The sequence below is a fragment of the Heterodontus francisci genome, chromosome 20, assembly GCF_036365525.1.
Source record: "Heterodontus francisci isolate sHetFra1 chromosome 20, sHetFra1.hap1, whole genome shotgun sequence".
Taxonomy (NCBI): Eukaryota; Metazoa; Chordata; class Chondrichthyes; order Heterodontiformes; family Heterodontidae; genus Heterodontus; species Heterodontus francisci.
The window spans coordinates 63,928,117-64,072,295 of NC_090390.1; the positions used below are offsets into that span (position 1 = coordinate 63,928,117).

General features: G+C 42.1%; 2 protein-coding genes and 1 pseudogene across 3 annotated transcripts in view; 1 reads left to right on the forward strand and 2 right to left on the reverse strand.

Moving 5' to 3' along the window:
• The first annotated feature begins 30,979 nt into the window (after positions 1-30,979).
• On the forward strand, positions 30,980-114,061 carry vwa2 (von Willebrand factor A domain containing 2). Its single transcript, XM_068053376.1, is given in 16 exon segments — positions 30,980-31,056; positions 43,896-43,957; positions 59,333-59,407; positions 61,206-61,339; positions 76,581-76,690; positions 78,030-78,224; positions 79,213-79,346; positions 80,917-81,049; positions 83,101-83,156; positions 84,787-84,894; positions 88,130-88,708; positions 90,955-91,506; positions 104,704-104,826; positions 111,665-111,754; positions 112,375-112,392; positions 112,395-114,061. Coding segments are annotated over 16 exon segments (2,529 nt in total). The 5' UTR covers positions 30,980-30,985; the 3' UTR covers positions 112,484-114,061.
• LOC137381001 (U2 spliceosomal RNA) lies at positions 36,291-36,397 on the reverse strand (annotated as a pseudogene).
• Positions 114,062-136,735: 22,674 nt separating the features above from the next.
• The window catches only part of afap1l2 (actin filament associated protein 1-like 2), a 248,996-nt gene continuing 241,552 nt past the window's right edge, over positions 136,736-144,179 (reverse strand). For both annotated transcript variants that reach the window (XM_068052952.1, XM_068052953.1), the window contains 4 exons: positions 143,891-144,055; positions 139,611-139,804; positions 138,056-138,178; positions 136,736-137,958 (listed from right to left, as the gene is read on the reverse strand). In XM_068052952.1, the coding sequence (XP_067909053.1) occupies positions 137,932-137,958; positions 138,056-138,178; positions 139,611-139,804; positions 143,891-144,055 (509 nt within the window). In that variant the 3' untranslated portion in view covers positions 136,736-137,931. The remainder of the gene's footprint in view (positions 137,959-138,055; positions 138,179-139,610; positions 139,805-143,890; positions 144,056-144,179) is intronic.

Genomic DNA, 144,179 nt, shown 5'->3' on the forward strand with positions numbered 1-144,179 from the left:
GTGAAAGTTAAGAGAACCAAAGCCAGGCTCCTTGGATGAGTAGGAAGATATGGAATAAGATGAAATAAAAAAAGGGTGTATGATGCGTGTCGAGTGAATTGTTCAAGCAAGAACCAAACCAAATACATTAATTTGACAGGGGAAGTGAAGAGGAAAATAAGACTGACAAAAAGAGAATGAGAATAGAATGCCAGTTAACATAAAAGGGAACCCAAAAATCATCTAGCATATAAATATTAAGCGGGTAGTAAGAGGCGGGATGGGGCCTATTGGGAACAATATGATTAGAGGCGCAGGGATTGGCTAAAATACTTAGCATACTTTGTATTGGTGTTTGTTAAGGAATATTGGTAGAAACAGAGATGGTAGAGGTAGTGAATGGGGTGAAAATTGATAGGAAGGTTGTACTGAAAAGGTTTCCTGTGCTTTGAGTGGATAAGTCGCTTGGTCTGGATGGTTTGCATCCTAGGTTGCTAAAGGAAATGGGAGTGGAGATAGCAGAAGGGTTTGCCATAATCGTCCAATCTTCCCTAGATATGGGCAAATGTGATGCCCTTATTCAAGAAAGGATGCAAGAACATCTAGTAACTGCAGGCCGGTCAGTTTAACATCAGTGGTGGGTAAGGTTTTAGGAGCAATAATCAGGGGGAAAAAAATCAACAGGCACTTGGAGACGTTCGAGTAAATTAAGGAGCAATTAAATCCAGCACCGATTTGTAAAAAGCAGATCATGCTTGACTAACCTAACTGAATTTTTTAATGAAGTAACAGAGGTTAAAGGGAAAAGCAATGGATGTTAACTATATAGATTTTTAAGAAAGCATTTGACAAAATACCATATAAAAGGCTGGTTAACAAAATTTGAGGCTCATGGAATAAGAGGGTCAGTGTCAGGTTGGATTTTGAAAAAAAAATTGGCTTAAGGCCAGAAAATAGAGAGTCATGGTCAGTGGTTGTTTTTCAGCTGGAGAATGGTACAGTGGTGTTCCCCAAGGGTCAGTGCTAGGACCACTGCTTTTTTGATGTATACCAAAGCTACTAAGTATCATCACCTCATTCCATGACAATATGAAAGGCACAATTCAACATGGTGGCGGCTCCTCATCAGAGCCCTTTCCTATCCTGAGTGGCGTGAAACAGGGCTGTGTTCTCGCACCCACACTTTTTGGGATTTTCTTCTCCCTGCTGCTTTCACATGCGTTCAAGTCCTCTGAAGAAGGAATTTTCCTCCACACAAGATCAGGGGGCAGGTTGTTCAACCTTGCCCGTCTAAGAGCGAAGACCAAAGTACGGAAAGTCCTCATCAGCGAACTCCTCTTTGCTGACGATGCTGCTTTAACATCTCACGCTGAAGAGTGCCTGCAGAGTCTCATCGACAGGTTTGCGGCTGCCTGCAATGAATTTGGCCTAACCATCAGCCTCAAGAAAACGAACATCATGGGGCAGGACGTCAGAAATGCTCCATACATCAATATTGGCGACCACGCTCTGGAAGTGGTTCAAGAGTTCACCTACCTAGGCTCAACTATCACCAGTAACCTGTCTCTAGATGCAGAAATCAACAAGCGCATGGGTAAGGCTTCCACTGCTTTGTCCAGACTGGCCAAGAGAGTGTGGGAAAATGGCGCACTGACACGGAACACAAAAGTCCGAGTGTATCAGGCCTGTGTCCTCAGTACCTTGCTCTATGGCAGCGAGGCCTGGACAACGTATGCCAGCCAAGAGCGACGTCTCAATTCATTCCATCTTCGCTGCCTCCGGAGAATACTTGGCATCAGGTGGCAGGACCGTATCTCCAACACAGAAGTCCTTGAGGCGGCCAACATCCCCAACTTGTACACACTACTGAGTCAGCGGCGCTTGAGATAGCTTGGCCATGTGAGCCGCATGGAAGATGGCAGGATCCCCAAAGACACATTGTACAGCGAGCTCGCCACTGGTATCAGACCCACTGGCCGTCCACATCTCCGCTTTAAAGACGTCTGCAAACGCGACATGAAATCGTGTGACATTGATCACAAGTCGTGGGAGTCAGTTGCCAGCGTTCGCCAGAGCTGGTGGGCAGCTATAAAGACAGGGCTAAAATGTGGCGAGTCGAAGAGACTTAGTAATTGGCAGGAAAAAAGACAGAGGCGCAAGGGGAGAGCCAACTGACTGTGCAACAGCCCCGACAAACAAATTTCTCTGCAGCACCTGTGGAAGTGCCTGTCACTCTAGAATTGGCCTTTATAGCCACTCCAGGCGCTGCTTCACAAACCACTGACCACCTCCAGGCGCGTATCCATTGTCTCTCGAGATAAGGAGGCCCAAAAGAAAGAATAAATGATTTAGATATTGGGATACATAGTATAATTTCAAAATTTGCCAATGATGCCAATCTTGGAGGTGTAGCAGACAGGTTGATACCAATCAACTACAACAAGACATAGACCAACAGAATGGGCAGATGAAATTTAATAGAGAAGTGTGAGGTGATGTATTTTGCCAAAAGGGTTAGGGAGAGGCAATATTGAATAAATGGCACTGCTCTAAGGAGTGTACATGGACAGAGGGAGCTGGGGGTGCATGTGCATAGATATTTGAAGGTGACAAGATATTGAGAGAGTAGTTACCAAAGCACATGGGACCTTGGGCTTGATAAATGGAGGTATTGAGTACAAAAGCAGGAAAGTTATGCTGAACCTTTATAAAACTCTAGTTAGGAAACAACTGGAGTATTGCATCCAGTTCTAGTCACCACACTTTAGGAAGGATATGAGGGCGCAGAGGAGATTTACCAGAAAGGTATCAAGCATGAGGGATTTTAGCTACGAGATTAGGTTGGAGATGTTGAGGTTGTTCTCCTTGGAGCAAGGGAGGTTGAGGGGAGATTTGATAGAGTTGTACAAGATTATGACAGGTTTAGATAAGGTAGACAAAGGAAAATTGTTTCCATTAGCTGATGGTACAAGGATTATGGGACACGGATTTAAAGTTTTGGGCAAGAGATGTGGGGGGATGTGTGGAATAACTTTTTTAAGCAGCGAGTCGTATTGATCTTAAACTTGCTGGTTATGAGGGTGGTGGAAGCAGAGACTATCAATGATTTCAAAAGGAAATTGGATGGGGAATTGAGGGAAATAAACCTGCAGGGCAATGGAGATAGAGCGGGGAAATGAGACTGATTGGTTTCCCGTACAGCGAGCCAGAATGGCCAAAAGGCTTCCTTCTGTGCCCTTATGATTCTGTAGCTCTAATACCAACCCCTGTGGGACCCTACTGTGGACTTCAGAGGAAACAGCCTGTCAGTACCTACCCTGTTGTGCTTTCTAAACATTTCAATGAGGTCACCTCAATTGTTTAAACTCCAAAGAATCTAGGCCAATTCTACTCGATTTCTCTTCCTCTCAACCCAGCAACCAATCTCTTGAACATTTGTTGCACCCCCTCTAGGCAAGTATATCCTTCCTTAGGTAAGGAGACCAAAATTGTATGCAAAACTCAAGGTGTGGTTTCGCTAAAGCCCTATATAATTGCAGCAAGACTTCAATAAAAGCAAAATACTACAGATGCTGGAAAACTGAAATTAAAACAAGAAATGCTGGAACCACTCAGCAGGTCTCAGCCTTTGACAAGGTCCCGCATGGCAGGCTGGTACAAAAGGTGAAGTCACACGGGATCAGTGGTGAGCTGGCAAGATGGATACAGAACTGGCTCAGTCACAGAAGACAGAAGGTATCAGTAAATGGGTGTTTTTCTGAATGGAGGGCTGTGACTAGTGGTGTTCCGCAGGGATCAGTGCTAGGACCTTTGCTGTTTGTAGTATATATAAATGCTTTGGAGGAAAATATTGCTGGTCTGATTAGTAAGTTTGAGGACGACACAAAGGTTGGTGGAGTTGCGGATAATGATGAGGATTGTCAGAGGATACAGCAGGATATAGATCGGTTGGAGACTTGGGCGGAGAAATGGCAGATGGAGTTTAATCTGGACAAATGTGAGGTAATGGATTTTGGAAGGTCTAATGCAGGTGGGAGGTATACAGTAAATGGCAGAACCCTTCGGAGTATTGACAGGCAGAGAGATCTGGGCGTACAGGTCCACAGGTCACAAAGTGGCAACGTAGGTGGTTAAGGTCGTCAAGAAGGCATACGGCATGCTTGCCTTCATCGGTCGGGGCATAGAGTATAAAAATTGGCAAGTCATGTTGCAGCTGTATAGAACCTTAGTTAGGCCACACTTAGAATATTGCATGCAATTCTGGTCGCCACACTACCAGAAGGACGTGGAGGCTTTGGAAAGGGTACAGAGGAGGTTTACCAGGATGTTGCCTGGTCTGGAGGGCATTAGCTATGAGGAGAGGTTGGAAAAACTCGGATTGTTTTCACTGGAACGACGGAGGTGGAGGAGTGACATGATAGAGGTTTACAAAGTTATGTGCGGCATGGACAGAGTGGATAGTCAGAAGCTTTTTCCCAGGGTGGAAGAGTCAGTTACTAGGGGACATAGGTTTAAGGTGCGAGGGGCAAAGTTTAGAGGGGATGTGCGAGGCAAGTTTTTTACACAAAGGGTGGTGAGTGCCTGGAACTTGCTGCCAGGGGAGGTGGTGGAAGCAGATACGATAGCGACGTTTAAGAGACATCTTGACAAATACATGAATAGGATGGGAATAGAGGGATATGGGCCCTGGAAGTGCAGAAGGTGTTAGTTTAGGCAGGCATCAAGATCGGCGCAGGCTTGGAGGGCCGAATGGCCTGTTCCTGTGCTGCACTGTTCTTTGTTCTTTGTCTGGCAGCATCTGTGGAAAGAGAAGCAGAGTTAACGTTTCAGGTCAGTGACCCTTCTTCGGAACTTGCAAATATTAGAAATGTTACAGGTTATAAGCAAGTGAGCCGGGGGTGGGGCAAGAGATAACAAAGGAGAAAGTGTAGATTGGACAAGGCCACATAGCTGACCAAGAGGTCATGGAGCAAAGGCAAACAATATGTTAATGGTGTGTTGAAAGACAAAGCATTAGTACAGATAGGGTGTTAACGAACTGAACATTGAGCAGCAGCAAGTACAAACATGAAAAAAAACAGTGGGTAAGCAAACTGAACAAACTACGATGAAATGAAATAAACAAAAGAAAGAAATCGTAAAAAGTGTAAAAAAGAAAAAGTAACTAAAAATAAAAGTAAAATGGGGGGCCCGTCATGCTCTGAAATTATTGAACTCAATGTTCAGTCCGGTTGGCTGTAGTGTGCCTAATCGGAAAATGAGATGCTGTTCCTCGAGCTTGCGTTGATGTTCAGTGGAACACTGCAGCAAGCCCAGGATAGAGATGTGAGCATGAGAGCAGGGGGGAGTGTTGAAATGGCAAGCAACCGGAAGCTTAGGGTCCTGTTTGCGGACTGAGCGGAGGTGTTCCGCAAAGCTGTCACCCAGTCTGCGTTTGGTCACCCCAATGTAGAGGAGACCACATTGTGAGCAGCGAATGCAGTATACTACGTTGAAAGAAGTACAAGTAAATCACTGCTTCACCTGAAAGGAGTGTTTGGGGCCTGGGATAGTGAGGAGAGAGGAGGTCAATGGGCAGGTATACACCTGCGATTTCAGGGGAAGGTGCCATGGGACGGGGGCGAGGTGGTGGGGGTAATGGAGGAGTGGACCAGGGTGTCGCGGAGGGAATGATCCCTTTGGAATGCTGACGGGAAGGGAGGGGAAGATGCGTTTGGTAGTGGCATCACGCTGGAGGTGGTGGAAATGGCGGAGGATGATCCTTTGGATGTGGAGGCTGGTAGGGTGGAAAGTGAGGACAAGGGGAACCCTGTCACGGTTCTGGAAGGGAGGGGAAGGGTGAGGGTAGAGGTGCGGGAAATGGGCCGGACACGGTTGAGGGCCCCGTCAATAACAGTGGGGGGGAATCCTCGGTTGAGGAAAAAGGTCATATCAGAAGCACCGTCATGGAAGGTGGCATCATCAGAGCACTATCCCAGGCCCCAAACACTCCTTTCAGATGAAGCAGCGATTTACTTGTACTTTCAATGTAGTATACTGTATTCGCTGCTCACAATGTGGTCTCCTCTACATTGGGGAGACCAAACGCAGACTGGGTGACAGCTTTGCGGAACACCTCCGCTCAGTCCGCAAGCAGGACCCTAAGCTTCCGGTTGCTTGCCATTTCAACACTCCCCCCTGCTCTCATGCTCACATCTCTATCCTGGGCTTGCTGCAGTGTTCCACTGAACATCAACGCAAGCTCGAGGAACAGCATCTCATTTTCTGATTAGGCACACTACAGCCTGCCGGACTGAACATTGTGTTCAATAATTTCAGAGCATGACGGGCCCCCCATTTTACTTTTATTTTTAGTTATTTTTTCTTTTTTACACTTTTTACGATTTTTTTCTTTTGTTTATTTCATTTCATCGTAGTTTGTTCAGTTTGCTTACCCACTGTTTTTTTTCATGTTTGTACTTGCTGCTGCTCAATGTTCAGTTCGTTAACAGCCTAACTGTACTAATGCTTTGTCTTTCAACACACCATTAACATATTGTTTGCCTTTGCTCCATGACCTCTTGGTCAGCTATGTGGCCTTGTCCAATCTACACCTTCTCCTTTGTTTTCTCTTGCCCCACCCCCGGCTCACTTGCTTATAACCTTTGACATTTCTAATATTTGCTCGTTCCGAAGAAGGGTCACTGACCCGAAACGTTAACTCTGCTTCGCTTTCCACAGATGCTGCCAGACCTGCTGAGTGGTTCCAGCATTTCTTGTTTTTATTGTAGCAAGACATCCTTGCTCTTGTACTTCAATCCCCTTGCAATGAAGGCTAGTATACCATTTGCCTCCCTTATTCTGCTTGCATACCAACATTTACCAATCAGTTTTTTTTTTAAAAATCAACTTTTCCATTCTTCCTACAAAAGTGGATAATTTCATAATTTCCACATTATACTCCACCTGCCTCTTTCTTGCCCACTCCCTGAACTGGTCTATGTCCCTTTGCAGCTCCTTTTATCCTCTTCACCGCTTACTTTCTCACCTAGCTTTGTATCGTCAGTAAACTTGGATGTATTATACTCACTCCCCTCATTTTTTTTTAATTCGTTCATGGGATGTGGGCGTCGCTGGCTAGGCCAGCATTTATTGCCCATCCCTATTTGCCCTTGAACTGAGTAGCCATTTCAGAGGGCAATTTAAGAGTCAACCACATTTCTGTGGATCTGGAGTCACATGTAGGCCAGACCAGGTAAGGACGGCAGATTTCCTTCCTTAAAGGACATTCGTGAACCAGATGGATTTTTACAACCATCAACAATGGCTTCACAGTCACACTAGACTAGCTTTTTAATAAGTCATTGATAAATTGTAAATTGAGCCCCAAGCACTGATCCTTGTGTCATTCTACCAGCAACACCCTGCCATCCTGAAAATTACTTGTTTATTCCTATTCTGTTTTCGGTCCATTAACCAATCCTCAATCCCATGAGCATATTAAAAGAAAACTAATTGAAAGAAATGTATTTAGTTTAAATTGTCTTCCTTGTTGAGCCTGAATCTGGTTACAGGAATCAGTGAGTTCCCAATGAGCCTAAGAAGCAAATGTTATGCAGATTCCTAGATTTGCCTGTTTTATCAACTCCAATGTGCAATACAAAGTGCTTGTTTAGTGATTAGCACAGTCCAACTTGTGTCCTTCTGGCCCATCTGAATAACTTATTGCTCCGGAATGAATTCAAATTTCCAGAAATACAACATTTAAAAAAAATTGTCTAGTTTTTAAAAACTTTATTGATTTAGGTTTTGTTTTATAATTCAAATCTCAGCTATTCTACCTGTTCCTACAGAAGTTCAGCAAAATGAAATGGATAGTTTTTATCAAGGTGTATATTCACATTTATTACTGTGCCACTTTGTCATAATTTTATACTCAGTTCGAACTTTAGCGTATCCCTAAAGGAATTAGCTTCTAATGACGCTACCATCTACACCAGTTAGAACGTTATCTTAAAACAACACATCACCTTAGTGCAGTGGTACGTTGCGTAACATGATGTATTGCTTCTCAAAACGTGTATGAAAAATTGTGATGAGGTTCCCATGCGTTTAGAAAGAAAAAAACTCAATTCATGCATGCACAATGGAGATGAGTGAAAGATTTTTGAGACAAAAAATGAAATGGAGAGAAAAAAAATCAATGTTGAGCTTTATTCTTTATAAATGTGTTATCCTGATGAAACTGACTTTACTGGGAGAAATCTGTTTATTTGGGGGGGTTTATTTTTTATTTATTTCTTCCAGTTCAAGATCACAGAAGCTGTTGTTGCAAAGATCTTCAAAAAGCTGTAAGTTTATCTTCTATTCAAATTTTGTGTGTTGATATTTACAAGTACTTATCTCCTTTTTTTTGGTTCCGTTGTTCAAGCTATTTCAATTACAAATGTTTTGTATCACATGGCAATTTGAAATTGAATTCACCCAGGCCAGGTTCATGATTAGACTGTATTATATCAGTTATTGTGCAGACATGGACACAATCCAAGCCCACATCAATGTTTCAAGCATTATTTAAATTTTACACAGTTTGAAGAAATTGGCAGTTGGGGTTATGTGCTTTTTTAATTTCCAGAAGTGGTACTAAAGTCGAAAGGTTGGAGGTAAGCAGTGTGTGCTGAAAGATGAAAAATGATCGAAGATGGCCATGTTGGTGATTGTGACCTGGTCACTTGGGGTAGTGGTGGAGATTGTGAAGGAAAGTCAGGAATGTGATGTATAGTTTAGATGAGGAAATGGGACTGGATCAGTATGAGAATAAGTTGAGGTGAGATCTACAGATGATTGTTGCACTGTTCCCAAGGTGATTTAGGCAGTGGGCCTGATAGTTGACTTGATATGGGGAAAATGATCATTGTCAGTGAACCAAATTAAGTTCAGACTAGGATGCTGACATCATCCAAGATAAAATTGTGGATGGAGAGGGCTATATTTACAACAGAGCAACATTTGGCAGGGTGATGAATATAGAATCGGCAACCAAGTACTTGACTGCAAGGTTAGGAAAGAGGCTGGGGAGGTTTATTGGGGGAAGTGGCCATGGGGGTAGAAGAAGAGTCAGTGAGGAGGTTAAAGTTGCTATTCTTAAAGCTCAACAGATGGGATAACTCCAGGAGAGGAGAATGAGGCAGCTAAAATGGCTCTTTAGAAAGAGCAGGCAACATGTGTCACAGTGAGCACAGAAATAATGCCCAAATTAGAGCACAAAGGACCTCCGCTTGTTCAGGGGAGATGAGGGACCTGGACAGTGCAGATTAGGCACCCGGTGGGGGAATGATAACGGATGTAGTATGTCAGTGGTTCTTGAACTTTCTTGTCCACAGGGCAAAAGACCCTGTAGACGTCTGGTCTTACCCCACCCGCTTTCGCTTGCCACTGCAATAAAAAACCCATCAGAATTAAGGGCAAGAATGGCGCTGCTTTTGATGAGACAGCGATGAGGTGATGTCCGGTTCCAAGCTGGAGAGCTTCAGTCTCATGTCGAGCTCCATGTTCAGCTGGTTCCTCCTGTGTTTTCAGCCCCTCAAGTGTTGAAAGGCCCATCTAACAGTTGTGCATTGTAACGTTAACACAAATCTTGCTTATAAAATGACATCATTGTTGCTTGCACTTATGACTATTCATGCCATGCATGTGAGAGCCAGTCTGGTTGGGTGATGTCACGCGAGTATTGGGGATATGGGTTTTGGCCTGTTCTCTGATATGGCCTTGGCTGTGGCTTTGCACGTCAGTGACTTGCATTTTGAACCAGCATACAGACCACCTGGAGGACCCTTAAGGACCACACTTTGAGAACCACTGCAGTAGGTGGTCAGCAGGAATCTAATGCAACATATCAAAGAGGGGCAGATGAATGGTAAAAGCAGAATTTGGGAGCAAACCTGGACTGATAGGGAAGCTTTGACTTGGAGTGGCAGCCAATATGCACATGTGACTAGATATGCAATAGCAATTGCAGGTACAGCTCGCTGGAAATGTTATAAATTATATAAAATCATGCAGATTGAGAGGATGCTATCAGCTGAATTAAAGCATTTAAAGCCTAGCTCAGTCACTCTTATGTCTACCACAAGTGATGACTCTGTTCCAATTTTCCACCAGCAGGCTTGTCATTTTGGAGACACGCCAACCCCCAAAGAGATGGATTTACCTCCCCACCAAAGGCATGGTCACTGTACACCTGTCAACTGCTGGTTGGGGTTTTTGCTAGCCAGATGATTGTGTTACTGCTCTTAAAATAAGAGATGTATAATTCAGTATTGAACGCAACTGATTTTGTGCAATCCTATTACAACTACAAGATGCAAATGCACTCGGCTACTTTATAGTTGTAATATTCTCAAGGGAGTCAGGCTCCCTTTATCCAAAGGAGCCTGGAACGTTTCATGAAGTCTAAAGGAGCCTGGCTTCTTGAGTTCTCCTGTTCATTTTCCAACATTCAATTCAATTTTACTTATTCCATTGTGTCTCCTTTTTTTCTGATCCACTGTTTTTTGTTTTGCTTCAAGTCCTCTTACTGCACTAATTATGTAGAAATTGCAGTATAGCTACATTAATGAACATTGGGAAACGTTCCACAGATTATATTTTGTTCAGTACTTGATCGTATATATGTGTTGAACATGCAGGGTTCAGTGCATACTTTGAGATGGTTACAGAAAGGCAAGTAGTTATTGCAAATGCCCTGGACCTCCAATTCAGTGGGGTATGGTGTGCTTCCATGCTGTGGTCAGGAGGATGGTGGGATTGCATTCAAGCTGTCAGTTGTACTGCTCACCATGTTGCATGGGAAGGTTCCTGGATATTTCCCCAGCACGGGCTCCAGCTAACAGTTGTCTAGTGGCCATGTCTTTGGGGAGGTAAATCCATCTCTTTGGGATGAGTTGGCTCCAAAATGTCTGCTGGTGGGAAATTGGAACCAATTTGTCATCTGTGGCAAGCATAATAGTAACTGGGCCAGGCTACAAATAACCCTGAAAGTTAGTACTGTAACAAAATGGACCTAGTTAGTAAAGCTGTAGAAACTTACTGTCTGGTAGGTTTCATGGTTTTAGCTGGTTAAACTCCAACTTTACAGTTATGCTCACTTGATAGTCACTAAGCCTTGGCTCTTCTCAATCTGTGTTTAAACTTCTCAAGGCTTTAATAATCCACATAAGAGATATTGAACACTTCACATCAGGCAAAAAAAAAACTACTTGTGTGGATTTCTCAGCAATTTGTTTCAGAAATTCTTAAGTATAATTGGTTTCTGCATATGTCAAACATCTGGCTGGCCAAAATCTGTGTCTATCACAACCAGATATCAGTTTAGTTATGTTTTTGAAATGTTATCAACAAATGATGAGTCTATTTCACATATAATACTCTTTGGGAGAACATTTCTGTTAATCTCTTGTTCAAGGCAGGCTTCTTTTGTTTTGATCCCTTAGTCTTGGAATCTAAGTTTAATGTAAATCAATTGCATATGTTATTTATAACTGTAAGCCTTTTGAAGTCCACTTTTAAGTTCACTTTCAATACTTTGTCATTTGTTCAATGCCCACATAGAAATAGTCCAAGGTGATCTCTCAAGGATTAATGGCAAATTTTTAGTTGTGTGTGAGGATGTTGAATTGTTTTCATTAAATGAAGATCCAATCTGCAATAAGTGATCTGTTATGGGTTTTTTTTTGTTAATTGCTCTTTTACCATTGAAATAATTGTTTGCAGCAGGTGACATGGAATAATACATTTTCTTTATTAACATTCTGGAACAAAAATTGTGCTTTTGATTGTAGGTGGAAGAAATCAAGCAACAACTTGCAGTACTCATGAGCAAAAATATGGAACAAGTGTATGATAACAAAGCTGAAGAATAAATGTACTGTGTATTTTTGTAGAAGGAACAATTGTATTTAATATAAAGTCTTTTTCCTCTATTTTGATAAATTTCTTGTTTTGTCTCATTAATATAGTTTAAAGAAAATTAAGTAGGAAGAGTACAGATGTTCATGTACTTGTATTTTGTGTTTTTTCCTTTGAATCTGATGTGTTCATTGCAAACATTTAAAAACTGAAGGATTGTTCCAAAAGAAAAAAAATGCTAGAAATACAAATGTCAGTCAGTATCTGAAAGAGCAGGGTAGTATTTATCAGATGGTTCTAAAGTTCTGACCCAAGAAAGACTACACTATCCCTTCTTGAAGCTTCTTCAAATTTAATATCACTGTATATTTGAATATTTTAGTCCTGAAGAGAGAATTAAATTTTGCGGGATAAAAATGGTATTTTCTGCATTAACTAAACTTCTTTGCTTCTAAGTATGAAGCTGGATATCAGAAAAGTGCAAAAGTATGCCTTTATATGCAGTTCAGATGGGAATGGCCCAAGTGTTTGCAAAAATATGCTACAATTAAAATTGAGGAACTTGGGTGAAATTTTAATTTTACTGAAAATAATGTGAAAAGGCAATATGGCTCATCAATCCATTCCTTCGAACAGACTATAGATTTGTCACAATCCTATCATAGATTATTTGATCTCAAGATACCATTGTTATAGGTCAAACATTGATGAGAAAAATTAAATTTTAAATAATTCCTTGGCTCCTGAAGTGAAAACTGCAGAATATCAATCATAAGCAATGTTGTTGAATGTTGAAATAAAAATAGAAAATGCTGGAAACTCTCAACAGCTCTGGCAGCATCTGTGGAGAGAGAGAGTTAATGTGTTAAGTCCATGACCTTTCATTATTGCTGAATTCTGGCTCGGTGTAGTATATTCTTATAAAGCTGAATTACTGAGCACTAAAAGTTTGAAAAAGTAGCCAGAGACAACTTTTTTATGTACATAGTGATTATAAACTGTGCTCTTATTTAAAATCCGAATTGGAAAAAAAAAACTAGGTTAAAATAAGTTCTGGTAACAGCAAACACAGACTGTCAACTGTAAACTAATGAAATGAATTGTATTCATAGGAACAAAGATCTTTAAAGTTAGTTGACTTTTGTAAAACACTTCTCTATGGGCATCTTTCATCAGTTGAAAATACAAGACTCAATCTTATGTACAATATCTTGGTGCTCATGCATGATCTGCCCTAAGCTAATAGTTTGTCACCAGCAATTTTCTTGACTGTCTCATCTGACTTTCGAGCTATCCAATAGGAGTATCATTGGCAGCAGATCAGAAGCATACCATCTGTACAAGTTGTAGTGTGGGGGGTCAAAAAAATGTCTGATGTATTAAAGGTTGCTCTTGTGCAATTGCAGTTAAGTCGCATTGTTAGAGTAGTGAGGGTTTTTTCCTGACTTGAGTACAATTCTGTAGGTTCTGGTATTCCACTTAAGTGGCTATTAATTATCTGTGAGCCTAATCTATCTGACCACAGATATCACAACCTGAGCCATTCTATCCTCACCCTAGGCCCATACATTAACTTGCGGCAAGAATTGCTGGTTAGGAATTGGGAGTGTGAATTTGGACAATTTTATCCTCACTTACCAAGAGTAAGATGGAACTTGCATTTATATAGCAGATTTGACATCCTCGAGGCATCCAGATGGCTTTATAGCCAATCAGTTAACTTGTGTAATAACTTTTTTGTAGGCAAATGCAGCAACCAATTTGTACACAGCAAAACCTCGCAAACAAAATTAAATCATTGAAAGACTTGCATTTATATAGTATCTTTCACAACCACCAGACAATTCACAGCGCTTTACAGCCAATTAAGTACTTTTGAAGTGTAGTCACTGTTGTAATGTAGGACAAGTTAATCTGTTTGGTTGTGGTGGTGAGGATTAAATCTTGACTAGGACATGAGGAGAACTCTCCTGCTCTTCTTCGAATAATGTCATGGAATCTTTTACATTCCCCTAAACAGACAAATGGAGACTTTGTTTAATGTCTCATCCAAAAGATGGCACTTCAAGCAATAGTGCTGCAATGAAGTGTCAGCCTAGATTATGCGCTCCAATCCTGGAGTGGATTTTGACCCACAACCTTTTGAATTTGACAACAGTGCTATTACTGAGCTAAACTGACAATTGGTGCTGATCCCACTTGTTACAGCTTCTGCCATCACTCCTGTTGAGATTACAGCTGCAATTCAGCATGGACTAGGATTTGGTTCTGCAGGTGCAAGCAACCTCCTGTATCTCATCCCAAAGGTCATTTTTCAAGTGAGCCCAGACATTCATCGTATAGTCTTCAATTTTTTTTGATTCAGCCCTCGAGGATCTTGCCCTTCTGGCACCCCTCCTGCCTGAGGCATTCTCACTACTTGCATTGTACTGGCAAATCCCAGTTTTGATGTATTCTTTACCATTCTCTTATTAGAGAGCAAGATAATGCAGTGGAGGCATGACCTTCCCAGCATTCACAGTGCCAAGCGAAAGTCCTTTTTAATGCTATATGATTTTAATAAGGATCTTTCACAATGTAATCTCCAGATTGATTTTTTGCTTTTATTTTCCAGTAAGAATGAGCCAACTAAATTTATTGGGCTAAAAAGCCAAACGAAAATAGTAAAGGGGAAACAAAATATAGAGAAAATGGAAGCGAACAAAGGGACCAAAAAAGGCAAAATAAGAAAAAAAAAATAGAATAATGAGGAAAAGGTGAGACAATTGTATTGCAGAATTGACAGTGGCCGGAATTTTATGTTGTCCCTTCCACCCCCTGCCCCCCCACCCCAAACCATGAGCGGGCTGGTGGTAGTGAGGGCAATCTTAAAATCGAGTGGGAGGTGATGCTGTTCCTCACGCCTTCCCACCCCGCTGCAATTTTACACGGGACAGCGGCAGTGAGAAACGGCCTGCCCACCCACCCCAGGCCAATCGAGGCCTGTAAGTAGCCAATCAACTGCCACTTAAGGGCCTCTTCCTGCCGCCGCTGGTATCTGGTTAAACCTAGCAGCTGCCTTGGGGTGGGGGGGCCCTCCTGATCAGGCACCCTATCCCCCAACCGCCCCCACTGCACAACACTCCCCCACACCACCCCCTCCTAACTAACCCCCCTTGCCTCGCCAGGGCCGGACCGATTGTCCCCGGCAATGCCCCCAAAAACTTACCTCCTTTCTGGGTCCGCCATCCCTCTTGCTGCCGTTTGGCTAGGTGCAGTCCCAGCAGTGGCCACCGCTCCTGGTCGCGCTGCTGGGACTAAGCTGCAGGCCCACTGATTGGCCAGCAGTTCCGTTAGGTACAACTACCTGCCCTAGAGAGGTGGAAGTCCTGCCCAAAGCCAGTTAAGGACCTGGGAAGCAAAAAATCCCAGCGTTGCTTCCGAGGCCCAGCAGAGGCGGGCTCGCCCCCAGCTTTTTGGCCAGTAACTGGGGCCTCCCGCCCAACGTAAAATTCTGTCCTATATTCATGTTGACAATGGGATGGTTTCACTGCTTGCATTCTTGTAAAGCTGGAGAAATACTTAAACCATGTATTCAAATAACTACATGGGCTGCTCAGTCGCTTCCCACTACAAGTATGATTATAATCAAAAATAGCTAGCAAGATAGTTTTTTCAATCACTAAAATATGAATAGTACAGAAGGCTACCAGTGTTCATATTAACTTTAGAAACTTAGCTTTTTTCATGAGGCTTTGCACTAGATGCTTCTTTACTACATTATTCTTGTTACAATACAACTTTCCAAATGATTCCTTGTTGATGATTGGCTGGTAACACTTGCCAAGAGAAGTGACTCAATTGTTGTAAAGAAACTGAGATGTGGAGCATTAAAAAGATTGCAGAATAATTAAAATGTCAATAAATGGAATGACACATTGGGTGATGCTCAGTAGTTTTTTTTTTATCAAGATCAGGGTGACTACCAGCAACCTTCAAGCAAGTAATTGCATAGGTTTGTGACACTGAACCAAATGTTAGTAAATTTTTGATGGTGAGTCATGGCAAGTGATAGCCTATGCAGGTAACACCTCTGAGCTCAATCCTGTTCTTGTCCATCTACATCAGTGTATTTTTCAGAATTGAATAGATGATGGGCAGGACCCTTAGATTTTATTTTTCCTTCCCCCAAACCTGGAGGCTACAACACCAATTGTTGTACTCACAACTGATTCTCAAACTAAAGTCACTAACTGAGTACCTGGAGCCTTCTGTTTTGCATAGCTTAATATTAGACCAAATGGTGCTTTGCTTACTGGACCATTGGGGAAGGTTAATAGCTTCTCTGCCAAACTGCTGTGAACTGTGAAATGATCAGAAATCTGTTGAGTTATTTGTAATTCTGATGCCTTTCTCTGACTTAGACACCGAAGTGAGGAGTGTGCCCATCAACATTACAATTGTTCTTGATTCTTAGGAGTGGAACTTTGTCTGTGCATTATCAGAGTTGCACTAATTAATAACTGAGATCATGTCCCTGTTTTTAAAGTTCTGTATTTTCCACTTAACCTACTGTGGTATGAATAGAACCAGTGCTTGAATTACTTGACTATTAACTTTAAGGACTTTGGCTGCACTGCACCAAAATTACAAGTTTTCAGCTTTGAGTTTAGATTGTTTGCTTGTATGAATAGAAAACCAATATTTTGAGGGTTATACATTACTGAATTTGTTTGAAAGAATTTGTGGAATGATTTTTAATGTGACCAAATATTTAAAATGCTCCTTCAACATTGATACTTTTGTCATCAAGTGCATACATTTATGAACATGTAGGGCAGACAGGAGATGAAAACCATTCCAGGAGATGGGTGTGATTACTTAGATCTCATTTCATTTAAAAAAGAGACTAGGTGCAGCAGTAGGTTAAATACTGGACTTTCATCTCTGTGACCTGGGTTTAAATCCAGTTCAGACTACTAGGATGAAAGTCTCCTTTGTCTGCTGGCTGTAAAGCATCCTGTATGAAATGAGTTTGGGCAATCTTAGCTCAAGTCTAATGGGCATGAGACCACATCTTAAACTTGGCACCAAATTAGCACTCATTCAAAGTGGCCATAGGAGAGCAAGGAAGTTTTATTTTAGATTGGGACTTAGGCCATGTAACTTATCCTGGAAGTGGTTTTAATAATTAAAAATAGCAGGCAAGATAGTTTTTCCATCATTAAAATATGAACAGTACAAAAGACTAGCATGCTGCATTCTTGAAAAGGGGCAGTATTTCACTGCACAGTGCCACGTTCCTCTATTCATTACAATGGGTTTCTAGTCACCAGGTTTCTGTTTTCTTTTTTCTTATTAGCACTGGGCCATATTTGCCGGCAAATACTTGAAACAAAACTTAAATATGTTTGCCACCAAAATAACTGCATAGCTGGGATTCAAATTCTTCCTCCATTTTGTTTAGCTATTTTGCATAAATGTTTTCATATCATGAGAAGAAACTAACTTGAATATCTTACCTGTGAAAACACTAAGATTTTGAAGGGTTTGTCAGTTGTGGGACAAGTGTGGTCCTTGTGTTTTGTTTTGAGGATCACCGTATTTCCACTGGCCTGTACAACATTTGACCAGGTACTGATTTAATAAGGTCTCTTGACCTTGATTATTAAAAGTGTACAAATAACACTTCAGCAAAAGTTTATGGGGTAAGACTTGAAAGCTAACCTATCTAAGTGGATAGTTCAGTAAGTGGATTTTCGCTTCCCCACCCCCCGTTTAGTTATGCATAATTTTCAGAGCATAAAGAATCTGAAATTGAAACTATTTTGTAGTTTTTTGAAACTCAAAGTTTGGGTTAATATGTACAACTGTGCACTTTTATTTGAATATTAGTGATTATATTAAGATGGAAGTAAGTCCATTTATTTGAATGCTATTTAAGGAAACTGTCTTGTTACTGTAGAACAATGTGGTGAAACTGGCAGTGACATATTTTTGTTTGCATGACTTAAATAAAAAAAACTTTGGAGTGCACTCTACATGTCATTTGCATCATTTTATTTCTCTTCGTTCCTCTCCCTCTAAACAAATTTCATTGAGTTATATGATGCAATTGTAATGGTTAGAAAAATCAGAAAATTATTATAAAAACTTTTAGAATTGCCTAATAGGTTTTACAGCATCAGTTTTTTTTTTTAAACCTACCATTGGCACCAGGGAAAAGGAGTGCTGTCAACTACAACACAAAAGACTAAGCACATACTAGAGTTATATGATGTATGTGGCTTTTTAATGCAACAACCTTAGATTTTTCCCTATAACCACTTAGAATGGAAAGAGAATTTTATCCATATTACTGTGTAATCTTCAAACTTATCTTGGGCCTGCACCAACTAAACAAATACACTACCTTGAAAAAGTTAAAAATGCTATTGTCAAAAATCATTCAATAATATGCTTAAGAGCCTAGTTGGCAACTGTAAAACATCTACAAGAACTGTATTCAGAAGTACCAAAGATTCCATGTGAAAAGAAAGGATTTACCGGCATGTCGTTTCCCACTCTTCTATCCTAGACTTTTCACAAATGTCTTATCCATTATTGTACCCTTAATGCTATTGAGATTAGATGTGAACCCTTATTGACATCATGTAAGCTCATAACTTCATCTTGTGAAGTTACAAAGAACAGCTCACTTTGACTTTTCTGGAATTAGGGATTCCATTAAATCCATTAAAAATAATAGCAACAGAAGCCATCTTTAAACCATAAATCATAGGTTCCTGCTTCTGGATAATTCTAGGCGTTTTCATGATGTCCAGGACACATACAGTAAGATTGCACCAAGTCCAGTCCCTGCTTTGTGCTAATATGACTGTCCATCCTATGCAGGAGAATGGCCTAACGTGGTCTTTGTGTTTCTAGGCTAAAGAATTATGGGGAAAGTTTGGCGAATTGAAAGGTTTCTGTTACAGACTGATTTCAAGTAATCTTGCATGTTGACGCTTGACAGATGAGTAATCGTTACTAGCCTACTTGAATTCAATTTCTGGGTTTACATATGAAGAGGACATTACACAGGAAACCACCATCCTGTGATCTTGTAATAGCATACTATAGCCTGCAAGACAGTATAGCTAAAAGGAAAATGCCTTTTCAGTAGTCTGTTCTCTAAGGCTTAACAGTGAGTATCCACTTTTGTGCTCAATTCATGCAAGGTTCTTTGTGAAACTGTTTACCTCAGGCTATTGGTTCCGTAGTCTCATTTATCAACCAGGCTTCAATCTTGATTAAAATGTTACGTTGCTTTTAGGACAAAGTGTGATACTGGGACTTATTTTACAATCTCTCTAGCATGTAACTTTGATAGTGATTGCTTCCCTGGTGAGACAGAGAGCATATACCCAGGGATATTTAGATTCAAGGTGGTCCATTTTGACTGCCTTTACCTGTCATTAACCAAGTGGGAAGGGCCTCAAAATGGGAAATTACTGCCTATTAAATACCGGTGAGGTAGCCAGCTCCATTTTGAAAGAGGCCAAGCATTGGGTGTCCAATTTTATTTATTTAGAGATACAGCACTGAAACAGGCCCTTTGGCCCACCGAGTCTGTGCCGACCTTCAACCACCCATTTATACTAATCCTACATTAATCCCATGTTCCTACCACATCCCCTCAATTCCCCTACCACCTACTTACACTAGGGGCAATTTACAATGGCCAATTTACCTATCACCCTGCAAGTCTTTGGCAGTGGGAGGAAACCGGAGCACCCGACGGAAACCCACGCGGTCACAGGGAGAACTTGCAAACTCCGCACAGGCAGTACCCGAAATCGAACCCGCGTCACTGGAGCTGTGAGGCTGCGGTGCTAACCACTGTGCCGCCCAATATGCCTACTTGTTTCAGGTGATAGGACCCAGATTTCCATATTAAAAGGAGCCTATGACCTGTCGAATCATAAAATGGTTATAGCACAGAAGGCCATCTGGTCTGTCGTGCCCGTGCCAGCTCTCTGGAACTGTAACTCATCTAGTCCCATTCCCCCGCCTTTTCTCCGTAGCTTTGCAAATTTTTTCGCTTCAGATAATTATCCAATTCCCTTTTGAAGGCCTCAGTTGAATCTACCTCCACCACACTCTAAGGCAGAGCATTCCAGAACCTAACCATTCACTGCATTAAAAAAAAATGTTTTTCCTCATTGTCACTGTTGCTTCTTTTGCCAATCGCCTTAAATTGGTGTCCTCTGGTTCTCTACCCTTCTGCCAATGGAAGCAATGGAAACAGTTTCTCCCTATCTATTTTTTCCAGACCCCTCATGATTTCTAAAACCTTGTTCAAATCTCCTTCTCTGAGGAACAGGCCCAGCTTCTCCAATCTATCCACACAACTGAAGTTCCTCATCCCTGCAACCATTTTCATGAAGCTTTGCGGCACTCTCTGTCTCATGCCTTCACATCCTTCCTAAAGTGTGGTGCCCAGAATGAGAGAAAATTCCAACTGAGACTGAACTAGGATTTTATACAGGTTCATCATAACTTCCTTGCTTTTGTACTCCATTCCCCTATTTATAAAGCCCAGGATTTATTAACTGCTTTCTCAACCTACCCTGCCACCTTTCATGATTTGTGCACATATACCCTCAGGTCTCTCTACTCCTTTAGAATTTTACCCTTTATTTTCCATTTTCTCTCTTTGTTCTTCCTACCAAAATGAATCATGTCACATTTCTCTGCATTAAATTTCATATGCCACTGGATGGGGGACTTCAATGTCCATCACCAATAGTGGCTCAGTAGCACCACTAATGACCGAGCTGGCCGAGTGCTAAAGGACATAGCTGCTAGACTGGGTATGCGGCAGGTGGTGAGGGAACCAATGAGGGAAAAACAAACTTGACCTCGTCCTCACCAATCTGCCTGCCTCAAATGCATTTGTCCATGCCAGTATTGGTAGAAGTGACCACTGCACAGTCCTTGGAGATGAAGTCCTGCCTTCACATTGATAGCTTCCATCGTGTTGTGTAGTACTAGCACTGTGCTAAATGGGACTGATTTCAAACAGATCTGGACATCCATAAGGCGCTGTGGGCCATCAGCAGCAGCAGAATTGTACTCAACTACAATCTGTAACCTCATGGCCCGGCATATCCCCCACTCTACCATCAAGCCAGGAAACCAACCCTGGATCAATGAAGAGTGCAGGAGGGCATTCCAGGAGCAGCACCAGGCATATCTCAAAATGAGGTGTCAACCTGGTGAAGCTACAACACAGGACTACTTGCATGCCAACTGCATAAGCAGCATGTGATAGACAGATCTAAGCGATCCCATAACCAACAGATCAGATCCATGCTCTCCAATCTGTGAATGGTGGTGGACAATTAAACAACTAACTGGAGGAGGTAGCTTCACAAATATTCCCATCCTCCATGATGGGGAGCCCAGCACATCAGTGTGAAAGATAAGGCTGAAGCATTTGCAACAATCTTCAGCCAGAAGTGCCAAGTTGATGATCCATCTCGGCCTCTTCCTGAAGTCCCCAGCATCACAGATGCCAGTCTTTAGCCAATTTGATTCACTCCGTGTGATATCAAGCAACGCCTGAAGGCACTGGATACTGCAAAGGCCTGACAATATTCCGGCAATAGTACAGAGGACCTGTGCTCCAGAACTTGCCACGACCCTAGCCAGTTCCAGTACAGCTACAACACTGGCATCTATCTGGCAATGTGGAAAATTGCCCAGGTATGTCCTGTACACAAAAAGCAGGACGTCCAACCCAGCCAATTACCACCCCATCAATCTACTCTCAATCATCAGTAAAGTGATGGAAGGTGTCATCAACAGTACCATCAAGCGGCATTTGCTTAGCAATAACCTACTCAATGATGCTCAGTTTGGGTTCTGCCAGGGCCACTCAGCTTCTGACTTCATTGCAGCCTTGGATCAACATGGACAAAAGAGCTGAACTCAAGAGGTGAGGTGAGAGTTACTGCCCTTGACATCAAGGCAGCATTTGACTGAGTATGGCATCAAGGAGCCCTAGAAAAACTGAAGTCAATGGGAATTTGGGGGGGGGGGGGGGGGGGGACTCTTCGCTGGTTGAAGTCATACCTAGCGCAAAGGAAGGTGGTTGTGGTTGTTGGAGGTCAATTATCTCAGCTCCACGACATCACTGCAGGAGTTCCTCAGGATACTGTCCTAGACCCAACCATCTTCGGCTGCTTCATCAATGACCTTCCTTCAATCATAAGGTCAGAAGTGGGGATGTTCACTGATGATTGCACGATGTTCAGCACCTTTTGTGACTCCTCAGATACTGAAGCAGTCTGTGCAGAAATGCAGCAAGACCTGGACAATATCCAGGCTTGAGCTAATAAGTGGCAAGTAACATTCATGCTACACAAGTGCCAGGCAATGACCATTTCCAACAAGAAAGAATCTAACCATCTCCCCTTGACATTCAATGGCATTACCATCACTGAATCCCCCACTATCAGCATCCTTGGGGCTACCATTGACCAGAAACTGAACTGGACCAGTCATATAAATGCCGTGGCTGCAAAAGCAGGTCAGAGGCTAGGAATCCTGATGCGAGTAACTCACCTCCTGACTCCTCAAAGCCTGTCCACCATCTACAAGGCACAAGTCAGGAGTGTGATGGAGTACTCTCCACTTGCCTGGATGGGTGCAGCTCCAACGACACTCAAGAAGCTCGACACCATCCAGGACAAAGCAGCCCGCTTGATTGGCACCCCATTCACAAACATTCACTCCCTCCACCACCGTCGCACAATGGCAGCAGTGTGTACCATCTACAAGATGCACTGCAACAATGCACCAAGGCTCCTTAGACAGCACCTTCCAAACCCGTGACCTCTACCAACTAGAAGGACAAGGGCAGCAAATGCATGGGAACACCACCAGCTGCAAGTTCCCCTCCAAGTCACATGCCATCCTGACTTGGAACTATATCGCTGTTTCTTCACTGCCACTGGGTCAAAATCCTGGAACTCCCTTCCAAACAGCACTGTGGGTGTACCTACCTCACATGGACTGCAGCGGTTCAAGAAGGCAGCTCACCACCACCTTCTCAAGGGCAATTAGGAATGGGCAATAAATGCTGGCCTGGCCAGCAAAGCCCACATCCCATGAATGAATAAAAAAAACTTGTCAGCACTTTCCAGTCAGCCTATCTTTGTCCTCTTTGAAGTTTATCACTATCCTCCTCACAGTTCACAATCCTTCCAAGTTGTGTGCCATCCACAACTTTTGAAGTTGTGCCCCGTACACCCAAGTCTAGGTCAATAATATAGATCAATGATGACCTCATGTAGTACCTCAGTCCTTTCCCCTGCCTCCATGCAAAAATCACCTTTTTGGTATCTAATTGGCCCCACTCCTCCTTTTACCACCCTTTTACTATTTATATGTCTGTAGAAGACTTTTGGATTCCCGATCATGTTAGCTGCTCGTCTCTTCTCATACTTTCTCTTTGCTTCTCATTTCTTTTTTCACCTCCTTTGAACTTTCTATATTCAGCCTGGATTGCAAATGTATTATCTACCTGACATCTGTTATATGCTCCTTATTTCTGCTTTATCTTACTCTCTATCATTGTTGTCATCCAAAGACCTCTGGATTTCTTGGTTCTGCATTTCCACCTCATGGGAATTTACCTTGACCGCTATCTCCTGAACTATCTCTTCTTTGAATGCAACCCATTGTTCTGTTACAGTTTTGCCAGCCAATCTTTGATTCCAATTTACCTGAGTCAGATCTGTTCTCACCCCATTGAAGTTGGCCCTCCCCCATTAATTATATTTACTCTGGATTGCTCCTTGTCATTTTCCACAGCGAACCTATACCTTCTGATACTATGATCACTGTTCCCTAAATGTTCCCCAACTGACACTTGATTTAAATATGACACCAGTGCCATTTTTATTTGGAACTAGTCAGAGCCTATGCTGTGCACACTCCAAAAAAAATTCCAAAGGCCTGTCAAAATGGCAAATATTGAAATATTCATAACAACATAATTATGTAGTTGCCTTGGACACTCACCTTCGTGAACTGAAATGGTGGCTTGGGATTCCTTACTAGCCCCTAGCCCACAATCTAAAAAAAACATGGTCACCAACCCCTACAATGTGGAAGAAGGCATGAAGATCCCTTTCTTCATATGCTTTAGGATTTAGGGACTTTTATTAAGGTCATGAACTAGTGCAGGGGTATGAACTTGATGGGAGGGATTCAAATATGGAGTTATAGGAAAATGGATGTGAATTTTTGGAAAGAGACAACAGTTTGGAAAGGAAAGGGAGATAAGAGATGGGCTGGTAATTTTCAAGGATAGAGGGGTCAAGAGTATGTGCTTTTGACGAAGGGTTGGTGATGGCAATTTTGAATGGTCTGAGGATGGGATCTGCGGAGAGGATATAATTTACAATATTACCTAGCATTGGGGACCAGGAGGTAAGTTAGGTGATTAGAAGGTTCAAGGGAGCAACATGTTGATCTCACAGCATTGGAAGTAGATAGGAAAGTAATTTGAGAAAGACAGGTTGAGGACTAGGTCACAGGGAAGCCTTGGGAGGGGTTTGCCTTGTGGGCAAGTGAATAGTTGGTCTCAATCTTAGTGGCATGTCTATAAGCTCCTCACATATTGTTGGGGATGATGGAGGAGGAGTTTAAGGAGATAGTAGGAGAATGAGTGAAGATCTGAATGAGTCACTAGATGGGCCAGATGGTTTCTTCACAATTTTATTTCCTGGAGAGTCTGATGGAGTAGTGGTTGATATTTAATAGCGGATTCAGTAAGGTATTCTGCAATATAAATGCAGTGTAAGTTGTTTTCCACATATGAAATTGCCCCTATTTTTGGATGTGTAGGCAGTTTTCATTAGCATTTATTTTAGGTATTGTACTTTCCTTGTGTTAGTTTTTGGTTATGCTGTGAAAGAATGTCTATTCGGTGGCAATGATAGAACCATAGAAAAATTATGGCACAGTCAGAGGCCGTTCAGCCCATCATGTCTGTGCCAGACGAAAAAACTAGCCACCCAATCTAATCCCAATTATTCTTAAATAAATTGCCTTTGACAAGGTCCCGCATGGTAGGCTGGTCCAGAAGGTTCGAACACATGGGATCCAGGGTGAGCTAGCAAATTGGATACAAAATTGGCTTCGTGATAGGAGGCAGAGGGTGGTAGTGGAGGGTTGTTTTTCAGATTGGAGGCCGGTCACCAGTGGTGTGCTGCAGGGATCAGTGCTGGGCCCTCTGTTGTTTGTCATATATATTTAATGACTTGGGTGTGAATGTAGGGGGCATGATTAGTAAGTTTGCAGATGACACCAAAATTGGTGGTATAGTGGACAGTGAAGAAGGTTGTCTAAGTTTACAACAAGATATAGACAAACTGGGAAAGTGGGCAAGGGATTGGCAAATGGAATTTAACGCAGACAAGTGCGAAGTGATGCATTTTGGGAAGTTTAACCAGGGCAGGACATATACAGTGAATGGCAGAGCCCTGGGGAGTGTTCTTGAACAGAGAGACCTTGGGGTGCAAGTACATAGTTCCCTGAAAGTGGCAACATAGGTAGACAGGGTGGTGAAGAAGGCGTATGGCATGCTTGCCTTCATTGGCCGAGGCATTGAGTACAAGAATTGGGATGTCATGTTACAGTTGTACATAACGTTGGTTCGGCCGCATTTGGAGTACTGTGTGCAGTTCTGGTCGCCGCAGTACAGGTAAGATGTGATTAAGCTAGAGAGGGTGCAGGAAAGATTTACAAGGATGTTGCCTGGTTTGGAGGGCTTGAGTTATAAAGAGAAATTGGATAGGCTGGGTCTGTTTTCCTTGGAACGAAGGAGGCTGAGAGGGGACATGATAAAGGTATATAAAATTCTGAGAGACATAGATTGGGTAGATTGCCAGAGTCTGTTTCCCATGGTAGGGGTGACTAAAACTAGAGGGCATAGATTTAAGGTGAGAGGAGGAGGTTTGAAGGGGATGAAAGGGGTAAATTTTTCACACAAAGAATAGTGGGTATCTGGAATGAGCTGCCTGAGGAGGTGATGGAGGCAGGAACAGTTGCAACATTTAAGAGGCATCTGGACAGGTACTTGAATGAATAAGGCATAAAGGGATATGGAATTAATGCAGGCAGGTGGGATTAGTATAGATAGGCATTATGGTCGGCATGGACGTGGTGGGCCGAAGGGCCTGTTTCTATGCTGTACGACTCTATGACCCTATAAATTTTATGTACGAGAGATACAGCAATGATTTTAACTGCAAAATTGTTCAGCTGTGTGGTATGTGAAGTGTGATTTCATTTAAAATAAGGAGTAACATTATTTCCAAAACAAACTTTAGTTCAGTTTGAAAAATTTACTATGGTTTGAAAGAAATGACAAAGAAAATTAACTTCTCAAATTCAACTTCCCATGCCATGGGAAATAAAAATTTTATCATCTTTGAAATTTAAAGATTAACTGGTCATTATCATGTGGCAGTTTGCTGTGTGCAAATTGGCTGATGTGTTTCCTACATTACAATAGTAAATATGTTTCAAAAGTGTTTCATTGGCTGTAAATGCTTTGAGATATCAATTTTTTCTGAAAAGCACTATACAAAAAAAACATAATGACCCCTCACTGCTGACCTCAAAGAAAGCTGCCTACAAAGATCTAGTGATCTCTATGGTGAGGACTTCCCCTTTCCTGATGCTAATTTGATTCTGGTGTCCGGCAACAGTGATGTCATCAAACAGGGTAAACAGCCAATCACACTGATGAATTCTCAGACAACAAACAAGGAAGTAAGATGCACTGTTCACCTTTCACTTTCTAATCATTTTACAGAGAGCAAAGGGTAAATAGCCAATCACATTGATGAATTCTCAGACAACAAACAAGGAAGTAAGATGCACTGTTTATCTTTCACTTTCTAATCATTTTACAGAGCGGCGCAGTGGTTAGCACCGCAGCCTCACAGCTCCTGAGACCCGGGTTTGATTCTGGGTACTGCCTGTGCGGAGTTTGCAAGTTCTCCCGTGGGTTTTCGTCGGGTGCTCCGGTTTCCTCCCACAACCAAAGACTTGCAGGTTGATAGGTAAATTGGCCATTGTAAATTGCCCCTAGTGTAGGTAGGTGGTAGGGAATATGGGATTACTGTAGGGTTAGTATAAATGGACGATTGTTGGTCGGCACAGACTCGGTGGGCCGAAGGGCCTGTTTCAGTGCTGTATCTCTAAAAAGAAAAGAGAGCAAAATAAAGATTGGGATATATACGTGTGATTAAGATAGAAGCTGAAATATAAATAAACTTTTAAAAATGATACTAACATATGGAATTATCATAATGGAGAGGTTTGACATTTCACAATATAAATTTAGTTTCTCAGGGCCAGTGAGGTTCAGCTGTAATTACACAATTAAAACCTCAGTTACACCTCATTCAATAAGGTGTACATTTTTCAAGGGTTTTCACAGTGAGACTAATAGCATCAAAGTGGAAGTTCACATCAATTCAAGAGAATTCTAAGGATTTCCAACTGTGGGGACTTCAACAGTGCACTCTGTGGAGGAGCAGGGAATCATTGACTGCAATTTCTGGATTTCCACGTCTAACTGTGCATGTAAGGATGCCAGAGGTTGCTGGGTTTCAGAGTTGTAATGATGGTGAATGCTGACAGTTTTGACATCTTTACAACTGCATGACTGGGCCAATCTTTACAACTGGGCCAATACATGAATTTTTCATATTTTGTTATATGAACTAGAAGTGGGAAGTTGCTTTAATACAACTGTGTAATATTGCTGAACAGCCTGTTCCTTTGTTGGCTATTGAATTGCAAATGGTTATTTTTCTCCATATTGAATGAGGTGTAACTGGGGTTTTAATTGTGTAATTACAGCTGAACCTCACTGGCCCTGAGAAACTAAATTTACATTGTGAAATGCAAAACTTCTCCATTATGATAATTCCATATGTTAGTATAATTTTTAAAAGTTTATTTATATTTCGGCTTCTATCTTAATCACATGCGTATGTCCTAATCTTTATTTTGCTCTCTGTAAAATGATTAGAAAGTGAAAGATAAACAGCGCATCTTACTTCCTTGTTTGGTGTCTGTGAGAATTCTACAATGTGATTGGCTGTTTACCCTGTTTGATGACATCGCTGTTGCGGACACCAGAATCAAATTAGCATCAGGAAAGGGGAAATCCTCACCATAGAGATCACTAGAACTTTGTAGGCAGCTTTCATAAAACAAGGAGACTGCTATGTAAGCATCTGTAGAACAGAAACATATGATTTATAAAGATAAAATCACATTTGTGAAAAATGGCATTTTAATGACCAATCAAACGCATCTGTGCCTTTATTGTTTCTTCCACATAGTAAATGTGTTTTGATATTCATATCCCAAACCTTCCACTGAATCTTCAAAGCAGTTTAATTTCATATTAATTTTCTGTTATAAACTGACTACTTTCTTTCCTACAACCCACACAAACAGCAGCATTCTTCCTTCAATTTTGCAAGACACTACAGCGTGTTTATATTGCATACCACGGAATGTTTTCAAAGTTGTATTCATATCCGGATGTGCAGTTATACGGGCACTGCTGCAATACATGTGCAACGTTGGAGTCAGCTGCGCGCCTGGTTGCAGCATCGTGGTGCGAGTCCCTTGACAAAGTTGTCTCATATTTGGGCTCGACACCACGTGGAGTTTTAATTTTGAGGGGCCGAATTTAAAAGGTGGACAGAAGGTCTGATTTTTTTTTATGTTTTGAGAAAGCAGATACTCCTGTCTGGGTTCTCAAAACATTAATAAAATGCCCAGGAGCATGCATGCATATGCTGGTGGCAGTTTCCATCAGGTCCTACTGGTCTCCAGAGCCTCGAGTGCTAGCACAGTGTAACTGCAGTCTCATGTTCCACGTTATGCTCATAAAACACTTGAAAGTAAATACCAGCTATCCAATTATATTACAGGCAATATCACTGTACATTAAAAGATGCCCAACGGCAGACTAATGAGAGCGTAAAAGCAAAATACTGCAGATGCTTGAGATCCGCAATAAAAAACAGAAATTGCTAGAAACACTCAGCAGGTCATGTAGCATCCGTGTGGAGATAACCAACAAGGCTGCTTGATCAGTAGAAACAGGGCGAATCGGTGTGTTCCCTTAACCTTTTTTTTTTCCTCTTTGGCCTCCTTATCTCGAGAGACAATGGGTAAGCACCTGGAGGTGGTCAGTGGTGTGTGGAGCAGCGCCTGGAGTGGCTATAAAGGCCAATTAACCAATTGGTTAATCCCTTAACCAGTGGGGCAGTATCTAGACTTTGCTTGACACTTTTGCTATCAAGTCTAAGGTCAAGAAAAACTCTGTAGCCAATCTGACCGACCAATTTCTATGGCATGGAACACTCACTATGCCTCTCACAATCAGTTAAAACAGGTACGAGATCAGGCAACACTGAAAGGTCAAAGCAAAAGTATGGGTTTTGTAAATGATGGTCCTAACTGTTAAAAAATATATTGGCTCACCGATGTTAGCTCGAACTACCTTTGTTCTCCAGAACTATTTCCCAGATGGAAAAAAAATCTACTTGAACAAGAGACCTCTTTGGATTCTTAAAAGCAAAGGGTTTGGGTTGTGTGATGAACTGGTGAATCACGGGGTCTCGACACTGCACAACTAAAGAGTAATGAAAGTTGACACTGGGCTGATCTGAAATCTCTCTCATTTACTAACGAGCACACCAAACGACATCCGGAAGTGAAGAGTGTCCTGCTCGCAGCTGGCTCCGAACGCTGCAAACAAACACAGATTGATTTCAAACTCCAGGCACCACTGATTGCCCGAAACCTTAAATGGTGAGTGAATTGTATCCGCTTAATCTTTGTCATTCGTAATGCAAATTAAAATACTTACACTTTAATCTGTAACCAACAGCAGTTGCCGTGTCGGGCGAATCATCGCCCAGATCTTTTTACATCGTTCTGCCATATATTCCCCAAGATTCGGTTTCCGAACTGGCATTCCCGAATGAGCTATTTTCTGCAGTCACACATAATCTAGCATCATAGACTTTCAGTTATTGTACAATAATCGATTACTCTCAGTCTCCGATTTTATCTGATATGGTGAACCGCCACCCGTTACTGACATTGAAGAGACTTGATTATGTGGTTCAACTAGGACCATTGAGGATCACCAGAGACACACTTACACATTTACTATCTGCGAGGGGTTTGAGCAATTGTCAAAAGTTAATGAAATGGAACTCAGCATCATGTTTAGTTGATTTAATTGAACTTTTTACGGCCCATAGCCGTTTAAAAGCATCAAAAATCGAATGCGTTTGTCAACATCGATTTCCTTTTTCCAGTTTCGTGAATTTATAGCAGCAGCATCGACTACAACATTAACAATTGAATTTTATAAAAGAGTCGAATCGTCCGATGTTTCGCTTTTTGTTGTAGTTTGGATTTAGCCCAAGTCGCAAGTTCAACCACATTTACTCTTCGAGGGAGAGTAAGTAGCTTTCAGATTTATTGCGAATTTGGCCCTTCCTTCGATAGAAGGAACAACGTCAAAATGACAGGTCTGAGAGTCATTTTCAGCTAAAAATGTTAATCTCTTCTCGTTATGTTATTAACATGATGAAGTAGCTCAACACGGTACATTGAAATAAGTTTAACACGAGGGTTTAGTGAATTTTCCCAACACCTCTGTTCACTGTTTGTCATACCTCGCCAGTTTGGAAGGATACATTGGACAGAATGCACGAATGGTACAATCCGAACGGTGTCCGCCGCTGTATCGTTTCTATACAACTTGTGTGGTTTCCGTCAACGCTGGCAAAAAAAAACTCCTTCAAACTAATACCGCACCTTTGATCAAAAACAGCGGGCGCGATTAATTAACGCCGGACAGGCAAAAATGACCATTCATATTGCTACCTTCGAAGGTGCTGAAAGAGGGATTTCTGTTCACGAATTCTTGTGGGGAATTAGTTATTTCTCTCTGAACCTTAATCGGAAGGGTAGAAAAAAAAAATCAGAGTTAGTAACATGGAATTCTAACTTGGAAATCGGCCCATTGTCCAAAATGACCTGTTTCATACGCAAGGCACGTTCTGTCTGCCGAGGAACAAACAGGCGCAAAAGGAAACAAAAGAGGTTTGTAAAAGTTTTTTTTTTATTTCCAAAATATACTTTATTCATAAAAATCTGTAAAAATTACATTGCCAAACAGTTTCCAAACAGCACCAAAAAATACAAACATTGCAAGGGAGATCAGTTTCCTTCAATACTGTCATGAGTTTCTTCCCAACCCTTCCGTTTCTCAATTGTCATGTCAATTACAGTTTTACATTTACAGCAATTCAGAATATTAACGATACAGTTCGAGGGGCTTCCCATGGTTCCAGCCCCTCAGTCTAGCTTGGTGGGGGAACCTTACACTGTGGTCTTTCCCCATTGAGCCTTTGCTGCGGCTGCCCCAAGCTTTAGTGCGTCCCTCAGCACGTAGTCCTGGACCTTGGAATGTGCCAGTCTGCAACATTCGGTGGTGGACAACTCTTTGCGCTGGAAGACCAGCAAGTTTCGGGCAGACCAAAGGGCGTCTTTCACCGAATTGATAGTCCTCCAGCAGCAGTTGATGTTTGTCTCGGTGTGCGTCCCTGGGAACAGCCCGTAGAGCACAGACTCCTGTGTTACAGAGCTGCTTGGGATGAACCTTGACAAAAACCACTGCATCTCTTTCCACACCTGCTTTGCAAAGGCACATTCCAGGAGGAGGTGGGCGACCGTCTCTTCCCCACCACAGCCAACGCGGGGGCACTGTGCGGAGGGGGCGAGACTTCGGGTGTGCATGAAGGATCTGACGGGGAGGGCCCTTCTCACCACCAGCCAAGCTACGTCTTGGTGCTTGTTTGAAAGTTCTGGTGATGAGGCATTCCGCCAAATGACTTTGACGGTCTGCTCGGGGAACCATCCGACAGGATCCACCGTTTCCTTTTCCCGTAGGGCCTTGAGGACATTCCGTGCAGACCACTGCCTGATGGACCGGTGGTCAAAGGTGTTTTTCCGCAGAAACTGCTCCACGAAGGATAGGTGGTACGGCACGTCCCAACTGCACGGAGCGTTCCGCGGCCATGTGACCAGGCCCATCCTTCGCAACACCGGGGACAGATAGAACCTCAGCACGTAGTGACACTTGGAGTTTGCGTACTGGGGATCTACACATAGCTTGATGCAGCCGCACACGAAGGTGGTCATCAGGATGAGGGCCACGTTGGGTACATTTTTCCCGCCCATGTCCAGAGATTTGAACATCGTGTCCCTCCGGACCCGGTCCATTTTAGATCCCCAGACGAAGCGGAAAATGACTCGGGTGACTGCCACGGCACAGGAGTGGGGTATGGGCCAGACCTGCGCCACGTAGAGCAACAACGTGAGCGCCTCGCACCTGATGACCAGGTTCTTACCCACAATGGAGAGAGATCGCTGCCCCCACATGCCCAACTTTTGTCGTACCTTGGCTACTCGCTCCTCCCATGTTTTGGTGCACGCCCCGGCCCTTCCGAACCATATCCCCAGCACCTTCAGGTAATCTGACCTGACGGTGAAGGGGACAAAGGATCGGTCAGCCCAGTTCCCAAAGAACATGGCCTCGCTCTTGCCGTGGTTAACTTTGGCTCCCGAGGCCAGTTCGAACTGGTCGCAGATGCTCATCAGTCTGCGCACGGACAGCGGATCCGAGCAGAAGACGGCGACGTCATCCATGTACAGGGAGGTTTTGACCTGAGTGCCTCCGCTGCCTGGGATTGTCACCCCTCTTATGCTCGCATCCTTCCTAATAGACTCAGCAAAGGGTTCAATACAGCAAACAAACAAGACCGGGGACAGAGGACAGCCCTGTCTGACTCCAGATTTGATCGGGAAACTTTCAGATTCCCACCCGTTGATTGACACTGCGCTACTGATGTTTGTGTAGAGCAGTTGGATCCAATTGCAGATTCCCTCCCCAAACCCCATTTTGGAAAGCACGTCCATCATGTAGGTGTGCGATATCCTGTCAAAAGCCTTCTCCTGGTCCAGGCTGATGAGGCAGGTGTCCACCCTCCTGTCCCGTACGTAGGCGATCGTATCCCTGAGTAGCGCGAGGCTATCAGAGATCTTCCTGCCGGGTACAGTACAGGTCTGATCGGGGTGAATCACCAACTCCAGAGCAGACTTGACTCGACTGGCTATGACTTTGGACAGAATCTTGTAATCAACATTAAGCAGTGAGATGGGCCGCCAATTTCTGATTTCTACCCTCTCCCCCTTCTGCTTGTAAATGAGGGTGATGATGCCTTTTCTCATGGATTCTGACATGCTACCGGCCAGGAGCATACTCTCGTATACTTCCAGCAGGTCCGGGCCGACCCAGTCCCACAGGGCCGAGTACAACTCGACCGGTAAGCCGTCGCTCCCGGGAGTTTTACTCGCCTCGAAAGACTCGACGGCCTTTGTCAGCTCGTCCAGAGTTAGCGGCTTGTCCAGTCCCTCCCTCCTGCTGTCATCTAAGACCTCTGTGATAGATGACAGGAAGGACTGGGAGGCTCTGCTGTCTGTGGGCTTCGCGTCATACAGCCCAGCATAAAAGGATTTGCTGATCCTTAGTATGTCGGACTGCGAAGACGTTACCGAGCCATCTTCTTCCTTCAGGCTGCTGATAACAGAGCTCTCTCTGTGTACCTTTTGGAAGAAGTAACGCGAGCACGTCTCATCCTGCTCGATGGAGCGGACTCTGGACCGGAAGATGATCTTGGAGGCCTCCTTGGCAAAGAGCGAGGCCTGCTGGCTCTTCACCTCTTGGAGGTCCTCCTTGACCTCGACCCCCATTGACTGCAACCGGAGTAGATTTTGCATAATTTTCTGGAGTCGGGACAGTTCCCTCTGTCTCTCTCTCGCCTTCTGAACACCTTTGTGGATGAAGAACCTCTTGATGTTCTCCTTAATCGCTTCCCACCAGTGAACTGGAGACTCAAAGAGGGGTTTCACGGTCCTCCAACCTTTGTAATCCCTTTTGAGTTCCTCAACGTTCTCTGGGGTCAGCAGTGTCGCATTGAGCTTCCACGTCCCTCTGCCAACCCGCTGGTCGTCCTGTAAGTGACAGTCGGCCAGTAAGAGGCAGTGGTCGGAGAAGAACACCGGCTTGACGTCGGTGGATCCGACCGTGACAGCACGGGACACAAACAGGAAGTCAATCCTGGAACGGGCAGACCCGTCCGATCTTGACCATGTGTATCTGCGCTGCGCTCCGTCTGCAGGTTTGCTGAAGACGTCGTGCAGTTTGGCATCCTTAACTGTTTCTACTAGGAATCTGGACGTAGCGTCCAGTTTGCTGTCGTCACTGCCGGATCGTCCAGCCGCATCGATGATGCAGTTGAAGTCACCGCCTAGGATGACCGGCCTGGACGTCGCCAGCAGCAGTGGGAGCTGCTGGAAGACGGTCAGCCGCTCGCTGCGTTGTACCGGGGCGTACACGTTGATCAACCGGAGCGGAGCGTTGTTGTACATCACGTCTGCTACGAGGAGGCGGCCGCCCACCACCTCCTTAACTTCGGAGATGGTGAAGTTACCTCCCCGCAGCAGAATACCCAGGCCGGAGGAACGGCAGTCATTACCCCCCGACCAGATCGATGGCCCGTGGGACCACCATCGCGACCACTGCCTGTAGGTGCTGAGGTGTGGTATTCCACACTCCTGCAGAAACAGTAGGTCAGCTTTGACCTTGGCAAGGTAATCCAAGGTTGAAACACATCGCGTAGTCGATTTAATGCTACGCACATTAATGGAAGCAATTCTTACACCCATTTTTTACTAAAAATTAGTTGTTGCTTCCCATACCATTTGTCCTCGCTAGTCCCAGTCCTTCCCCTTCGGGATGTTCCTGCATACCCATCGTATGCGCAAGCAGTTTCACGTTGGTTGGGCTCAGAAACCCCTCCTGATTTTTCCTGCAGGGTTTGTGCCGCTCGGGTGACATCGGGGGGGTCTTGTAGGCAGAGAGGATTGGGTTGTCCTCAGCTGCTTCCATCTGTTCCTCCTCGAAAACATCACAGCTCCCGGTCTCCCGGAGCTCAGGTGCGCCAGACGTGTCTTTGCTCCCGGTGTCCTGGAGCTGAGATGCGTTGGCCACGTCGTTACGTGTGGGGCATTGGGGTTGGGGCACGCTGGGCCCATCACAGCTTCCAGTGCCCGGGGGCTGGGATGCTTTATCATCCATCTCGGAGTTCTGCCGCCTCTTTTGAAGGGGCTGTCGTTCCAGCATTTCCCCGTCCAGTGAAGAGGAGTTGTTGCAGTCTGATTCAGAAGAGAGCCTCCTCTTGCCACTGGTTTGGGTGGTGGCTTTGGGATGTTTTTTCTTTGTGGTTCTCCTCTGGACCACTTGCCACTGACCTGTTTGTCCATCTGCTGCCTCCTCCTCCATTGATTCTGTCTGTGGGGGAGGGGTTTCCGGGCGCTGGGTAGGTGCTGGGTCGTTGGTTTCAGCCGCCTCCCCTTCCTTCTCAGGTTGAAGTTCCTCACTGCGGAGAAGGTTGCTGGTCTCCTTTCGAACAGCGGACGCCTTCGTCGAACCTTCGCCCGGCCATTCCTTGGACCTTGCCGCCTGAGCATAGCTTTGACAACGTTTGGGACAGGTCTTGTAGAGATGGCCTGCCGCACCGCACAAGTTGCAACACTTAGTCTGCTTACAGTCCTTGGTCTGATGGCCTTCCTCCTTGCAGTTCTTGCAAACAACCGTGTTGCAGTTGGCTGCCATGTGACCAGATTTGCCACAGGTGCGACAAACTCTGGGCTGCCCAGCGTAGACCAAGAAGCCTCGACTTCCCCCGATAGCGAAGCTGGAGGGAGGGTGGATGATGGCTCCACTGGGATCTACCTTCAAGGTCACCTTGACCTGCCGCTTGCTGGTCCAGATCCCAAAGGGGTCCTTGACATCAGTGCTGCTGCCGACCACCTCGACGTACCTGGCGAGAAAGGTGAGTACATCCACCACCGGAACATGGGGGTTGTAGAGGTGAATCGTCACCACCCGGTCCCGTTGTGACGGAAGCGTGAAGAGCGGCTCCGCTGTGAGGATCGACAGTGGCGCCCGGTCCCCTTTCTCCTTGAACGCCTTCAGGAACTTGATGCATCCCGCCACGTTCCGGAACGTCACGTCGAAGTATCCACTGCTGGGGAAATCCTGCAGGCAGAAGACGTCCGTCGCTTGAAATCCGCAGCAATCGAAGAGAATTTTCTTGATGAAAAAGGTGCGATCGACCGGTGCATCTCCTTCCTTGTCCTTCACGACCACCCGAACGGTGTTGCGCACTCCCTGGCCCGAAGCTCGAAAATTGGTTATAGCCATTTCACTCAAAGCTTCCCCAGGATCAAAAGGCAATGATCATGGTCTCTTCTCAATCAAATAAGCACTGATAAGAACAGATACTACACTTGATCTTAGCCAAAAGGCAAAAGAGGTTTGTAAAAGTGACCTATTACAAACACTTATGGCAGCTAGGTCTCTAAGAAAGGAACGTATGGTTCTGGGATATTAGTAATGCACCACCTTTTGGTCTTATAATGCGGAATGGCCCATGAAAAAGGATAATTAAGAAAGTGTATATTCCTAATAGCGAGCAAGGTACTTGAGTGTTTAAAGCCTAAACCAAGGTTTTATAAATCACGTGAAATAGCTGTTTATGATTTGTTTTCTTAAGAAACTGCACAGTGGCGCAGTGCTTAGCACCGCAGCCTCACAGCTCCAGCGACCCGGGTTCAATTCGCTGTGTGGAGTTTGCAAGTTCTGTTTGTGTCTGCGTGGGTTTCCTCCCACAGCCAAAAGACTTGCAGGTTGATAGGTGAATTGGCCACGATAAATTGCCACTAGTATAGGTAGGTGGTAGGGGAATATAGGGACAGGTGAGGATGTGGTAGGAACATGGGATTAGTGTAGGATTAGTATAAATGGGTGATTAATGGTCGGCACAGACTCGGTGGGCCGAAGGGCCTGTTTCAGTGCTGTATCTCTAAATCTAAAAAATCTAAATATTAAACTTGACTGATTAATCATAGATCTACTTTGAAAAAAAGATATATTTACAGAATTCTATTATTTTACTGAACTATTTTGAAAGTATTAAATCTGATTAAAGGCACCACAATAAACAAAAAGTACATTTGGGGTTAATGAGCAGTGCAGGCTTCAAGGTATCACAATACTGCAGTTTAAATGAATAACTCCATACTAAAGTTAAAATGATTAAATTCAAAAGTATTTACAAATTGGGCATTATAGCATGATTAAGATCATTGAATTTCAAATTTTGCTTACAGTTCAGCAGGGTGCCAACTTGTTTTAACCACTTAACTGCTAAGAATTTTATAAGAAAGGCTCATAATTCCCTTGTAGTTGCTTGATAGGATGGGACAATACTTCCATTATTATATCCTCTTGTGAAATCCAGAACAATTATATTCAACATTGGTCAGCATATTGGATTTAATACCATATCCTGTAAAACCTTACGGCAGGACCACTAAAAATGCCTAAATTATGCACAATTACTACTTTATATTACAGTGTACATGCGGATAGTACATGAAAACCTACAACATATAGTGAGAATATGTAACCGCCCCGACAAACAATTTCTACTGCAGCACCTGTGGAAGAGTCTGTCACTCTAATATTGGCCTTTATAGCCACTCCAGGCGCTGCTCCACAAACCACCTCCAGGCGCTTACCCATTGTCTCTCGAGACAAGGAGGTCGAAGAGAGATAGTGAGAATACATGATGAAAATGCATATTGATAGGGTTTATGTTAAATCAGTGCACTGACTTGCTGTCCCCAGAATAACAAAGTTCTGAATTATGGTCAGTTCTACGAGTGGGATTATAGATTGGTTTCTCTTCTTGCATTCATGCCATTTGTAAGCCAAGGAGCTAAAATTCCAAAATTAAATAAATTAGTACGTCTAAATAACTTCATCCATAATTTATTCATTGTGTATGTTACAACCTGGTGAGAAAGAGGTCTAGGGTACCCTTTCCGCCTTCACCTGGTCTTACCATAACAGGGTTTAATTTTAAACACACTGTTTTTAGCTCCCCCTTGATGAATCCTTGTTCACCGCTTTCCAATTATAAGGCAAAGAAACCAGCACAAACAGGCTTTCTTAGGTTTAAAGAAGAAAAGTTGAAATTTATTAAACTTAAACTCTAATTTGGTTAATGCCTACGGATAAACGATGCACCCACGCTATCAAGCATACGCGATACACACCTGCAAATAGAGACAGAAAAGAGCAGAAGAAAAATAAAGTGGAAAAGTTTGAGGCAATATCTGAAGAGTTTTTGTTACGGTTATTCGAGCTCACTGTAGAGAGTCCTTGATTGTAGGTAGATCTTGCTTTTTGTTCGGGCCCAGTATTCTTCTTACACCTTGTTTGCTGTAGGAGACTTTTCTCTCTTGGGGTTCATGTGTCTTCAGTGGATTAGAAGCTTGTGAGAAAGAGTTGGGAGCAGGCAGACAGGAGAGGCTGTGGAGAGCCAGCCAGGAGAGATCTTCTCAGTCCAGGAGCATTCTGCTTTCAGCACAAACTGTTTGTACAAATTCAAAAAACTCAGGTTGCCCAGCAGGTTAGTCATGTGACTAGCTGGTTTGACCATGTCTGTTTGTGTATTCAGCCATCATAGCATTCAACCTGGAATGTGAGATCCCCCACCTTCAACATCTGGTGATCAAAAGTCCATTGTCTGTTGAATGTGTCAGGGAATGGCTGCTTTGTCCTTCCAAATACTGTCTGTTAATATGAAAATGTCTTTTCCAGCCACGGCTGATCTGTTTAACAAGTCCTTTCTTCACTCCAGTAACAGTTTAAAATCAATGTTCATGCCAAAATTAATGTGCCTCATTCTCGGCAGGTGGGGGCCTAGCATGATAGTGTAATATACACAAACAACATAAATACTAATCCTTCGAGGAATCTGATTATTATTCTGCCCTGTGGATGGCACAGTTGGTTGCTATGCTCTTTCCTAAATATTGCAATGGCACCACTTCAAGCCATTAATAACATTTTCCTCATACCAATACTTCTCACTGGTAGCACAGATATAATGGTTTGTGCTATATACCAGATTATATTTATTTATTTCAATTAGATAATGCAATTAGTTATATAAAATAACATGCTGCAGAAGGAGTAAAGGCTATAATTTAAGGGTTCTGCTGGCATTTGTAAAACACTCTATATTGACAATAACAACTTGCATTTGTATAGTGCCTTTAATTTGAAAATGCATTCCAAGGCACTTCACAAATAGAAATAGACACTGAAAAAGACACTGAGTCATGGATGGAGAGATTAGGAGGAGTGGAAATATTAATTTTTGAGAAGGCTTTTAAAGGAAATGAGAGAGGTGGCGAGGTGAAGGGTCTTATGGATCGTGTTTCAAAGAATGGGGCCAATGTAGATGAAGGCTCTGTCACCACTGCTGGATTGAAGGGAAGGGGTTTGCACAATAGAATCAGAGAACTAAAGGATGTGGGGCAAGTATAAAGCTGTAGGAATTTGCAAAGATGGAATGGAGCAAGGCTGTGGAGCGATTTGAAGCCAAAGACAAAAGTTCGGATTTAATATGTTGGGAGACCAAAGAGGCAGTGCCGGCCAAAAAGTAGGATATTGGAATAATAACAAGTCTAGAGGTGACAAGAGTATGAAAAAGAGTTTCAGTGGGCGAGGGCAGAGATGAGGCAGTGTTGTACAGATGGAAATAGGTAGTAAGATATGGGATTTAAAGGTTAAGTTGAAAAGATTGTCAAGGTTGTGCACTGTCTGGTTCAGCCTGAGTGAGTATCCAGGGAGGAAACTGGTATTTGGGCAAGGGCATGGAGTTTTTAACAGGAGCTGTTTGGAATAGCTTCAATCTTCGTAATATTCAATGGAGCAAGATCTGGGATATCTATGAGTTGATGTCAGACAAGCAATTAAAGAACAAAGAGGTGATTATCGAGTTGATGGTGGCAGTAGAGAGCCAGATCTGGATGTTGACTTTATGTATACTGATAATGCCACTGAGAGGCAATATTCAAGCAAAGAAAAGGAGGTGATCATGTTGGGTGGAAGGAGAAGCCATTATTAGAGATAGAGACATAGAGTTATTACAACACAAAGAGGCCATTTGGCCCTTCGAATCTATGCTGGCTGTCTGTAGAGCAATTCAGTCAGTCCCATTTCCCAGCTCTATTCCCATAGCCCTGCAAGTTTATTTCAATCAACTGTCCATCCAATTTCCTTTTCAAATCATTGATCATCTCCACTTCCACCACCCTAATCGGCATTGAGTTCCAAGTCTTTACCACTCGCTGCATAATAAGGTCTTCCTCACATCCTCCCTGTATCGCTCGCACAAAATCTGAAATCTATGTCCCCTAGTCCTTGTACCATCAGCCAATGGTACCACAGCTTTACTTTGTCTAACTTATCTAAATCTGTCATAATCTTGTACACCTCTCTCAGATCTCTCTTCAACCGCATTTGCTCCAAGGAGAAAAACCACAACTTCTTCAAACCTAACCTTGTAGCTAAATTTTCTCATCCCTGGAACCATTCTGGTTGTGGTCTCGACTCCACTTTCCAGTCTGCCCCTATAACCCTTTATACCCTTATCTATCAAAAATCTATCTAACTCAGCCTTGAATAAATTCAACGACCCTGCTTTCTGGGGAAGAGAATGCCACAGACTAATGACCCTCTGAGAGAAAAGAATTCTCCTCATCTCCGTAAGAGACCTCTTATTCTTAAACTATGTCCCCATAGTACTAGTCTTCCCCACACAAGGAAACATCCTCCCCGTATCCATTCTGTCAAGTCCCCTCAGGATCTTATAAGTTTCATTAAGATCACCTCATTCTTCTAAACTAGGTATAGGCCCAACCTGTTCAACCTTTCTTCATAAGATAATCCCTTCATTCCCAGAATGAGTCGAGTGAACCTTCTCTGAACTACTAATGCAATTATATTCTTTTTCAAATAAGGAGACCAAAACTATACACAATACTCCAGATGTGGTCTCACCAAGGCCATGTACAGCTGCAGTAAAACGTCCCTACTTTTATACTTGATTCCCCTTGCAATAAACGCCAACATTGCATTTGCTTTCTTAATCACTTGCTGTACCTGCAAACTAACTTTTTGTGATTCATGTACCAGGACACCCAAATTCCTCTATATCACTGAGTTCTGCCATCTCTCTCTATTTAAATAGTATACAGCTTTTCTATTCTTCCTGACAAAATGGACAAGTTTCCATCTTCCCACATTATACTCCATCTGCCAAATTTTTGACCACTCAATTGACCTATCCAGATCCCTTTGTAGACTCTTTACCTCCTCTTGACAAATTACTTTCCTTCCTATCTTGGTGTCATCACCAAATTTAGCTACCATACATTCGGTCCCTTCATCCAAGTCATTGATATAGATTGTAAATAGTTGAGGCCCCAGCACTGATACCTGTGGCACTCCACTAGATACAGCTTGCCAACCTGAAAAAGACCCATTTATCCCTACTCTCTGCTTCCTGTTAGCTAACCAATTCTTTATCCATGCTAATATGTTAACCCCTACACCATGTGCTCTTATCTTGTGCAGTCGCCTTTGATGTGGCACTTTATCAAATGCTTTTTGTATTAAATTCCATCTGCCACTTGTCTGTCCATTCTGCTAGCCTGTCTGTGTCCTGGGACCATTGGTATCATCCTCACTATTTGCCACACCTCCACATTTGGTATCATGGGCAAATTTTAAAATTTTACTGTGTATTCCAATATCCAGGTAATTTATATATATATCAAAAAAAGCAGTGGTCCTAGCACTGACCCTTGAGGGACACCACTGTCTACCATCCTCCAGTCTGAAAAACAACCATTTACCACAACTTGCTGTTTTCTGCCCTTAAGCCAATTTTTTTCTCCAAGTTGACACATGTAAGATTGGAACCAAGTGAGTGTGATCCCATGTAGATGGATGACAGAGGAGAAGTGATGGAGAAGATTGGCTGTGTTGAACGCTGCATAGAAGTTGAGGAGGAAAGGATGTCCCTGATTACTTTAACCAGTATAGTATTGGTGTTGTGGGTGGAGCAGAAGCTGGACCAAAGGAATCTGATCAGGGGAATGTGGGAGAAAAGAGCGTGGAGCTGAATGATGACAATACATTATACAGACCTAACAGAGACTGTCACAAGGATGTAGCACAACAGTGAAAACAAATAATAATATTTTACACAGTTACAGCAAGTATATTGAGTAGGGTTTCTAAGCTGACATTGCATACAGTATTATTCTGGCCTTATAGTTTTGGGTATTCTAAAGTGGTATCATTATCTAAAATCGCTATACCAATTGACAGCCTGTCAGAAGGTGATGAAGGTTTATAGGACTGTTGGCAAAAGAATTTTTGACATAATTGTCTTTCTATAATAAATGTATTGGACAGATCTTCTGTACTTTCCACTGTACTCTAAAGTGTGATTTTTCATTCATTGCTTGGCACTTTACATATGCCATGGATCACAATGGGTCAATTGTTTATTGGCAACCTGCGTCAAAAAGGCATCAATGACAAATTAATATTTGTTTTTTGACCTTATACAGATGACATTCTGAAGAGAAAAGCCTCTTGATCAGTGTGGTAGCAGAGCAAATCAAGCATTTGAGAAAAATATATCTAAAGTATGCAGTTAGTTATTTGTTTGGAATCACATAGGTGATTTTCAAAATCCCAGTTTACTGCCGAGAGCATATTTTAGAATGCTATAGTGGAAAAGCACCTGTTCCATCACATTAAAGTTCTCTTCAATTTTATTTTATTTTGAAATGTTACATCTCAAAATGAACAAGTCCTTCACAAATGAGTATTTTCATTTTTTGAGGCTTTTAGTATGCTGGTGAAAATGCCTCCAGTGCTTTAAATGTTTGATTCATATTTTATGAGAGTACTTAATCTCTCTTGTGTTGTGCTGTGCAAAGTACTAACAATTGTAGGTGCAACAGAAATGTTCAGTATTTGCAGGAGCCTTTATGAATAACAAGTTCAATTACACTTTAAGTGTTACATTATTTCCATGTGAAAATGGGACAGTTAAATATCTGAAAATGTGTTGTGAAAGAACTAGGCTGAACATTCTGTTCTCTTGAAAAGATAACTCCTATCTAGTTACATATCACAAGATATAACTTGAAATCTTTACATTTTTCACAGTATGGTAACTAATGAAGATTGCTCCCCATGGTTTGTTCTCCATGACCCAGCTAAATAAATTAACATATTGTAAAATCAGAAATTTTGGTGCTGGCTGTCTAGTAACAATAAGCATAAGGTTTATTTTTAACTAAATTAATGTGAAATGCTCTGAGATGTAAGTGCATGGCTCAAATGGTAGCATTCTTGCTTTTGAGCCAGAAGGCTGTGGTTTAAGTCCCACTTCAGTACTTATTCTAGGTTCAATGTAGTGCTGAGAGAGTTGGAGATGTTGTCATTTGGACAAACCCTTAAATCCCACCTGCCTGTTCGGGAGGATAAAAAAGAACCTATGTCAAGACTGAAAAAAAAGCAAGGGCAGTTGCCCTGGTGACACTTATCGCTCAACCAACACCACTGAAACAGATTAATTGGTTGTTATCCCATTTGATGTTTGTGGCACCTTGCTGTGCTGAAAATTGGTTGTTTTACCTGCCTACATAAAAAACATGACTACACTGCAAAAGTTATTCATTATCTGTGAAGTGGCATGGGATATCCAGTGGACGTGAAAGGTACTATATAAATGCAAACCTTTTCTTTTTCAGTATTACTTTCTCTCTTTTTTCCTATTTTAAAATGGTTGGGAAATCTGTCATCCATTCCTAAAAACAAAGAAATGAACATGCAGAAGAGTTTGAAACATTTACATTTCTGTTTTTGTTTACAGTTCTGCCATGATGGTTCGAGCACTGCCATTTCAGATTGTGTGCATTTTACTGCTTACTCAAGGTAGGTAAGTCTTAACTATTTCTTGACAGTGTGCTGTGCTGTCAGGGAAGCGAACAATACTTTGCAATGCAAGATTTCCCATAAATCAATAACCCAAAAAGTAACACGCCCATACATATTCAGCATTGTAATAATAAACATCATTTTGTATGCTCTTCCTATCTTCATGCAAGGGAATTTGGACAAGGGATATCTTGCATACAGGTTTGTGATTTGCCGCTGTTTGCACCTGCACAAAGAAAAGAAGCAAAAACTTCAGGGATTAGTTTATTTGCTAGTTTTTAAAATATAGATAGGGAACATAGGGAGTTTTTACAAGTATAGAGTCAATACCACTTTTGTACTGGTGTGCGTTTACAAGAATAAATAGGATATAGTAATTTTGCTGTTCAACAGTCATTGAAGTTTAGGCAAAAATGCTATGGAAAGGAACCTTTGCTCTTATGCTTTACAACTAGCATCAGCTTTAAACCCTGTCACCTCAGGTATGGACATAGATAAATATATCATTACACTACCCTGCAAGGTGTCTCAAGCTTAACCCCAGGAGAACATTTCCTACCCAAGTCGCATTACCAATTCCCACATTCTTTCCCCATGATCTCTTAGACAGCAAGGTTAACAAATGAGTACAAGTTGCTGAGAACTGGGTTGAGTCTTACCAAGGCAATTTTACTTAACATCTATCAGAAACAGAGCGAACATGATCATATAATTTAATTGGATGCCGCTTAAAGCCAGATCCCAGAGATTAAAGGACATTTTTCTAATGTTTATACATTAAGTACTAATGGGTTCATTACGGCCCAAAGAAGTCATAGTGTCTTTATAAAGAAGTCTGTATTTTATATTTCACAGTATGCACATAATTAACATTCCATGCGATCAACATTTTAAATGAGACGTGATCAAACTCTTGAACGGCAAGACACTCTCACTTCACGCTGACAGAGTCTTTTCATTTTTAAAAGGCCTTCTTGGAAAACCATGTGCTCTATGATTAGAATCAGCTTGTAAACCAGCACACACTGTGTGCTTGTAGTATGTCGTTGATAAATACAGTGCCAGCATTCTATGCAATTACAGAGCACGCTGAAATGACCCATTGCCTCCATGCAAGAAAAAAATCTAAAGTTGGTTAAAAAGCAATATCTTATCAAATAATCAGAAAACTTAGATGAATAAGATAAGCATTTATATTATAGCATTCTTTGATGTGAAATCACAGACTCCCAAGCTGAAATTATTAAATGTGTTTCAGTTAAAAAATGAGCAGTAGACCCTTCCACCTAACTGCCAGAGTTGGATAAAATGAAATTATATTTTTACCCTGTAGTTAGATTACCTGCTTACCCTCCCTAATGAATTGAGCTGGGAAGTGTTGCCTGAACGATGTGATTGATAGTTTGAGCTGCTGGTCCCATGCTTTGTGGTTTCCCTTCCATTGCAGACTATTTGCCTCCGTTCATATTCCTTCACAACTAGCTGGGCCTCTCTACTACCATGCCACTTTAATCCCTTCCTACAGAAGTCTGAGAGCTGATGAAATACCACTGAGATGGGCTAATTTGAGTGGCAGGCAGCCCTGCAACTCTGACCTATGACCTTTTAGTTAAAAGGTATGCACTTGATCAGTTGCACTGAAAAAGCTCTTAGTTTCTGCTTCTGCAGGCCTTGAGCCCATATAAAGCTAATGGTTAAAACTAATTGTTACGAATTTCATCAAAATTATGTTAACATATAAATTCCACAAACCTATATCAGTTTTTTAAGCTTGGATTTCTGATCTTATTTAATATTGCCCAGAAGTCGAAAATCTGTGTGATATTTATAAAATATTTTCCCAGCATTAAAGTATATTTTTGTTACAAGCAAATGTTGTAAATTTCAGAGAACTATGCCAAAGATTACCATGAAAGAAAAGGAAAAATAACTTTCTCTTAAGGCTTATAAGCCTTGAACTTCCTGGCAGGTAGTCACATTATTGGAAGTGTGGCAGGGTGTGATCCACCTGCCCGTCTTCCTTAGTCCTGACCTCGTCCTAAATCCTGGGGACAAAGTCACTGGCTTAAAGCTGGTGGACGCCTGCATCATTTATTGTGCTCCCTGGGTGTCTGCTCCATGGAGGGGATGGTGAGAAGGACCAAGGAATTTTGGAATATTTTGTGCAGATCATATGGTAGGTGTTGAGAGACTGTTGTGTCCTTGCAGTAGCTGTATGCTTTTCAGTTAATTCATTTTTCAATGGCTGATGTTCGTTACTTAATCCAGTTTTGTGTAGATTTAAAATGTCGTTGAAAGGTAGAAAATACTCCTTCTCAAGCTTGTATTGGCTATCGTGTTTTTCAACCTTATCTGCTTACCTTGGGGACATGAGTTTGTGTACTCCCACAATGTTATCAGTGTCAGAGTCCATTTGCCTAGTGCAGTGAAGCTCCAGGTTAACAATTCTGTGGGTTTTTAATTTCTCTCACTTTTTCTTTTGCTATACCCAGGACCACTAACCAAAGGTCCTTTTTATAATTTCATCAAAACCTTTGTTTGCAGTGTAAGGATTGCCTTTAACCCCATATTCTCCTGTTGTACAATTTCCTTTATTAGAATGGTATGTCCGAGGCTCAACCATCTTCAGCTGCTTCATTAATGTCCTTCCCTCCACCATAAGGTCAGAAGTGGGGATGTTTACTGATGATTGCACAATGTTCAGCACAAGTCGCAACTCCTCAGATACTGAAGCAGTCCATGTCCATATGCAACAAGACCTGCACAACATTAGGCTTGGGTTGATAAGTGGCAAGTAATATTCGTGCCCACAAGTGCCAGGCAATGACCATCTCCAACAAACGTTTGGCTAAGACAAATGTGGGTCCATTACAGGCAGAGCCAGGAGAATTTACAATGGGGAATAGAGAAATGGCAGAGAAGCTAAATGATTACTTTGTGCCTGTCTTCACTAAGGAAGATACAAGAAATCTCCCAGAATTAGAGATCCAAGGGATTAGAGGGAATGAGGAATTGAAGGAAATTAGTATTAGTAAAAAGGTTGTATAGGCGAAATTAATGTGGCTGCAGGTTGATGAGTCCCCAGGACCTGATATTCTACATCCCAGAGTGTTGAAAGAGGTAGCTATGGAGATAGTGGAGGCATTGGTTATCATCTTCCAAAATTCTATAGATTCTGGAGCAGTTCCTGCAGATTGGAAGGTCACAAATGTCACCCCACTATTTAAGAAGGGAAGGGGAGAAAAAACGGAATTACAGACCTGTTAGCCTTACATCAGTCGTTGGGAAAATACTAGAATTATTCGAAAGGATGTGGATAAATGGACACTTGGATAATAATGATCTGATTGGGCATAGTCAACATGGATTTATGAATGGGAAATCATGTTTGACAAATCTGTTGGAGTTTTTTGAGGATGTTACTAACAGAATTGATAAAGGGGAGTCAGCGGACGTGGTACACTATGATTTTCAGAAGGCTTTTGTTAAAGTCCCCCCACAGGAGATTGGTTAGCAAAATTAAAGCACATGGGGTAGGAGGTAATATACTGGCATGGATTAAGGATTGGTTAACAGGCAGAAAGGAGAGACTAGGAATAAATGGGTCATTCTCGCATTGGCAGGCTGTGACTAGAGGAGTACCACAAGGATCAGTACTTGGGCCCCAGCTGTTCACAGTATATATCAATGATTTGGATTAAAGGCCTGCTACCCAACCCGAACCCGCAGGGCCCCTCTTCCAGGTCCAGCTTTCGGGCTCGGGTCGTGCCGAGTCCGGGTCGTGCTCGGGTCAGGTTGGGCCGGACACACACGGTAAGTGCTCTGCCGGTAAGTATTAAAAATAAAAAACTTACCTGAGATGGGAGTCCGGGACGAAACTGAGTCTGTGCAATGAGTGAGTGATGTCACTATGATGTCATCACGCATGTGCTGCAGCTTCGTGGAGCTTCCCAGTCGGAAGGTAAGTAAAGGGATGGTCGGGTCAGGCTCGGGTTGGGTTGTGTGGGGTTGGGCTCGGGGTGAAATTGGAGGCACTTGGACTGGGTCGGCTTCAGGTCCGCTGTGGATCGGTCAGGTTCAGGTCTGGGTTGGGTTCTTTTTCCCGACCTAAGCAGGCCTTTAATTTGGATGTAGAGACCAAATGTAGTATTTCCAAGTTCGCGGATGACACAAAACTAGGTGGGAATGTGTGTTGTGAGGAAGATTCAAAGCGGCTTCAAGGGGATTTGGACAGACTTAGTAAGTGGGCAAGAACGTGGCAGATGGAATATAATGTGGAAAAATGTGAGGTTATCCACTTTGGTACGAGGAACCGATGTGCCGAGTATTTTTTAAATAGTAAGCGATTAGAAAGTGTAGATGTACAAAGGGACCTGGGTGTCCTTGTCAGTAAGTCACTGAAAGCTAGCATGCAGGTTCAGCAAGCAATTAAGAAGGCTAATGGTATGTTAGCCTTTAGCGCAAGAGGATTTGAGTACAGGAGTAGTGAAGTCTTGTTTCAATTACATAGAACCTTGGTTAGACTGCACTTGGAGTACCGTGTGCTGTTTTGGTCCCCTTACCTTAGGAAGGATATTATTGCCATAGAGGGAGTGCAATGAAGATTCACCAGACTTGTTCCCGGAATGGTGGGACTGTCCTATGATGAGAGATTGGGGAGCTGGGCCTGTATTCTCTCGATTTTAGAAGAATGAGAGGTGATCTCATTGAAACCTACAAAATACTTAAAGGGTTAGACAGGGTCAATGCAGCTAAGATGTTTCCCCTGGTTGGGGAGCCTAGAACCAGGGGACACAATTTCAAAATAAGGGGGAAGCCTTAGGGCAGAGATGAGGAGAAATTTCTTTATTCAGAGGGTTGTGAATCTTTGGAATTCTCTATCCCAGAGGGCTGTGGAAACTCAGTCATTGAGTATGTTTAAAGCAGAGATTGACAGATTTCTAAATACAAATGACATAAGGGGATATGGGGCTAGTATGGGAAAAAGGCATTGAAGTGGATGATCAGCCATGAACATATTGAATGGCAGGGCAGGCTCGATGGGCTGAATGACCTATTCCTGCTCCTATCTTCCTATATTCCTATGTAAGAGAGAATCCAACCACCTCCCCTTGACATTCAATGGCATTACCATCACTGAATCCCCCACTATCAACATCCTGGGGGTTACCATTGACCAGAAACCGAACTGGACCAGCCATATAAGTACTGTGGCTACAAGAGCAGGTCAGAGGCTGGGAGGTCTGCAGCAAGTAACTCACATCCTGACTCCCCAAAGCCTGTCCACCATCTACAAGGCACAAATCTGGAGTGTGATGGAATACTCTCCACTTGCCTGGATGGGTGCAGCTCCGACAACACTCAAGAAGCTCGACACCACCCAGGACAAAGCTGCCAGCTTGATTGGCATCCCATTCATCAACTTCAACATTCACTCCCTCCATCACCAACGCACAGTGGCAGCACTGTGTACCAGCTACAAGATGCACTGCAGCAACACACCAAGGCTCCTTAGACAGCACCTTCCAAGCACACGACCTCTACTACCTTGAAGGATGAAGGCAACAGATGCATGGGAACACCACCAGCTGCAAGTTCCCCTCCAAGCCACAAACCATCCTGACTTGGAACTATATTGCCATTCCATCACTGTCCCTGGGTTAAAATCCTGGAACTCCCTTCCTAACAGCACTGTGGGTGTACCTACACCAGATGGACTGCAGCAATACAAGAAGGCAGCTCACCACCACCTTCTCGAGGGCTATTAGGGATGGGCAATAAATGTTGGCCTAGCCAGCGAGCCCACATCCCATGCAAGAATATAAAAAAAATCTGTTATATTAGCAGCTGACAGGTTACTCATAACTGATGGACCATTACTCCTTCCTTTCTCTCTCTGCTCGAACTTCTTATTTTCTTCAGCTAATTGCTGATTGACTAATCTCAGTTACTATCACAACACACACATATAGCTTTCCCATTGCTGGAGAAACTTTCAGCCAGTTTCCTATCAGGAAGATTGGTTCGGATCCTGGCCACAACCAGATTCCGAGTCTTGACATCTTTCTTCAAAGCTAGGTTTAGATATAGACAATTTGGGAAAATGTTTTCTTCTGTAATGAGAAAAGCTGTATACATTTCCCTGCAGTTACTAGTGGGAAACCCTTTCAAGATACAATGTCCCTCCATCCCTTCCATGCTGCAAGGGGGCCCCTCCACATCACAACCCCTTTGTGATCTGACCCAAATCCTCAATGCCAATACCAGTTGGGGGAGGGTTGATGGGAAGGTCAGGTCATGGCAGGTGAATCGAGCAGCTTGTATTAATTACAATATGTCTTTAGTGACTTTTCCCAACTCACTGTTCAGGAATTCCTTTTCTAGAAGTTCCGTCTCTGCTGCTGAGAATAGACCTCATCACTGTTGTTGCCCCTCCCACCTTAATTGAATCTCCATGCCCTGAGTGTACCTTTCTGCCATTACTGTTCCCTCCTACTGCTTCTTACTGTTCCTTGATTACACACATCAAACACTGATACCTTTGCTCACAATGCCAACTATTCTCACAAGAAAACAACTATTCCCAAGCTTTTGCCAACTTTTTCTGCCTCCTCTTCCACTGTCCTTACACCCCAGGACTCCTGCTCGCGAAGGTTATGATTTTCTGACTTTGTCCCACTCTTAGTGGATCCTGGTACTTCCTTCCCAGGATTCTCAAATACTAGGAAGTCTCCACCTCAGTGCTGCCACATTCTGCAATCCTTTTCCAGGACCTCTCAGATCATCAAACTCTTCAATGCTCCTGTATTCTAGGATCCAGTTATCCTCCCAATGCTATCAACATCAATGGCCTTCCCCAATTCTCCACAATAATGGCACTCAGTTCCTCTAACCTACCTCCTACCTACCTGCAATCTGGAAGATCCTAGTTTGTATGCTGAGCCTTAAAAAGGTAAGAGCTAAAGTTAACTATATAATTAAATAACCTTTAATCAAAACCATTTGTTTATAGTTTCCATGTAAATTGTACCTAGCCATAGATTTTGAGCCTGAAAATCTCACTGACATTTCTGGAACATTAATAAAAATGCAATTATCCCAATTGATGGCATTAATAATGCATTTCACATTACATAACTTAAAACAATGAATGTCTTTATGGGAGATCCATGTATATATAAACTTGCTTATCTGTTATTGAGATCATGATTTTTTTTTTGAACCATGCAGAATTGAGATGGGTTTCCATGCTCTGTCATTAACTGTAAATAGTGTCCAGTTTATTAACCTCAGTGGTGGGAAAATTATTGGAAAAAATTCTGAGAGACAGGATAAATCTTCATTTAGAAAGAAAAGATTAATCAGACAGTCAGCACAGACCTGTTAAGAGAAGGTGGTATCTGACTAACATGATTGAATTTTTTGAGGAGGTAACAAGGAAGGTTGATGAGAGTAGTGCATTTGATGTAGTCTTTGGATTTTAGCAAGGCTTTTGATAAGGTCCCACATGGAAGACTGGTGTCAAAAGTAAAAGCCAATGGGATCCAAGACAAAGTGGAAAGTTGGATCCAGAATTGACTCAGAGGTAGGAAGCAAAGGGTAATGGTCGATGGGTGCTTTTGTGACTGGAAGGCTGTTTCCAGTGGGGTTCCGCAAGGCTCAGTACTAGGTCCTTTGCTTTTTGTGGTATACATCAATGGTTTGTACTTGAATGTAGGGGGTATGATTAAGAAGTTTGCAGATGATACAAAAATTGGTCGTGTGGTTGATAATGATAAAGAAAGCTGTAGACTGCAGAAAGCTATCAATGGACTAGTCAGGTGGCAAAACAATGACAAATGGAGTTCAATGTGGAGAAGTGTGAGGTAATGCATTTGGGGAAGGTGAACAAGGCAAGGGAGTACACAATAAATGGTAGGTTACTGAGAAGTGTAGAACAACCGAGGGACCTTGAAGTGCATATCCACAGATCCCTGAAGGTGGCTGAACAGTTAGATAAGGAGGTCATGAAGACATATGGGATAACCACCTTTGTGAGCTGAGGTATAGAATATAAGAGCTGGCAGGTTATGCTGGAAGTGTATAAAACATTAGTTAGGCCACAGCTGGAGTACGCATGCAGTTCTGATCACCACACTATAGGAGAGATGTGATTGCACTCGAGGGTACAGAGTCAAGTTATGAGGATGTTGCCTGGACTGGAGAATTTTAGTTATGAGTAAAGATTGGATAGGCTAGAAATATTTTCTTTGGAACAAAGAAGGCTGACAGGAGACGTAATTCAAGTGTATAAAATTATGAGGAGTCTAAAGTGGATAGGAAGGCCCTATTCCTTTTGTCTGAGGGGTTCATAACCAGGGGACATAGATTTAGGGTAAGAGGAAGGAGGGGATTCAAGGACAATTCTTTTCACCTAGAGGGTGGTCGGGATCTGGAACTCACTGCCTGAAAGAATGGTCGAGGCAGAAACCCTCAAAACGAGTTAGAAGTTCTTGCACTTAAAGTGCCGTAACCTACAAGGCTACGGGCCAAAAACTGGGAAGTAGGACTAGGCTGGATGGCTCCTTATCAGCTGGCACGACAAGATCGGCTGAAAGGCCTCCTTCTGTGCTATAAATTTCTATGATTCTGTTAAGTAATTTGTGCTCACATTGGGCCTCTCTGACTTCCCGACTAGTTACATTTGATGTGATTGAGGCCATTACTTTAGCAGGAAAAGATTTCAGTCCTTTGTCTTCCTATGTTACAATTGAATTAGATTTGGCACTAAACATTAGAGTATCATGTTGGCAAAGTTCTGTGCACACGATTTAGTTACATCTATTTTCACCCTTTAATGAGCAGTATTTGATGCCAAACAAATTCCATAGTTACGAATAATCATGTCTCTAAGATACAAGATTTAATATTTCTTGTTCAGTACATTGCTGCCTAGTTTTTTTTGTCTGTCTCTCACTTTCTCTAATGTGCATTTCAGAATCTGAATCATCATACACACTATACTTTAAACAGCATTTAAACATAACTTGCTGTATTCATTTATTGTGAATGCGACCATTTCTTCTTTGCATACAAGCAAAATGGTTTGCATACTTCGATAAGAATATGTTTTCAAAGAAGAAAATTGGATCTGAAAAGTATAGGGAAGGAACAGTATTGCAAAATCTCAAATTTTGAAATGTGTGTTTGGCTTCAGTAATTCAAAAGATTAGTTGACTTGTACGTCTTTATGCTTTTCCACAGTGTTGTGGCAATTTCTAAGAGTTTCCTTGCCACAGCTTTGTGTATGACTGAGACTACTCTGTATACGCTAGAGTGGTAGAATGCAGAATGTGTATTTTCCACAAAATGGGAAATTTATAGAATGCATGTCATTTTCATCTCATTGATTCCTGAAGAATCTGTGAGTAGCTGTTACATGGTTCTGCTGAGAGAAGGAGTACGTACAGGATCAATACACTTATCTCCAGGAACTGGTGCACTAAAAACTTACTGGAAACTTAGAGAAATTGTATTTTTTTTTTTAAACGCTATGATTAGGGTAAGATTATGATATTAACTTTTTAACAAATGTTCCAAAACAGACTCAAAAACTTAAAAGCCAGCCTCAGATGGGGGTGTCTGTTTTTCTGTTGCTTCTTGTCTTTTATCCCAATGCTGCTTGGAAGAGGAGGGCAGCAGGTGGAAAATTCTCTACCACTCTTGCTCTTTCCCAGGACACAAGGAGATGGGTTGAAATGAACTTTGACTGTTTTCCTCTCCTTCCAGCCTGAAGTGACTCTGATACTGCAAGGTGTTGCATGAATTGAGATCTGACAAGTCACAACTTTTGACACTGTGTGACAAAAAGCATTCCAAGGGGAACATTCTTCTCAGTTTTTGCTATTTTCAGCACTCACATTACTTGTTTTAAATGTGATTGTACTGACAAAATCCATTGGAGAAGCTCTTATTGCATGTAAAAGGTAAATCACAGTAATTCTAAACAGGTAGCTAACTGCTACTGGTGTTAATGTGTTTGAAAACAATTTTGCAGGTGATGACAAGACTGTACTTGGTGATTTGAGCTTTGCAGCAGCTGTTTCTGTTTTCTATGCCTACTAAAAATGATTCGCAAGTTATAATTCAGCAAGCAGCTGTTCTCCATTTCCAATTCCAGACACCCTCCCTCTGTGGCCATAGGTTGCAAACAACAACTTGTGAGACAACAAAGATTGTAGTGTACAGCTTTATGCACTAATTTCTCAACCTGCATGTGGTCACAGCTAATCCAACATGAAGGACAATTTTCTAATCTGGCCCTATGTCAGCTGTATGGTGTGGGATGGATGTTGATAGCCTAGGAATGGCAAACTGGTGGGGATGTGGATTACCCTTTACAATGAGTCACTCATGGAGCTAAACACATGTTTCTGTCAAATGTGAAATAAAACAATATGTCTTGTTAAAAATGGAGTCTGTGACTGCTACTGGGAATAGTATGCTGTTTCATGCTGGTATGAGAGACAGTCAGACTGAATGACTTAGATTTATAAAGCACCTTTCACAACCTCAGGATATCTCAAAGCACTTTACAGCCAATAAAATACCTCTGAAGTGTAATCGCTGTTGTAATGTAGGAAAGCCAATGTAAATGTTTCAGTTTCTTCCAAGTTTGCTCATTTGGAGAACACTATTGTAGTTGTAAAGTTTTGTGCAGTGAGTTGTAGGTATCTGTCAGACTGATAACTTACTATCCCTCTCCATCTTATTAACCAACTCTGTAATCCACAGGAAGGATGAAGAGGACAATGGGAATAAAGTTGCTTGTAATCTGTGGCGCAGACAAAACCTTTCTCATCTTTGCCTTTATATCTAGTTATTTCATTCCAAAAGAAAAATGAATTTCGCCATTTGCCTTTAGGGCTTAGGTTCAGATCTAGTCCAATCTGATAGGATAAGAGTCTCCTTTTTCTGCTACCCATAAGAATACCATGTTAAACAAGTTTGGGTAGTTTCAGCCCAAAGTCTGATGGGCATGGGCCCATAGCAAAAGTCTAACCCAAATGTTCTGCTAAAGGACATTCTCATTTAGAAAGGCTTGGCCCAGAAGAGGAATAATATCAGTGATGCAGCAGGTTTGGAGCAAGGCACATTGAACCTCATTACTGGACATGTTCTGAGTGTGTTTGCGGTGACACAGATGCTTGAAATGGAAAAACCTTACATTTCCCGGTGATAACATCCCTCTCCTTGTTGACTACAAAGTTCACTATTGAAAAAATCTAACTATTGGCTTCATTTTTGTCATCTGCTTTTACTGCCATCTTATCCTTACCCCTGCTTATTTTAAGCCAGGTAGACAGAATAGCCTGAGTGTGAATTTCTCCACCACAGCTACAAACTCAGCATTACAGATTCATTATAGAATGGTTACAGTACAGAAGGAAGCCTTCTGGCCCATTGAATTCCTGCTGGCTCTCTGCACAGCAATTTAGCTAGTCCTACTCCCCTGGCATTTCCCTGTAGCCCTGCAAATTTTCTCTCTTTAGGTGCTTATCCAATTCCCTTTTGAAAGCCACAATTGAATCTGCCTCTCAGGCACCACCCTCTCAGGCAGTGCATTCCAGATCCTATCTACTTGCTGTGTAAAAAAAGTTGTTCCTCATGTCGTTTTGGCAATCTTTTGTTTCTTTTGGCAATCATCTAAATCGGTGTCCTCTGGTTCTTGATCCTTCTGTCAATGGGAACAATTTCTCTCTATACACTCTCTCTGGACCCCTCATATTTTGAGCACCTCTATCAAATCTCCTTTCAACAGCCCCAGCTTCTCCAATCTATCCATGTAACTGAAGTCCCTGGAACCATTCTCGGAAATCTTTGCTACACCCTTTCTAAAGCCTTCACAGTCTTCCTAAAGTGAGGTGCCCAGAATTGGACACAATACTCCAGTTGAGGCTGAACCCAGTATTTCCTTTCTTTTGTACTCTATGCCTCTTTGTCTAAAGCCCAGGATCCCATATGCCTTCTTGACCACTTTCTCAACCTGCCTTGCCACCTTCAACAATCTATGCATCTATACCCCTAGGTCTCTCTGTTCCTGCCCCCATTTTAAAATTGTACCTTTTAGGTTATATTGCATGTCCACATTCTTCCAAACAAGATGACTCACTTCATACTTCCCTGCAATAAACTTCATCTGCCATGTGTCCACCTATTCCACTAGCCTGTCTGTCCTCTTAAAGTATATCACTACCATCCTCATGGTTCACAGTACTTCCATGTTTTGTGTCATCTGCAAATTTTTAAGTTGTGCCCTGTACTCCCAAGTCTAATTTATATTAAAATGCATCAAGAAAAGCAGTGGCCCTAGCACTGACCCCTGAGGAGCCCCACTGTATACGTTCCTCCAATCAGAAAAACAACCGGTCACCACAACTCTCTGTTTCCTCAGCAAGCTTCATATCTATGCTACCACTGTCACTTTTATTCCATTGGCTTCAAATTTGCTGAAAAGTGATGACTGTGCCATCCTCCTTTGAGTATTGATGCCAATTTTAGCTTTATAGATTTTTAATCACTTATTCTATATACTACCATATTATAAAATTATTTTTCAGCATTGGGAGAAATAGTCTCAACTTTCATGCTGTGTTTTTCAAGGCCATTTGATCTCATTACTCCTCTGGAATTCTAATGTGTGAATGCCAGAACATGCTGGAAACCAATGTAAAAGGGAAAATTAATGTTTATCAACATTGTACTACAGAGAGGAATAATGATAATAGTGCCTTCAGGCATGCTGATGCACACATTATAAATGCATACTTGAAGACGAGATTCTGTTACAGTTTTGGTTCGAGAAGAATTAAAGTCTTGTTGATGGGTTTTCCACCACTGGTATTTATCGTCTTTCTCGAGGCCAGTATGCAACAGTGCGCTTTAGTTATTAAGTTATTTGAGGTTATTAAGGTTTTAAAAATGTAATTAGAAGGAGTAAACACGCAGAGGAATTTGAAGTATCAGTTAAGTACCATATGGAATATTAACAGCTGAGGAGGTGCAGCACGTTGCATCCGCACCATATTGTGGCAGGACATGGATTCATACCTGCAGTATCCCCCACTGCTGAGTTCCTAATCTTAGCTGTGTTGTGGTGAAATACCATGACTAGGATCATTCCCAAGCTGCTGTCACACACTTCCTCGTGGACTAGCTTCATAGCAACTTTAGCAGACATCTGCTGGCTCGCCTGATCTCAGATAGCATGTAATTCTGGAAGACATAATTGGGGAAAGTTGAGCGAAAGTAACTTGAAGCGAGAAAAAGAAGAAAGAAATAAAGACTTGCATTTATATAGCACCTTTCTTGAACTCAGGGCATCTCATTACAGCCAATGAAGTACTTTTGAAGTGCAGTCACAGTTGTAAGCAGTGTTACTGTCAGTGGAAAATGATAACTGACTTGTTATTGGCAGCTTGATAAGAGCAGATTGTGGAAGAACTGTACGTTGTCATATAAAGCTGCAATCAGCCATGACATCCAATTTCTGATCAAACCCCCTTTTGTCTTGAACAAAGTAATACATTGAAAGAAATCATATATACTATTTTGATTGCCTTATATAGATTATTTATCGTCAACAACTACCGTGGAATCTCCCTGCTCAGCATAGTGGGGAAAGTCTTTGCTCGAGTCGCTCTGAACAGGCTCCAGAAGCTGGCCGAGCGCGTCTACCCTGAGGCACAGTGTGGCTTTCGTGCAGAGAGATCGACTATTGACATGCTGTTCTCCCTTCGTCAGATACAGGAGAAATGCCGTGAACAACAGATGCCCCTCTACATTGCTTTCATTGATCTCACCAAAGCCTTTGACCTCGTCAGCAGACGTGGTCTCTTCAGACTACTAGAAAAGATCGGATGTCCACCAAAGCTACTAAGTATCATCACCTCATTCCATGACAATATGAAAGGCACAATTCAACATGGTGGCTCCTCATCAGAGCCCTTTCCTATCCTGAGTGGTGTGAAACAGGGCTGTGTTCTCGCACCCACACTTTTTGGGATTTTCTTCTCCCTGCTGCTTTCACATGCGTTCAAATCCTCTGAAGAAGGAATTTTCCTCCACACAAGATCAGGGGGCAGGTTGTTCAACCTTGCCCGTCTAAGAGCGAAGTCCAAAGTACGGAAAGTCCTCATCAGAGAACTCCTCTTTGCTGACGATGCTGCTTTAACATCTCACACTGAAGAATGCCTGCAGAGTCTCATCGACAGGTTTGCGTCTGCCTGCAATGAATTTGGCCTAACCATCAGCCTCAAGAAAACGAACATCATGGGGCAGGATGTCAGAAATGCTCCATCCATCAATATTGGCGACCACGCTCTGGAAGTGGTTCAAGAGTTCACCTACCTAGGCTCAACTATCACCAGTAACCTGTCTCTAGATGCAGAAATCAACAAGCGCATGGGTAAGGCTTCCACTGCTATGTTCAGACTGGCCAAGAGAGTGTGGGAAAATGGCGCACTGACACGGAACACAAAAGTCCGAGTGTATCAGGCCTGTGTCCTCAGTACCTTGCTCTACGGCAGCGAGGCCTGGACAACGTATGCCAGCCAAGAGCGACGTCTCAATTCATTCCATCTTCGCTGCCTTCGGAGAATACTTGGCATCAGGTGGCAGGACTATATCTCCAACACAGAAGTCCTTGAAGCGGCCAACATCCCCAGCTTATACACACTACTGAGTCAGCGGCGCTTGAGATGGCTTGGCCATGTGAGCCGCATGGAAGATGGCAGGATCCCCAAAGACACATTGTACAGCGAGCTCGCCACTGGTATCAGACCCACCGGCCGTCCATGTCTCCGTTATAAAGACGTCTGCAAACGCGACATGAAATCGTGTGACATTGATCACAAGTCGTGGGAGTCAGTTGCCAGCATTCGCCAGAGCTGGCGGGCAGCCATAAAGACAGGGCTAAATTGTGGCGAGTCGAAGAGACTTAGTAGTTGGCAGGAAAAAAGACAGAGGCGAAAGGGGAGAGCCAACTGTGCAACAGCCCCAACAAACAAATTTCTCTGCAGCACCTGTGGAAGAGCCTGTCACTCCAGAATTAGCCTTTATAGCCACTCCAGGCGCTGCTTCACAAACCACTGACCACCTCCAGGCGCGTATCCATTGTCTCTCGAGATAAGGAGGCCCAAAAGAAAAAAAAAGAATATAGATTATTAAATCTTGAGAAATCATTAAGTTGTGTAGATCATTTGAGTGTCTCTCTGTATTTTTGTTGTATAATGTGCTTTTTTATTGTGTATTATTTTAATTATATTTTATAATTATAAATGAAGAAGATTGTTATTGTACAGAGTTTTAACCATGGGTGTTTTTCTATTTCAGTATTGTCATCTTTCTGCTTGCAAAAACTTGACGCTGATCATGAAACAGTTGTGAAGATTTCCAGTGCTGGACAGTGTAAGTGACTTTCTTTCTGGATTTAAATAACTTTTCAAGCATACTCAGTTTGGAAACTTGCAAAGGTCTTAAAATAACAAGTAGAATTCTCTGTACAATTAAAAAAGGCAGGTAGAAACATTCTTAGGCTTTCTGGAGACTGTCTAAAGACAAGCTGTCTTCAGGTTAAACATGGGGCTGACTTACATTATAGTCATAAATCCTAATTGTGCACTTGACATGTCAAAACAGATCCAAATTCTACTATTGGGCATACATGTGTTTCTAAGAGCTAATAACACGCAACACTTTCACAGGTATAATTTGAGTGCGTAGAATTAAGTCTGGAAAGCTCTTGCATATTTTTCATTCCAGATTTATTTAAAAGATTATGTTGATTATCCTTTCTTTTAATTTAATATTTCCCACTATATTTTATTTTTGTAAGTCCTATCTGCTGGTTGTTACTGCAATTTAGCCTCTGTCAGCTAGGAGGTGGAGACACTTTGAGATGAAAATGACTGGTATGGAAACCTGCATTATTTTGATACTGGGCTACCAACCACATGTACAGTTTTGAGTATATAATTTTCCCAAGTCTTTGGTCATATTTTTATTTGTATTGTTCATAAATGGAATAAAGGATGTTATTTTTGGTAATGTAAATTTGTTAATGATACCAAGCCAGATTATGATTATATCATTTAAATGTATTGAAATAAACTGAATGGATAGACTTGGGAGTGGCAGATGGAATGCAATGGGAGCAAATGTGATGCACAATGGTGCAGGAAACAGGTACGTAATTGATGGGTGATCTATTGACCAAGGTGGAAAAGGATAAAAGTTTTTGATGCAATTTTCTTACTTAATGCCACACTTGAACTATTTGGCTTGCGCCTATAGCTTATTTTAACATTACTTTCTGAATATACCATTTTTTAAAATCCCATTGGGGAAGATGCAGAAAGGAAATATATTGGGAGAGAATTTGTTGTCAAAATAATGGTCAGATTAATGTGTACGCTACAGCATCTTGTGGAGACGAAGGGATACCTAGTGAATTGTGACTTGCCACGAGTTGCTGGATGATTTGTGGAAAGGCCAGCTTTCCCTCAGCCTTCCCATGTGGTTCAGGAAATTGCTGCATTTGTGCACTAAATGCCACTTAAACTTGAAAGTTAGGGCTGGTACTTAACAGTGTAGGTACATTTTAATCACAAGATTTACGTTCCTGCAGTGCCACTCAACATCTTTTGCCCAGAAAGAGAACAATCAAAACTGTGGAGTCTCATTCCTACAGGTAGTAAATTGTTCTTAGAGATTTTTTAAATTAAATGTTTTTTCCTACTTTCCCTTTCTGTCTCTTTTTATCACTCTCTCTCTCAATGCAATATTTATTTCCCTCTCTTCTTGTACTTGATTTGACTCCACTTCACCCTATTTCTTCTGTTTTAAGCCTTAAATCTCATTGGGTTAAGGAGATAGACTATTGGTCCTGTGGTTCACCAAGATCCCAGATGCCCCGCTGCTTTCGCCGTGCCGTTATCAACTCGCATTTCCAGCAACTTGCCGCACAACAATTTTGAGCTGAAGGGTGGGGACAAAAGCTGCGAGATACATTGGAATCCAAGTGTGAGCTGTCTAGCACTGCTTTAGAAGTTTGAATTTGAGGGTCACGTTATTGTAACTATCCAAAAGAAAATATTACTGGAAATATCACTACAAATTGCTATTGTGGGCTATGTATAACTCAGTAATTTCAAATTGTATCAAAATAATGTTCATTCTGAACCATCTAAGTCTATTTTTTTGATAGTGATGCAGTGCTCTGCAGCCATTGATTTGCTGTTCATGCTGGATGGATCATACAGTATTGGCAAAGGAAGCTTCGAAAGATCCAAACATGTTGCATTCAAACTTTGTGATGCTCTTGATATAAATCCTGGCAGGGTAAGTTCAAAGGCTTTCTTTATTAGTTAAGATTATAACCACCGATCACATGGACAAACTCTTACAACTGGCACGGATAAAATACGTAGGTATGCAATAGTCTCAGAGTATTCTAGGCCTGGACTTCTGGATGAGTGGTAACTAGGCCCATCCATTACCATTTGGTCTATTTTTCATTGCTGGTTGTGAAGCCAGATTAGAACATTCAAATGATTTTCTGGTGAAAGCTGTCAAAAACATAGATTCTGAAATTCTTGTGGAATAAAACTAGAATTATTAAAGTAAAAGTTGGTAACATAATGCTCTGATTTCAACAAAACTTTGATTGAATGTGGCTGTTACATAAAATTGTATCAAATTTAACAGTGCAGAAGCAGGCCATTCAGCCTAAACAGACCTACACTGGTGTTTATGCTCCATGTGAGCCTCCTCTCACCTTACTTCATCGCATCTTATCACCATATCCTTCTATTTCTATGTCCCTTATGTACATATCTAGCTTCCCCTTAAATGCATCTATGCTATTCACCTCAACCAATCCATATGGTAGCAAATTCCACACTCTCAATGCTCTCTGGGTAAAGAAGTTTCTCCTGAATTCCTTATTGGATTTATTAGTGATTTGCTTATATTTATGGTCCCTAGTTTTGGACTCCCCAGAAGTGGCAACATCTTCTCTACGTCTACCCTATTGAACCCCTTCATAATTTATGGACCTCTTATCAGGCCACCTCTCAGTCCTCTCTTTTCTAGAGAAAAGAATTCCCAACCTGTTTAGTTTTTCCTGATGGTTGTTGTTATTATAGTGACTGGCATGTCTTGGCATTTCTCACCATTTGTTGAAAAAGGGACTTTTAGTTTCGAGTATAATCTGTTTTTGATAGAAAGTCAGATTTAGCATTCAAACGGCCAATTGTCCAGCATATTTTTCTAACTGGGGAAATAAAGTTGGAGCTGCTGAAACAAAATGTGACTTTGAATGTTGATGAACTCTCTCAAAAGGAAATGGATCAGCCATTCAAACATTTAGTTTGAGACAATGGGAGGAGAAATCCAACTTCGGCAGGGAGGCAAGAACATCCAATTATATAATCCATTATACATCCAATTTTCCTTTCCATTCACTATCTTCCGGAAGACTGTCTGATGAATTTTCATCTTGCTCTGAGTGTAGGATCTGTAAAGATTGCTTGGTGGCATGGTCTACTGGGATGTAAAATTAGAAACAAGAGCTGGAATTTTGTGGTCCCTTTGGGGACAGGCTGGGAGACGAAATGCCACCCTGGGTCCCACGGCCTGCCGAAGTCGGGCCGCCTCCCTCTTTCGGCCCTGGTGGCGGGACTTCTGCAGAGTCCATCAAATTTAGCCCAAGATTTTTGTATCTCCTCTAAACAAAATTATTACACTGGAATTGCTCGAGAATAAACATAAAGCAGAACAATTGCTGAGTCATCCATTGAAAGGGCTTATTTTTATTAGCTCTGTGCAGTTGTTTAAATTTCATACTTTAAAGATAAAATACAACCTAAATGGGGAAAAACTGCCCAACCTAAAAATAAGAAAATTCAATCTACTTAAACTCTGCAATAACTACTGGGACAGATATGCATTTCTAAATCTAAATAAATTGCTTGTGGCATTGCCCAAGGTCGGTTGATCAATATAAGTGTCTATAAATTGGTTCGTGCTGGCTTTTGGGTTTGAAGCCAGCAGCAACCACAAACTGCTACACTGAAACTGATGAGCAAGAGGATCCTGTGAAAGTGGTCTGCTTGTGACATCAGGACACGACCAATACATTGGGGATGCCAATGGCTCCATGAAAGGCAGTGCATTGCGTGAAAAGAAGGCAAAGGTTGACACTGGACCTACCATGGGGACAGGAAAAGATTGGGAGGAGTGATGAGTAGGTGAGAGTAGTGGTCATCAGCAGCCCGCTGTTTTAATGTGAAGTGCTCCCGCTCCTCTGGCTCAATATTAGGTAAGTTAAAACAACTTTATTTTAGGTGGCAGAAATATAATACACTCTGCACTGAGTTTGTAGAAGGGAGTTTGGTAAGTGAGTGAATTTTAAGGGTTAATCTCTCAAGACTAGTTTTTGTTTTGTTTACATCTAGCAATTAATTGAAATTCCTGTTTCAGTTAAGAGGTAAGTTAGCTTTCTTGCAGTTTTAAACAGGGGTATACTAACAGTCTGGGAATAGCTGTAGCTCGTTAATTAGGTAGCTAGTCTAAACTGGTTTCTGAGCTCTAGCAGAGCTGACACAACATTGTTTTCAGAGTACAAATTCAGGGGACTCTCAGTGCTCCTTGTCTGCATTGAGTGCTGCTGAAGGGCACAGAGTATTAAGGGAGTTTGGTAATTTTGGGAGTTCGGTAAGGAGGGGAACATAAATTAAGAAGAAAATAAAATTGACTGCACAGAGTGTAAAGTGGGAGTTTGATGTGTGAGGGAGGGGATCCTTTCTTTTTTTCTTTCTTTCTTCTACCTTTTTTCAGCCTCCAGTAGCTGCCTCTCTCTTTGGTACTAGGGAAGAAGTTGGTTGGTAAGTAACTGGTAAGTTATTTTACTTCTCATTGTAATAAAAAGTTTTTTAAAATTATGGTATGGCAGGTCAGCTTGGCCAAGTGGAATGTACATCCTGAGGTATGTGGGAAGTCATGCACACACCACATGTCCTAGACGAACGCATCCGCAGGAAGTGTCACTGGCTGCAGAAGCTTGAGCTCTGGGTTTCGGAACTCGAACGGTGGCTGGAGTCACTGTTGTGCGCCCGCGAGGCAGAGGACTATGTGGATAGCATGTTTAGGGAGGTGGTCACACTGCAGGTTAGGAGCATGCAGGCAGAGAGGGAATGGATGACCGCCAGGCAGTCTAAGAGAACTAGACAGGCAGTGTAGGAGTCCCCTGAGTCTATCTTGCTTGCACATTAGTTTTCCATTTTGGATACTGGTGAGAGTGATGATTCCTTGGGGGAGTGCAGCCAGTGCAAAGTCCATGGCACCACGGGTGGCTCAGCTGTACAGGAGGGGAGGAAGAAGAGTGGAAGAGCAATAGTGATAGGGGATTCAATAGTCAGGGGATCAGACAGGCATTTCTGCGGCAGTAAACGTGACTCCAGGATGGTGCATTGCTTCCCTGCTGCCAGAGTCAATTCTGGGGGAGGGTGAAAAGCCAGAGTTTGTGGTCTACATTGGCTCCAATGACATAGGTAGGAAGAGGGATGAGGTCCTGAAAGCAGATTTTAGGGAGTTAGGAAGGAAATTAAAAAGCAGGACCTCCAAAGCAGTAATCTCAGGATTACTCCCAGTGCCACATGCTAGTGAGCATAGGAATAGGAGAATTGATCGATTGAACACGTGGCTGGAGAATTGGTGTAAGAGGGAGGGCATCAGATTTCTGAGGCATTGGGACTGGTTCTGGGGCAGGTGGGACCTGTACAAGACGGACGAGCTACACCCTAACAGGACCAGAACTAATATCCTCACAGGAAGATTAGCTAGTACTGTTGGGGAGGGTTTAAACTAGCTTGTCAAGGGGATGGGAACCTGAGGGTAGCTCAAATTGGAAGGAAGTAAAACTGGTAACAGGAGGTAGAAAAGTGGCAAGTGACACGGGGCGGCACAGTGGCGCATTGGTTAGCACCGCAGCCTCACAGCTCCAGCGACCCGGGTTCAGTTCTGGGTACTGTCTGTGTGGAGTTTGCAAGTTCTCCCTGTGACCACGTGGGTTTCCGCCTGGTGCTCCGGTTTCCTTCCACAGCCAAAGACTTGCAGGTTGATAGGTAAATTGGCCATTGTAAATTGCCCCGAGTGTAGGTAGGAGAATGGTAGGGAATATGGGATTAATGTAGGAGGGGATGTGGTAGGGAATATGGGATTAATGTAGGATTAGTATAAATGATGGTCGGCACAGACTCGGTGGGCCGAAGGGCCTGTTTCAGTGCTGTATCTCTCTGACAGTAGAAGGCAGGCAAAAGAAAGGCAAGCATTAACTAGGCTTAGAATGCAGAATGTCAAGAAGACAAGCTTAAGGGCACTCTACCAGAATGCACACAGCATTCGCAACAAGGTAGATGATTTAAAGGCCCAAATAGAGGTAAATGGGTATGATCTAATTGCCATAATGGAAATGTGGCTACAGGGTGACCAAGACTGGGAACTGAATAGTCAAGGATATTCAACAGTTAGGTAGGACAGGCAAAAAGGAAAAGGAGGAGGTGTTGTGCTGATAATAAGGTATGGGATCATTACATTAGTAAGGAGGATCTCAGATCGGAAGAACAAAATTTGGAATCTGTTTCGGTGCAGCTAAGAATCAGCAAGGGGCAGCAAACATTGGTAGGAGTTGTTTATAGGCCACCAAACAGTAGTGGTAGTGTGGGCATGGAATTAATTAGGAGATTAGAGAAGCATGTGGCGTGGGTAGTACAGTAATCATGGGTGACCTCAATCTGCATATATACTGGGTAAACCGAATGAGCACTAATGCTGTGGAGGACAAGTTTCTGGAGAATGTTAGAGATGGTTTTCTAGAGCAGAATGTTGAGGAACCGACTACAGAACAGGCTATTTTAGATCTAATATAATGTAATGAGAAAGGGATAATTAATAATCTTGTTTTAAAAGAGCCTTTAGGGATGAGTGACCATAATATGATAGAATTTTACATTATGTTTGAAAGTGAGGTAGTTCAATCTAAAGTCAAGGTGTTAAATTTGAACAAAGGAAATTATGAAGGTATGTGGGGAAAATTGGCTGAGGTGGATTGGGAAAATACATTAAAAGGTAGGACAGTACATAGGCAATGGATAGTCTTTAAAGAAATATTACATAGTTTACAGCAATTATACATTCCTTCAAGGCACAAAACCCCCAAAAATAAAGGCAGTCAACCGTGGATAAGAAAGGAAGTTAAGGATTGTATAAGATTAAAAGAAAAGGCCTATAAAGTTGCCAGAAATAGTTGTAATCCTGAGGATTGGGAGGATTTTAGAATACACCAAAGGAGAACCAAGAAACTGATAAAGAAAGGGAGAATAGAATATGAATGTAAGCTAGCAAAAAAAATAAAAACGGACAGTAAAAGCTTCTACAGGTACGTAAAAAGGAAACGTTTGGCTAAGACAAATGTGGGTCCATTACAGGCAGAGTCAGGAGAATTTATAATGGGGAATAGAGAAATGGCAGAGAAGCTAAATGATTACTTTTGTGTCTGTCTTCATTGAGGAAGATACAAGAAATCTCCCAGAATTAGAGATCCAAGGGATTAGGGGAATAGGAATTGAAGGAAATTAATATTAGTAACAAGGTTGTATTGGCAAAATTAATGGGGCTGAAGGTTGATTGGTCCCCGAAACCTGATGTTCTACATCCCAGAGTGTTGAAAGAGATAGCTATGGAGATAGTAGATGCATTGGTGATCATCTTCCAAAATTCTATAGATTCTGGAGCAGTTCCTGCAGATTGGAAGGTCTCAAATGTCACTCCACTAGGGAAGAAGGGAAGGAGAGAGATAACAGGGAATTACAGACCTGTTAGCCTTACATCAGTCGTTGGGAAAATGCTAGAATCTGTTCTAAAGGATGTGATAAATGGATACTTGGATAATAATGATGTGATTGGGCATAGTCAACATGGATTTATGAATAGGAAATCATGTTTGACAAACCTGTTGGAGTTTTTTGAGGATGTTACTAACAGAATTGACGAACAGGAGCCGGTGGACGTGGTATACTTGGATTTTCAGAAGGCTTTTGATAGAGTTCCCCACAGGAGATTGGTTAGCAAAATTAAAGCACATGGGATAGGAGGTAATATACTGGCATGGATTAAGGATTGATTAACAGGCAGAAAGCAGAGAGTAGGAATAAACGGGTCATTCTCGCGTTGGCAGGCTGTGACTGCTGGGGTACCGCAGGGATCATTGTTTGGGCCCCAGCTGTTCACAATATATATCAATGATTTGGATGTGGGGAGCAAATGTAGTATTTCCAAGTTCGCGGATGACACAAAACCTGGTGGGAATGTGCATTGTGAGGAAGATGCAAAGCAACTTCAAGGGGATTTGGACAGACTTAGTGAGTGGGCAAGAATGTAGCAGATGGAATATAATGTGGAAAAATGTGAGGCTATCCACTTTGGTAGGAGGAATAGATGTGCAGAGTATTCCTTCAATGGTAAGAGATTAGAAAGTGCAGATGTTCACAGGGACCTGGGTGTCCTTGTCAATAAGTCACTGAAAGCTAGCATGCAGGTGCAGCAAGCAATTAAGAAGGCTAATGGTACGTTCGCCTTTATAGTAAGAGGATTTGAGTACAGGAATAGTGAATTGTATAGATAAAAGTAAAATACTGCAGATGCCGGAAATCTGAAATAAAAACAAAAAATGCTGGAAATATTCAGTTCTGGCAGTATCTGAGGAGAGAGAAGCAGAGTTAACATTTCAGGTCAGTCACCTTTCATCAGAACTGGCGAAGGCTAGAAATGTAATAGGTTTTAAGCAAATAAAGCGAGAGTGGGGCAAAAGATAACAGAAGGGAAGGTGTTTATAGAACAGAGGGTCACAGAGAATAACTGACTAGAAAGTCATGGAGCAAAGGGAGCGGGTGTATTAATGGTGTGATGAGAGACAAAGCGTTAGTGCAGAGAGGGTGTTAAATGACCGAATAATGAACAGCCCTGGCCAAAAGCATAAACATGAAAAAAAACAGTGGGCAGGCCTCCTTTCAGGTGAAGCAGCGACTTACTTGTACTTCTTTCAATTTAGTGTACTGTATTCGCTGCTCACAATGCGGTCTCCTCTAGATTGGGGAGACCAAATGCAGTTTGGATGACCACTTTGCGGAACACCTTCACTCAGTCCAAAAACATGACCCCGAACTTCCTGTCGCTTGCCATTTCAACACCCCCCCCCCCCCCCCCCCCCCCCACCCTGCTCTCATGCCCACATCGCTGACCTGGGCTTGCTGCAGTGTTCCAGTGAACATCAACACAAGCTCGAGGAACAGCATTTCATTTACTGATTAGGCAAGCTACAGCCTGCCAAACTGAACATTGAGTTCAATAATTTCAGAGCATGACTGGCCCCCCTTTTTTATTTTTATTTTTATTTTAGTATGTTTTATTAATCATTTTTTACCATGTCCCTTCCCACTGTTTTTTTTCATGTTTGGGCTTTTGGTCAGGGCTGTTCATTATTCGGTCATTTAACATCCTCTCTGCACGAACGCTTTGTCTTTCACCACACCATTAACATACTGTTTGCCTTTGCTTCATGACCTTCTGGTCAGTTATTCTCTGTGACCCTCTGTCCTATCAACACTTTCCCTTTTGTTATCTTTTGCCCCACCCCTGCTTTATTTGCTTAAAACTTATTACATTTATAACCTTTGCCAGGTCACTGACCTGAAACGTTAACTCTGCTCTCTCCACAGATGCTGCCAGACCTGCTGAATATTTCCAGCATTTTTTGTTCAATTGTATAGAACCTTGGTTATACCGCACCTGGAGTACTGTGTGCAGTTTTAGTCCCCTTTTGCCATAGAGGGAGTTCAACAAAGATTCACCAGACTTGTTCCCGGGATGGCGGGACTGTCCTATGAAGAGGGATTGGAGAAACTTGGCCTGTATTCTCTAGAGTTTTGAAGAGTGAGAGGTGATCTCATTGAAACCTACAAAATACTTAAAGGGATAGACAGGGTCGATGCAGCTAAGAAGTTTCCCTTGGTTGAGGAGTCTAGAACCAGGGGACACAATTTCAAAATAAGAGGGAAGCCACTTAGGACAGAGATGAGGAGAAATTTCTTTACTCAGAGGGTTGTGAATCTTTGGAATTCTCTACCCCAGAGGGCTATGGAAGCTCAGTCATTGAGAATGTTTAAAGTAGAGATTGACAGATTTCTAAATACAAATGACATAAGGGGATATGGGGCTAGTATGTGTATTGAAAAAGGCATTGGAATGGATGATCAGCCATGATCATATTGAATGGCAGGGCAGGCTCAATGGGCTGAATGGCCTACTCCTCCTATGTTCCTATGTTCCTCACCTCTTGTTACACCATGGCAGTGCCCTTATCAGCGATTTACCCGCAATACAGGATGGATGGTAAATCCAAACGGATAACAAGCATATTTTATAAAAAAGAGCAATCTCACTTAGCCGCTGCCTCTCCAAATTGTTAACAGTTGCATCCAGAATCTCATCATTATGCACTTTAACAAGGTGTGAGCAGCTGATTGAAGCTGCTTGAAGACCCAATTTTACCTGAAATTAGAACAGCCTTTTAAATTGATGAAGAAAATATAGTGGATTAACATGGTGTGGACAGTTGAGCAAAACTGCTTGAAGGCCCAACGTCTGGCTGAAATCAGAGGAGCCTTTTAAATTGTTAAGTACCGGGTAACGACTTATTGAACTGCCCTAAATAGCGCATTTACTATGTTGTAAATGGTGTCTTTGTAATTGACTCCTATAATAATGGCAATTAGTTAGGGCCGTTTGCCTAATATAGGCAGCTGCCGTGCCAAGTGTAGATAATATAAGTAGTGGGGATTGTATTTCCGATTTGGCCATCCTTTGGTACTGCACTAACAAATCAGCCAAGAGTGATCTTCTGACTCCAAAGTCATGGTGCTACCAACCGAGCCAAGCTCAGCCTTACTGAAATAGTAAATATTTCACAAGTGAGAAAGAATCTATGACTATTTCAGTTGGCGAAGAGCCTTGTATCACCAATTGTTTGTAATCCATCACTGAGACCAGAAGAATTCTTTGTTTTTTTTGGATAAACTTTTCTCTTCGAGCAGTTTTAAAGAGTATAGATATTATAATTATAAATATGAATGCAGCACCCCTTATTCTCCCCTGGTAAATGTGCATCCTTGCTCTATAGAATCATAAATGGCAACTGGTGTTACAGAAGTTGCCACATTTAAGATGTTTTAATCATTTTCCACAGAAAGGATTTGAAAATAAGACTCATTTTTTAATGTTTTTAAGCAAAGTGTATTCACAGAAGTATAAAAAAAGACACATGGGGGAATTTTATGCTGTCCCCAGTAGCGGGTTTGGAGGTGGGGAGAGCATAAAATCAGGTGAGATGGTGGTGGTGGTGTTGGGTGGGGGGTAGGGGGTGGATTCCCACCACCTTGCCGCCTCTGCTAAAGTTTAGTCTGGGGCAGGAAGGCCTGTGAACGGCTTTCCCATCCTGCTGCCAATTGAGGCCCTTAACTGGGTAATTAATCCCCAATTAAGGGCCTCATTCCACCACGACCACAATTAGCCATGCAGCAGGCAGCCCTGTTGCTGCACAGGAAACATGGCACAAAAAAACGTGTAGGCTCTGGGGGGAGGGGGTTCCTCGTTAAAAGGCACATTGCCTGAATGAGAGACCTGGCATCAGGAAGGGGGTGGCCTGCGGAGTGCCACCCACCCTGCCCTTGCTAGTGACCCCCCCCCCCCAACCCCTCCCTCCCCCACAACCCCCACCCCGTGAGCCCTCCCACCCTGACCTATCTGTGGACTGGGTCCAGCATTGCTTGGGCCTCGAGTAGGTGCTCCTCCAGCAGTAGCCACTGCCTCTGTGGTGGCGCTGCTCAATGGAAGAGCTACCGGCCTCCGATTGGATGCAGTTCTCCAAGGGCGGAGCTTCCAGCACCAGGGTCCTCGATCCCGTGGAAGGCCCGCCACTGACCACTTAAGTGCCTGATTGGCACAAGACTCGGCGGGCCATTTGGAGAAGAGATGGCGCAGGGTTCTCGGCGTCGCTTTTTACGTTGAGACCTCTGTCGCCGGCATAAAATCACGGCCTTAGATGAAGGGAGGTTAATATGCTAAACTTATTTTCCCCAGAAAATAGATAAGAGGCAATTTGTAACTTAACTGGGTAATTAAAACACTTCAGATACATTGTGTTGGAAAGTCTAATACAAAATCAAAATACTGTGGATGCTGGAAATCTGAAATGACTGTAAATGCGGGAAACACACAGCATGTCTGGCAGCATCTATGAAGAGAGAAACAGAGTTAATATTTCATGTCAATGACCTTTCATCAGAACTTCCAGGCCTGAATTTTATTCAGGTGTGCGTTCTGCAGTGGTAATTTGAATATCTTTAATATCAATTTACATATGGAGATGAAGGGCCCGCTGCCAGGGGGCGCTCTGAGGTCCCCCTGCCGCTGGTAATATGCGGCAGGCCCTTCTCGAAGTTGCAGGTCGAGACGGGCCTCTCCCAGCAGAATTTAATGGCCCCACAGCGTCAAGGAGCTGGTAAAATTCAGCCCCCAATGTGTATTTCCAGCATGTTTTTATTTCTGTTGGAAAGTCTTTTGATTCCTGTCAATGTGTGACTCGGGATATAAAAAGAGAGAGATACAAGGAAGAATGGTTTTCGAAACAGGAGAGCTAGAAGGCTGGGTAGGTTTGCTAATGGGAAAAATTTCATTGATGCAAAGAGGTTTTAGTAATATTGGAGGACAGTTCAGCAAAATGACACTGATGTGGACTATTATGGTGTGTTCTTCATTTTATATTATCATCCGTAGATGAGCTGTATGCATTAAATTAATTGAGACCAGTCATAATGGCTGTATGTCCATCTAACAGTAAAATAAATCAGCTTATTGTCTTGCATCAGGCACTACCTCACCCAATATTTGCCCGGCCTACCTTCAGAGACTGAAGAAACATTCATGTGAAAGACATAAATATTCAATCCAGATCACAAGGGAATGCTATTGTTACATACCTGGGTAACATGCATTTATGTAGTGACTTTCACAACCTCAGGACTTCACAAAGTGTTTACAGCCAATGAAGTACTTTTGAAGTGTAGTCACTATTGTAATGTAGGAAACACGTCAGCCAATGTGCACACAGCACGCTCTCACAAACAGCAATGTGATAATGACTAGATAATCTTTTTTTCAGTGGTATTGATGTGAGAGATAAATATTGGGTAGTGTGATCCACTCCCATGAAAGTAAGATACTAAGGGCTGGATTTGATGGTCCTCTGGAAGGAGGGTTGTCATGCGGGGAGGCTGAAAAATCCACATGGAAATGTCCACCATGGAACCCAACGCTGTAATGCTATTTCCTTATTCTGTCAGAGGCGAAGTGCCATGGTGGCACTTGCATCCCAACACAACGGCATTATCATTTACATCTGTTAAATACTATTTAACATACATTTGAATGTCAATAATTGCAATCTTACCAAGCGTTCGCAATCTTATGCTGGATGGGCGGCACTCATGTGCCTTCAATTTCACATCTTTAAAAAGCTGGCAGCATCAAGACGAGAGTCCTTGGTGCTTAGAGAGGGTAAGTAACTTCACCGGTGCTATCTAGGGTAAGTGATGGGTGAGAGAGCACTGCAAGTGATTTGTCTGCGAAGGAGGGGGGGGAGAACTCGGCAAGTGGATTGTCTATGGGGCGGGGAGAACTCTGCAAATGGTTTGTCTGTGAAGGGGTGAGGGGGAGCCCATGGGGGCTGGTTGCTGAGAACAGAAAAAAATTTTAAACACAGAAGTGAAACCTCAGGGAGATATTGAACAAAGCACACTAGTACAAATGCAGGGCTGGCAGCCTTTTAAAAATGGCACCAGCACCTGCTCCAGCATCCGGTGACACCGTGAACGCTGTTGCCATTGCCGCCCCTGCCATGTGATTGGAGGGGGGACAGCTATTGTCATTATGTTAAATGATCACCCGCCATGTAATCGTGATGGCACCGTTGCTGCCGTCACAGGCAGGACCGACGCCATTTTGCACACTGGCAGCGTGATAATAAAATTCATCCTTAAGACTACTTAACAGCATGAATGACATGGCTGAACTCAAGAAGCTACCTATGACAATCCTGAGTTCGTAATTGTTCGGGGTCAGTATACACATTCCTGTAACTAATCTATGACCATCTGTTACTATCTTCTGATATTCTGATATGTACTGTAGTTCCACTTTAACACTGATGCTATGACAGAAAATTCAGATGAGGTAGCAGCTTCATGGTCTAATGGTGGAAATAAGTTACAGAAACATATAGAGCTCTTTTGGGAAATGTGCTGCATATTATTTATAGATGATGCTGATGCCACGTTTTTATAAATAAATTAATGTTAAATAAAAATGGCAGCTTTTAAGAACTGCATCATATATTTGCATAGCTTCTAACCCTTCCATGGTGCTATTACACAGCGTACAGTTTAATTTTGCATTTGGTAAGGTTACACTGTAAGGATTAAGTTTGGAATTCTGAAGAAGGGTAGCAGGTGTTTCAGAGAATGCCTCACTGTCTGGGACATATTGTAAGTATATATTGATAAATGCAGGCTTACGACGTTCCAAACTAATTTTTATAATATTCAACAAGATGTTTAATTCATGTAACATTAATCCAGTGTAATAATTTAAAGTGTGTCGAATATGACCAGAGATGAAAATGCAGAGCCATAGTATGTACGTTTTTAAACAAAACTGTGTAACTAGATACATATGTAACAGATGTGGCTACACTGGCATTGACTATGCCAGGAATTAATTGCTAAAGATTTTCTTAGATGGTCTAAGGAATTAGCAGGAGTTTTCTTATATCAAATTTAAACCTAAATGGATTTGACATAAGCAAAATCAAATGATGTGTAAATCTGCCAGGATTAAAGAGGAAATAATCTCAGTGGAGCAGCCATGTGTTAAAATCAGTTTCCTGAGGTAAGACAGCATACATTTATTATAGCATAAAAGGGGCTATACCCAAGACATTCTCTTTTCAGTTGATGATGGAACTGCTGTGTATTTCCAGCATTTCCTATATTTTTCTTAAATTAAAGCACTTAGCTTTCATATATTTTACATTTATTTAATGGTGCACAGGAAAGTGACAAGGAGGTATATCTGCAATTAATATCTTGCTGTCTGCATATGAACACCTAGTGAAAAGTAAATTTAAAACAGAAATTTGAAAAAAGGATCTTTACTCAAATGTTGATAAATGTTTGGAATAATCTATCAGGTGATATAGGAGAGCCAAACATGTGAGGGCTGTTCAAAATTAATGTTAAATGAGTCTAAAATGCTGAAGAGTCAAGTTTCTGTTACATTTTTAGGCCGTATCTAGATGTTTTTCTATTGCGTTGGGACACAGATCACTGCTAAAGGCAAGACATTTATCACTATAAACTAGATTGTATACTAAATCTTTGGTAATGCAGCATTGTTTAGAGGGGAATGCAAACCACTGTTGCTATTAATAGCTTACTGGATAATATAAAATCCCTTCTGTGATTTCTCAGAATTTGAAAAATAGTAGAAGAGTTACTCGATCAAATTGTAGCTTTAGATATAAACTTCAGTAAACTTTATTAAAACTAGGTGATGATGAGTAACAGTGAAATGATAGAGCATATTACGGTAGTTCAACAGATACAATCCTTTAAAGGCTGGTTCGGGTCTGCAAATGAAACCCGACCCGAGCCTGACAGAACCACATCTGACCCCGAGCCCGACCCGGCCCATCGGGTTCGGGTCGGGTAGCCGGCCTTTACAATCCCTCACTGATTCCTTCAGTAAATAATGAACCTGTGAAAGCATCCTTTACAAATAAAGAAAGAATTTGCATTTGTATAGCTGCTGTCATGACCTCAGGACATCCCTAGGCGCTTTACAGCCAATGACATAGTTTTGAAGTGTATTCACTGTTGTAATGTAGGACAGGAGGCAGCCGATTTGCACGCAGCAAGTTGCCACAAACAGCAAATAGCTTTACATCAAGTTCGTTGTCCCTTCACCTCCCAGCATCTTTGCTGAAGTACAGAAGGAGCACTGCTTGATCTTGAGTGATGTGTGTGTGTGTGGCAGGGAGTCTGGGTTGTCGTTGATAGTAGCACGAGCAGGTGAGCAGGATAGATCTGGGTGATGGTGCTGAGCTTCACATCATGTTGGTGGGATTCCACAAAAAGAGCTGCCAGCTGAGAAACAGACCAGCTCACAGCCGAGGCCAGGAGGATGGAAGAGGGTGAGAGAGGCCTGTGCTGTGAGGTTAGAGGGAGGGATGGAGGTTGATAAGGAACATAATGGAAAGAACGAGTTTAAGAAAAGGAGCAGGCTTTGCCAATGTGGTTATTGCCTTCATCTACTCCCAACTGCTTACTGGTTCCCCTCTTTTCTTTGACCTGACTTTCTATTTATAATGAGAAATGGCTATGAACAAAACAATAAAATGCTTTTCACATGTGCAAAGGGCCTATTGCCACTGTAGAATGCTGGCTTGGGTAGACATGTATAGCTATGCCTCCCCTGTTAAAAAGGTCACCAACCATCACTGCTGAAATTATCAGAAAGTTCTCTTGCTATGAAAATCTTCACTTTGTTGTTTGAAATGTCACTGAACTTTGCAAATTAATTTTCTTTAAGCCCTGGGTCAAACCTGTTTGACCGTTATTCATGGAATGTTACACTGATGTGAAATGTTAGCTTACACCAACTGGAAAATAGCATTGGAAGTGTAAATGTAATACAGTTTCCATAATGGGTCTGTCCATGTGGTGCGCAGAAGTTCCCCTTTGTCTAGTTTCTCCTGTGATTGAAATATGGTAAAATGAAAAGAAATTGAATTGCTTCTGGGCTAAACATTTCCCTTAAAAGGGCATACCCATTAGCAGTGTACCATTAATTGTCATGCACTTTATAAAGTTGTTTCATTCTGGAGGTGTGCTCCTTAAGCTGACATGTAGAGATCAACACAAGCAAAAGTGTCGCAGCCCCAGCTTGAAGTAGGCACACTTTGCAAAGTGTGTAATCCCTTAGCGATATTTTGCTTACCCAGAGTGGAGCTATAGACCTCAAACCTTGGGGGGATGGCACTCACCTTGTGGACTGAGTATACTTCATGCTCTAGTTGTAATGTAGGCCCAGAAAAGAGCTTCTATCATTTCAACAGTGTTTCAATGGTTATGCTTTGGAATTCAGCAAAACATATTTTGGCATCCACATGTTATGTGCCTGTCTAGGAAAGACAGAGTCTCCTCCCATTCCAACAACTGCTTGTCAGTATTCATTATTTATGCATAGGTTATAATCCGTACAATAGCAACAGTGTTGATCATTAAACCTTTCACAGGCGATGCCCCTTAGCGTACTGGAGCTCAGTTCATAAGGAAAGATATGAGCCAATAAAAAGGTTAATCCTTTAATTCTAAAATCATTTTAGAACTAAACAATTTTCTTCTTGCAGGTCAGAGTTGGAGCAATCCAGTACAGTTCACTGCCTAAGTTTGAATTTTATCTGAATTCCTACTTGACAAAGGAAGAAGTAAAGGAACAACTTAAAAGAATTATATTTAGGTACGTTACCTTTTTCCCAAAAGTACATTATTTGATAGATCTTTAAGGACTGTTATTAATATCTACAGTCAAATATTTGAACCCCCAACATATTATTTATCATAAAAACAGGAAATGCTGGAAATATTCCCCTTTCCCCACCTCTGTACTTGCTTAAAAACCTGTTGCATCTCTAACTTTTTCCAGTTCTGATGAAAGATTATGTACCTGAAACGTTAACTCTATTTCTCTCTCACAGATGCTGCCTAACCTCCTGAGTATTTCCAGCATGATCTGTTTTAAATTCAGATTTCCAGCATTCGCAGTATTTTGCTTTCATATTATTTATCACGTTGTTGTGACCGGGTGAGGAAGGGGTCTAGGGCTCCCCTCTCGGCCTTTTCCTGGCTGGCTGTAACAGGGTTTAACTTTTAAAACATTCTGTTTTTAGCTTCCCCTCAGTGAGTCCTTGCTCACTGCTCTCTAATTGTAATTGTAAAGAAATCAACCAGACAGGTTTTAAACAAGAAAGCTGTAAGTTTATTAACCTTAAAACGTTAACTCAGTTAAAACTACTAGGAATGCACAATGCATTCTTCATCAGGAGTGTGCCTCAGGTTCCAAGGAAATTTAGGGCCTATGACTTTTCCTATGGGGAGGAGGGGAGGAAATGTGCATTACGCTAGACCACTATTAATCACTTTTCAGCTGTCTAAAGCACCAGGAGTTGGGATTTTTTATTCCACAGTAGATGTGGAGTCTACACTGTTTAAATGGATAAAAGTGCAAATTATCTCCCATAAAGATCATAGTTAAATGTGTGAATGCGGTTTGTGCACTTATGAGTAAATTGCTGAAGATAATTTTTCTTTTACAAAGTAAGCCCGATGCCTTCCCTTTGAGAAACAAAAGGTTATTAGCATTAATTTGTTGGCATAGAGCCAATGCACTTGCACAAAATCCTTAAATCCATTCTAATACCTGTAGTCAAATGATATTTATTTATCTGATATTTAATTAAGAACAGATTTGTGGCTGATTTCAAACTGAGAGAGATGACCATATATAGGATCCTTAAAAGTCCATGTTAAATATGTTTGGAACATTTTCTGATGAAGTAGAATAGCATTTTTAATGCTGGATAAGCTTCAAATGTCATATTTATTCCCATTGCATTGAGATTTACACTGTGATTGCAGTTTTAATGAAATCAGCAAATTGTTTGTTATTAACAATAATAGTTTCCTAGGCATCACTGTACCTGAGAATAAATATAGGACTGAGTGGACCAACAATATTAAAGCATTTCATGTATTATTAACCACCAGTTTCATTAATCCTATTTACTTTCTTAACTCAGAGGTGGAAGTACACAGACAGCCCTGGCTTTGAAGTATGTTCTTCAGAAAGGTTTTACTGATTCAAGGAATTCCTCTATTCCTCGAATTCTTGTCATTCTTACTGATGGCAAATCTCAGGGTAATGTGCTACAAGCAGCTACACAAGTGAAAGAAACTGGAATAACTGTGTTTGCTGTTGGAGTCAAGTTTCCAAGGTGAGGAAGTTCCTTAAGTTCTGTGTGGAGCAGTATGCATGATGGGTTGTCAAAATAGGTTCCCCATCCAATATTGGGCATCATTTTCCCAGCAAATTTCACACTTTAGCTTCTAAGATTATTCCAGCCCCGTAATGGCACAGCTACTATTTGGAGAAATTATTACTTTTAGACTTTTAATGATATTGGAGTCAAACTCTTTTCCTTTCATCTATCTGTTCGCTTAAAAAAATGGTCATGCTGAAAATAAATTAAATTTACAAAACTCGCTGCTGAATAATTTTGTGAAAATAGTGTAACACCAAGGTGACTACTCCTGGAGGAGTGTTGCACTTTCTCACACTGCTTCTCAGTTGGGCTGGTAGATGGATGCCTGTGTTGAAACTGTAGTCATATGGGTATGTGAGATTGATTAAAATGTCATTGACCAAGAGGTCATTGTAGAACTCAGGATAGGTTCTGAGGATAATAACCTTTCACTGTGAGATCCTTCCCCAATGTACCTGAGGTACCAAATTCTGTGTGTAAGCTAATAACGTTTCATCTAGTAAGTTAAGCAGTCAGATTTTTTTATGACTGTAATTTAATTTTCTTGTATTTTTATTGGAAGATGAGAAATTATTCTGTGGTTAGGTGATTAAACCATGAGTGGGCTCTTGTTGGTGCTTCTTTGCATTTCATGGAGCATGGAGATTTTTCTTCTTATTTGGACATAGATGACTGGTTTCACTAGTTGGGACAAGTAACTTAAATAACCAAGTTAACTGCAAGTATTGTACTGCGAGTTGTGTTTCTTTTCCAAATAATGGCATCACCTCTTTGCATTTCCCACCTTTTAATTTGAAAATGGATTTACTTATCAAATAATATAGCAAAACTACTATAAATTGTAGATTGTTATTTCTGTTCTAGCCAATAATAATTAAATAAGCATCAATGTGTGGTCGTGTCCAATTGAGCTCTGCTCTAACTCTTGTTCTTCTGCCAGATGGGACGAGCTGTACGCACTGGCTAGTGAACCCACAGAGAGCCATGTTTTGTTTGCAGAACACTTTGATGATGCTGTCAATGGCCTGTACAGCACACTGACCAACTCTGACGTCTGCTCTGCTATTCCACCAGGTAATCTGCAAACTGCTTAAATATAAGAACAAAAATGGGGAAGGGAAAATTAAAAATTTATTGTGTAAATGTAGCAACCTGTGCTCTATCACAACCTACAGCCTGGAGTGCCACTGCACTCATAACTCTAGAATACGGTTTAAGCACTACATATTAAAATTAAATCTTTATTCCATTCTTCACGCGTTAACTGTCATTTTGAAAAACTGTACTGAATTTCAAAGATGAATAATAAAAGCACAACAAAATAAGTCATCCACAGTTTTCACAAATAGAACTTTAACCATTGGGACGGGTTCTTGTATTACTTTCTTATTACGTATAATACAGGAGCTCTACAGTGTGCAACTGTCATAACAGTACAAGACCCAAAATGCATGTGTCTGCAAATATCATGTAACCTATAATATAGCCTGCTTTCTAAAGCATATCATAACACAAGAAAGTGTGTCAACTTTATGTAGAATAGAATGGTAAAATAATCTATGGGGTGATTTACATCTGTCTATTGCCCCATTCACGCTGAGAAAGTGGGTGGCAAGCAGTTTTTAAAGTCTAACTCATGGATAGGACCTTAATACTTTATTGTGCCTGAAACAAGCCTTCATTAAATATTTAAATTGGGCTCAACACTGTAGGGCACTGGTGTAATTTTCAGGCAACAGTAGGTGGAGCTCCGAAAATGGGCAAGCGCCTTGTTGCCATTGACTTTTGTGCAGTCAGGAGGAGCACAAATACAACTCCTGACCATACCAAAATATCCCCCTCCCCTACCCTCACTGCTGGCAGCTCAGCTGCCGGTCCCCAGGATTGTCTCCCGCCACACCCCTTTAACTTGAGATTGACTCGCTGAGTAGCCATCAGATATCCCATCCCACACTGGCTATCAGTTCCCATTGAGCACTGAACAAAATGAACCAGGAAAATGGTTTAGGCTTCTCGCCAGTGCCATTGGACAGGGGGTGTGATCACTTCACTCATTCCTCACCCTTTGTGCACTATAATTGAAAATCAGCCCCTATGTAAACACTCCATCATTTTCAGATTGATATCAGGTGCTCACTTCAGATGAAGTACTTAGCTAATACAAATTCAGTCTAAATCATTGTCAGATTCCTATTGCTATCTGGGAAAAAGACCTCATACCTGTTCCAGAAAGCCAGTTGGTGAGGATAGAACTAAAGCCAATCTTCACACACTTTTGTGTTTATTTACAGAGTTACACATTACAAGCATATACTTCCTAACCCAACAGCCACAGTTTTAGTCTGTGTCTATTTTTATAGAGGCTCAAGTGAATCCCTAGTTAATGCCCAACACTTGCAAACTATTAAACACAATTAATATACAATTAACAATACCATCTATGATATTTGAATATCTGTAAATTGGACTAGTTGAACTTATTAAAGGGGAAGGAAAGCCTGGGGAATGTTTTCAGCAGAGAGTGCTTCCCCAATTTTTTAAAGTATGCATTTCCTTGTAAGAAAAGCTTTTAATTTTAATAACTAATCTTCAAACATTTGCAGAAGTACAATTTAAAGTTTGCAATATACTTCCTTCCTTTCAGCTTGTAAACTTGAATCCCACTTCTGTCAACGCAAGTCACTTGAAACAGTGAAGGAATTTAAAGGAAACTTCATGTGTTGGAAGGGATCAAATGGATATGGTGGGCCTTTCTCAACATTGTGTCCTTATTATAGGTTAGTAACTTTTTTCCTGTAACGACACAATGACAAGAAAATAAGAGCTGTAAAGCACTGGAGCACACATTGTTATCTAAAGAGAGATTGATCCTGCTTACGTTCACAAAGTGGTCAATGGTTACTATCATGTCAAGCCTGAGCAGTGTGAGTGGAGCCTGGAGCATTTGTTAGAGAAACCGGTAGAAAAGGAATTTTTGCCTTTGAAATGATTAGCAGAAGTTGAGATGGATAAGTCATGGGTCTTTATGGCTGGCACCCTAAGTAGTTGAAGGAAGTGAGAGTGGAGATAACAGAGGTTCTCAGCACAATTTTACTATCCTCCTTAGATCGGAAAATTGTGGCCAGACCTGGAGGGTAGATAATGTAACAAGAAGGGACAGCAGAGTTAACCGGGTAGCTGTTAACCTACTAATCTAAGCTGTGGTTGAACTCTTAGAATCCATAATTCAAGATCACATTACTGAATAATTAGAGGAGCGTGGGATAATCATGACAGCCATCAATGACTTGTTAAAGGCAAGTTCTATCCAACAATATAACAGAATTGTTTTTTGGAGAAGTGACATACTGACCCTAGATTTCACAGTCAAGTTACGACTTGAAGGAAAATTTAGACATCTCTGTGATGTAGATTTCCTCTTTCCCAAAATTAGTTTGATTCTGGCATCAAGTCAAGGGGATCCCCAGGGTCTCCAAAAACAGTGTTGTCATCAAGTGGGGTAAGCAGCTGTTACATTGAAGTATTCTCACAGACAGCAAACCAGGACTGTAAAAGCACTTTTTAATATAATTTTACAGAAAGCAAAATACAGATTGGGATATACACTGGGATTAAGGTAGAAGCTGAAATATCATAAACTTTTTTTAAAAAAAGTCATTGTTTTAAAAATATATGGATTTTGTTTAACATAATGGAGAAATTTAACATTTCACAAATATAATAGTTTTTCAGGGCCATTGAGGCATTTCAGCAGTAATTATGAACTCAGTACACCATTAAAAGCCCAGTTACACTTCATTTAACAAGGTGTAACCTTTTCAAGGGTTTTTACAGTGGGCGGCACAGTGGCGCAGTGGTTAGCACCGCAGCCTCACAGCTCCAGCGACCCAGGTTCAATTCTGGGTACTGCCTGTATGGAGTTTGCAAGTTCTCCCTGTGTCTGCATGGGTTTTCTCTGGGTGCTCCGGTTTCCTCCCACAAGCCAAAAGACTTGCAGGTTGGTAGGTAAATTGGCCATTATAAATTGCTCCTAGTATCGGTAGGTGGTAGGGAAATATAGGGACAGGTGGGGATGTGGTAAGAATATGGGATTAGTGTAGGTTTAGTATAAATGGGTGGTTGATGGACGGCACAGACTCGGTGGGCCGAAGGGCCTGTTTCAGTGCTGTATCTCTAAACTAAACTAAACTACAGCAAGACTAATGGTGCAAAAGGGCAAGGTCTTGTCAGTTCAGTGATTTCTAATTGGTTGCAGTCTGCGGGGACTCCAACAACGCACCTTATGGAGAAGCATAAATTCACTGACAGCAACTTTTGGATTTCTGTGTTGAACTGCGCATGTGTGGCCTCCAGAAAGTGCTTTAAGTTTCAGACGAGTAATGATGGCCAAAGCTGATAGTTTAGCCATCATTACTACTGCAAAGTCTGGGCCATTGTATAATTTTTTTTTTAAAGTATAAGTAAAGAGTATACAGTGGATGCATTGTATATGTATTTTCAAAAGACATTAAATAAGAAGTCTTAAACATAAATTCAAAAGCTCACCAGATATTTATGGAGGAGGGAGACCTTTTGGCCCATCTTAATACATTCATCAGAACAACACTACATTTCCCTTTTGCTGAACAACATAGTTGTAAACGTTTTTTTATTGCAAAATCTACAACATAAATAAATTTAGGAAAGGGACAAGTAAGGGAACTAAGTTATATTTCATTGGAGGTGATTTTATAATTTAAAGAGGGTACTAAACTTTAGATATTCCATTATTATTGAACATTCTGTGCATGAAAATAACTTGATAATTGCTCACCATATTTCTTTGCAGTTGGAAGCGAATTTATAAGACACATCTTGCTCGATGTTACAGAACAACTTGCCCAGGTATGTATTGTTGAAATAAATATTCCCATATGTTATCCTGGTAATATGATCAATTTTGTTGTTTAAGTTGAAATACTTTCCTTTTAATTAATCTAAATGTGATGTAAAAGAAGATTGTGGTAAAATATCTTATTAAATGTTACTGTATCTTGTATAGCATTGCTGGCAGCTGTTTTATAAGGACAAGACTATTATTCTAAAAGTGCATCGGTGTGTAATTGGTCTAGCGTTTTAAAGCCATGAGAACTAATTAATGTAACTAAGCACATTCTTAAAATAAAACCTGAAAAGAGACCCCAAAAAATCTCAGTTTCTTAAGCTGGAATTAGTGATCCTTATTTATGCTAGCAGATCTTTTGGTATTGCATGTGGTATTTGCATAATTTATTATTTTATAAGGCTGTCATACCATGTAATATACAATGTATTATTCTGTCTCTGAATTGCACCTGTACTCTTACAAAGTCTGATTGCTTTTAAGTAAAGAAGAGCATCAAGTCAATCAAAGTTAATTGCTTAATGAGAGAACTGTACAATTATCATTTATCGCGAGGGGAATTGAATACAAAAGTAGGGAGGTTATGCTTCAGCTATACAGGGCATTGGTGAGAACACATCTGAAGTACTGTGTACAGTACTGGTCTCCCTATTTAAGGAAGGATGTAAATGCATTGGAGGCAGTAAAGAGAAGGTTTACTAGACTAATACCTGGAATGGGCAGGCTGTCTTAGAAGGAAAGATTGGACAGGCTAGGCTTGTATTCGCTGGAGTTTAGAAGAGTAAGAGGCGACTTGATTGAAACATATAAGATCCTGAGGGGCCTTGACAGGGTGGATGTGGAAAGGATGTTTCCCCTTGTGGGAGAATCTAGAACTAGGGGTCACTGTTTAAAAATAAGGGGTCGCCCATTTACGACAAGAGATGAGGAGAATTTTTTTCTCTCAAAGGGTCGTGTGTCTTTGGAATTCTCTGCCTCAAAAGGCAGTGGAAGCAGAGTCTTTAAATATTTTTAAGGTAGAGGTAGATAGATTCTTTATAAGCAAGGGGGTGGAAGGTTATCAGGGGTAGGTGGAAATGTGGAGTAATCAGTTCAGCCATGACCTTATTGAATGGTGGAGCAGGCTCAAGGGGTCGAGCGGCCTACTCCTGCTCCTAATTCGTACGTTCGTATGTATATGGGGTCAATTAATGTTTAGTTGCTCTTCATGCTGCAGGTTAGGATGAGGATAAAATGTCTAGCTTTTACTAAATGAGATTGCTCAGAATATTTTTTAAGTTATAGGCTACTCACATTTTGCTTGAGTGCTAATGTATTTTCTGTTGGTGGGAGCATTTTTCTATATAGTTGTTGATTAGCTTTTTTTAATTGTTGCAAGAAATTTGTCAATTAATTGCAAAAGGATTGTCTCTAATTAACAAGGTGTGATGTGAATGACAAAAATGCACACTTGTGTCTTTTTATATTATAGGTAATAGATACATTTTCTGAGATGCTTTTTATTTATTGTGGGTTTGTACAATTAGTTGTTTTGGATGTTTATCAACTATTTCCATTGCTTTCTATTCAAATAGTTAATCATTTTTAGTAACAGTGAAAATCTTAACAACGTTCATCTAAAACCCTTAACAGATCCCTGTGATTCACAGCCCTGTCAGTATGGAGGCACATGTATCTCAGAAGACTTTGAAAAGTACCACTGTGTCTGCCCTGTAGCATTTGGAGGAGATTTTACTTGTGGTAAATTGTTTTCACATTTACTTTGATATTTTCACTAGATGTGTGCATAGATATTTTCATGCTATTCTCTTGCTGTTTCAGTTTCTTAAATCGGTACCTCTTTCAACACTGTTGTTACTGGAGGCTACATACAAGTAGGAATCAATTGAATTGGCATCTCCAAGTTTTGCCTGAGATAATCAATTCTTCATAAACCCTCAGTTGATTCATTGGCTGGAATTTTATGCCACCCCAGTGAGCCAGATGGTGGCGGGTGGGGGCGTGGGGGTGGCATAAAATGGAGCGGGAGACTCCGGGAGGCCTTCCTGGCCCGCTCCCGTCTCTGTCCCACTTTACGTGGGCCGTGAGGTGGGGGGGGTGAGAAACAGTCAATTACCCCAGGCCAATCGAGGTCCTTTAGTTATGCCTGGCGGCCTTCCAGTGCACTGGGGGGGGTGGCTGACAGGGTGCCCAATTGAGGGCTGCCCCTGCTTCCCCAACCACCCCCAGGACCCAAGACGCCCCCCCCCCACTTCCCCCCAAACGACCACCCTTGCCTCGCCAGGCCGCAACCGATCTGCCCGGCGAGGCAGACCAAACTTACCATGGTCTGGCTCCGTGTCCTCGACTGGGATGCAGTCCCAGCAGTGGCCACCGCTCCCGGTAGCGCTATTTGGACTGAGAGCTGCTGGCCCAATGATCGGCCGGCAGCTCAATGAGGCGGGACTTCCTCCGTCATGCGGGTGGAAGTCCCGCCTCGGAACAATTAAAGCCCGGGCACCCATAAAAACTGGGTCGGATTCCCAGGCTGGGCGGATGTGGGTTCGCTACCAACTTTTACGTTAGTGGCCAACTCCTGTCCACTCGTAAAACCCAGCTCATTATTTTTTGAATAGCTGCATATCTAATTTGTCATCTTGAGGATTGTACTTTGAACAAGAGTTATGCACCAACACTGATTGAGAATGGCACTTTGGAATTGCTATACTTGCATTCATTTAGAACAATTCAAGCTCTGTAGAATTTCTGATGCCTGAAATATTGGAGTTTCAAATCTTGATGGAAGTATTACATTTTCCCCAGTTATTCGTGCCTTTAAAAGGGCATGCCAATCCAAAGAAGTTGCCAACAGCGGTGGCACTACTTAACGTGGCAGCAGTTTGCGAACCTGAGGCTGTTTTAGTATCATCCTACATTTGAATAACCTTTTTACATAGTTGCAAGTTGAACAGTTTAACCTCATCAACGATACCAATATTGAAAAGATCCTGGGAAGTTGCATGCCATGTTGGAAACTGTAATGCATCCAGTTTGTTTACATCAGAAATTACCTGCTTTGCCATTGATTTCAGTGAAATGACAATTGGGCAGATTCTGTAATGAGTGGGCGTTTTGCTCCGTAAGTTTATTGCCCAAGAACTGAAGGTAAATATAAACCTCACTGGGTGGTTACCTGGTACACCGGCAAGGAGGACGTGAGAATTGGTGGATGGATCATTCCAGCATGTAGTCATACATAGTCCTCATGACCAGCTTGAGCAGCATTAGCACTACCGTAAGAGGAGGGCAGTTTCCTGCCCTTTCAGTCAGTGAATGGAGCCTGGCTTGTAAAGGCTTTATTGCTGCAATGCGCCTGGCAATCAGTATGTGTCTGTGATTGACTGGTAACAAAAGTGATCGTAGATGTAATATAAAATTCAGGAAATTATCACAAAAAATATAAAATTAATTTCAAACTTCCGATGATGCTTCCATTTGGAGCACCATCACAGCTTACTGCTATTACTGGTATCCTACTTAAAAACCACTGTATCAGCAGCCATAGTTAACGCAGAGGAGAACTGATCATTAGATTATCATCATTTAAATACCACGATATAGTCTAATATGATATCAGTTGGAACTGTGTATGAGAAGTCATTTTCTGATTTCCACTTAAATGAATGGTGTGTCGCTCATGCCTGAATTTCCATCATGCGATACCAGTGGATGATGGCAGGTAACTACCCCAATTGTATCATCAGTTCAGTAACAGGCCATATACCATTGACTGCCACTAGACCAACTTGTTTTCTGTATGGTTTAGAGAAATCCTTAGCCAGGTATGACCTTTATCCGAGCACAGCATTTCTTGGCAAACAAGCTCAATGTGTTATCATCTGTACCTACTGATCATAAGAATACTGTCTTACCACATGCATCTGGTTGATCAGCACCTGCTTGTCTTATCTGCTTATCTATCGGTACCTAACTGTACTCTGCCTGTATGTCTGCCAGCTGAATGCTTATCAATGTGTGGTCTGACACCATTATTTTTAAACAGTCACGGGAGCAATGCTAGTTAGAAAACAATCACCACATTAACCCTTTGAGAGAAGGAATTCTTTTAAGTACAAGTTTATAATGTTTTGTGTTTTCACCAATTTATCTTTTATTTAGTGACCTTTTTAACTGTAAAAATACGCATTTCTGTTCTCAAAAATTCTGCATTATTTCTCAGGCTAATATTACAAAGTGAAACTTCAATAATGGATAAGACTGAAAGACAGTCAATAATTTGACACTGCACCTTGACAAATTGGATAAGGGAGTCTGAATGAACACTTTCATAATCCTAATCTAACTGTGTTGCAAAGTCTGAGAAAACAGTAGAAAATCCAGTTTTAAAAGGATTAAAATGAAGATTAACCTTAACAGAAGCTGCAAAAATAAATTGGACACACGCGCACTATTCTAACAATTGTGCTTTTATATGATAAAGAATGTCATGTAATATAATATTCTATTTGTGGTTATTCCAGAGTTTTTTTTCCTTTGGCCTCCTTATCTCGAGAGACAATGGGTAAGCGCCTGGAGGTGGTCAGTGGTTTGTGAAGCAGCGCCTGGAGTGGCTATAAAGGCCAATTCTAGAGTGACAGGCTCTTCCACAGGTGCTGCAGTGAAATTTGTTTGTCGGGGCTGTTGTACAGTTGGCTCTCTCCTTGCGCCTCTGTCTTTTTTCCTGCCAACTACTAAGTCTCTTTGACTCACCACACTTTAGCCCCGTCTTTATGGCTGCCCACCAGCTGTACTGCTGATGATATTGATGATTTGTTGATGGACAGTTCACCTGTGTATGCTATCTTCATTAGTGTAAAAAATCACCTTTTGTGAATGCACAGAAAGTATCAATGATGTTCATAGAATGAATTAAAGCTTTTCCATACATGGTACTGCTAATCAAATGTATTTAAATATATATTTTTTAATTTAACAGCTTCACAGCAAGGTCTCGACTGCAATGTAGATCTTTTGCTGCTAATTGATGGCTCCTCCAAAACGACACTTGAAAGATTTCTTCAGTACAAAGCATTTGTGAAAAGGTTTCTTCAGGTTGTGCTGACTGCAGATAGTCAAGTCAGTGTTGGAGTGGCGCAATTCAGTGATGGTGTCCAAATGGAGCTATCAATGGGACAGCACAGGGATGTATCGGATGTTGTTAAAAAGATCGATTCAATGCGTTTTAGAGGGGGAAACACAAAGACTGGCAAAGCTCTGCGTTACCTTACCCAGTTTGGATTTAAAACTCGCTCGACATTTACACATGCTCAGGAAGATCATCCCCATGTTTTAATTCTGCTAACTGACTCAAAAGCAGAAGATTCAGTTGCTGAATCAGCCAAGTATGCCAGAGAGCGAGAGATCGTCCTTCTTGCAATTGGCAGTGAGAGTCTTCAGTCGGAACTGGATGGAATTACTGGAAATCCACAGCGTACTGTCACATATTCAGATCCCCAGAACCTTCTGAATAAGATTCCTGAACTCAGAACAAAAATCTGCAGCATTGATAATCAAGGCATGTACACTTTCCTAAATTTGTCCATCCCTTTGCCTTGGCTGATAGCAGCACAGTAACATAGAACATGGGTGCACAGATATGTTGTACCATGAACTCAGTGTATGAAAAATCAGTCCCACACACAATAACTTATTTAGCTCAGCTAAGTTGTTAGGTGGAAGCACAATATGGAGGCAAACTGTTTCTCTGCAGGGAGAGAGGAAGACCTACTGTACTTGTGGTGGGTTCTTAAAGAACTTTACTGACAGAACCCAAGGAGCTGGGCTTCTGCTTACCCTATCAGCCAGGGAATGATGCAAAGTGCAGGGAACCTAACAAGAAAGGACTTTTCTTTAAGGAAAAAGATACAAATTACAACATTTAATCAACACCACTGAATTAACTGTATTCTATTTTATATTATAGTGTACACATCCACTTTATTGACAGTAAAAGCTGAAGGTTTTGAATATTGCAACTAACATCAAAATTTTAGGGACCCCTAACGCACTGCATAATACACTACTTTTTGATTTACATCTCATCACCTTGTCTCTATTAGACAAAATATGCTTTCTGTGAGACAAAACATACAACGCTTTGTAGCACCCACATTATTGGAAAATGCCAGGAATGTGCTTCACAGTTTTTGTTACGAACTCCAAACAGAACAGTAAAGCTATTGAGTTGCAAACATCCTGGGGAAAGATCCAATCTGTTTTAGCAAGTGGTCTGAGTACAAAAGTTATCCTTCAAAAACCCCTTCTCAAAAACTCACCTTTGACCCTTCTACTATTGCCACATATCAATTCATCTGCGACATTCTGTTCCTCTCCAAGGCCCTTGTACTTGTCGTTGCCTCCCATCTCTCCCATAACTTGCTGCCTAAATTCCTTCAATTTGGCTTCTGACCTCCTTATAACATCAAAACGACTCGAACCAAAGTCTCAAACAATGTCCTGTGCGACAGTGATGCTTTTCCTAACTCATTCTCCTCGGCCTCTGCAGCATTTTACATGGCTGATTACACCATCCTCCTCTTACATGTTCCCTCTGTCATCCAGCTTCATATGATTATATGATATATTCCTATCAACCTGAATGTAGCTCAAGCACCTCCAGCAAAGTGCATCTCCTTCCCCTCTCCACATTGACTGTCGCTGTCAGAGTGCCCATAGATATATCCTTGGCTCCCTCCTCTTCCTCACCTTGGTAACATCAGCTATCATCTTGCGCTTAGCTTCCAGATGAATGCCTCGATCCCTCAGATGTTTTGGTGCTGGTCAGACAGCTTGTCCAGTATCCAATTTTGGATGAATCACAACTTTCTCTTGGTCAACAAAGGAAAACAAAGGCATCGTCCTCAGACACCAGAGTAAACCTCACCTCCTTGCCACTGATTCTTTTCCCTTCCCTAGGCACCATCTCAACCACATAGTTTGCACCTTGGGGTTCTGTTTGACCCGAGTTTAGTTTCTGATGCCATATCCTTTCCATAACAGCACCTGTTTTCACCTTCTCAACATTGTTTGCCTCCGCCCATCTCTGCCCATTCATAACTGAAACCTTTCATGTATGTCATCATTACCATTAGAATTTATTCTTCCAATGTTGTCCTTTCAGACCTCCCACCCAATACCATTCATGACCATAACTTGTTGAAAACTTGTATCATTTTTATCCTGCCCCACATACCCCTGTCCATATGACCTGCACTGAATGCCCATCATCCCTTGTCTTTAAACCACTCCAAGGCCTCACCGCATTCTATCTCTGTCATCTTGTCCAGCTCTGAAGCCCCCCTCAAACTCTCAATCCCACTGACCCTGGCTTTTTGTGCCTTCTCCATTCTTTTATTCCACTTCCACCATTGGTGGCAGAGCATTCAGCCATTTGGATCCGACTGCCTGGAATTTATTCCCTAAATGTCTCTGCCTCCCTTCCCTCTTTTAAAAACCTTTTCAAAATCCACCAATTTGACAAAGATTTGAGTCACACCTCCTTACCTTTCCACTTTCTGGCTTGATGTTTGTTTACCTTCTACCTATTTGGAAAGTACCGTCGGATAGTGTTTACATTAATGATGTTGTATAAATGCGATTTGTTATTGTTGTCCTAATACAATGGAAAACAGGTGTCGAATTCTCTCCAGTGCTTTGCACTGCCACCTTGTTTTTTTCCCTCCCTCTGGAATGGGGTGGTCGATGGAAACCATTACCTCAGTGGGAATTTCTAATTCTGTGTTTATTTATGTCTCTGTGCAGGATGCTTGTCCCAGCCTCTAGATCTGGTCTTTGCTTTGGATGCATCTGCTGGAGTTGGAAAGGGCAATTTTGATAAGGTGAAAGATTTTATGAAAAGTGCCATCATGCAGTTTGAGATTAATCGAGACATTACCCAAGTTGGCCTTGTGATTTACGGCAGCAGATCCAAGACAATTTATGGCCTTGATGCTTTTGATTCAGGTACTAATCTCCGGAAAGCAATTAGCCTGGCCCCTTATTTGGGTGGAACTGCCTCCACTGGCAATGTTCTCCTTCACATTTACGATGATGTCATGAGTATCCAACAAGGAGCACGACCCGGTGTGAACAAAGTGGTTGTAGTGCTTACAGATGGGGCAAGCACTGATGATGCTGCAGTACCTGCACAGACCCTGAGGAATAATGGCATCACAGTTTTTGCTGTAGGAATTGGTGACGCACAGAAGGAATCATTGCTAAGGATCGCTGGTTCTGCTAGTTACATGATAACTGTGCCATCCTATGAAGATTTGAAATATTTTGAAGATATTGTCGTTCACAGATTGTGTGAAGGTAATTTTATGCATCTTTTTGAAAGCATTTCTGGAATGTATTTTTCCATTATTCCTTCAGTAATCAAATTAATGATTATTATTTAAAGTCAGATTGAGAACTGACCAGAGAAAAGTTTGCTTCGAGAAAAAAGTGATCCCTGCCGGCATCTGAGAAAAGTTCAGGAAAGCCCTGGATTTGAACTTGAGTGGATTGGTGTAGTGGTATGACCTCTACAATTAGCCTCAAGATGTCATGGGGTTAAGAAGGGGAAATGTTGGGTAGCAATCTCACTCTTCGATCACTATCTAGTGACTGCTGCTGTAATCATGCACGTGTGGACAATATGAATATGAGATTTGGCTTTGATGCCTCCCCGCCCCCACCCCAACAGTTGGATTGCACACTTTGACAAGGTGTACACATGAGTAACTGTCAGTTGGGCAAGATACTGGAGTGTATGGCACCCATAGTAGCATGCCCCAGCAAGAGATCAATGCCTTCAGGAGAGGAACGGAAGGGAAATAATGACAGAAAATTGACAGTAATGAACAATATTTTAATGGAGACCATTGAGATGATCAAGTCTGGAGGTGTTTTTAAGTAGCAGTCCACATTTTAACCTTTAGACTCTAGAGAATTACAAACTTACTGGGCAAGCCAAGTTTTTGAGCTCACACGTGGTAACACTAAAACAAACAGTAATGCAACAGTATTAACACTTTGCAGACATCTAATAGCTTTACAAATGGAATGATAAAAACATTTGCTTCCTTTAAAAAAAACAGGACATTTCAAACACTTCTCTTCACCCATCTTCATTTTCTTATTCTCCCTACTTTGCATCTTTCATTTTTATTTTGCTTTTCTTTAATTCTAATTAACATACCCAATTTTAACTCAGCCTCATTACTTTATCTCCTTTTCTCCCCTTGAATTTTTTTTCATCCTTTCACCGCCAGCTTTTCTGTGTTCTCGGCATTTTCAGCCTGCCCTACGCCTTGGTACTTAGTGCTTCTTCCTCAGCAGCAGTGTCAGAAGGTACAAAAATCAACAATGCACATTCAGCCAGGCATCATTTTAATAAACAGAAAGTTAAAGAAATTGGTGATGCACAGCCACCCAAACATCAACACACAAAAACAAGAGATAACTTATCATTAACACAGATATATAAAATACCGAGACAATTACCCCTAAAACCACATCAGAGCACAAACAAAAGCAAGCACGAACAGAGTGAGTAGCAGATACAGACATTGCAACAAAGATACATGTCATCAAAGACAGACAAATCTGGGGATACGAAATAGACACAAATGAGTCATAGTGGAAAATGGTGCAGACAAAAATCACACAGCAAGTCCACTCACCATGCCCAACTACATAGGAGATTCACTAATCAGCAGTGAGGATTCCCTTATGCAGTTAGGTGTAGAATGCCATCCCACTAAAACTGTAAGCCTCTGTCACCTTCTCCAGCCCCACAACCCTCCAAAAGCTCTGCGTTCCTCAAATCTGGGCTCTTACGCATTCCCTTTACCCCACCATTGGTGACTGTGCTATCAGCTGTCTAGGCCTGAAGTTCTGGAATTACTTTCCTAGACCTTTCCACCTCTCTCTCCTGCCTTAAGACTCTCCTTCAAAATTATCTTTTGACCAAGTTTTGAGCCACCCCTCCTAATATTGCCTTCTTAATCTCATTATCAACTTTTGTCCTATTATGCTTCAGTGAAGTGCCTTGGGATGTTTTCCTGCTTTAAAGACATTATATAACATCACATTATCATGCCACATTACCAGATCATAAAGAATTGCTGGAAGATGTGATTCAGAAATTACACATCTGATAAGATACAAGACAGGAATGTTGGGTGGACGGGAAGTCGGGACAGGGTAAGGCTAAATGTCTTCAAAGCAAACATTAAAAACCTGCACCTCCATTGAAACTGCAACATCATAAAACAATAGGGCTTTGGAAGTCCACCCCAATATGTTGCATTTGGATTTTCATGCTAGGTAGCGGCATGCTATTGTAAGGCTGGATCATGAATTTGGAACTTCTAAACTAGGAACAAGTTTGATTTGTTTCAATGCAAATCCAGTTTTTCTTGATGCTACTTACAAAATGTATGTATGAGAAAGGACAAAAAAAGATCAGCGGGTCCATTGAGCATGTCCCATCCCAGCATGGAGTAATTTATGCATACCATAATTTCAGTCTGCACCTTCCCCACCCTGTAGTCATGCAATCTCCTGGGTGATTCAAAACAAAAGGGAAAAACACTTAGGCCAATTTAGGAAAAAGAAACTGGGAAATTCCTCTCTGACCTGCAAGCTCACTCCAGGAGATTACTGGGAGTGATGACGTTGGCCGTCACTGGTCTATCTATCTTCTATATGTAGCTATGTTTGCCAGTCCCACATCTTGTCCAGCTCCCTTTTGAATGTTTGCAATAAATCAGCACTCATTGCACATGCTGACCACTTATTCCAGAGGTCAATGACACTCTGCGAAAAGTACCACCTAACATCGAACTTTATGCTTTGTAACTTACACTTATGTCCTCTAGTCCTTACTAACCTATCTATTTTAAATAGCCTTCCCACTTAGAACCATAGAAAAGTTACAGCACAGAAGGAGGCCATTCAGTCCGTCTTGTCCGTGCCGGCCAAAAAAACTAGCTGCCCAATCTAATTCCACCTTCCAGCACTTGGTCCATACCCTTGCAGGTTACAGCACTTCAGGTGCATGTCCAGGTACCTTTTAAAAGAATTGAGGGTTTCTGCCTCCACCAGCATTCCTGGCAGTGAATTCCAGGCTCCCATCACCCTCTGGGTGAAAAGTTTTTTCCTCATGTCCCCTTTAATCCTTCTTAAATCTATGCCCCCTGGTAATTGACCTCTCTGCTAGGGGAAACAGGTCCTTTCTGTCTACTCTATCTGGGCCCCTCATAATTTTATACACCTCAATTAAGTCATCCCTCAGCCTCCTCTGTTCTAAGGAAAACAGCCCTAGACAATCCAATCTTTCCTGATAGCTGCAACCTTCAAGCCCTGGCAACATTCTTGTAACTCTCCTCTGCACTCTCTTCAGAGCAACTATGTCCTTCCAGTTCCGATGAAGGGTCACTGACCCGAAACGTTAACTCTGCTTCTCTTTCCACAGATGCTGCCAGACCTGCTGAGTGCTTCCAGCATTTCTTGTTTTTATTTCAGATTTCCAGCATCCGCAGTATTTTGCTTTTATTTTATGTCCTTCCTGTAATGTGGCGATCAGAACTGTACACAATACTCCAACTGTGGCCGAACCGGTTCCAGCATGACATCCCTGCTTTTGTATTCTATACTTCGGCCAATAATGGAAAGCATTCCATATGCCTTCTTCACCACTTTATCTACTTGTCCTGCCACCTTCAGGGACCTGTGGACATACACATCAAGGTCTCTCACTTCAGCCCCTCTCAATATCCTTCCATTTATTGTGTATTCCCTCACTTTACTTGCCCTCCCCAAATGCATTACCTCGCACTTCTCCGGATTGAATTCCATTTGCCACTTCTCCGCCCATTCGACCAAGCTATTGATATCATTCTGGAGTCTACAGCCATCCTCTTCACTCTCAACTACATGGCCAATTTTTGTGTCATCAGCAAATTTCCCAATCATGCCTCCCACAAATTTAAGTCCAAATCATTAATATACACCACAAACAGCAAGGGACTCAACACTGAGCCCTGTGGAACGCCACTGAAACAGCTTTCCATTCACAAAAACGTCCGTCAAATACTACCCTTTGCTTCCTTTCACTGAGCCAATTTTGGATCCAACCTGCCACATTCCCCTGTATCCCATGGGCTTTCAATCTACTGACCAGTCTGCCATGCGGGACTTTGTCAAATGCCTTTCTAAAATCCATGTAAAATCCACTTGGACAAAATCTATACCAATATATTGAAAAGGAGGACCTTTGAAACTATCCCATCCCGTCCTATCATGGTAAAACGTACACATATCATCACCCAAGATTAACATGCTAGCCTTATGCTTTGGATCTAACGGTTTAAAAAAATATTCGTTCATATATTAGGACCGGAATTTTATCTCGGTGACGGGCTGGAAGACAGGGGGCCCTTTGTCGGACCCCTGGTAGAATTCCATGATTGGCAGCCAATTACCTGCCCGCCATCAGGGACACTGTCCCTTTAAGGGACAAGCTCCCACCTCCAGAGCTGCTGGCCAATCGTTGGCCACTGCCAGCACTGCAGGAGGCCTGGAGCAGCAAAGGTGGAGGAGCCCCCAGGATGCAGGCAAGTGGGGTCAGGCTTTCTGGGGCCAGTAAGGCAGGCCCCAGTCAGGGGATGGGGGGTGGTTACTGAGGGCAGGGGAGTGGTCTTGCCATGGGGGTGGCCATCGCCGCCAGGGGATCCTCCATGGGCTCCCAGAGGAGCCAACCACCCCCCCCCCCTCTCCTCAAGCCCACTAGGAGGCCAGCAGGTCTCACCTGGCGGTGTCTCTATGTGGCAGCAGGCCCCTCCGATTGCAATAAAATGGGAGCTGAAGTGGGAAGCTGACCTTGTGGCCATTAATTGGCCACTTAAGGGTCTCAATTGACCTCTAGGCAGGAAGGCTGTCCTTGGTCTGCCCCACCCTGGACAAAATGGCATGGGGGCAAGACAACGTCGGGCATGGTGCCCGATGGCATCGCATGCCATTTTGTGTGCCCCTCACCTCCATTCACATCTCTAAGGGCAGGATAAAATCCTGCTCTAGATTTCAGTTAAATAAATAGAAACCAGTCACAGTAATAACAAGACATATTGCATACAAGTCAGTTGAAATACCACAAATACAACTTGGATAAACAAAATGAGCAGTGTAATTATGTAAGGCACAATCCAATCTAGGTGGAAACTTGTGAAGTTACATTAAATAAAGTTCTGCTAAAACATATTATTGAATAAAGCTGTGGAGTGTGCCAGTTACTTCCATTGGGTTCTCACGCTGAACTGATACATGATTCTTTATAAAATGATGAAAGGTAACTAATGATTTCAAAGAGATGTATCTCACAGAAAAATTAAACAAGATCCACCTCTAAATGATTCTCAGCACTAGAAATTATCCTGAGAACTTTCCTTAAATTAGCTCTAATCTACTTTTTGGCTTTGACCGATCAACCAGAATATCAGGCTTGGTTAGCAAATTCCCAGGATTATTTTTTATAACGAAACTATTTGAAAAAAAAATTGTGAAACCCATTTCACTAAGATGCTTTTTTAAGCTGTTTATTGTCTATTTGCTTTACTTCACATCAATCTGGATATCTCATTTAAAAGTAGTTTGTCATAATTTTATAATAGGTCAGGTTTATTAGCCTGACCCCATTAACTTGCATCCCGGAGGCTCCTCCACCTTCGCTGCTCCAGGCCTCCTGCAGTATTGGCAGTGGCCACCGATTGGCCAGCAGCTCTGGAGTTGGGCGCTTGTCCCTTAAAGGGACGGTGTTCCTGACGGCGGGCAGGTAATTGGCTGCCAACCATGGAATTCCACCGGGGGTCTAACAGAAGGCCCCTGTCTTCCAGCCCATCACTGGGATAAAATTCTGGCCCTAATATATGAAAGAATGGCAACACTTCAAAAAGTGCTTAATTGGCTGTAAAGTGCTTTGGGACATGCAACAGTCCTGAAAGGCACTATATAAATGCAAGTCTTTCTTTCTTTCTTTGGCTAGGTATGGGAAGATTGGGGGAAATTTCACCTGCCAACGTCCCTATTTAGAAGGCATCCAGCAGCTGAAAATGGGAGGGAAACAGTGGCTTCCGTAGGCCATTCAAGGCCTGCATGGAAGTGTAATCAAACCCAACTGACCATATAGCCTTGGGGTTACTTAAATACAGGAAGCAAGCTCCACAGCCTCCACTGGAGAGTACCGCTGTAAATGAGAGTGGAGTTCTGCGGAGGCCAACTATCACTTTGGCATATGGACAGCCTCCTGGCTCACTGCCAAACTTAAGGACATTTTAAAAGAATGAGCAGTTCCCTTTGGCCTGCGCAAAAACAGGCTTTCTGAGCACATGCACAGGCCCACATTCCTAAAAGAAATCCAGGGCCACCACTGATATCAGGTCAATGCTGGCTGCCTGGGCCTAACAGTTGGCCCCTGCATCCAGAATTCAAAGGGGGCAAGTCCCTGGAACAAAATGTTGAAGACTTTCCCCTGGATTTGCATATCATTTGCATACACCACCCATAGGGTCAGACCCACTCTCTGCTGACTGCCCTTAGCACCAAGAAATGAGGGATGGTGGTGGAAGTTGGGGAGATTGCAGGAGATGGTGACATGGTGGAGCCCATCCTTTCCATCCCTGCTATACCCAGATCCACTGAGAAATCATTTTTGGGGGTTTGGGTCACAGTTAAAGAAGGAAAAGTCTAAGTCCGGGTCATACTGGTAATAGGGTTCCTTTAACGGTAAAAACAATTATTATTCAATGTTTGAAAGGGATCAAACAGAATCTTCCACACAGGCAAGTCGCACCATAAAACTTTCCAGTTGGGTAATCCGAGATGCATCACAATCTCCCTACCTAATTCAGTGCTAAAGGAAGAATATTTTTAAAATTGGGTACAATTTTATGGAAGAGAAACAAACCTAATATGCTTTTGCTATGGCACCATGTCACGTTAGACAGCTTAACTGAACTGTCTGTGTAAAAAGTAATGGAATGGTTATTGAGGTGGAAGGAAGTACCAGTGTTACAGATGCATGCAAAATGTGCTGCTATTTCTGTATCGTCACACAATTCTGTTGGCAAATAGTGTGAAGTAGTGGAAAAATTCACAGGCTGATTAAATCTGACCGAGAGGTGAACACACTCTCTGTAGCTGTAACCATCATTCTACCAGACACTGGGAGAGGGAGGGTTTAATGGGCTCCCACAACCTCTATGATGAAGGGAGCGTCACTCATACCCCCTGGATGTGATTATCCCACATGGATGGCAACCTGGAATTTAAGGCCTGAGCTCCAATCCCCACTTGCTGGAACCTTCTGGAGCAGGGTTTGAATCCTGAAATCTCTGACTCAGAGGTAGGAGTGCGACCTCTAAGCCAAAGGCTTGCTTCGATGTGCTGATGTGTGTGGGAAAGCATGTCCAGAATGGCAAGTGGTGACCTGGATGGGGCCAATTTGTCAGTGTATTGCTCTATTGTGTGCTAACCCACTCTGTGTCACTTTAAACCCAAAGATGTATTTTGATCTCTCTCTTTCTGCTGCATCAATTATTTTTTTTGATACAATAATAGCAGTGTCTGACAGCAAACAGTTCTTGAAAAGATATTTGATTTATGTTGATCTTCGGCTTTGATCTGTCTTTGACATGACAACAAAGTTAGGTGGAGGGTTTGTGTTTGTTCTTCAAAAAGAACACATTTGTACTTCAAAAAGTTAAGTCAGTGTTTGAAATTGGAACTTTAACTTTGGGTCTATTAAATGAGATGATAAGATTTTACAACCTGAATCATTAAAGAGAACTTAATCTATTTAAGAAGTATACACGTCACAGCCCTCTGTTGAGTATTCTGAATTATACAGTTTAGTATTGCAGAACTCCAAAGTTTCTTGTATCATTCTTTAATTGTGATAGCAATACTATTCATCTTTTGTAATTTGGAATAATGTTTAATTGCAGTCCTTCACACCTTTTTTTGCTACTTGAAAGCAAAGACAGTTTTATGAAGGACCTTTGAAGACATTGGGTGAGAAATTGGGCTCATTAGCACCTGTTTTCTGGGCACTATGAATGCCCTCAGAGCTTCAAAACTGCAGCTCCGGCACAGGCACACACATGTAGGGTGAAACGTGCCAGATGCCAAGCTGTTGCAGACGTTAGTGCGCGCAGTGAACATTTGCTGGAAGCATGCAAAGCAGGCAGATCATGACGTCATTGATGCCACTGATGCTATTTTGGAGCTCAATACTCCAGCTAACATTCTCCCTTTGACCTTGCACAGCTGAACACGTGTTCAGCAACAGGTAAGATTACCACCAGCACAACTGAAAGGGATCATCAACTGCATACGGGTTAGTTGCTGGTTGATTTCTTCTGGCTGTTGCTACAATTCTCCGAGTGTTTAGTACTTTCTATAGTTGTTTCAAGTTGCAAAAATTTACAGGGAGGGTGTGATAGGTGCTGAAGGACTTGTTGCTGACTTCAAGGCTTCCGCACAAACCAGTTGCTTCCAGACATAGGTGCAGTTGTAGTGTTACGACCAGGTGAGAAAGGTGTCTAGGGGTCTTTTACTGTCTTCACCTGGTCTTATTGTAACAGGGTTTAATTTTTAAACACACTGTGTTTTGAGCTCCCCCTTGGTGAATCCTTGTTCACCACTTTCCAATTATAAGGCAAAGAAATGAACATAAACGGCTTTCTTAGGTTTAAAGAAGAAAAATGAAATTTATTAAAACTTAAACTTAAACTCTAGTACGGTTATTGCCTATGGATATACGACGCACCCACACTAGCATGCACACGTGTTACACACATACAAATAGGGACAGAAAAGAGCAGAATAAAAATAGAGATGTTTGAGGCAATATCAGAATAGTTTCTTATTTAGTGTGCTTCTTACTTAGTGTCCTTTTGTAAGTAGTCTTGCTTTTCACTGGGGCCCAGTATTCTTCTTAAACCTTGTTCACTGTAGGAGACTTTTCTGTCTTGGAGTTCATGTGTCTTCAATGGGTCTTCAGTTCTGTGAGAAAGAGATGAGAGCGGACAGGAGAGAGATGTTCTCAGTCTAGGAGCAAAGAGCTTTCTCAGTATTAAAACTCTGTGGCAAGTTCAAATTCAAAAAACTCCAACCGCCAGTTAATCATGTGACTAAGCTGGTCTGACCATGTCTGTTTGTGTATTCAGCCATCTTAGCAGTTAACCTGGAACGCTAGCCTCTCCACCTTCAATGTCGGGTAATCAAAAGTCCATTGTGGATTAAATTGGAGCAGGGAGTGGCCCCTTTGTCAAAGAACAAAGAAAATTACAGCACAGGAACAGGCCCTTCGGCCCTCCAAGTCTGCACCAATCCAGATCCTCTGTCTAAACCTGTCGCCTATTTTCTAAGGGTCTGTATCTCTTTGCTTCCTGCCCATTCATGTATCTGTCTAGATACATCTTAAAAGACGCTATCGTGCCCGCATCTACCACCTCCGCTGGCAACACGTTCCAGGCACCCACCACCCTCTGCGTAAAGAACTTTCCACGCATATCCCCCCTAAACTTTTCCCCTCTCACTTTGAACTCGTGACCCCTAGTAATTGAATCCCCCACTCTGGGGGAAAAAGCTTCTTGCTATCCACCCTGTCTATACCTCTCATGATTTTGTACACCTCAATCAGGTCCCCCCCTCAACCTCCGTCTTTCTAATGAAAATAATCCTAATCTACTCAACCTCTCTTCATAGCTAGCGCCCTCCATACCAGGCAACATCCTAGTGAACCTCCTCTGCACCGTCTCCAAAGCATCTACATCCTTTTGGTAATGTGGCGACCAGAACTGCACGCAGTATTCCAAATGTGGCCGAACCAAAGTCTTATACAACTGTAACATGACCTGCCAACTCTTGTACTCAATACCCCGTCCGATGAAGGAAAGCATGCCGTATGCCTTCTTGACCACTCTATTGACCTGCGTTGCCACCTTCAGGGAACAATGGACCTGAACACCCAAATTTCTCTGTACATCAATTTTCCCCAGGACTTTTCCATTTATTGTATAGTTCACTCTTGAATTGGATCTTCCAAAATGCATCACCTCGCATTTGCCCGGATTGAACTTCATCTGCCATTTCTCTGCCCAACTCTCCAATCTATCTATATTCTGCTGTATTCTCTGACAGTCCCCTTCACTATCTGCTACTCCACCAATCTTAGTGTCGTCTGCAAACTTGCTAATCAGACCACCTATACTTTCCTCCAAATCATTTATGTATATTTATGTCCATTCCAAGTACTGTCTGTTACTATGCAAAAAAGATCTTTCTGGTGAGGGGCCTGGCAATTCTTTGTGATAGGCCCTCTTTTCTTCCCAGCAACAATTTTAAGTTTTGATGTTCATGTGGTGAAATATTGTGTGCCTCATTCTTGGCAGGTGGGGGCCTGCATTACATAGGCTTTCCCCTTGGAATACAGCATGACTGGGGAATAAACAGAGGCCACACAGAGCAGGACAAGCTGCTTGAAGAGGGAGGAGAGATGAAGGGCTCTCAGCAGGAGGTCAAATCCACCCAGGATGTTCAGGGAGCACATCTCCTACCTGAACCTCCATGAGGAACAATGTGTGAGACAGCTGTGTTTAGTGAGGACATCCTAAGGAGCTGGAGATATTTGCTACTTCTTGCAGTTTACCATCTACTGTTGGATAAGAGAGATCATTGATACTCTCTATTTAAAGAAAGCTACTACATTTCATTCTCTCTTGCCAGAAAATCAGGCAGAGTGATCACACAGCTTCCCTAGGATTGTAGGCCTCCCCATGGTGCAGGGTGCTATTGACGGCATGTCCATTGTTTTGCTAGCGCTGTATGTTAATTCTGTTGGAACTGAAAGGGATTCCACTCCCTCAACATCCAACTGGTGTGTGACCATACACAGTACATCATGGAGGTCAATGCCTTGTATCCTGGCAGCAGTCATGATGCCTTCATTCTGCGGCAGCCCACTGTGTCAACTGCATTTAAGCAAATATGGCAAACCAAAGGGTGGCTACTGGGTGACCAGGGCTATCTCTTGACAAAGTGGCTGATGACTCCGGTGCGTAAACCATGCACACGTGGGCAGCATGCATACAATGAAAGCCATGCTGCCACATGAAATGTGATAGAGCAGATCATTGGCATGCTGAAACAACACTTCCACTGCCTGGATTCCTCCAAAGGAGTCCTCAGTATGGCAGTTGTCAATATTTGTGGTGGTCTGCTGCATGTTGCATAACCTCGCCATCATGAAGGGCCAGCCCTTGCCACCAGCTATACACTGAGCAGCTGCGGAGCAGGAGCTTGAGGAGGAGGAGAATGGAGAGGAAGGGAGGAGGAAACATAGCCAACCCTTTTCTACCTGGGATGTCCTTGAAGAACTAATTCGAGAGCAATACAAGTAATTGCAACCTTAATTTTCCATTCACCAGCAGTTCCACACCTTACCACTGTCACTGACCATCACAGTGTACGCTTGGCCACAATGCTAAGAAAAGGCCCTCACGAAATAAACATTCCAAACCAAGTTTATAGATGACATCATGCCATATTGCATGCAAAAGTCAACTAATCACCTTTGTGCATTCCTTTACTGCCTGTCGTCGGTGTGCCTTTGCTTGTCCTAGTGCTCCTATACAGTGTTATCCAAGTAGCTGCAGTGTAACTGGTGGAAGGCTGAGATTTTCAGTGGAGGAGACTGCAGATGGCCTTGCAGGATAACCTAGAGCAGCTCGACGCCCAGCTGTGGACTGCACCATCTCAGTAGGGGCGGCAGCAGTCTGGTCTGGCTGGCTGACAAGCAGCTGCAAGGGCACTGGCAGAGTGGCAGGGGTGGCTGAATGCTGTCATCCTGAGAGATGGCAGCAGGTCTGCTCTCCATTGAGCCACTATCTTTCCCCCGGGGCAGCCCCTCAGCAATCCCCTAGTAATTGTTGGAAGAAAAGATTACTGGACTGCTGTGACACCCTGTAAGGCTCTTTGCACACTGTAATCCACAATCGAGATGGCAGCAGTCTGAGCTTGCATGGCAGCAAGCTGACTTTACATAACAGTAGGCTGAGATTGTACTGCAGCATTCAGACATTGGGTGGCTGCTGCTTATGTTGCAATGGAAGCTGTGATAGCAACCATCAGACACTGCATCATGGTTGGGTCCACAATGTGCAAAAGGAGTTGGTCACCAATTCCATGCTGTAAAGAATGGGCTCTGCAAAGCCTTTTGCCATGTTAGTTCTGGACTCCTTCGTGCCTCTTGACATTAACAGTAGGCTCTCCAGCAGACTTCCCAATGTACCAAGCATTTTGTTGTGCATACCTATCAATATTTTTTTGTAGGCTGCCCCATTGAGGTCCTCATCTCAGTCCTCTCCAGTGGAATCCATGTGCAACCTCTTCCTCCAGCAAGCTGCCACCTGCGTTAACCTTGCCCCCTGCCTTGCTATAGCCCACTCGTGCCTGGTGTCTCACCACATGCCCCCTACTGATGCGTCCAGCCAATGAACAGCACATTTAACATTGGCTGGATGCAGAGATCAATCGAATGAGCAGGCAGTACACAGTTGGCATAGTGCCTGCATTGCAATCACCAGGCACTGATTAATAGTGAATTGCGATCCCTTCATCCATTTTTGGGGACTATCCAATTTAGTCTGCAATATAATTGTCTATAGTGTGCCAGTGTATTATTAATAATTTTAACCAATGTAATTAGGGAACTGTATTTGAAAGGCTCCGCTACAGATTCCGTTTCCTAAATTAAAGAAGTCAGCATGTGGTCTGAGTGAAACTGCCCAGTGCATGCCCAGTGTTCAATACTCACACCGATGGACTTTGTCTTTTTCTAGATCAATTGGAGCCCTGTTTTATTTTTGGAACCTAGTGTGTACTTTCTTTTTGCCTAGTATTCTAGTAAAAAGCATTCACATCTCATTTGGGAAAGGTTAGCACTCTAAAATGTGCAGTTTAATATTCATAAAACAACAGAACCAAGGGGTGATTTTTTTTTAATACAATGCAGGACCATATCATAGTCCCGTGTGTGAAGTTTTATATGTGCTGATGTCTAAGGGTTTTCGTTTGGCAAAATGCATAGATTATAGTGGCTCAATATTTTTCACTCCCTTCCTGCACCTGTACTGCGCGGCATTACCTGTGTAGGTCTGTGTAGCAGCCATACCGATTGACATTGGGAAAGATGAGCATGAAGAAAATACCCATATTTTAATTTTCAACTCCACCACCTCTGTGTTCAAAAAGTAGTGAGTGATTAGACCAAAGAAAAGTTGGTTTATACCTCAAGACAGAAAAGACCATGAAGAGTAAAATGTATGCTTATGGTTCAGGAACCCAATGGCTGGCAAAGAGAAGGTGAGGTGACTGGAGAAAGGTGTGAAAAGTTAAGCATGACAGTAATGGATAATACTTCTGTTTCATTTTTTTAAAAACCAATCTCCTGCATTGTCTCAACAGTGGCCAAAGCACCAATTAATCTGTGTAAACCAAATCCATGTATGAATGAAGGAGCGTGCATACTTCACAATGCAAGCTATCGTTGTGAGTGCAAAGGCTGGGAGGGAGCGCATTGTGAACACAGTAAGTATTCTCAGTTTTTGCAGCCAAACAACACCTTAATAATCCCTTAGTTTGAAAGGTAATGTCTCTGCACCAAACCATGACTTTATTATTGTGCCAACCATACTTCTTCACCCTAAGTGAAACTTTGTTTCTCCCATATTTCCTTCAGCATCGTCCACTGGTTTCAATGGCAGAATTGACCTTTACAAATACTGGTCTGGTAATGATACCTGTGTAATTTTCAACACTAGCTTAACAACTATGTAGATAAAGCAATAACAATGCACAAAGTTCCGTAAAGCAATGAGACAAGAGAAATAACAAAGCAGTGCACTGAGGCCCATCTTGAACAGCAAAACTGTACCAGACAGGTACTGGTAAGTAGAGGGATCAGCTACATTCACATTCAAATGAAACTGGTGTTAAAAGCAACAAAGAAGAACTCATATTTAATCTCCAGTTCCAATTTATGATATAATAAGCCACAAAGTTCCAGTTTTCTACCTAGAGCTTGTTGCGCTGTGAGGCCCTCAAAATACATTTTCTATTTTATGATTCAAAGAATCTTTTTAGAGAAATTAACGGTCTTAAAATATTTTCTCTGCATGTTATGTGCGGTGAATTCATAAACAAGTTATTTAGAAATAGGTTTATAATTTTGTTGCACACATCACACAGATGAAATCTTCTCCCATAATTTTCTTCATGCTTTATTTTTAGTTATTCCTAGCATTAAGTTTCAGTCCTCATTTTAAATCCATTTTACACTGTCACTGGAATATTCTTGTGGTTCAATAATCCTTTCACTTTAAAATTGTTTTCCTTGGGCTGGTTGATATCATGTACTTGTCTATCTTTGAGAACCAGAAAAAGCAGCCTCTTTCCAAGCCTCTACCCATCTTATCCATTACAGTGCGCATGGTAGTGGCACAGGTTCTGAATTTCCTAGATTGTCTGGCTAAGACTTTGCCATTTTTCCCATCTTACCTCTAATTTCATACACTTAAGTGCACTGCATCATGCTCTATTAATATGAAGTCTTCTCTACCTACTGGTTTCAATAGAGTATTAATAAATATACAAACTTACATGCTTCATTGGCTTATAATCTTAACCTATTCTAAAGCAAGATGGCCACAGAAATCTGACTTGATCCACTAAAGATTCAAAGTTAGTTTGGGCAGTTAACCCCTTCTTAGTTATCCTGTTATCATGGCACATAACTGCCCACAACTTGGTATAAATTGCCAGTGTCACTTAGTCAGCTAAAACAGATGGCTGGTGAGACACTGTTTAAAGATAGAGAATAGAGGATTGGCTAACCAACAGAAAACAGAAAGTCGGGAAAAATGGATCCTTTTCTGGTTGGCAAGATGTAACTAGTGGGGTGCCACAGGGTTTGGTCCTCAGGCCCCAACTATTTACAATCTATATTAATGACTTGGATGCAGGGATAGAAGGTACTATAGCCAGATTTGCAGATGACACTAAAATAGGTGGGATATTAAGTTGCAATAAAGAAATAAGAAATTTACAAATGGATATGGATAGGTTAGGTGAATGGGACAACATTTGGCTGATGGAGTTTAACGTGGATAAGTATGAGGTTATGCATTTTGGTCAGGAGAATAGAAAGGCAAATTATTATCTAAATGGAGAGAAATGTCAGAGTGCTTCGGTGCAGAGGGATCTGGGTGTCCTCTTGCATGAATCGCAGAAAACTAGTATGCAGGTGCAGCAGGTAATAAGGAAGGCAAATGGAATTTTGGCATTTATTGCTAAAGGAATAGAGTATAAAAGTAGGGAAGTGTTGCTGCAACTGTACAAGGCATTAGTGAGACCAGACCTGGAGTATTGCTTACAGTTTTGGTCCCATTACTTGAGGAGGGTTGTAGTTGCATTGGAGGCAGTTCAGAGGAGGTTCACTAGATTGATTCCAGAGATGAGGGGTTTGTCTTATGGAGAGATTGAGCAGTTTAGGCCTTTACTCTCTAGAGTTTAGAAGAATGAAAGGAGATCTAATTGAAGTATATAAGATGATTAAGGGGATTGACAAAGTAGACATAGAGAGGATGTTTCCTCTGGTGGGGCAATCTAGAACAAGAGGTCATAGTTTTAGGATAAGGGGTAGCAGCTTTAAAACAGAGATGAGGAGAAATTACTTCTCTCAAAGGGTCTTGAGTCTGTGGAATTCACTACCCCAGAGTGCGGTGGTTGCTGGGACATTGAGTAAATTTAAGGAGGAGATGGACAGATTTTGAATTAGTAATGGGTTGAAGGGTTATGGAGAACGGGCAGGAAAGTGGAGTTGAGGCCGAGATGAGATCAGCCATGATCATATTGAATGGCGGAGCAGGCTCGAGGGGCTGAATTGCCTACTCCTGCTCCTAGTTCTTATGTTCTTAAAGGTCATACTGTTTAAATAGCGGATTCCATTCTGATATTGAGGTTAAAAATAGAGGCTTTGTTGTCTATTTTCATGAAGGTGAAGGATGGCAATGTTGGGGAATGTTAAGTTTCTACATAGAAAACATCAAGCACTCCCAGGTCAGGTATAGCTCCCTATGCTGCCCAACAACATGCTTTATCTCCAGTCTCAGAAGACTGATGTTGCATCTCATTCCGGTAATCCTGTGATTTCTTCAATGCGGTATCTTATTTTGTGCTGTATTAAAATGATCATTTGTTAGAATAATAAATATTTGAACTCTTTTCTTGGTTGAGTATCAGTGTTACTTTTCTTGAAACAAGCTGTAAAGGACACATGATGGGAGGTAAGGGTTTATGAAAATAAACCACTGGGAAGTTGAGAACCTAATGTTACGAGGAATTTATTTTTCAGTAAGCTACAGCTCCATATTAATTCATATAACTATATGTATATTCAAGTGTGGGATTTAGAAAATTGTGCTTCAGCAGCCAGATCTCAAGTCTTGATGAACCATAGTCTGTTGGAAACAAAACAGGTCCTGAGATAAGACTTGCCATATGGCAATTATGTTGGGCCTTTTTTTAGGAATAAGGGTGTACTGACAAGCTGCCTCTGAAATACTGCTACACATTGTTTGGGTTATGTGGAGAGGCTATGAAAGTTGGGCTAGCCTTGTTTTCTTTGGAGAATGGGAGACGCCAAATTGAAGTTCTCAAAATTGTGAAGGAAATTGGCAAAATTGATCCAAGCAAATTTCCACTGCAGCAGCAGGTTTAAATGGAAGAGAACACGATGACCCAGGTTTTACAGTCAGGGGCGCTGCAAGGGTGGTTGCTGCTGACTCGAAGAAAACTGCCCATAAAGATCTAGCGATCTCTGTGACATGGTTTACCCCTTTCTCAATGGCAGTTTAAATCTGGCACCAAATCAAGGGAATGTCTTGCCATGCAGCCTCAGTAATGTCAGAAAACTGGGGCTGGAATTGTGGCGCCAGTGGGGCTCCCAACACGGCCTTTCCAAGTCTCCCCCAACGGCGTGATCTTACGTTGTTCCAGCACTTAAGTACCGGGCGCTGGGATCACTGTCCCTTGAAAGACAGGGATCCCGCCTCCAAGAGCTGCCGGCCAATCACAGGGCCAGCAGCTGAGCAGTATCGGCAGTGCCACTGGGAGCAGTGGCCATTGCTGGTACTGCAGCGGCCTTGGACACAGGCCCAGTGCTGGAGACCGGGTCAGAGGTAGGTCAGGCGGGGTCGCCTGGGCAGGTCTGGAAGGCCCCAGCGAGGGTGGGTTGGGAAGATGGGCATTATTTGCAGGGGGAGGTGTTCCACTGAGGTGGAGTTTTTCCTGGCTGAGGTCCACAGTTGGCCACAGATTGACCATGGAGGAGGGAACCTGCCCCCTCCCCCCCCCCCCCCCCACCACAGGGAGGGCACCTCTTATTACTAGGCAACCTCCACGCATGGCGGAGGCTCCCCCGTCTCTAGTTAAATCCCAGCGGCAGCAGGAAGAGGCCCTTAAATGGCCATTAATGGACTACTTAAGGGCCTCAATTGGCCTCTGAGCGAGAAGGATGTCGTCGGCCTATCCAACCCCAACAAAATCGCTTGGCCACAGGGAGGCGATGGGCCCTCTGGCCCCCCACCTCCCATCGCAATTATATGGGCCCCCCCCACCTCTGGCCCTGTCTCAGGGGGGCCCATAAATCAAGCTCCTGGCAGGCAACCAATCGTTGAAATATTCACCCTCTTTTCCAGGGTCTGACAGCGAGACTAACAATGTTAGAAAGGAAGTTCTGCTAAATGATGATTGCAAGGGAGATTACACTTTGTGGGAAACTCTACAGCCCACCCTATGGAGGAGCATACACGCACTGACGGCAAATTCTGGATTTCCACGTTATTCTGTGCACGTGCGGAATCCCAAAGTTGCTGTCAGTTTCAGTGGCTTAATGCTGGTGAATGCTGCCAGTTTCACTGTCATTACCACAGCAACATCCAGGCTATTAAATATTATGAAATTAAGATGGAAGCCATGTGGAACTACTTCACTCAAAAAGATAATGGAGCAGTGGATTTAGTTACAAGGGTAGGTCTTTGAAGCAGTCCATTAAAATGCATTCAGGAGACAATAGATTCTGGAAAGAGCTTATAATAAGGCAAGCAGGCTGAGTTGATCCTTGAAAAAGAATCAAGCTTGTTGGACCTATTGGCACTATCCTCTTTCTAAAATTTCTTATGTTGCACACATGATTAGAATAGATGGGTTGGATTAACAGGCTAAAGCATTGCTAAGTTAATGGGGGGGATTTTAATTGCCCCCCTCCCTTCCCTCCACGACTGGATGGGAGAAGGTCAGTGGTAGAGGGGGTTAAATTGACAAATATTGGAAACCCGATGCCACCTGTCCGTGAATGTGCCTGCTTCTGTTTTAACCGCTGTGGGTTTAGGGACGTACAAGTATCCTGTCTGGAGAGGCAGGTCCATATTATGTAAATGGATCTCCATTTTCTAGACCCTCAAGCAAATCTTCTGCCCCAAGTAACCAACTCCCACCGTGCCAAACCTAAATTGTTTCCCGTTCCCCCTTCCCCAATGACTATATTTCTTGAATGCTAGCTTCATGCAGTTGATAACATTCTTGCCTCTGATTCAGATTGTGGGTTCAAGCTCTACCCTTAGACCTAAGCACATAATCTAGGCTGATAATTCAGTGCTTTGTTGTTGGAGGTGCCTTTACTGGTGGACATTAAATACCCCATCATAATACTATTTGAAGAAGAACAGGGAGTTCTCCCAGTGGCCTGACCAACATCTGACCCTCAATAGGCACCATCAAAAATTGATTAGTGGGCATTGATCTTGTTTCTATCTGTGGAAATCTTGCTGCATGTGAAATGACTTAAATTTACTTGTATAACAGCAGTTATTGTACTTCAAACTGGTTAATTACATGTGGCAATTTGAGATGAAATAAAATTACTTTTTTGCTCCACTCCCAAGTCCTCAAAACTTTAATGCAATAAATTTGACTAAGAATCATAATTGTAAAATGTGTTATTTGTGATCTTTGAAACTAGGATACATGATCAGTCGTAAAATATCACACAAGATAGTTTTCTCCTTGGTTTCTATTTACCTTGTTTCTTGTCTATTATTATGCATTATAGATTAGCAGCATTACAAGTATTTACATTCCAGTTTGTGTGTGTGTCTATCTGTGTTCAGTTATTCTGAATGTATAAAGGATTTATTTAAGAAGAAACAGAGCTTGGGACCAATCCCACTCCCTTAGTGGGAAAATCACTTCTAGGAAGCAAGAAATCAGGGGTACACACCTTCTGATTGCCACATCCCCCAGAAACAGCCACTTTAGCCCATTTTCTAGTCACAAAAGGAATATTGTTCTGTTGACAATTGTGCTATTTGTATTGATGAAAAGTAACCTTGTTTTGATTCAACCCCTTTCAAGTATACCATAGAACCACAGACCTATACAGCACAGAGGAAGGCCATTATGTCAGTGCCAGCTCTTTGCTACAGCAATCTAAAACACAACTAAAACTGTCCCCCTCTCTTCATCGACTTACCATTATTTCAAGCATTTATCCACTTTTCTCTTAAAAGATGCAATTATCTGCCTCAACCACTCCCTATGGCAAAGCATTCTGTGATCAGTTTATATTGATCCCCCAACTAAAGAAAATAGTCTCTATTATTTTCAAAACTTATATTAAATCTCCTAGCCTACATCCTCTATTGCCTTTCTCATACCTATAGTTACCCATCCCTGGCAGCATCCTGGTAATTCTGCACTGTATGTTTTCTATGGCTTTAATGTCCTTTCTATAGCTAAGTGTCCAAAACTACCTTTTTCCTGTTTTTGTTATTTTAAAAAAATATTCCTTGCCTCTTTTTATAAGCGTGTTTATCTCTCACTATCTCAGACTTTTTCTCTTTCTCCCCAAAGTCTTTTCTCTCAGTTTCTTTCAGGTTAGCCTTCTGCTTCATTTCCAGTAATTTAATTACACCTGCCATTCCTCTCTAGTCTCAAATCTAAACCTTCCCCATCTCCTTTTATATTTCCTCCCCCCACCCTGCACAACCACCTCCCCCTCCCCCCACCCACTGCTCCATTCAGACTCTCTGCAAAGAACATTTTTCCCATTTCAGTTCAATTGAAGGCCATCAGTTCCAGAAAACATTCAAATGGCCCACAAATGTGAACCCTTCCCTCCTGCACCAGTCCTGTAGCCATATTTTGACCTTCGTTTTCTTACTCTACCCAACCTGTGCACTGGAATCCTTTAACATTTATGTTGTTGATGATAGAACTTGTGTAGAAAAAGTGAAAAAAACTGGGGATGGCAAGGGAACTTCACTGAAGCCTGACAAGCTTTAAACTCTTTTGATTGTTCTTTATGAAGGAATTACCAATCCAGAACCCCGCGGAGATTTCCCTAGGATACATAGGAATCGACGCAGGCAGAGGAAGTTGCGTCACTTGAACAGAAGAGGTAAAAGAAGGTTTCGCAAGAGATATGGACACCGAAAGAATGAAGAACCATTACTTTAACAGGAGCCATACTGTTCTATTTCACATAAACTCATCTCTTCAATCTGGGCCCATGAGTCCAAAAACACAAATGTCAAGGAGCTGAGTTTCAGTGAGTTGTCAACCTTTTAAAATGACAAAAGTGAATTCCAAATTGAGTGATCTTTTTCCAGTTCCACAGATAATGAACCAAAGTTTTAAACAAAACAACTGAAAAGGTACCTACATTTCTTAAGAAAACACTATTAATAAGGTATGTTTGATGTACTATTAGCTTACTGCAATTCATGGGCACCTCCAGAATGACTGCAAGAATTGTCTAGTGTAGCACTGCCTCTTGCTTACATCTCGATGCTATAGATCTTCACTCTAAAATATAGTCAATGTGATTATTACATTGAGTTATATTTGACTGAGCCATACAAACTATCAAATCGGATAACTTGTTTCTCACACACCACGGCACAGTTTTGTGATTACAAAGTACAGAGCTGTAAGGTGTGTTAAATATTTCTGTCTTCATAGAGCTCTGATTCTAAAATAAAGGTTAAAATTTACTGCTCTGCTGTATTAAACAAGCAGATTCATTACATTGGAGATTTCCCTGTCCAGTAATGTGTGTTATACATATGAGAAAGAAATTAATCTGCAAGTTAATGTAGAGATTATCCAAGTAACCCTGATTAGTTAACTGAACTGTCACCACAGTCAAATGGTTGGAGTGTGCTTCATCACCAAATGGGGTGAAACTGATTACAGATTATTTTAGCATATGGAGCTGTGTTTTAATTTAGGAGATGGGTTAAAATAGATTATGTTTTAAATAGTATGACGGTGTCTTGATGACTCTGTTAAGTTGAATCTGGATATACATTTAAGAAAGAAAATAGCTTCTTGCTAACATTAAAAATATCTATTGTTACAGGTGAGAAAGGTGTCTAGGGGTCTGTTACTATCTTCACCCAGTCTTATTGTAACAGAGTTTAATTTTAAACACTGTGTTTTGAGCTCCCCTTTGTGAATTCTTGTTCGTAGCTTTCCAATTATAAGGCAAAGAAATGAACATAAACAGCCTTTCTTCGGTTTAAAAGAGAAAAGTGAAATTTATTAAACTTACTTAAACTCTAATACGGTTCATGCCTACGTGCAAATAGGGACAGAAACGAGGAGAGATAAATATAGTAGAGAGGGGTTTGAGGCAATATCAGAAGAGTTTCTTGTTTACTGTGCTTTTGAGCTCACTTGATTGTAGGTAGTCTTGTTGTTTGTCGGGGCCAAGTGTTCTTCTTAAACCTTGTTCACCTACGAGACTTTTCTCTCTTTGAGGTTTGCGTGTTTTCACAAGATTCAGTTCTGTGGGAAAGAGATGGAGGCTGGCAGGACTGGAGAGGTTCTGCTTCAGTTCCATGAGCACAGGGCTTTCTGAGTTCCAATTCTGTTTTTCCAATTTAAAACTCCCCTAGTTGGCCAGCAGGTGGTCACATGACCGACTGGTTTGACCAGGTCTCTTCTGTGTATTGGGGCAGTTCCTCATTGTTCCAACACTGTCTGTTACTATGCAAATGTCTTTGCAGTCAGGGGCTTGCAATTTTAAGATTTACTGTTCATGTGGTGAAATAATGTGTGCCTCAGTCTTGGTAGATGAGGGGCTTGCCTGAAACTATCAATAGCAGAAAAACTGTGCAATCATTGTTCATTTCATTTATTCTGGGGAAGTACTACTTTTCCATAGAAACAGATGACAACCAAAATTTCTCTCTCTAAAGATTCAAAGTGTGATTTAAAGGTTCAATAATAGCAGCAACTTCATTTATATAGTGCCTTTAACATCGTAAAATGTCCCAAGTTGCTTCACCCCAGCATTTATTAAACAAAGTTTGACAGCCAGATAAGGAACTATTAGGGCAGATAATCAAGAGCTTTTTCAAAGAGGTAGGTTTCAAGGAGCATTTTAAAAGGAGGAAGAGAGGCAGAGAGGTTTAGGGAAGGAATTCCAGAGCTTAGGGCCTAGGCAGCTGAAGGCATAGCCACCAATGATGGAGAAATTAAAATCAGGGACGCTCAGGAGGTCAGAGTTGAGATTAGTAAATGAATTACTCCTCAGACAAAAGTACTCAACTCAAGTAACTTGTATTTAGAACAGAAAAATGAGCAGGTGTCTTCTAGAAATAGTATTGATTGGCCCTATGTTATGGACTAATGGACAATTCACATACCTAGGGATGAAACAAGAATTATATTTAAGAACCATGACTTCTGTAAATTTATACAAGCTGCTACACATTATTGATAGTTACGCTTTCAATCATAGTTTCTATAGTTCATTCCAGCACTAGAGCTTTAAGTTAATGCTTTGATTTAAACAGCTTATTTTGCATAAATATATATATAGCATTGTTTTGTGATAAGAGGCACTGGAATCTAGATATAATTAGGAGCAAATTGCTTGCACTCTAACTTGAACTGCTGTCTGTATATCTTGAATTTGCTCTATATATTGTTGAAAATATCTATAATTCTCAAGCTTGAACTAGGGTTTTTTTTTATTTAACACCACAACACTTGTGGATCTTGTAATAGATATTTATAATAGGCTTGAGTGAATTGCATTCTGAACCGGGATGACAGTACTGCTTATCATTGCTATGTAATTATAATACAGACTGTGTATACTAGTTATTTGGAGCCCTGGCTCGTCATTTCTAGAACTATTTAGGAGTGTGCATGCCTGAAATCACCCCAGTCGCTTGATGTCAGAAGTTATATCCTGGGCTGTTCCCCGTCTCTTTCCTTTCTTGGATGTATTTATCTTTCTTCAGGTCTCTTCTTGTCTTAGTCTGTTTGGTTTCCTTGAGCTTACTGCACCCCCCACCCCCACCTCTCCTGTTCGCTCTTTTGACTTGTTTTTCACTGGTGTTGCAAAGTGAACAGTAAGACCCAGTGATACTGATTTCCAGTAGTCTGCAGCACCAATGCTTTAAACTGCAAGTCATTCCTCCTCCATAGAATATATGCCATTAAAAAAAATTCACAAAGAACCGATTCAAACGTTGAGGGAATTTAAGAGACCGAACGTCAGAACAGTAATGACTTCTATAAAGCAACAATTTGTGGTATGGTTCATGGAAGTCATTCACCTGCAGGGTTTGTAAGTAATTTACACGATCTCACCTAACGACTGACTTTCTTGTAATCACATTGCTACTATGTGCTGTTCTAAACATGGTTAAATCTGGAATATACGTGGCGCAAAGTTCAAGTAGCAACCTGAGCACTGACTTTGAACAAATGTATGAACAGGAGTCTATTGGTTTCAATGGGTGATTCAATCGAATCAACATGTGATTGTTGTGTGACCTTTCACACATACAAGACATGCAGCAATGCAGCGTTGCCTGACTATTTGGCCAAGAGATCTTGTATAGAGATAGATTAAAACAAAATATGTGACCATATACAGTTTATCAGTATGGCTTGGCAGAACTTACAAATACAATCTCTATACAGTAGTCTATCTTCTGTAGCATTACAGGGCTAAGTGCAACCTTCAAGTGAAGTGGACTTAGATGGGTGGCTAATAATTTGGATGAAGCCATGCAGATATAATTCAGTCCCTGTTTTAAGGACATACCTCCCATCCTTATTTTTATATAATACTTGATTTCATATTATTTACTGTTAAATACTCTTCTTTGGCCTCCTTATCTCGAGAGACAATGGGTAAGCGCCTGGAGGTGGTCAGTGGTGTGTGGAGCATCGCCTGGAGTGGCTATAAAGGCCAATTCTAGAGTGACAGGCTCTTCCACAGGTGCTGCAGAAAAATTTGTTTGTCGTGGCTGTTACACAGTTGGCTCTTCCCTTGCGCCTCTGTCTTTTTTCCTGCCAACTGCTAAGTCTCTTCGACTTGCCACACTTTAGCCTCGCCGTTATGGCTGTCCGCTATAGCATAGCAAAATCATTGGTGAAATTTGGAAGCAAAGAACTCGAGTTGGTCAGGGCATAAGAGTTTTTCTGGGGTACAGGCTGAGGTGCTGGAAAATGCAAAACCAAGGTGCTATAGTACCACCACTGGTGGGAGGGTGTAATTGTAGACTGACAACATTTTATGTCAGTTTCCATCATAAATGTAGTCAAAGAGTTTATAATGGAAAAATTGACACAAATGTGTCACGAGAAGATAACCAGAAGGAAAGTTTTCTAAAATTTTCTATGTATGTAGAACTGAGAGCAAAGTGTGGGACCAATGAAATAGTCCCGAGTTGCAAACTTAAATGACCAGTCTTTACAGTCAAGCAGTACATACACTCACATATCTAAACTCTGCACACTGGGCTGAATTTTATCAGCCCTCTAGGGACGGGCAGGTAGGGGATGGGGAGGCCCATAAAATAACAAAGGAAGTTGGGGGGGTGGAGTGCCCATCACCTTCCCGACGCCATTCAATTTTTACAAGCAGCTCATGGGAGCACCACCGTGTGGTCCCAGTAGAGCCAGATGGCCTCCCTGCGGCCTGGGAGGAGTGGGGTGGGGGGTGGTGGGATGGGGGCCCTCCTTCTTGGGCAATCTATGGTCCACAAAGGTCCCATGGTCAGCCCCTGGCAGCAAAGGCTGCCCCTGCACAAACACCTTGCCTCTTGCCGGGGCCAACTTACCTCACTTACCTGCACTCCGGGCCTCCAGCACTGCTCCTGGTCCTGGGTCTGCTGCAGTACCTTTCCTAGTGGCACTTCCCATTACTGCTGAGTTGTCAGCCCTCTGATTGGCCGGCAGCTCTTGGAGGCGGGATCCCTGTCCTTAAAGGAACGAGGATCCTGATGCTAGGCAGTTAACTGCCTGTCATGAAATGCAGCCAAGGGTCCACTAAATGGCCAAGTTAGGGTTCCCCTTGCCTTTCTGGCCTGGTATCGGGACCCGCGTCGCCTGCATTAAACTCAGCTCAGTGTATGAGGCAATATCAATCAGACAGGTCCTTATTATAGTTTCACACCAGTCTTGCTTCTTGTTCCTCTCTCTTTCTGCCCTTGATTGACGTTATTGGCCATAGTTTAAAAATAAATGATTTACTCCCTTTTCAACATTGAGGGCCGAAGGGCCTGTACTGTGCTGTAATGTTCTAATTCTAATTCCTCTTTAACTTTCTACGCTGTCTCCTACTCCCAGACTCCTCTTCCAGTTGATAGAAAGGAATATGGTCCTGTCAATAGGCAGCCTCATTGCTACTTTGTTCATCAAATAGGAGGTGAGCATCTATGAGGTGTGAATGGCACAGTTTTATTTTCCTCCCAGGAAGTCAAATAGGTCGACTACCAAATGCAATGAATGAGAATGATGAGTTAAAGTAATGACCAAATGGATATTAATCCCTGTTTGGACCTGTAGCTAGGAGCTTTGCTATTGGACAACCACTAAAACTGTCATTTTGATATTCGAAAAGATTCTCACCTAAATTTGAAATTTTAAAATAGGTAAAATAAGAAAGCTAACTACATCTTTTTGCTGTCCTTTAATCAAGATTTTAAATCAGTCTGGTGTGCTGTAGCTTAGTTCAGACTGAGAATACGTTATACGTTACACGTTATTGTGCTTAGAAAAATGACTGGATATTATAGTATTTTGTATATAAAATCTGGTATCCACCTCTGTACATTGTTATGTTTACCTGGTAGTGTTAGATGTGCTGCATCAAGATTTTTTTAAAATGGTTTTATATTTTCAGGAAGTTCACAAATAAATCAAACTGACTTGTAATAAGTTACAAACTCAATGGTGCTATATCGTATTAGAAATCAATAAAATAAGTTGGTCACCAAACTGCTCTAGTATTTTGTCTATAACAGTGTTATGGTTATCTCCATTTAACAAAGATTAAAATACAGGACACCTCACTGAATGCTGCTTATTATTAAAACACCAATTTTTATTGTTTCTCTGGCAGATTACTCAGCATTACCCATTTATACAGACCCAAGCAGCAAGGTATATTCATAGTTAATAACCGGACAGGCCTCTAAGTGTTATCTATAATTTCTCACAGGTTATCACAGAAAGAGCAGCACTGAGGATTGTGGCCATTTCAGATGGTCCTTAAAGCATCAGGAAAGACACCGATCTGAATCTCGACCCTAATCTAAATAAGACATATTAGAGGATGTCACCCTGACTGCTTTGTCACAAATAACCCAGTTTGCTCACGAGAACCTTTTTAGACCACATGAAATTTTAGAAAAGCAAAAGCTATTCAGCCCAACAATTTTCTCCCTTTTTTATAATAGATCAACCCCACATACCAATCTTCTCACTTGCATCCCTTGTAATTTAAACCACACCATATCGGGAATTTGCCTGGATTTTTAAAAGTCTCTTAAGCTTGAAACCTGCTTTACAAGGAAAGCAAGTTCAGTTTCCTTGATCATATGATCAGAACTTCAATTCTTGACCAAAGATTCAAAATCAGTAACTTGGGCTAGCTTACTCAGTCAATCACACCTAAACTGGCCAAGGTAGTAAAGGGACCATTTCTAACCTCATAAATAAATTACCTTTTGAATAAATAAGCAACAGGTCAGTACCCTGACTGTTTATTCAACTCTTTGAACTGCCATGAAATTGCCCTCAGGACTATTAAGTTTGATGTGCTAAAGCAAGGTATTGTAAAGTGCAAAGGTGCAATTCACAAGCTGAGTTTCCAATTACTGGAGTAACAACAATCGAAGGCACAGAGCAGAACCTTAGCTCTTCATCACAGAGATGGAAAATCGGCAGGAAGACCACCAGAGGTGAAACGTACACGCACACACCTCCAAGTGTCCAACTCAAAAAATATGTTGGCAAAAAGCTGATCTAACATGACACCTATATCATTGTGACCAATGGAGTGGAATGCAGAGAACCAATGGGGGAGACAAATACATTTTGAAACAGTGCAAATAGCAGTTACATGTACTGCCCCTGACTCCTCAAATGGTACATTAAAAAAGCAGTCGGCAGCCTAATCGGAAATAAAAACAAGAAATGCTGGAACCACTCAGCAGGTCTGGCAGCATCTGTGAAAAGAGAAGCAGAGTTAACGTTTCGGGTCAATGACCCGAAACGTTAACTCTGCTTCTCTTTTCACAGATGCTGCCAGACCTGCTGAGTGGTTCCAGCATTTCTTGTTTTTATTTCAGACTTCCAGCATCCGCAGTATTTTGCTTTTATATAAGCAGCCTATTCTGGTTATTTAGTGATTATTCGTAGGGGAATACAATGCAATAGCACATAGTGTATTGATGTAACACTAATTGAAGTAAATAGCATTTGTGCAGAAAATACAACGAATCTACCAAGAAAAAAGTCGTGTTCAGCTTTGTTTTATTAAATGCAGATGAAGAGGATGTTGCATGTCTGTTTGGGCAACATCATACAAAATGTTATCTGAACGCAGTAGAAATTCTTTTCATATCTGAACCAGATGGAAAAAGCAATAAATTACTCAGCGATAAACAATTGGATTTGCAACACATGCACATGCTTATTAAAGCCTTGGGAATAATAACATGTTCCATGCATTGTACCTCAAGATTTGGACTGGACATGTAATTGTCGAGGACATTCTGCAATCAGAGTATTTGCTATCTGAAGAATTTGTCGACAAGGTAAAGTCATTCCACATGACTATTTCTCTCTTAGATTAACCACCCTCCTTACTCACCCAGCAGAAGCTTCTATTTAAATCCGTATCAGTACTAACAAATATCCATAATCCTAAATTTAACTACTGGCGAAACATTAGCCCTGTTAATAAAAGTGCAGGTCTGTATCAGGTGAGATTTCTTTGCGAATTGATATCTATAGATTGAGTAGAATTCCACTATCTCCAAATTAAATGCTTCCTCCACAACCCAACAACATCAAATACAAGCTAATCATCAGTATACTCAACTCTATGTCAGGAAACCAAGCATGACAGCAAGACCAATGCCACTAGAGGATGAATGGAGAGATAAATCCTCACAGTTATATTGAATGTAGCATATTATGTGCATGCACCACCCTTCCCTGACAAATGACTGCTGAAGAGGCGATATTGTGAATAAAGTCCTGACCTTGGAGTTTATACTATTATGAAAATAACTTACAGCTTTAGCTTCTTATCTACCTAGTGTTCCAATATCATTATCAAAGATTTATGTGTTTTGGTGCTTTTCCTATGTACACATGGAATGAAAAACAAGAAAAATGAAACAAGCCAGCTGTTTTGAGCTAAGTTTGTGGATCACATCAATAGCTTTCTGCCATTACTTCTCTGTTTTAAGCAAATGTCAACATATTCAATGGTAGCACTCCGGTCTCTGAGTCAGAAGGTTGTGGACACAAACCTCACGCTAGAAAGTTAAGCACATGAGAGGTTTTGAGACTTCCCGACTAGCAGAAATGGGGTGATTGTTCCCTAGAACAACTTACTACCTTGTTCCCACCTACAGTGTAGCCAATCCTATTTTCCCAAGGGCTTACAGCTAGATGAATGAAGTGCCAGCCCAAGCAAGTCAGTGGACTTGTTTAACATGCAAATTGGGGTCCTAAGATGTATGTTGGATACCGATTGTTGTTTTAGGACTCAACTAGGCAGAGCATGCATTGTGCATGATGCACACAGTTTCCACTGGCAGTATAGTCAAACTGATGTCCAGAAGATAAGTTTTTAATTATTTTCTGAGATGGGGAGGAGCAAGCGTGCTCCTTTAGACTCTGCAAAAGCAATCTTGGCCATTGCTACAATAGATTCCTCTTACCTCCCAACTCACCTTTTTCTAGACCCAAGGAGTGGCTGTGCCACCTGATATTGTAACAACCTGGAGCCTGTATGCTGCCTTTTTTAAAAATCATTTCAAGGGATGTGGGCTTTGCTGGCCAGGCCAGCATTTATTGCCCATCCGTAATGGCCCATGAGAAGATGGTGGTGAGCTGCCTTCTTGAACCGCTGCAGTTCATGTGGGGTAGGTACACCCACAGTGCTATTAGGAAGGGAGTTCCAGGATTTTGACCCAGAGACAGTGAAGGAATGGTGATATAGTTCCAAGTCAGGATGGTGTGTGACTTGGAGAGGGAACTTGCAGGTGGTGGTATTCCCACACATCTACTGCCCTTTTCCTGCTAGGTGGTAGAGGTCGCGGGTTTGGAAGGTGCTGAGTAGTCTTGGTGTGTTGCTGCAGTGCATCTTGTGGATGGTACACACTGCTCAGTCATACTTCTCTGCATGCAGCCCATTGGCTGTGTGTTGATGAGGCCCAGCTCTCAAAATGGACCGGGTCTTCTGTCACCACTAAAATCTACCCTAAAATATTGGCTAGTGTTCCAGTGTAGTACTGAGGGAGTGCTGCATTGCTGGATGAGGTATCAAACCAAGCCCACATCTGCCTGTTCAAATAACACTGCTTGATGAGGAGCAGGGAGTTTTGGTACCCTGGACAATATTCCCAGTAAAATGTTGTCGTTGTGCATGGCTGATTTATTTTTTGCCTGGCTGCGCATGCATGGTATATAAACTGTACCAAGGCCTGTGCAGTAACTTCCATGCTGCTGTGTGCCACACACATGTGCAGCTTAGTGCGAACATTGATCCTGACCAACATTTGTCCTCAATCAACTCCACCAAAGCAAATTTACCTGTCATTCAGCTTAAGGCTGCTGTGGGATCTTATATTTTGCAAATCAGCTCTGTGTTTGCTGCAAAAAATCAACAGTAACTCCTCTTCAAAAGTAATTCATTGGCTATGGAGTACATTGGGACAGAACAGCTGCAATATAGGTGCAAGTCTTTATGTTTTGGTATTACTTATATATTTTGTTCACACAATATGTATGAATTCATTGCCTGAGAAGGTGCTAATGGGCCTTCTCCTTGAACCACTGCAGTCCGTGAGGTGTTTGTGCTCTCATGTTGGTGTTGGGTAAGGAATTTAAGAACTTTGATCCAACACCAATTGTTATGACCAAAGTGGGAGGAGAACATTGTTTTTCCCAGTTCCACTTCTCCACAGGTCACAACATATATTTAAATGTTTACCCAGTTAATCATAAACTCTATTTTTTATCCCAGAATAAAATACACACACCAGTTTTCTTCCATAAACAACAACATTATCCCATTATTAAAAAACAAGACTTAATCAGTAAGGAAGCAAAGCATTAACACACACATTGAAATATGAAAGTTCCCTTTTTACCTGAGCCCCTCACACACAAACACACAGGTTAACTGGAAAAAATAGAGATTTTCTTCTGTTGACCCTCAAACTAGGGTGTCAACTGACGTGGCGGACAAAAGGCACCTACACGAGGAACTTCGTATAAACACTTTTATTGATACTTAAATCACTTATTAGGCTACTCATTATTTCACTTGTTAAACTACTGGTTACTTGTTACAATAAATCACAAGACGCACAGCTTGGACTTAAATACTACTCGTTGTGAGGCGAGGTGATCAGTCTCCCTCCCGATGGGCTCTCTTCACTGAATTCCGGACTCCGGGTTCCCTTCCATGATGGTCTTCGCTGCGGAGGCTCCTTATCCAGTTGCTCCCAGCATCAAGAATGTCCTTAGTCACGTACACCCCTGATTTGGAGTCTTCCGTTTTGCTTAGTGCTGGTTGCAAAGCAAAACAAAATACATCTGCTGGCCTTGTTCTTGTTATCTGTCCTTATCTAGCAGTCTCACAATCTCATTCGGAGCACATCTTATCTCACACACTGCCTATTCAGCAGGCTGGGTTCATTAAACTGCAACTGCAGCTGTTTTACAGTCCTTGTCCTTGTGTAAGGATGGCTATTTTTCCCTTTATGCTTTGCAGATGCATCTGGCTACACTTCTTAGAGCTCTGTTACAACAAACAGACAAAAAAGAATACTTTGGCCAAATACTTGCCAATTCTTGAAGAAAAAAAAGATATGGAAAGATGTCAATTGTCCCTTTTCTGGTTTGGCAGCCCAAATATGCGTAGACAGCTGTCACATAGATCTTTCTCTTGAGTAATTTGTTCAGGCGCATCGAGGATTTATCCAACAGGTTTTTCCAAAGTCTCAGGAGAAATGTGGCAACAGGGGTTTCAAGCAGGCCTTTCAGGATGAATGTAACATCAATGTCTCTATTTATCTATTTTTTACACTCGCTTCTAAGAGCTTCTCAAAGAGATGGAAAAGCTGGCAGGCTTTTTTAGAGAGATGGAAAAGGCCGAGCTGGGGTGACCACTCTCTTGGCTGGTTTTTAAAACTCCTTTTCAGAACACTGTCCAAACCCCAACTGCCTGTCCAAAGCAAAACCAAAACAATATCTCAAGAGTCAAGCCTCCTGACCCCTATAAATCTTGACCTGTCACTTCTCTGTAAACATCTCCCCCGAGGCAAAAAGCTGGGTATTTATCTGAAGACAGTTGACTTCCAGTACATGTTGTTTACAAATCAAGTCCAAAAGACCTTACGATGACCTCTTTGTTTTAAAAAAAACCACATTGTCCAGTATCTATGGAATCCTTTTTTCAAACACAAGTCCTCAAAATTTAACAAAAAATAGAAGTACTTTCATAACACTAATGAAGGAACTATATGTCCAAGTTAGGACAATGTGTGACTCGGAGGTGAATTTCTATGATACTGCTGCCTTTGTCTTTCTTGTTGATACATGTCACGTGGCTGGGAGGTGATGTTAAGTAATTTTGCTGATTTGATGCAGTGCACCCCGTAGATAGTACAACTGCAGCACCAGTGTGCTGGTGGTGGAGTCCAGTGGCAGGGACACTGATCAAGTGGACTGCTCTTAGAAAATATCAAGCTTCTTGAGTCTTGTTGCATGTGCACCCATCCAGGCAAGTGGTAAATATGTCATCACACTTTTAACTTGAGTCCTGTATATGGTTTTGATTGACCAGGAGGTGAGCCACTCATTGCAGAGTACCCAGTCTACTTATGGCTGCTTAAATTGAGATTCTTGGTGAGAGGTGATCCCCATGATGTTGATGGTGAGAGACTCAGTGATAATGGTGCTGCTGAACATCAGGCTTTCAGATGGAGATGGTCATTGCCTAGCACTTCTGTAATGTGAATGTTACTTGCTATTTTTTAGCCCAAGCCTGGATGTTATCCAAATCCTGCTATAGGCTGGCATGGGTTGTTTAGTATTTGAGGAGATGTGAATTGAGTTGGACACTATAGAATCTTTGGGAGGACATTCTCTTTGGATGGGTACATGTACCAGCAGGGTTTAGTCAATTTCTCAGAAGGGATACTTTCTGTCATTATTTATAGTGTTTTATTTAAAGATTTAAGCTGTTGGTGCATTTCAAGTCTTTTATACCTAAAATCATACTTTCTCCCAGCAGCTAAAATAAATATCAGTCTCAAGATAATAAGGTTTTTTTGGATTTTTTCTTTAATCAATATTACAGGTGTCATGATCCTGTCTTTTTATTTTCTCTGAGAAATATGTGGTATGTCTTTAAGACAGCAAAGGAGCCGTACTGTTTTAAGAACCAGCAAGCCTCAGAAGTTAGAGAAAGTGCATTTTGGTTGCCGTTAGATACACGCATACCGAGAGGGAACCAACCAGCTTCAAAGAATGCATCCTGGTTACCCAGCAACAGCCATTCAGGGACCAAGGACCAGATATACAATGCTGCAATTATCTTTTGAACTGGCTTTTTAGTTGAAAACAGATTGTTCCAGCTGGGACACAGAGAGAGACAGCTGTGTGTTAGCACCTGAAAGGAGAAACAGATCATTTAAACTGAAGGAAGATAATTTAGTCTGATTATTTATTATTATCTCTCAAAATTCTAAAAAAGTCAAGCCAAAACAGAGGTCTCTGATAATTTAATCTGAAAGAAGGGAAGTTAGACTGTGACAATCTTTTATCCCTCAAAAATTCTAAAGCCAAATTGATTCATTTAAAAAGTGTTTGCAAGTTGTTAATTGTTGGAATTCATCGCTGGAGGAGGAAAGCATCATTTACTGCCAGAATTAGACTACGGACTGTTCTACTGTTGAAGAACTTTTTTCCCCCATCGGACAGCTGTGTGGACTTCAAGCAACATTGGACTGTAAATTTTCAAGGACTCTAATTTTTTCTATTTTAAATGTTGTTTATATCTTAGTAGTGTTTAAGAATTTAGTTTTTCTAATTAAACAGTTAATTTGTTGATTTAAAGACAGCTGGTTTGGTTAGCCTCATTCGGGAGTTAATAGATGGTACAATTTGGCTGGGTCTTTATTTTATTTAAAGTTTAAGATGATATGTTAGGCGATCTGTGGAGGATTGGGATTGTATTAACAGTGCATTTCTCCCACCACAATCAAAATTGTACATTTTGATTGGGGGCTTTGACTGGAGTGGTCGGTCATAACACAAGGAAATTACCCAGAGGAAATTATTCCTTATTCATGTTAGGGTTCCAAGTTTTTGTTGGGTATTTATTATTCTGAATAGTGTTCAGTACAGAATCTAATTAGCCATCACCATTCTGACGTATGTTTGGAAAAGTCAGTAATGGATGATTACCACCTCTCCATTCTTGATTAACGTAATACTTTACGTTGGCATTTTCAATTATAACCATTATAAGAATTAATTCTTATGTGGGTGTTTCAAATCCTATGGGTACACGTGGAAGTCACTCATTGCTGAGTGGTAAACTTGTGTTCACTTTGTCTTTCTCAGTCTGCACAATTTCACCTTCCTTACAGACTAAGACACATGGCTGAATCTACCCCTGCAATTATTGCACTCGTTCTCAGCAAGTTGCGTGTGGGACATGCTCCAGAATGCATGAGCATTAACACATTGGACATTCAAACAACTGTTACTGCCACTCCTAAATACTGGCAAGTCATTTCATCCTACCAAAGTGAGTAAGATAAAGGCACATAAATCCTGTAGAGTATTGTAATCTGGGGAAATTGTGGGGCGTTCCTATAACAACAGTATTTGCTGTAGAAATGCATTTTTAGCCAGGTTCTACTGTTTCCCTGGGTTTTTGTTTTTTATTCAAACCCATACAGCTGTTTTTATCTTCCTTTATGATCTGCATAGGCCATGTGATGATACTCTGCTGATGCACAGATATTCCAGGATCTTTCTGATTCTTCAGCGTAATTTGCTTGTGTGGCCCTTTGGCAATGCTGATGACACAATGGAAGATATAGTCACATCATTTTGCCAAAAAGAGTTTGGCAAGTAACACAAAGCTTCAGCAGAAGTACTTCAATATATCTGTTACGTGTGTCATGTCCATTGTCTCTGAACACTGGGGCAGGCCCACACAGGCAGATCCATGTAAGAACATTCATTTCACATTTTTTTGCCAATTCCTTATTCATTCGAAGAGTGCACTTTTAGGAAATATCCGTAAATTGAAAGAAATAAATTAAGTAATTATTGATTTAAAACAATTAATTGATATAGTTTTCATTCTTAGTCTGCTGACTGGTCATGCAGAGGCTCTTAGAACAATTATTGTGATATTATAGAATGATATAGCACTGAAGGAGACCATTCAGCCCATCATGCCTGTGCTGAATCTTTGAAAAAGCTTTCTGATTAGTCCCACTCCCAGCTCTTTCTCCACAGCCCTGCAAAATGTTCCCCTTCAGGTCTTTATCTAATTCCCTTTTGTAAGTTACTAGTGGATCTGCTTTCATCACCCGTTCATGTAGTGTATAGCAGATCATAACAACTGACTGTATAAAAAATGTTTCCTCATTATCACCTCTGGCTCTTTTGCCAATCACCTTAAATCTTCCATACTTAAGGGAACATAAGCTTGGTTTATGCAAATTGCTTATTTTTGTTAATTAAAGATATAAAGGGATTTGGACCAAAGGCGGGGTTAGGTCACAGATCAGCCATGATCTTATTGAATGGTGGAACAGGCTTGAAGGGCTAAATGGCTTACACCTTTTCCTATGATTCCTAATTACCTTAAATCTGTGTTCTCTGGTTACCGATTCTTTTGTCACTGGAAACAGTTTCTCCCTATTTACTGTATCAAAACCTTTCATGATTTTGAACATTTCTACCAAATCTCCCTTTCACCTTCTTTGTTGTGAAGAGAACAACCCCAGCTTCTCCAGTCACTCCACTTAACTGAAGTCCTGCATCCTTGGTATATATCTAATTCTTTTTCTTTCATTAAATTCTTACTGAGTTTCATCAATTATGTTTGCAAAATGCTGTCTATATGATGAAAGTGTATCTAGTCATTTAGACAGCTATTCTAGATTGGTCCCATGTAAAGGTTTAAAACCTAAATACAGGCTTGTACTGAGGAAAGGGCGAAGGTAATGTGACATGATGTTTGCACTGAACACTTCTATCACCTGGCTCACAATTATACCTAAAGCACATCAGAAAAATGCTTTATTAATGCAATGTTACCAATAAAACCAGCAAAATTGAAAGATAGATTTCTATTTTAATTTTCACCCTTTTTGTTCACAATTTTGAATTTTAATGCCATTTAATTAAAAGACTATAGTGCTGGGGAAGGGAACACTCAGTTTTCAGACACCCAGGGCCTGATTTTAACTGTGGCATAGTTTTAAGTAGGCGAGCAGCAACGTGAATTGGAAACTCACCTGCTGCTCCAGAGATGAGGCCCAGTGTATTTTAATTCAGAAAAGTATTCCATGCTACAACAGTGTCACATTTCCATTTCCCTCTGACTAGGGCCTCTGTGGGAGACTGGCAATTAGTCCCAGTTACTGCCAGTTTAGTGTTGCACTCTCACGACAACTAAAAAAACTTGACTGAGAGTACCTGACCTCATTTCACATAGGACCCTTGCAGATAAAATTGAGTGACTTCCATCCCATTTATCTGGGCTGGATTCAGAGACAGGCCCAAAGGTTTTTAGCATGCTGTACTAGCCTATTGCATTACACAGACTTTCACCTGTTTTAATTAAAAACCTTTGATTCTTGTTTAAAGAGAACCCACAATTTTACCGCTGAGATAAAATACACTTTACAACCATGTTCCATGGTATATAATTAGTATCACCATCTTTTCAGCAGATATAATCCTTTATGTGCAGGTAAAATCTTGTTAACACGTTCCAATAATCCTGTTAATGTCATCCATACAGATTATTATGATTATACTCTAATTAAATGGTCCAATATGATTACCGTATTTGAAGTTACCAATAATCCACTCCTGATGTGTAGTTACTGAATCTTCTCTTTGCTCAAACAGGCTCAGCAATTTACGAACATGTATATCATCAGTGTATAAAATGTCTACAGATTGTAAATCACAGAGAAAGAAACACAATACTATACTAATCTTGAGACTGTTCAGTTAAAACTGAGCATTTCCTCTAAGAATCTTCAGAGGTCATAATTGCCGTTACATATCCATGTAATGCACCAGCACTAGAGGGTGCTCTATATTCAGCAAATTCTTTTTTACCATTTTTGAATTTTTTTTCACGTACGAAGGCATTGTCACAATAAAAGTGGTGATGGCAACCACAGTGGCATTAGTTGCTTCACATCATAAATCCATTTGTTTTATTGGAATCTGCATTGGGACATAGGAAGGCTTTGAACATATCAGCACAAACAGAGTTGTGTTGGAAAATCTGGAGCCTTTCAATTTTGCAAATTGAGCAGCTGAATGTTAACACTGTCTCCGAGTTCCTTCAATAAAAAGACCGAGCTCCATATATTGACACTGTCTGGGAGGTAGAGCTCCTCAAGTAAAAGTAATATCCAAAACTTTGCTGCAGATCTTTTGGATCAAGAACACTGAATTACAGCTGTGGCAGTTCTTGTTTCCTGCCAGAAACCCGGGAGCTCTGGGTCCAATATTAGCAACTCTTATGGTGCTGCTCCAGTCATAATATTGCAGAAAACTGACAGCCTGGTCACATCTATGTGGAGGATAGACTTGGCATGGAGGAGACCAAATTCAACTTGTCAAATTCCTAAATACCTTTGGACTGTATTGATTTCAAGGGCAACAGATGGGTTTCCTTTACGGCCTGTCAAAAATGTTACACAATTTCATTACTGGGCAACGATAGTTTAATAGATGTTACCTGCTGCAATTTTAAATTAATGATAAATTTTATTTGCAGAATTATGTGTCTAACTTCCTGTTTTTTGTAAAGAGTGCTCCAGCAATTGAAGTTTAGAAAAGGTTTATGTGTAATTTCTTGTGACCTTTGTATATGTGTTGGCATGGGTTTAAAGTATTGCAACTTGTGCAATTTTTGTCTGCCTAAGGCAAGCTACATGAAATGAGTTTTTAAATTTTGGCCCAGATTTTGCACTGTTAATGATGTTGGAACTATCAGCGCTTGCCATCATTACTCTATTGAAATTGACAGCAATTTCGGGAGTTCACACATACGCAGTTAAACACGGAAATCCAGAAGTTGTTGGTGACTCTACGCTTCTGCAGAGTGTGTGTCATTGAGTCACCCTTCCCCCACACACCGGACTGCAGTCAGTGGAAAACAATTGGATTCACGAGAACTTCCACTCTTATGCTGTTAGTCGCACTGTCATAAAAAAACTCTTGAAAAAGTTACACCTTGTAGAATTAAGCGTAACAGGGTTTTTAACAGTGTACTAAGTTCATAATTACTACTAAACACTCTCACTAGCCCTCAAAGATAATCTTATATTTGTGGAATGTCAAATTTCTCCATAATGGTAAAAAAAATCTACATTTTTAAAATATAAGTATTTTAAAAGTTTATCTTTATTTTAGCTTCTATCTTAATCCAATCATAATAATTTATTTCACTATCTGAAAATTTGAATGAAAAGTGAAGTATTTTAAGAGCTTTCAACTTTCTGGTTTGCTGTGTGTGAATACTTCAATTTGATTGGTTGCTTTCCTGCTTGCTGACTGGTTAACCTTTCAAAAATGGCGCCTGCTGCATATTGCTGCGTGCCAATATATCCCCTTGACTTGGTGCCAGATTTAAACTGCCATCAGGAAAGGGGAATATCACGCCACATAGATCGTTAGATCTTCGAGGACAGCGGCAGGTGCCCTTGCTTTGCTGCAGTCTGCAAAATCCAGGGCCACTATCTCAGTTGGTTAATTTGTTATCACACAGATCTGCTCAGGCTATAGTTTTTCTTCTGTGCTCTTTTATGTGAGTGCAACAAAGGTTATATTTTTACACCATAGAAATCCAAGTTTCCTACACACGAGGGCTGGATTTTGTAATCCCGCCACCGAGAGCGGCGGCAGGCACAGGACATGGCGGCCGTCTCACATCGAACCCGTGCCGCTGCGCCACCGCAATTACGCGGCGGGTGGCCATTTTACATATTAATGACAGCCGCCCAACCACCCCCGCCACCCGACCCCCCCCAATCACGTGGCGGGGCAGCCGTTCACAGCTTCACCTGTTGAAGGAGCATGTGCTGTCGCCATTTTTAAAAGGTGACCAGCACTGCAAACAGTCCACCACAATGCAGAGTTCACCCCTTCATCACCCACCCCCCCTCACCCATCACAGTACAGAGTTCACCCCTTCACCACCCACCCCCCCACCCATCACAGTACAGAGTTCACCCCTCCCCCCACCCATCAGAGTGCAGAGTTCACCCCTTCCCCCCCACCCATCAGAGTGCAGAGTTCACCCCTCCCCCCCACCCATCAGAGTGCAGAGTTCACCCCTTCACCACCCACCCCCCCACCCATCACAGTACAGAGTTCCCCCCTTCCCCCCCACCCATCAGAGTGCAGAGTTCACCCCTCCCCCCCATCAGAGTGCAGAGTTCACCCCTTCACCACCCACTCCCCCACCCATCAGAGTGCAGAGTTCACCCCTTCACCACCCACCCCCCCACCCATCACAGTACAGAGTTCACCCCTCCCCCCACCCATCAGAGTGCAGAGTTCACCCCTCCCCCCCACCCATCAGAGTGCAGAGTTCACCCCTTCACCACCCACCCCCCCACCCATCACAGTACAGAGTTCCCCCCTTCCCCCCCACCCATCAGAGTGCAGAGTTCACCCCTCCCCCCCATCAGAGTGCAGAGTTCACCCCTTCACCACCCACTCCCCCACCCATCAGAGTGCAGAGTTCACCCCTTCACCACCCACCCCCCCACCCATCACAGTACAGAGTTTACCCCTCCGCCTCACCCATCAGAGTGCAGAGTTCACCCCTTCCCCCCCACCCATCAGAGTGCAAAGTTCACCCCTTCCCCCCATATCCATCAGAGTGCAGAGTTCACCCCTCCCCCACCCATCAGAGTGCAGAGTTCACCCCTCCCCCACCCATCAGAGTGCAGAGTTCACCCATTCCCCCCCTTCCATCAGAGTGCAAAGTTCACCCCTCCCCCATCCATCAGAGTACAGAGTTCACCCCTCCCCACCCATCAGAGTGCAGAGTTCACCCCTTCCCCCCACCCATCAGTGCAGAGTTCACCCCTTCATCCCACCCATCAGTGCAGAGCTCACCCCTTCCCCCACCCATCAGAGTACAGAGTTCACCCCTTCACCCACCCATCAGAGTGCAGAGTTCACCCCTTCTCCCCACCCGAGTGCAGAGTTCACCCCTTCCCCCCACCCATCAGAGTACAGAGTTCACCCCTTCACCCACCCATCAGAGTGCAGAGTTCACCCCTTCTCCCCACCCGAGTGCAGAGGTCACCCCTTCCCCCACCCATCAGAGTGCAGAGTTCACCCCCTTCCCCCCCACCCATCAGAGTGCAGAGTTCACCCCTCCCCCCCCACCCATCAGAGTGCAGAGTTCACCCCTTCCCCCCACCCATCAGAGTGCAGAGTTCACCCCTTCCCCCACCCATCTGAGTGCAGAGTTCACCCCTTCCCCCACCCATCAGAGTGCAGAATTCACCCCTTCCCCCACCCATCAGAGTGCAGAGTTCACCCCTTCCCCACCCATCAGAGTGCAGAGTTCACCCCTTCCCCCCCACCCATCAGAGTGCAGAGTTCACCCCTCCCCCCCCACCCATCAGAGTGCAGAGTTCACCCCTTCCCCCCACCCATCAGAGTGCAGAGTTCACCCCTTCCCCCCACCCATCAGAGTGCAGAGTTCACCCCTTCCCCCAACCATCAGAGTGCAGAGTTCACCCCTTCCCCCACCCATCAGAGTGCAGAGTTCACCCCTTCCCCCACCCATCAGAGTGCAGAGTTCACCCCTTCCCCCACCCATCAGAGTGCAGAGTTCACCCCTTCCCCACCCATCAGAGTGCAGAGTTCACCCCTTCCCCACCCATCAGAGTGCAGAGTTCACCCCTTCCCCCACCCATCAGAGTGCAGAGTTCACCCCTTCCACACCCATCAGATTGCAGAGTTCACCCCTCCCCCACCTCGGTGGTGACAGATTTCCCTGGATGGGAAAGTGAAGGTCTGTGGGTGCCGCTCGTCACGCTGAAGATCAGGAACTGAAGGTAAGATCACTGTGGTTTGCATTTTAATTCATGCAAAGATGTAATTTACATATGTTAGCTCAGGTCCTGTCATGGAGCGGCAGAAGGGGCGCCACGGAGCTTCCCCGCCACTGGGAAGATCGGGCCTGGCAATCTCAGCGTCGGGTTCCATGGTGGCCGCTATCACTCCACTCCTCCACACCACCCGCCCCACCTCCACGGAACCCGACGTAGGACTGGGAACAAGATCCAGCTATCTGTCTGTGTTCCTCCCTTTCCTAGCTTCAGCATTTAATATATATCTAAATTCTACAGAATTCTCAAGGTAATTGCCAATCCAGATTTTCTGGCTCATTTCTAATCGTGAGATTTACCAAACATAGATCCTTTGGAAAAATGCCACTCAAACAGAAACCCAGGGCTATCATCACTAATCTAATTCACATGTTGAATTTTAATTTCCCATCTCTTTGGCCTTGAAATTGTTCTGTAGGATAACATCTTAGGAATATGTAATGTGTTCATCTGGAATTCCTTTGTTTGCTATATTAACAACAGTGTTAATTTGTTTAAAGTGTTTAATGTCTCTGCTGGAAAGGAATTTATTGTGCTATTATTCCACAGCTTAATTTCAAGGCCTTTGTGTATTGGTGCTTATCTCGGTCCACCTCCCATTTAGTGTAACCTGTGCTGGCACATATAAGGTCCCACACACGTACTAGCTTCAAAGCCCAATATTGTAGATTACAGCAAAATTATAGGCCTCACAGTTATAATGATTAAAAGCTGCATGACTGACAGAAAAAAACCTCTTTTTAAGTTGAACAACTCTTTGGGGAAGACCTTGCTTGTATGAAAAATAACTCAATTAAGTATTGGAAAATCTGGCAGTATGGCCCTCATAGAGGATGTCTCAACACTGAACTATGAACACATACGCTAACAGCAAAACCGACGTGGAATGCTGAGGTGATCACACACTGCGAGGAAGGGTTTAATTTGACAAATACCTTGTTACTTACCACTCCTGCCCCTGCAGTTCTCTATGTCAACTCTAATTCAGCAGTGAGAAGATTTACATGGGAATAAAAAGAAACAAGAATGAATAAGAAAGTGGAATGCAGCTGGTTCTAATTGCAAGTTCAAAACTTACCAAAGAGCATTCCAGCTTCCTAATGCATTGGAATAGATTGGAGACTTTCTGTAACCAAATGTCTATTGGCTCTAAGCTGACTATAACATGAAACTAGGGAACCAAGCTAAACCTAAACTCATAAAAGGATAGTGACTCTCACGTTTCAGGACTTCTTTCAACTATTTTCCACAGAAAGGATTTGAAAATATGACTTCTAATTTTTTTAAGCATAGTGTATTCCCGCAAGTTTAAAATGGCACCCTGATGAAAAATGATTAATATGCTCAATTGAAGTTGTTTTCAGAGATTAAACGATAAACAATTAATTGGCTTGTCTTGGCAATCAGAAAACACCTCACACACATTGGGATGATTTTCTACTGCTGGAGACCTATTTTGTGTCTGAAAAGTAGGCAGTCACCGATTTAAAGTCAGGAGATGGTGGGGTGAGGGGGTAACTCAAACATCCCATTGAGCCCAGGGTTACCAGGTGGTCTGCCCACATGGCAGAGGGCCCCTCACGGCTGGTAAAATGCCACCGGCAGCAGAAAGAGGCCCTTAATTGGTCACTTAAGTGGCAAAATTGGTCTCTGAGGGGGAGGGCCATCCTCCACCTTCCCCGCCTCTGGTAAAATGCCATGGCAACGGGCACTCCACCCCCTGCCTTCCCTCTCCATTTTATGGGCCCCCACCTGCCTCCCAGCCTGTCCCTAGAGGGCTGGTAATATCTATTTATAAAGCCCAGGATCTCAATTTGCTTTATTAAACGTCTTGTTAACTGTCCTGCCACCTTCAAAGATTTGTGCACAATCACCCTCAGGTTTCTCTGTTCCTGCACCCCATTAAAAATTGTACCATTTGGCACGTATTGTCTCTCCCCATTCTTCCTACCAAAATATGTCACCTCATGTTCTTCTGCATTGAATTTCATCTGCCAGGTGTCCGTCCATTGCACCAGCATATCTATGTTCTTTCCAAGTGTATTACTATCTTTCTCACTGGTTAATGCACTTCCAAGTTTTCTGTAAATTTTAAAAGTATGCCCTGTACCCACTAATCCAAGTGATTAATGTATATCAGAAACAGCAGTGCTCCTAATATTGAACCTTGGGGAACTCCACTGTATACCTCCCTCAAGTTTGAAAAACAGCCATTCACCACAACTCTTGTTTTCAGATTGAGAAAGCTCTAAAGGACCCAAAAGGAAAGGTAGTGATCCAAAATTCACCTGGTAGAACTGGGAATGTGTACTGCTCAAAGGAATTGGTATCCCATCCTTTAGAGCAAGCTGTCTATTCTCCGTGTGTTGGTATAGTAAAGGATGTTATCATTGTATTGTGAAGATTGGTTGGTTGGCATACTTCCATCTGCAAAAGATGATAGACATGCAGCAAACAATTCATTCAGGTGGGGTGTCTTCTCTTGGTGCACCTTTGCTGATGGCTGTGAAGGCCAATCCTTGAGAGGCAGGTTCTGCCACAAGTGCCGCACATGAAGCTGCCAAGTGATGCTGTGAGTTGTTGTTTTTAGTTTTGGCGCCCATTCCTAAGCTGCTGTAGCCACTGGTGGTCATGGTAGTGCATGCCAGTCCATAGGATGTGTCACCATTTCCCTCTTTCACCAGCTAGTGACTCCCAGGTCCGATAGTCGACATTTAGTCCTTCATGTCATGCTGCAAGCATCCTTGAAGTGGAGCTTTAGGCACCCCACTGGTCATCTGGCCCTGGCTACCTCACCATACAGAAGGTCCTTATGTACGCGACTGTCTTCCATCCTGTGGATGTGTCCAATCCACCAAAGCCGCCTCTGTTTGATTAGTGCCATCACACTTGGGAGTTCCGCCTTTGAGAGGACTGTCGCATTTGTGATTTTTGTCCTGCCAGGGTATGCCCTATTTGCACCACAGACAGTGAAGAAGGAAATGATTGAGCTTCTTTTCCTGGTAGCTGTAAGTTGTCCATGTTTCACAGCCATCCAGCAAGGTACTGAGAACAAGGATCAGCTTGGTGTTATCCCATGTGTGTTTCACGAGCACCCAAAGGTGGTAGCTGCTTTCCCCATGTGTGTATCGAGTTCTGCATCAAGAGACAGATTGTCTGTCATCGTGGACCCAATGTAGCAGAATTTGTTAACCATTTCCAGTGGGGTGTTATTTAGTGTGATCAGGGGCGGAGATGCAACCACAAGCAGAGATTACATTTTACATTTAAGATTTTCTAAATTATCATTGATTTAGTAAACATCAGATGCTTTATTTTAACAGGATTTTGACTGTGATAGTTAAAATTTCTCATGCTGTAGCTCATTGGTTAGGGGTTGGGCAGGGGGCTACTAAAGGCACTAGTAGCTGTAAGAAATCCCTTATCCTTTCTATCACTAACTCCATCTACTTCCACCTCTGTAACATCATCCATTTCTGCCCCTGCCACAGTGCATCTGCTGCTGAAATCCTCATCCATGCCTTTGTTACCTCTAGACTCAACTACTGCAACACTGTCCTGGCCGGCTTACCATCTTAGGTCCTCTGTAAACTTGAGTTTATCCAAAACTCGGCTGCCTTTATCTTAACTCGCATCAACTTCCAAACATCCATCACTCCTGTCCTTGCTGACCTATACCGGCTCCCAGTCTGGTAAACCTCGACTTTAAAATTCTGATCCTGGTTTTCAAATCCCTCCATGGCCTCGTCCCTCCCTATCTCGGTTATCTCCTCCAGCCCTATATCCCTCCAAGATGTCTGTGCTGCTGCAATTCTTGCCTCTTGTGTATCCTCGAATTGAATTGCTCCCACCACGGAGGCCATACCTTCAGCTGCCTAGACCCTAAGCTCTGGAATTCCCTCCCTAAACCTCACTGACTCTCTATATCTCTCTTTCCTCCTTTAAGACACTCCTTAAAGCCTACCTCTTTGACCAAGACCTGTCCTAATGTGTCTCGATGTCAAATTATATTTTATACAGCTGCTGTGAAGTGCCTAGGAATATTTTTCTTTGCTAAAGGCACTATATAAATGCAAGTTGTTGTTCCCAATATAGTGAACAAAGAAAGACAGCAATGAGCACATCACTCTAAAATGAAATGCTCATGTTTATAGTTCTGGAACATTTACATGCCTAATGAATCTCAGTTGGAAATTTAAACTGTCAGGAAAAATACTATTTCTTGAACGAAATTCAAAATGCAATAACTGTCGGGAGAAGCCAGCAGGAAATGAGTCCCAGTAACCAGATAATTGGAGTAAATATAGAAAAATTATGCAAATGAGAAAGTGTGTTCATCGCATCACTCACCTGGCATTTGTCACACACATATATAAATAATATTGAATTAACTTGGGAATCATCATTCACAGTTTAAACTGCATGCATCACTTGCTGAATTAAATACACCAACTGCAGAGTTAGAATATGGGGAAAAATATTATTTATTTTAAGAAATCTGGCATAACTAATTCTCATTTTATATATCTGTTACTGGTATATAACAAATGTGCTTTCGTAACTGTTCACAAGTAAGTATATGTATTTACAATGTTGCAAAGAGAGAAAAAAGAAATCACAAATTTTAAAGGAGCCATGTCATCAGGGATTTCTGGATTGCATGCCAGAAATTTCTGATTATAAATGGAATTAATGCGAGACTAGACTGCTAGGACTACAGCCAGCTGAGTAGTATCAAAGATGGCAGGAGACTTGTGATTTTTTTTATTTACATAGTTTTCATCAATTGCTGCTTTCTTGTGTGAAACTCTTTGCTTTTGTAAAAATAAAGTTTCTTCATTTCCACCCAATTTAAATACCACAAGCTACAGACAAAATGTTCTGTTTGACCTATAGCAGACAATTATTGTCTCTGCCACTGACTTCTATGCTACTCTTGCTGCCAACCATCTAATGAGAGGGATTTCCACAGGCAGGACTGGTCTGACCTAGTCTTACTCTCAATGATGGGTTTCTCTGCTACCGTGGAGAGTTGAGTCTGGCAGTCTAGCAAGAACAGTAACTCTCAACCATTGCAGGCAGGCTATCTGGAATGTCAAAGAAGACGGGATTAAAACCTGAGCTTGATATTTCAGTCTTAAGCTATCTTTACAGCTCTCAATTAGTTCTAATATTTAAGAACAGAATGAAGGGTTTATTGCCATCTTTCATATTACTCAACTGTTTCCTTTCTCATGGCATCATCATGTAATAATATTTTAATAAACAGGAATTTTTAACTTGCAAGCCAAATATTCCTTACGTCATAGGACTTGTAAGCACCAAAGGAAAATCAGGCATTTGTTGTACTGAATGACTTAAGACAGGATTTATTTGCTAAACATTAAACTTTGCTAGAAGTCATACCCACAGTTTTCTTAAACAATACAATTTTCAACGGTGAAATAAAGAGCCTCCAAAATCTTCAGCTGCTTTGTAGTAATGGTCCATGATATTAGTGTGTGAGTTCCTGTTGATGACTGGGGCAGTAGAAGCTTTCATATATGAAAAAGTGTGCCATGTACTAGTGGCTTTCTATATCTGCCTTCCATGAATAGATGAAGAAAAATATCTCTCAGTTTCAAAGACTACAGTTTTTGCTTTTCTAGTCCATCCTCATTCAAAATATTTTCTAGCTGGTAGCTTTCTTTTCCCATTCCTGGCAGAAAGAAAATGGTAGATAGTTGGAAATTATATTGATTTAGTAATTAGAAATCTTGAGGCAATTGATGTGTTTAAGATACTTGGAATCATACCTTTGCTTTTTGTAGGACAGTCCCCTTTCCAGATTGCATAATGGATAACGGTCTATTCTTTAAGGCTGCAGCAGAGTTCACAGGTGAGCTGTCAGGACTGTTATTCAGATTGGAGGGCTTAGCCTGAGGAAAGCAACAAGACTTATGATTAAATCTTGTTAAGAGACCTGCACCTTATTTCCTTGTGTACATCTTTCTCACTGAATTTCCCTCACTGCAAACAAAACTAAACTTCCTGGCATAGAGTCATAGAGTAATACAGCACAGAAACAGGCCCTTCGGCCCACTGTGTCCAATCCGGCCATCAAGCCTATCTATTCTAATCCCATTTTCCAGCACTTGGCCCATAGCCTTGTATGCTATGACGTTTCAAGTGATCATCTAAATACTTCTTAAATGTTGTGAGGGCTCCTGCCTCTACCACCCTTTCAGGGAGTGTGTTCCAGATTCCAACCACCCTCTGGGTGAAAAATGTTTTCCTCAAATCCCCTCTAAACCTCTTGACGCTTACCTTAAATCTATGCCCCCTGGTTGGCAACATCCTGGTGAATCTCCTCTGCCCCCTCTCCAGTGCAATCACATCCTTCCTGTTAGGTATGAGTCCTCATTGATAGAGTCCTGAGTGATGGGGGTGTTGTGATTTGAACAGTATCTGGGTGAGTGGTTCAGTTGGTTGCGTGTGGCATTTTAAGTTACATTCGCTGACTCTGATCACTCATGCAAGGCCAGCAAACTTCTTGCGACACTACATTCAGATCCTCGGGGCTTGAGCTCCATGGCTACCTGTTAGACTTTCTTTCTGTTTTGTAGAGATTGAACTCTCAAATTCCTTCCCTCTGGTATACTACAAATGTCCTTGTAATGGCATTAAAACAAGAAACACAAGCTGCAAAAGATACACAAAAGCTGACCAACAGCTTCAAAAAAACTGCCAGCTGCCATGATGCTTCCTCAATCCCAGTGAATGCTGACACTCTCTCTCGCAATTAAAACTTTGTACACTTATCACAGTAACTTGCTTTCCTCCCCTTTCCCTCAATTGAAATTGGCACTCTCTTTCCCTAGCCCAGTACCTACGGCCACTGTCCTTATCTTTCCTAGTTCCTATTTCTTCCTGGTACAGGGGATTGGATGCTACTGCAATCTCGGCAGGATTCCAGATCGTGCGAGAATTCCCACCTGTAGTGCAGCAGTGTTCAATCCCTTGAAGCAGGGCTTGGAGCCAGGAGAGACTCTTGAGTGTTGTTTGCAAAAAGAGACAAGCAGACATTTCCCTGAAAATGCTGACTGGCTGTGGTTTCACCAACAGCACAGAAACACTGGCTACTCTTGAAAATCAACTGCCCGAAATACTGCAGTATGACGGATGACAAATAACCTCCGAAAATGGCAAAGCTACGCGTAACTGTAAAAGAGCAGAAAGTGAATGCTGCAATGTTGCAAAAACTACTTCTTTTATTCAATCTGGTTCTAACGGAGATTAAAGTGAATGAATTGTTAATGGGCAACAGTTTGTTATTAACAGGCTAATTCAATTGTTAAAACTATAACGCACATTTGTGTTAAGATTGTCGAAATGACTGGCATCCACAGTTGTTCCCAGTGTTACAGGTCCTAACTCGGCTTTCTTCAAGTTTTCCTTCACTGACACCAGTTTAAGCTCCAGGTCGACCCGACTATTTTCCTTTGATTTGCATTCTTCTTCAATCTGCCGCAGCTTTTCCTCCTGAATGCTAAGTACTTGCTTATCTGAAATATTTACCAAAAACAAATTATTATTCTGCTTAAGTTGCTTAAAACTTGCATTTATGTAGTGCCTTTTGTGACCTCAGGACATCCCAAAGCGTTTCACAGCCAATGAAGTATTTTTAAACTGTAAGCACTATTATAACGTAGAAACGCAGAAGCCAATTTGCACACAGCAAGGCCCCACATTATGAGATAATGCCCAGATAATCTGTTGTTTAGTGAATGTCAGTTGAGAGATAAACATTGGCCAGGACAATAGGAGAAAGGGAGATGTTGGAATCTAGGCAGAAAGGGGGACGCACTGGCAAAGTACAAAATAATTGCAGGTCCTGCCTTTTTCATTCAATAACTTATTGTACTCAACACCACGTCAGGGTTAAAGGATAGACCGAAACCTGTTTCTGAAGATCATTGTCAAATTTCAACTAGTTTCCCATTATTACACATATTGACCATTTTAGGAGCAACAGAATCCATTAACGATGAACGGGTTGACAGCTTTTTTGAAATAGCAGACAGAGGAATGTCTAATGAACTTGTGTAAAGGCCCATCATATCCGCTAATAGCAATCTGTAGGTTTTGGCTTTTAAAGGCAGGGTGTCTAATGTTGATTAAAATCAGAATCATCACTGATACTGTGGGCACAGTAAATGCGTGATCTCTTGATAAAAGTAAGGCTTCAGACAAGGCTCATTGTAGCTTAAATTAAGCTGCCTGCTGCAAAAACCAAAGGTGCATCTTTAGAGCAACTGGAATTAATTTATAGCTTCGCACTCTTTCTGATTCAGAAAATCATAACCCACACGCCACGGTCCTAAGTCTCAGCCTTTGCTAATATTTACTTTAAATAAATCAGTCTCCACAAATTCTATATAAAAAAAATACATGTTGCCGAAACTTCACTAAAAAGAAAACAGCCTGAAGCTAATGATGATTGCTGTTTTCTTTTGCAGTCTAGCTTCAGAACACTGGTACAACCAGGACTCTATAAATATCATCCTTTCATTTCATCCATTGGGTTCCATTTGCATTTGTTGGCATGCATTATACAACAGTCTGGTGCACAGCACAGATGCAAACAATCATTTGTCTCCATGGAAATCTCAGCTCTCAGATTAATTTAAAGCAGTATATTGCCACTGTTAAGTGTGGCCAGCCTGCTCTGAAACTCAGTCTTCCTCAAATTGGCCACTGGGATGGCAGTGATACATGCAAACTGATAACGGCTCTGTACCATCATGACTTTGCTCCTTTATACTGGCTATACTGGCCTTGGAGGATGTTTATCAATGATTCACCACGATGATACCTGGGATGAAGGAACCTAGTTATGACATGTAATTGGGTAAACTTGAGTTACAATCCCTAGCGATGAAGAGATTTTGGGAGGTTTGATTGAGGTGTCCAGCATAACAAAGGGAACTGACAACATAGATAGGTAAATGCAGGACAATTGGGTTTGAAATTCTTCATGCAAAAGGTTTTGTGAATGTGGGATGCAATGTCCCAGTAGCCAAAGATACAGAATTAATTCAGATATTTAAAATAGAAGTAGATATTTACTTAAGTACTAAGAGTATCAATGTGTTTGGGGGTTTGATGACATGATGCTAGCCACTTGGTGTGCTGGAGCTCTCCGCCTCTCTACCTTTCTTCTTTTAAGACACTCCTTAAAACCTACCTTTTTGACCAAGCTGTTAGTCATCTGCCATAATATCTCCTTTGTGGCTCGGTGTCATATTTTGTTTTATCATGCCCCTATGAAGCACCTTGGGATGTTGTATTGCACTAATGGTGCTGTATAAACACAAGTTATTGTTGGAGTAACTGCTCCTCAGAAAAGCTGGCATAGAGACCTGAGGCCTACAATGCTCTAATCAGCATGACCCAGTGCAGGCCAGGAACTAGCACACAACCTGTACTTTGGGCTTGTTTGACTTTCATTTAAATTAGGTACCCGCTCCACAATAAAGCGTGAGTGCCTCGGCAGAACTCTTGCCACACAGCACCCATTTGCAACGGGCACTGAAGGGTGAGCTACCTTTTAATTAAAAAAAACTTGGACATCTCTGGCCTTTGCGTCCCTGGCCATTGGCATCAGGACTCCCATGAATCCTTGCTCCTTGCCCTCACACAACATGCTTGGTGCCTTTCCTCCTCATGCCAGGAAGGTGCATGATGGACAGCAAATAGCCAGCAGCTGCCACTGGCTGATGGTGTTCAATAAAACACTTCCTGCACTCTTGGCATGTTATGAGGGACATGTCCAGAACACTATAAATTATTTAGGTGAGTGGAATTTGGGTTACTGAGTGAGGTTAGCTTGTTAATGTACAGGGTGGTCTGAATAGCTTTCCACCCGCAGCACTGTGTGGGAGATGTATTATCAGTTTCATGGAAAAAAGACAGTCATTTGGGATTAAAAAGATAGAAAGATATCATGACTAACAAAATGGGAGAATAGACTCCTGTTTCTAGGTGCCTTAGTATTAATGAATGGGATGGCAATGCGAAAAGCTTAAAGACGTAGGAGTAGTTTCTTTGGCAAAGAAAGGCTGTATTTTTGGAACTGCTGACAATCAAGCTTTTTATGTCCTCCAAAGGATAGATTACATTGCTTCAATGGAAAGTTCCTTGCATTTTTTTCAGATTTTAAAGTATTCAATGAAAAGGTGTTGTAAAAGGCAACATTGGCAACAGTGAAATGTCTTAACTAAGTCACCCAAGTTGGGCATCTTGCTCCTCCACCTCATGGCATTGCTAATCTCATCCCTGTTACTGTGGAAAAATATCAAGTGGAAGCCTGATTGATTCCAACAGGCACACAGTGAAAACTGGCAAGAGAGTCAGCATTCGGCTATACTTGTAGACCTCTTGGTGGCTGGCAACCAGAGAAATTTAAGAATGAAAAGAAAAATAGAAGGAGGTTTTAACATCAAATAAAAACATTCTTTATTTCCCACAGATATTGGAGATTTAAGGACTGTTCTGCAGAACCCAGAAAACACCCGTTTGACTGAAGGACAGTTGAAATGAATACAAGCTCATGCCATTAGCCAGGGAAATCCCATGGAGTACATGTGCTGCCATTGCTGCTTGGAACATTTTCCCCAGGTATAGAGTCATAGGCTGGAATTTTGCAGACCCTTTGGTAACGGGCTGGGAAGCAGGAAGGCATCGGGAGGAGGGGGCAGATACCCAACATCTTCCCACTGCCATGCCATTTTGCCCATGCCCTACTGCCGTGTGGGATGACCGCCCAGTGAAACCTGGCGGCCTCTTAGAGGATTCCGGGGGCGGAGGGAGGGGGCCTCTATGGGCACTCCATGGCACTCAAAGGGGCTCCCCGGCATCAAAGGCCACCCTTGCGGCAACAGCGCCACTGACCCTCAGCAACTGCCCCTCCCCAATTGCCAGTGCCTGCCTGCCTGGCCCCGGCATCCCTCAACCCCTTTATTGAGGGTGCCCAGCCATTGAGGCATCCTCCCTGCTGTTGCACCCTCAGCATGGCCATCGCTAGCAGTGGCGCTGCTGAGCTGCTGGCTCTCTGAATCGGCTGGTAGCTATTGGGGATGGGCCACCGTCCTTAATTGGACAACCGCCGCTGGCAATATGCCTCCCCGGATCCCGCCACTGGCCGAAACATGGTTGCCTCCTCCTTTAGGCTGCGGCGGTGGGATTTCTGCCGCCTTCACAAGATTCAGTCCATAGAGTCATTATGGGACAGAAGGAGGCCATTCAACCCATCAAGTACATGCCAGCTCTCTGTAGAGCAATCCAGTCAGTTCCATTCCTCTGCTCTATTCCCATAGCCCTGCAAGTTTATTTCCCTCAAGTGCCTATCCAAATTCCTTTTGAAAGGATGGTTAAAAACAAAGAGCCAATCAGGCTGTTACTCCAGTCGACCAATTTGTACAGTTTTAGCAAACTGGTCCACTGTGAGATTTGACATTAGACTTACACTATGATTAACATAAATCATTCAGATCACATGGACGATATGTGACCTTCAGTATAACTTCACAGTTTTACACTTTGCATTGATGCCACTTTCCACATTCTCTTGTTCATACAGTCAAATCTACCTTTGCAAATTGCTATTGCATCCTTCACCTCCCTCTTCTGTTTCCTGAGTTGCATCAGTTCATTTCGAAGTTGTTCCTTTTCCTTCTCCAGTTTTTCTTTCTCTTCAATAAATTTTTTTAGATCTGCCTCAGTTCGATTTTTTCCAAATTTGGTTTCAATTGATACTGATGATAGATAAATAAAGATCAAAGTGTAAGTACAAAGCTTGATACAGGATGTCAGGGAATTCATTAATACAAGTCCAGATACACAGCAGAAGGAATTGTACAGACGTTTGACCTCTAGTTC